Source organism: Varanus komodoensis, unplaced genomic scaffold (assembly GCF_004798865.1).
Source record: "Varanus komodoensis strain SLA01 unplaced genomic scaffold, ASM479886v1 scaffold2, whole genome shotgun sequence".
Lineage (NCBI taxonomy): Eukaryota > Metazoa > Chordata > Lepidosauria > Squamata > Varanidae > Varanus > Varanus komodoensis.
Genome location: NW_025335568.1, coordinates 55,373,561 through 55,517,739, shown reverse-complemented (window position 1 = coordinate 55,517,739; position 144,179 = coordinate 55,373,561). Strand labels below are relative to the sequence as shown.

General features: G+C 38.8%; 1 protein-coding gene, 1 long non-coding RNA gene and 1 other non-coding gene across 3 annotated transcripts; 1 reads left to right on the top strand and 2 right to left on the bottom strand.

Moving 5' to 3' along the window:
• Positions 1–456: 456 nt before the first annotated feature.
• Positions 457–21,669, bottom strand: LOC123023190. Its single transcript, XR_006414672.1, has 3 exons — positions 21,638–21,669; positions 14,554–14,611; positions 457–518 (listed from the first exon to the last, which is right to left on the bottom strand). It is a non-coding gene; the product is annotated as an uncharacterized LOC123023190 (long non-coding RNA).
• Positions 21,670–22,342: 673 nt separating this feature from the next.
• On the bottom strand, positions 22,343–22,414 carry TRNAC-GCA. The gene has a single exon. It is a non-coding gene; the product is annotated as a tRNA-Cys (tRNA).
• Positions 22,415–25,528: 3,114 nt separating this feature from the next.
• LRPPRC (leucine rich pentatricopeptide repeat containing) lies at positions 25,529–137,835 on the top strand. The gene is made up of 38 exons (XM_044429233.1): positions 25,529–25,705; positions 32,001–32,206; positions 37,262–37,384; positions 38,996–39,117; positions 39,207–39,265; positions 40,899–40,985; positions 41,786–41,912; positions 43,137–43,281; positions 44,294–44,451; positions 45,375–45,480; positions 45,578–45,685; positions 52,372–52,490; positions 56,185–56,275; positions 59,679–59,748; positions 67,742–67,769; positions 70,754–70,811; positions 71,972–72,078; positions 72,290–72,367; positions 72,670–72,723; positions 73,676–73,789; positions 75,110–75,240; positions 77,512–77,597; positions 79,126–79,324; positions 91,143–91,267; positions 91,931–92,037; positions 100,038–100,106; positions 100,850–100,940; positions 107,978–108,120; positions 108,266–108,398; positions 111,369–111,495; positions 118,018–118,106; positions 122,902–123,106; positions 125,152–125,294; positions 126,392–126,507; positions 130,702–130,776; positions 133,122–133,206; positions 136,512–136,654; positions 137,670–137,835. The coding sequence occupies exons 1-38, from the start codon at positions 25,566–25,568 to the stop codon at positions 137,736–137,738; spliced, it is 4,236 nt and encodes a 1,411-aa protein (XP_044285168.1). The 5' UTR covers positions 25,529–25,565; the 3' UTR covers positions 137,739–137,835.
• Positions 137,836–144,179: the final 6,344 nt, after the last annotated feature.

The following is a 144,179-nucleotide window of genomic DNA, read 5'->3' as shown; positions in this document are numbered from 1 at the left end:
TCTAATGATACAATCAAGCAATATATCTTCTATTATGTTGACATTTTTGCAACGTGTCCTCAGTATTTCCAAAATTATCTAAAGCAAGAAGCATGCAAAATCAATTAAAAGCAAAGGTCTGTCTCAAGGCAGACTGTCTCTCATCTGCATGGTGGGGTTTTCCATTAAATATTTCATCCAAATTACTTAGCAGAGAGCCTTTGCTAAATGAGGCTGTTAGTCCATTGCATCTCCGTTAAGATTTGTTGTAGAACTGAGATTCAGACACTGCATAAGCAGCATTTCTTTTCCTATTCTTCTGCTATATGACCTCCAGGTGGCAATATGGTATAGTAGAATAGCACAAATAGAGATTAGGAAAATGCACTTTTTCGCCATTAGAATGAATACCCCATTTTCTTTGTTCTAAAAGTGCAATATTCCAGCTGTGTTCCCTCGGATTCCAAGGTTCCATGAGAATCATCCAGTTGTTTACTCTTCTGATTACAGTGAAATTGTAAGATCTTCGTTCCTCTGTTCTGTTTAAGAGAGACAACATAAGGTATTCATTCATTTTAATTCAGAGCCTTTACACACATACTTTTAAAAGCAGATCAATTCATTTTAAAGCCAAAGTGTTTTCATTTAGTTGGATTCAAATTGCAAGGAATAACAATCATCCAGGGTTAATACAGGAATGAAACTAATGCAGACCCAGAAATGTGTTTACAACTGTCACCAGTAACACAAATTTTGATTTTCTTTGTGGCAAAAAAACCCCAAATACACCCAAGTCATTAAAATGAAGTATATTTTTTCATATTATTTGTTAGTGATGTTATAGTAGAATTTAGTATGTATTCAGTAAATTTTTAAATGTTATTTAGTTGCTAAGTAATAAATGGGTTCTTTAAAGCAGTTATAGTTTCTGTTTGCATTGCATGAAAGGTGTTATTGCAACATGAATTGTAACATTTTTGGAAATAAGATGTATTATATGAAACGTATTTATTAATGGGTTCCACACTGATTTTTCACACTGGGAAGAGTTCCTCAGATATCTCAAGTCTGAAGGCCACTGCTCTAAAACGACTTATAGAAAGTGCTGTTTTCAAACAAAAGCCAAACTGAAGGATCTCATAGAGAATGGAGATTGCACCATGTAAAAACAAACAAACAAAACAGGTACTTCTTTCTTTCTTTGATTGTTTATACAGTTGTTTTATGTGGTAGACCAACAAGGTCAGAGGCTGGCATGGCAGACTATATCCTGCATTGCCTCCACCATGTGCTCATTGTACACATTACGTGAAAGGGTACTAAGGGCTTTTGTACCATCCATATCCCACTCTGCTCTGAATGGCTCATGCCCAAAGATTTTTATTGGGGAAAGTTCTCCTTTGTCCCCCAGAGTTCCATTTCTGATCACTAAAAGATGAATGGATTTTTTAAAAAGAAAGAACGAAAGAAAGAACGAACGAACGAAAGAAGGGTTAACATAATGATGTAGTCTTTTATCTGACTGAATGTTTATGCATGCTGGTATGGCTGATGGCACCCTATTTAATAATGCAGCAGGCAGATTCCTAAGGGGACGGGGCTTGATTTGAAAACAGAATATGGTGCACTCTAAATTCTCTTCCCGGAGGAAGGCTGACTAACTGATAAGTGCCATGAGCTAGCGTGGGGACTGATTCTGTCAAATCAAGCTCAAAAGGAAAGCACAATGTAGAACCTTCTCAAGCTTTCGTGAGGTAATGTGAGCAGACACTTGTGACATTAGACAGTACATGGGCTCCGGAATGCTTTAAAAGTTCACTGTCTTACTACAAGGTGGTCTTTAGATGACAGGATAAGGAAATCAGTGCAAATTTGTTAATGTAACAAGTTGGAAAAGCTTGCTAGAAATGTCACTCTGTTGGGGTATGTGATAAAACCTATAGGGATGTGACTGCCATTTGCGTACCCTTGTGAAACCTTTGGAAGAGTGTGAGCGAAAGGACTACAGCTTGCAGAAGAAACACAAATGGTTATGTTAAAATCAACACACACTCACATCGAGGATTAAATTCCCGCCAAGGCTAGCTGTGCTGTTGTGCTCCCATCTGCAGATTTTGGGGACCTCCAGGAGTACCAGAGTGTATTACATACATCAATGTACATACATCAATCAAAAATACAAACATCAATGTATTTTTTTATTGTCAGCAGACAAAGGTGTGTATAGGAAGAGAGAATTTCTCTTCATTCAGATTTTATTTATTTACACCTTTGGAACCAAAATGTCTTAGGCCAACTTTGTTCTGGACTATGCTTTCTGTCCCCCACGCCACCCTGAAGTTAAATATATTTCTTTCCAGGTGGAACAAAAATGGACTTTCTGGTCAAAGATAATATACGCTTTTCAGTTGTGGGGTGTTCTCCTCAAAAAAAAAAAAAAAAAAAAAAAAAACTTACTTGGAACCTACCTTGTAGGGTTTTTGGTGCCTGGTGAAGACCTTTTTATTTTTATTTGCCTGGGCATTTTATTTATTTAGTTTTCAATGCTTTAAATCTATTATTGTATTCTTAAATCTTTGCAGTGCTATTGGTTTTTCACTTGGTTTTAAATAGTGGTCTTAACCTAAAAAAAAATACAAATTAAGGTTTATTGTGAATTCATATTTTATGGTTTAAACAGCTGTGAAATGCCCGAAAAACTTTGGTTACTTGGCAATATAGAAATGCCTACACTGACTGGATGTCTTTTTTAAAAATGAAAATGCAGCCTTTTTGCTATTGCTACTGTGCCACAAAAAAACTGCTGTAACTTGGGGGTGGGGGCAGCAGGGTCTGTTAAAAAATTGCAGAAAAATCTGTAGCCTATTATTTATTTATTAGATTTTTATCCCACCCCATTAACCATAAGGCTCCCTGGGCAGGTTAAAAAAAATAAAAATATATGTTGCCCAGTCTGATACCACCTGGACTAGTGCTTTGAGTTAGCCTGGAAAGATGTCAGCTAGGATTGATAGAATGTGCTTCTGGCCATAGTCCTAACTAGGATGGCCTGATATAAAAAATGACAAGTCTTCTGCACCTTTAATAGTTGTGCAGAAATGGTGATTTTAGCTGTTACAAATCTCCTCTTCTGTATAAGAAGCTAATCAAAGTAATCAGCTAATCAGCTAATAAAATAAATCAGCTAATTAGCGTGATCAGCTAATGAAACTACAGGATGGAACCCTAAATTGTGGCATGTGGCTATCCTAGCCTGGCCACCCAGGAGGAGGGCTAGACCCAGAAGCGCTTTCAAGCTATGAAAACTAGTCAGTTCTGGTTAGTAAAAAAAATACCCACACTTACTTTAAACATTACATCACAGTAATGGAGTAATATTTAAATAGATTAAAATAAAGTGAAGAGATTTTGGAGGTGGGGAATTGTTATTAAGGATGCATTGCAAAACTCTTCATTTAGATTCAGATATATCATTACTTTTGCATAATGAGAGAAGTTCGTTTGTCAAAGCACTTGTCAGACTTAACACAAGTATAATATATACCATGCAGTTAGGTTTGTATGTTTTGTAATACTGATTTTAAAAAAATCATTCATCATTTCAAACCAGAGAGTGTTGAGGCAACCTATGAAGAAAAAATTTTAAAATTAAATTTATGGTATCAATCACAGCCTGAAACTGCTATTAAATAAGAAATGTTTGACTTCTGGAGTAAGACCATTTTCCAGCATCCAAGGTAGGAAGATGATTCTCTTCCAAATGGGTTCAGAAGAAGCTATGATGCCCACAAAGCTCTCCCTGTAGGAACCAAGATGTCCTTAATTATTAATCTTCCAAATGTTGTTCCCAGATTCTTCTACTATGCAAACTCAGGGGTAAAATTGAGATAGAAAAACATAATGGCAAGTGCTGCCATTATGGAACTTTGCATAGATTATCACTTCCCTGTGGGAGTGACTTCCTTTATTCTGTTATTGGATCACATGTGATTATAGCTTACCTGTACAAATAAAATGGTGGAAAAAATGACAGTATCTTGGGTGGGGGGAAGGAATATCCGCTTGCTGCACCTTCCTAGTTGTAATGTCTTCTTCAATTTTTTACAAGTCACCAGGGGGTGGGGGGGATGACATTAATTAAATTGGCTAGACCACATCAGCATTGTTCTGGTATAGTCAATTTAATTCCTAGAGGGAACTTTCCATTCCTGCACCCTCTCTGAAGCACTAGATGAGAATGGGGTTGCCATCAGGAGTAGGTAGGGCTGGTCATTTGCCAAGGGCCCAACCCTCACTCATGAGCCCTCTGGACTTGCTTCTCCTGCTCATGATCTGCTTGTCCACCTGCCCCTCTCACTCTGGTCCAGGCAACATGGTGGCGAGAAGGCGGAGCAGTAGATGTTGCTGGCTACTTGCTTCCTGGCTTTCTGTTGGTCAACAAGCAAGTAGAAGCAGCAGTGACAGAAAGGATGAGGAGCAGTAACAACAAGTGACCACAGCAGTGAGAAGGCAGAATCAGTGAGGGAAGACACTAAATGACGGCATCCTGACCAAGGGCACCCAACAATCTGGAGCCAGGACTGCATGAGGATGTATGTACACACTGCCTTCCAGCACCATGAGTCAGGAATTCCACAATTTGAATCTGGCCTCTGCCATGAACTCCCAAGGTGTTCTCGGGGCAAGCTACTATCTCTAAGCTTTAGTCCCCTCATATGCATTAGAGTTAATGTAAGGATTCCCACTAGATAAATGCATGTGAAGCACATTGGACAATGGAACCACTATACAAATGGTTATCATTATTCAGATCCCAAACCAAAGAAATGAAGAAGAGCAACAGTTGCTGACCAGAACTTTATCGAAAAGCACAAAATTTGACCAATGAATTCATTTAACTATCTCACAAAGTTAACTTCATTAACTGCCTGGAGATCCTTGGCTATTGGGCAGTATAAAAATAAATAAATAATTTAGTTTGAGTCTACTGTACTGTAAGTTCCTCCTATACGCCTTACAATCTTTCTATGGTGGAAAATATAAAGAAATTATCTTTTTCTTCACATTAGTCACCAGCCTGCTTTCCATCTGTCAAATAGCTCATAACTTACTCATGTTTGCTTCGATTTACAATAATAATTTATTCTGTCCTTCTCAAAGTCATTCAAGTTATAGTGACCTGGTTCAGTTGACGTGAAATCCTACCATAGCTAATCAACATGGTAGGTATTCTTGTTGTCTGAATCCCATGGTTTTAGCAGGGTGGCTTACTTTTCTCTAAGAAGGCACCCTGAGAGTTTGTTTTAGTGTCCTACATATCCGTGGTGGCTTGGTGCTTTACCCAAACCCAGAAAGGTGGTTTACTGAAAAGCACTACACAGTCACTTGGCAAGAGTGGACAAAACAGTGTTGTTCTTCATGAGTGATCTCACTTCCCAAACTCAGCCTAGCAACAGGCTGTGCTACTGTGGCATCTGTCCTTCCTTGGCCTCTTCCTCTACTGCAATAATGCAATTTTGCATCTCCACTTTTCAGTGACCTTGTTTTCCATTCATTCCCTCATGACCAGCTGTGTGTAATCAATGAAGAGCCTTCAATACAGCTGTGTGTAATCAATGAAGGAGCTTCAATTCTGTCAAGTTGAGTTTAAGTTAGTTTTGATCTGATAGCTTTAAATCCTGATAAAACAAATGGGTTACTATCATTCCTTTTGACACTGAAAAGGCCTTTGACAAAGTATATTGGAAGTTTATTTTTGCAATGCTGAGAAATTTCAGTTTTCCTATAGAATTTTTAAAATTCAGAATTTTATATTCAGCTCAAGAGATAAATTTATGCCCAATAGTCTTTTCTCAGCTTTATTATCACTTGGGAGATGTACCAGACTAGGATATCTGCCTTCTCCACTGATCCTTTATTTCTGTTTGGAAGCCCTGGTTTGTGTCATTAGCACAACAGTAGCTTTCAAGGCTTGGTACATGATTTTTTAGAATTTAAAATTTAATTATGCTGATGATCTTTTATTGTTTATCTCAACACTCCAAAGGCCTGTGGGATATATGCTGGGAACAGGTGGAAGGAGTGAATTTGAGACAAGGCACAAGCCTCAGAGAAGCTGAGAAACCGTTGTAAGTCTGTTGTATCTGTTGGCATCATTGTAGGTTCTTCAGAAAAACTTTCTCAGGGAGGCTTACCATGAAGTCAGCCTGGTGCAGTAGCACAACGGTATTTTCCTGTATTATTTTGCATCTGTTTCCTATCATTTAGTTTGTCTTCTTGACCTTCTTAGTGCATTGAGCTGATGTTTCCTGGTGTAGTTCACTGTTTAAAACCATAAATACCCCATGGACAAAGGCTAGATTACATTTCATACTGACCTTGCTTTGAATCATAAATAAGGAATAATACTTAGTATTCACCTTTACTAAAAAGGAAAACAAGGATCTAAATGAGACCTAGGAGTAAGCAGATGTCTATTCATCGTTGGTTTTGAAATTAATTGTTGTTGTTGTGATTGTAATTATATTGTATTTAATTATACTGGTATAATAGGCTTTCCACTTATAGTAAAATTCTTTAGCTGGTTTTCTATTGTTATAGCTAGTTAGTAAATGTATTGGTTAAGTCATCTTTACCTAAGTTCTATTTTTTCTCAATTATTAAATAAAATATGCATAATAACCTTTCCACTTATCATTCAATTCTTTGGCCAGTCTTCTGTTTATATAGCTGGTTAATTTTGCCATAACTGCATACTCAGCTAACTTATTTTTCCTTTTAAAACTATTGTTTTCTTAAAATAAGATACAGAAAGAAGGGTACAAGAAAAAAAGTGAAACAAAATTGCCAAGTGATTTTAAACAAGTAAAGCAATACATTCATAACCTGTGTATTTCCAAAGAGACCAAACATTTCTGTCTTTCTGTCAATAAATACTCTATTGAAGCTTGAAAAAAGAATGATTAGAGTTCACTATACCAACAAATTTTCCAATTGCTTCAAATCAATTACAAATCATGGACAATATTTTAATGAGCTTCCTTTTATACCATAATTATGATATAATAGAATTTCCATTTTTCATGAAATTCTTCAATTGGTCTTCTGTTTACATAATTAATTAATTTTTCCATCACTGCTTACCCTGCCAACTTGTTTTCCCAATCTTCAATTGTTGGGCATTCTAGTGTTTTCCATTTAGAAACAATCTACTTTATTACATTTCCAACATCTTCCATTATAGTTCTTGTCTATTTTCTATATCTTTTGGGGTAATATACCACTGAAAAAACACCTTATACCAATTTTCTCTTAGTGCTTGACTAGCTGTGAATTTAATGTCTTTCTTCCATAAAGCTTCCCATTGATAGGGTGATCATTTCTTGCTGGTTTTCAGTCTCATGTTGAAGTAAATGCTTATAAAGTCCTCCTAATAGATTATTATTTTGTTGTGTAGTCAGCTTTTCAAAAGCTAGCTTATTTTTCCAATCTTCACTAGTTGGGCAGTCTTCTGTATTCCATTTTGTTGCAATTGTACTCTAGCTGCCGCTATCATATATTTAAATTATTCTTCCATATTTCTTTGAATAATTTCTGGCAGAATACTCAATAGGATGTTCTTAGCTTTTTCTTTTTATCTTTCTTTCTTCCTTTCTTTCCTCCCTCCACCCCCGCTTTATCTATACAAAATAAATACATAAAAACCTGTGGTTCTGGCAGACTGAGTTCAAATGCATGTCTAGTTAAAAGAAGTGACCCTGAATGAATGAATAATAGTAGTAATACTGATAAAAACGTAAAGTAAGCCATCAAAATGTAATCCCAGACCATTCATTAAAATGCTATTCATCACAGCATTATTCAAGATAATTCAGAGCTAATAGCAGAAGAAGGATATCAAACATTAAGAGCTGTTTAAATACTTTCCTTGTAGCAGTTCTTCTGAATTACCTTGAGTCTTGTACCTCAGAATCGGGGCTGGCATCAAAGGAAGGCATTGTCGAGTACCTGAGTGATCACTCTCCAGTAAGGTATGACTGATAAAAGTCCTTTGACTTGGTCCTCTTCTCTGTCATTGCAATCTACTTGTTCACCTGGCTCTCACTCTGCCCTTGACACATAGCAGTCACAAAATAAGAGGAATGGTCCTCTTTTGGACAAGAACAGAAATCCGAGATAAGAAATAAATAGTAAATTCTCCCAATGGGGGAATGTAAACAGTGAGGTCCACAGAGATCTGTATTATGAACAATGCTTTTGAACTTGTTCATTAATTATCTGGAATTAGAAATGAGCAGTAAGGTGGCTGAGTTTGCTAGTGAAACTAGAGTAATTGAACCCAAAGGGCATACCAAAGAGCTCCAAAAACAACTTTCCAGGCTCGGAAAACGGATATGAACACTGACAATAAAACAGACTATCATACTGCCCTTATAGTTGGAGTGGTTTATGAGCCACTCCAGGACAGCCTACAAATCTTCCTGCAGGAAGCGTGTTGGGTTCAGACAACATGCTATTCTACCATGGCATAACCTGCTTCATCTTTCTTTCTTCTGTCTCCCTCCACACACTGTAGCCATGCACATTTTTAATATTATGAAGTACTGTTGCTCTCACACAGTTGTTATCACACTGTAGCAAGCTAGATACACAGATGCAAATTGTGATGTGTTGTGCATTTTTTAAGAACAGTGGAACCAGGGTGAGCATAGGAAAAATAAAAGCACTTCAAAATAATGGGGTTTTAAAAAATAAAACAAAAAGAATCCTCACCACTCAGTTTTTCTGCATAGAAACTATGGATAATGCCTACTTCACCAGCGCTTTGTGAAGCTAAACATGTTATTGTTTGTAAAGTGCCTGCAGTGTCTCAAATGAGTGGAGCTATAGAAATGTAAAGCAGATGCCTACGAGATGCTTTATCTACCTATTATCTTCAGACAGTTGTTTAGCTAGGAAGCTTAGTGTGTGGGTCTTGGATTTACATAAAAAGGAGCACCAATTTCTTAGTTGTAAGAACATTCTAAAGAAAAACCACTTATACCCATTAATCGAAATAAGATGATATTCTCACAAAATTTCCAGTATTTGCAAAACAAAACACTAAAAACCTGGATCTCCAAAGCCATACAACTAGTTCTGCATAGTTCTGTAGGGTGTTTCAAACAACTGTGTTCCCATGAGGGCTCTTTTGAAACCAAGGTGATTTTCAGAAGCAATTGGTAATATGCCATGTTGTTATTATTGTTGTTCTTATGTGCTGTCAAATCGTCGCTGACTTATGGCAACCCTATGATTAAATGCCCTCCAAAATGGCCTGTCCTTGACAGCCCTGTTCAGCTCTTCTAAACTCATGATATGGCTTCCGTTATGGAATGAAGCCATCTATGGTCTTCATCATAGAATTGTAGATTAGTAGGGCGAGAAGGGGCCAAGAAGGTCATTGAGTCCAACCCTTGCCGGTACAGGACATCAGTTACAACATCCCATCAGTCTATTTTCTTCTTGAATGCCTTTAGTGTGGAAGAGCACACAACCTCACTTGGCAACTGGTTCCACTGTCATATTGCTCTTACAGTTAGGAAAATCTTCCTTGTGTCTAGCCTGCTCCTGGTGTAACTGTAGTTTAAGTTAATTGTACTGTGTCCTACAACCTGGGATGAATGAGAGTAGGTCTTTTCCTTCTTTGTAACAGTCTTTGAGGTACCTGCAGAGTGCTATCACGTGACCTTTTCTCAAGGCTGAACAGGTCCAGTTCTTTCATCCTCTTTCACCTTCAACTTTCCTTTTGTCTTCTCCATTGAACCTTGCCCTCTCATGAAATACAAGAGTTGTATTGTTGACTTGTCATGTTTGTCATGTTGACTTCCAGGGAACGTTCTGGCTTGATTTGATCTAACACCACTTGTTCATATTTTTGTCAGTCTATGGTATTTGCAAAGCTGTCCTCCAGCACCGTGTTTCAAACATATCAAATTTCTTCTTGTTAGCTTTCTTCACTGTCCAGCTTTCTCACCCATGCATAATGAGCAGGAATACAATAGTGTGGATGGTCTTGGTCTTGGTCTCCAGTGAAACATCCTTATGCTTGTTGACCTTTGGTAGTCCCCTCATTGCTGCCCTTCTAAGTCTCAGTGTATTAATTAAAGGGCAAAAAGTGAGCCTGGGACATGAGTGGTGCCTCGAGCACTTCATGAAAAGACAGGATGCAAATGGGAGGAAGAAATAAATAAAAGTACAGGATTTTTTCCCTAAAATGGCTCCTTTAGATTCCTGGTCTGAATTGAAACTGAGAGCAACACTGCAACATGGGCTGAAATCCTTCACACTGACTTAGATATAAATCCTATTAACCCAATGGGAATTACGTCTGAATAGACATGCATAGGACGTCCAGCTAAGTGAGTACCAGATTGCAGTCTTAACTAGTTAAAAGGTGCCGTGTATTTTCATCACACATGCTGGGTTGGGGGCGGAGGGAGTTTATGAATTGCAAAAAATGTACCTCCAAAAAGAAGATAACACTTTAGATAACTTTATTTCTAAACATGTGCATGCATTATGTTTAGAAATAATGACTACAGCTTTATATGGAGATATAGGAGACATCCAGACAGGGATTTTACTTCATTCACAGAATTTTACAGGGGTTCCTGGTCATGGTCTTTAACGTACAACCCTCCCATATTTCCCCACCACTTCTCCCATTTTTTATTCCTGTGGAAAATCCATTGAGGAAAAAGGGATGGAATATCTGCACAAAGTATTCTGCTTGTTTAGCACATGAGAATGTCCACCTGGAAGCAAGCAGAGTACTGTATGTTTCAAAATTCCATGGCAGGATGTTAGCAAACAGGATATTTTGAAATAGAGAGCTATCCTCTTTAAAGTAGGGAACAAGGCTGCCCTGGAAGGCTGCATACTGAAGAGGACAGGCTGCTGAAAGACCTGGGTTGATACAGAAGCACACTTGGATTAACTATGCGTGGGCACCTAACTCATAGCAGTAGTTGCTTGCTTGGCCACCAGGGGTCTTTCTTCAGACTGCTTCCCTGGTCTGGTACCCTCCACATGTTTGGGATTATAATTTCCATCATGCCTGAACACAGATCCTCCTGCCTGGAGTGGATGGGATTTGTAGTTCTAAACATCTAGAGGATGCTAAATTGGAGAAGGCTGAACCAGACGATTTACAAGAAAAAGTGTTTCGTTCCCTACAAGCCAGAAAGAGGATTCTTTGGTGCACAGGGCTGACCTTACCAGCTCAGAGAATTGTGAAGATACATTCAAAGAGACATAATTTGCATGGATGTTCTCTTATTACTTTCGTAAAAGTAGCCACATGACTGCAAGCATGTGTATTTTACAATGCGAGAGGTGCAAATTATTTTTATTATTTAAACCGTGCTGTCAAAAAAAGGATTCAAAGAACGATCTAACCTTTTCTGCTTCCTAGTCATCTATTTGTGTGAAAATAAACATTTTAGCAGCTAAAGTGTTGATTTAAAAAAAATCCTTCGCAACAGAATAGCCCCTAAGTGATTCGTTCCTTTTATTCAAGCGAAACATACTCACACAGAGTATAATATTGAAAAAAGCACTCTTCCACATTAATTGCAAATGCATGTGATTTGCAAGTATAAAAAGCTGGCACTTCCCCTACAGCTGCGCTGAGCTGCTCACCCCTTTGGCAAAGATGCCACTCACCGGAACCATCACACTGGAAACTCAATATTGTTTAGCAAACCTACTTAGCTTAGAGTCTGAAGGAACCATGGGGAGAAAAAGCTTGAGCCCCAAAATGACACCAATCAGAACACACACAGAGCAACAATGGACGAATAACTCCTGACTACAGAGTTCATGCTTCACTCCAAGTAAGAGAATCAGATGCTCAGTGATAACATACGAAAACTTCTGCTCTTATAAATTGATGGCATCCTGCTATAGACCTTGAAACTTCCCAGATCACCCGTAATTTCAGCAGTAGTAGAATGTGAGAAGATGTCGGATGGAAGTGTTTTGTTTTAAATCACAAACTGTTCAGTTATATGTAAATTACTCTATGAATAAGTATGGAGGGTCAATGCTCTTAGCTTGAGTTTCTGCTGATGCTTAGCAGAAATTACAGAGGGCCAAAAATGGATTGCCAAGGCGGGAGGAAGAAATCGCTTTCTAATTCACAAACAAATGTGATTGTATTTGTCCATCCACCCATGCAATTCTACTGATAACAGTGTTTTAAAGTCCTCCAACTCCTCTCTGACTGGACAGGCACAGCAGAGGTGGGACTTGATTTTATGATTTCATTATATACCCTGCTTTTCAAAGCAGATTATAATTTCAATCTGCAAAGAGGTATGATGTAGCTGGAGCATAGTGACTGCCAAAATGAGAAGAGATTGCCATAGGGGCATACACAGAAAGCCACCATGGCCTAGGGACTTGATTATTGGGCTAGGGGCCTCTCTACACAAGACACTGATTGTGCTCTTGGGATTTCTTCCTCCGGAAGTTTGTGGGGGCCTTTTCACAATGTTGTTGTCCTCCAGAGTCTCTCCTGTGTTTTTCAGCCTTTTTAGGTGTTTGTGTGTGTGTGTGTGTTTTAGAGCAAGGAATGTCTGGCATTAAATTTTAGACCGGAACACAGGTCTTGTGAAAATTCACAAATCTGTTGTGGTGCAACAATCTTGTGGTTGCTTTCTGGAATATACAGAAAGGCAGAGAAGTGCAAACAGTTTAGGTTTGGGGAATTCATGCAAAAGATGCATTCTTCATGCAATAAACCTGGAAGAAGCCTCATTGAAACAGCAGGTTAAATGCCCCATGCAGAGAAGGGTTTAGGAGACCCAGGTTCTAATCCCCATGCTGCCACAAAGGTCCCTGAAGACTTTGGGACAGTCAGTGACTCTTGAGATAAGCCAGGCTGTTTCTGTGCCAAATCCAGGCCTGAACCCCAAATGAAGTGGATCCAGACAATCTGTTTCATCCAAGAGTGCCTGGAGTTGATTGGCAACCTCCCTCTCTAGAATCTTGCCCAGGAATGGAATATTTGCTACAAGCCTGTAGTTGTGCAAATTTTCCTGATCAAGGGAGGGTTTCTTGAAAAGTGGTCTCACCACCACCTCTTTAAGGTAGGATAGGACCACTCTCTCTCACAAAAAAGCATTGATGACCTCCCTGGCCCCAGCCTGTTATCTCTTTCTTGCTGGCTTTTATAACCCAGAAGGGGCAAGGATCCAGTATAGAGTACTCCAGCAGAATTTCCAATCTGTCCCCCTGGCCCAGCACAAAGTGCAAACAGTTTTGGCTATGGGGAAGGATAAAAAGCAAATCAATAAATAAACTCCAGACTAGTTGTCAGATAGGGAGCCTGGAGAGAGAGATGGAATTCCTATAGACCGTGGCAGCCCCTTACTCCCTGGTCCTCACATCTACCCTGATGCTAAACCAAGTACCGAGGTGGACACAACTGGGAAAGACTAACTCCTCCCAGTTTACCCACCCGATCTTGGTTATACATGCCTCATCCACAGTTAGATTTAACTTTACCAGTTAAATAAATAAAAACTCCAGGTTAGCATTTCACAACCTTGTGTCCTCCATCATCCCCAGTCAGAACAATCAGCCATCCTGACTGGGGATGATGGGATTTGTGGGTCAACATCCCTGCCAGGCACAAGTTTGGGGAAGTCTGCTCCAGACTCTTCTTGGTAGAGAGAGTTGCAGAGAAAAAACAGCAGTTGATTATAAAGATGCCAGCTCATGGAAACAGCCCCACTGAGATGAAGAGCCTTTTGGTCCCGAAAGGGACAAAACTAGGCACAAAATGAAATGCATTCCTGCATTTAACATGCATCTGTTTGAAGTTTGTGTTTTGTTTGTTTTTGCACTGAAATTATTGTGATGATCACTGACTGAGAGAGCTCTTGAACGAATTGAAGAAATCCGCAGGAGATCTCACAGAAGATGTTTGCTGAAAAGAAACATCAGGGATATCATTCTGTAATTGGGAGGCCACCACTGAGAGGACTCTCTCCCTTGTGGCCTCCTTCAGACTCTCTCAAAGGAGATACCTGGATGAAGACTTAGGTGATGACCTTGTATTTGAGTAGGATCATGCTGAGAGAGGCACTCCATCAAGTATTATGATTCCGAACCATATAAGGTTAAAACCAGTTCCTTGAATTGGACTCAGAAGCATTCAGGCAGCCACTGAAAGCAGGTGCTGCTATGTATTCCGACTTTCCTATCCCTTTTATCAGGGTGGCTGCCACATTTTGCATGAGCAGTAGCTTTGGAGCCATCTTCATCCACATTGTAGCAATCTGACTGGGAGTTTATCAAACCATAGACTACGGAAGCCAGTCCATCGAGGAGTAATTCTGGGCCAAATTTAGTACCCACCTGAACCTCAAGTGAAAAAGATATTTCCAGGAGAACTCCAACCTGGGGCTTCAGGCAGAGTGCAGCCCCATCCATAACAGACTGAGCACTATCCATCTAGTCAGAAGAAACACCCACTAATAGCATTTTGGTCTTCTCTGAACTGAGTTTTAGTTTATTAGCCCTTACCTGGTTCCTTGTTACCTTGTTGCACTCAGACACTGATCCAGCCCATCCACAGCATCACCTGATGGAGACGAAACAGAGAAAGACAGCTGTATGTCATCAACATACTGATGACAGCACACTCCAAAACTCTGGATGAGCACATTCAGTAGTTTCATATAGATATTAAATAGCATGAAGAACATAACTGACCTGTCTGAAAGCCCATACAGGAGAACCCATGGAGATGAGCAGTATTCCTCAAGTACCACCTTCTGGAGTGATTCACCCAGGTAGGAGCAAAACCACTGCAATACAGTCTCTCCCACTCCCAATTCAGACAGTTGTTTCAAAAGGATACCATGGACAATGGTACTAAGAGTTGTCCAGAGATTAAGGAGAATCAACAAAATCACATTTCCTTTGCTCTCTCCTGAGGAAGGTCATTATATGGGATGAAGAAGGCTGTTTTCATGCCAAAACCCAGCCTGCAACCTAGCTCAAAGGCATCGATGTAGTCAGTTAGCCAAGAGCATCTTGAGCTGGCTGGCCTAAAATTATGAAGACTCTCCAGGTTAAGGGAGGGTTCCTACAGGAGTGGTTTCACCACTGCCCTTTTCAAGTGGCTAGGGACTACTCCCTCCCACAATGAGACATTTGTTGCTTCCTCTGGCACAGCTGGCTGTTCCCTTCCTGCTAGGTTTTATAAGCTAAGAGCGGCAAGGTCCAGTACACAAGTGGTATCAGTATCCTCAAGCTCTACCAACTGAAACTCATCCAAAAAGCTGGGCAAGGTGGTGTACTCTGGACATCTCACCTGATTCATTTGCTATAACAGGTAATTTGAAGTCCTGGATGGATGGAGTGCCTGGTATGTGTATTACAGCAGGCCTCAGATGGATTAACAGGGCTTGGGAGCATTCCACAGATCAACTTGGGTTTCAACAGGAGAACCAGCCATATCAGCCAACAACCATCCCAGGGCTTTCTGGAAATCAACCAGATCCATTAACTTCTGAGGTTGGACCATCTTGATAGGTTACCCCACTCTTGGAGAGGGAAAAAGGGGCTGCAAGTCTAAATACAAGTTGGTGAAGTTCTGACTATGACAAAGGGACTGATTTAAAGTCTCCGCACTTTCAGACCACCATCTCCATGTCTGGTCTAGAGTATGCCCTGCTACATGTGGGTCAAGGATGTCTTGAAACAGTCCTATGGTTGTAATGGAGGAGGTGAAGCCTTAAGCCATCCCAAATAAGATGCCCTCAGCATAAATGAAGGACCCAGGTTCAGTCCTCGGCATCTCTAGGCAGGTCTGGAAAAACTTCTAGAGAGCCATTGTCAGCTAATTTGGACAATACTAGACTAGTTGAACTCAGTGTCATGCTGCTTCTGAAGCTAATTTGGTTCTGTGGCAATGTTGACTATATTGATTATGGCTAGACATGCAGTTCTCAGTTTAGTGATGGGCAGCATAGCCCAGCTGGAAGTCAAACTGAATCTGCTTGGACCTATGTGAACAGCATCCATAAGGACATCCTGTTCTCAAGGCAATGGAGGTACTCTGCAAAAGCCTGCTCAAGCTTCTGCATTATTAGCAGGACTGGGGTAAAATAGTTTGTTAATAGGGCATTATTTAAAAATACTTGAATCCTGGGACCAACACGACTGTGGGTACCATTCCTTCTCCCACCAGGCTCCCTACCTCTCCGAATTTTAATTTGATTTTATCACCATCGTCATCACCATCATCCTCAGCTAGGTGCTGGCACTACTTTTGTTTGGCTTGGACAGAGTGAATTTGTGCTTTGGAGTTCAGACCCCACCTCTGCCTATTACTTAGCTGCATGGGGCAAGTTGCTTTTCTTTTGGTCACAACAGTTTGTTGTCTGCAATGACAGCTGCTTTTGTGTCCAGCTGCGCCCATTTTGGCAGCCATTTTGTGAGAGTGTTTATGACACTCTCAAACTTTCAAATGCTCTATCCTCCCAAAAAGCTTAGGCACCCCCTGCTTTAATCAGCTAGCTGAATTATTCGGGGCAAAATTTATCAAGATATTCTTGTCTGTTGGATTCTTTTACCCATGTACATAATGGTTAAAAACAAATTGAAGAGGATTGTCTAAGTTACGCCCTTTTGCCTGGACAATGTTTAGATTTGATTGCACTGCATTATATGATGCACCATTACTAGCTTAACCTCTGCAATATTTCCAGCTGCTGTTTTATTTAGCTATACTGACTGCTTTGCCTACAGCAACACTGGGCAATGATTCCCCCAGTGGCATGCATGAGCTGCCCTGTTCTACTGCAAAAATACATTATGGCTGAATTTGCCTTGAGAGTTTGGAAAGATCTAAGGCCTTTGGAGACTAAAAATGTGTTTTTTCTTTGTTTTAGCTGACAGGATGAGCCTCTGGCATTTTAAAGTGCAAGTCATTAGCATCCACAAGGGTGATGTTAATATGTCTGTGTTTCAATCTCAGGACATTTTCCAGTTGCTTCTGCCACAACAATCTCTGCCATCTCAGTGCTTTCAAAGCCCCCTGTGAATTAAAGGAGCCTTTGCCCTGCCAGCAGGAATCACGGTAGACTTCAGCTCAGACCAGTTGCTCTATCAGATTCACTCTCCCCAGCAGCTGGCACCGAGAGGAGAAGGGATTGTCATTCAGGTCTAGAGAAGGAAGGCTGGGGGGGAGGGGGTTCGTGTTTAATAATGAATCGTTATCTTGTCATAGCAGATCAAAGGAGAAGGTTGTGGATAAACTTGAAGGAAATGTAGTGCTGAGTAAGGAATTCTTATACAGCATCAGGGCCGAGGGAAAACGCCCCCGCCTATTTGCCATGCTACTCACAGGCATCAAACCTGAAGGGAGAGTTTGGAGAACTGGGTATTTGTGAAATTATGGAATATTTTTGTGCAGGAGTGTTCCTGGGTGGCATCAACAGCAGGGCAGCCTTGGCAGCTGCCTCCAGTCTCCATTACGACACTCCCAACCATCTGCGATGATGCCCCTTTTGGAAGGGCAGTACACAGAGGCAAGGTAATGTTTAATGGAGATGGCAGGGGAGAGGAAAAGGCTTCTGCCTCAACTCAGTAAATCCTTACTGCTGAAACTGATGAATCGTTTCACTCCCTGAATCTGCCTCCCAGACTTATAGCCCCCTGTACATGCCATCCTCTCACTCCAGTGTTAGTTCTCATCTCTGTCTGCATTTGACACAGTCATGGAAATGGAGACTGCTTTTTCCAGCTGATGTAGGTTAGCAGTAGGCTAACTTCAACCTTCCATGATCTGGTTTTGTTTCCTTCTTTCTTTTCAAGAAACCCAAGATTACCTTTGCTTGTTTGTTACTAGACTCCTAAAATTCACTAACCAGAGCCAGGTGCAAAATAGTGGCTAGGATGGGCAAGTATATACTAGGAACAGAATGCCTCTAAGCACATACTCAGCTGGAGAATTTGTGATTAGAACCAGAACCAAGCTCACCTTTCCTTTCACACACAAGCCATTCCTGTTTCCCTCCAGGTAGCCTTTTAGTGAAGAAAGGCCTTCTATTTGTTGATATTGCTAGACCAGTGTGAGTCAGAAAACCTTGCCAATCTACCAAAAATTACCCAGAGATTTAATAGTAGTTCCCAAACTATCTTCTGTCTGCTCCTGAATTAAGCTAGGCTGCATTTAGCGCAAAAATTATTTTGTTGCACCCAGATGCAGCGTTGGTTAATTAAGGTGTAACCCTGTGCATATTTAGACAGAAAAAGTGCCTACAACTCACAGCATACTGTAGCCAGTGCCTTTAGCCACTCCCCCTTTGAAAAGTAGATGCCATCAGTTATGCTAATCTGTCTCTGGTACTAGTCAAAATTTACAGAACCCTTGTACAGCACAAACAAGAGTTCTGAATATGGTACATGAGATACAGGAAGTATAAGGTCCATAATTTAAAGTCTTCAGCAATGTAAAATGAGGGGGAAATAACAGTACCACTTCTGAAAGGATCTGGCATATAACATATTTCAGTATTTAATAATCATTGATCTGCATCATCCACAACTATTGCAATACAACATACATAACACAAAACAAACAAATAGATGGATCAAATGAAACATGAAATGTGTGCACAATTGTAACATGCACCAAAGAGCAAACACATGACACTGCCAAATTAACATGGCAGGATTCAAAGCACTGCAGTAGAACTTTATTTTAACAGCAGCAGCCAAAAAGTCCAGACTTTGAGTGTTTGCATTCTCCCTCTTCAAAAAAGAACCACAGCAACAGAGATAAAAGGCAGATGGGAGACGGACATAAAGAAATGGAAGGGACTGAGAAAGCAGCCTCAGGGACCAGAGAACAGTCCTAATAGATGCAAAGGACAGAGCTTGCCAGGGAAAGGAAATATCACATGGGAAATAAAACAAGGCATCATTGTGGGAAACAAGGAAGGGGCCTAAATCGAGAGGTCTTGTGCCCCTCACGTAACAGCTGGGCCTACATGTTCAGCATGTATGGGCAATTGCTGCTTGCTTTAACTGAAAAGAATGTCATAAAGATTCCCCATTCCTTTCTCAGAGTCTCTGCTGTCTAGTCCCTACAGTTCCAGCTCGGCCTCAAACTACGTTCCCATGACCAAGCGTAATGCAACCTAATCTAATCAGGAGAGGTAAGAAAGGAGGAGAAGAGGCTTAATCGTTAAACCAGGCAAAACTAGAGAAAAAATGAGTGGGAACATGATGGAGATATATGTATGGTGCCTGATTTTTTATTTTGTCATCTGGAACAAGAGTGATTCCCAGGTTCTTAAGACCTGGTACAGTGCCAGGTAAATTATTCAGACATGAGAGCTTGGGGTTGTATCACAGACAGTTTCATTCTGTGTATCCATGCCATATAAACATGAAGAGCAAAGAGGATAGAACAGCTAGAATAAATCAAATGGATGGTGACATCTTTCCCAAAGGACAGTAGGGAAGACCTATTCCAGAGACACCAGTCGTAGTTTGATGAAATTGCTTTGAAAATGTTGCCTGTAATTTGTTAGTAAAGACTGTTGTAGGGAGATTATCTTGGGAATTCCTATGTCGAGAGTAGAAGTATCCACACCACTATAAAAATTAAGAGCTCAGCAAGAAGTGAAATTGATCTACACATTTAGGGTATGATCCTATGCATGTTTAGATAGAAAAAAAGTCATTCAGTCCACAGCATACCCTAGCTAGCCACAGGATTGCATCTTGACAATGTAATCCTATGCACGTGTATGCATTTATTAATTAAATTTATATTCCGCTATATAGGCCAGAGGGCCCTCTAAACAGATCACAGTAAGATAAAAATACATAATGACAGTAAAAGCAATCAATTAAAAAACAATAAACAAAAGACAATAAACCAAAATAGCATACAGCTAAGGGATAATGACTCAAAGCTATATAAATTAAAACAACAATTTTACTAACATTCAGATACTCAGTAATATTCTCCAGTTTACTCAGAAGGAAGTCTCACTGAGTTCAATGGAGCCTACACCTAGGTATATAGGATTGCAGCTTTATTTCATCTTTTGTTGTTGTTGCAAATAATAGCTGTAGAAGAAGGGATGCCATATGTGAATTTTTGCTTGCTTGTTTTTAAATTCTCTCTATACAGCAGTTCCAATGAAAATCACCCCAAAGTTACTATTCAACCCAGGGAAGTGCGATTGGCCTCAATCTTGATTTTCTACACATACACACAGTATGGATTTGAACCATACAAAACCCCTTGGTGGTTTATAAGCCAGGGGCAGGTGTTCATGTGTCATCCAAACACAGCACTGTTCTGGTGGGGTAGCTTATATACCACCTAGTTACTGATAGCTTGTTACAGGGTTTAAATAATCCATCTTGGCTTTAGATGGTGCTTGAACCCAGAAGACAACACTCAGCCATACTCCAACCAAAAATTAAGACTCTGGCTGGAATGGCAAAAAAGCCCGGGGAAGCAGTACAGTAGACGAGCCGGTCACTTGGTCCCACTGCCCAGTGAGAAAGCGAGGCCAAGTGGCTGCGGCTGACAGGACGGAGCTGCTCTGTTCGCCTTCCCTGGAGAGGAAGGCAAGCAGAGTAGCTGGGCACCCAAAGTCTCTTCCCCTGTCCTCCCCAGTGGGCTGAGCAGTGGGAAAGGGGCACAGATGGTCTTCATGCTGCTTGGCTGTGGCATCCCACAGTGGAGTGGCAGGTTGCCCCGTGATGGCTTTTTGAGCCCAGTGTGAGGTGGCCCTTCCTTTCTTGCCCCAACCCAGGTTTGATATCCAGTGCACAGGAACAGTCCCACTCTGCTGCCGGTTTTGGGCCTCTGCCATCCTGCTCCCCTCAGTGTTCCTGCAGTGTTCCTCCAGATACTGCAAGAGGATGGAGGGAAGAGACTGAAGGGGGAAGATGCATGCCTTGCTGTGCCTGATGCCTTGTCAGGCACCAGGGAATTTTACAAGCAGTGCGCAAATAAAATTCCCAGAGGGCCTAATGTGTCATGCAAACACTTTCACAAGGTTTTTCCATGCAGAGCTCCATTTTGCCATTAGTCAAGTTATGCATTAGCTTTGGTTGCTCTTGGTTTTGCAACCTGCAATACACACCGAGCCCTTTTTCTCAATGGGTATAGTGGAATTTCACATCCACACAAGGCAAATGGGCTGTAATGGATTGTGCCCAGGTTCTTTGTTCCCTCTCCCTTTGGCCTTCTCACTGCTATGCATTCTTCCAACAATACCTGTTCATTTTTCTAGGCATGAATGTTGGTATGACATACTTACACACGACTCTTTTCTACTTTTTAATAGGAAGTGGGATAATTTGGAATACTTTTGTTTAGAAATACAGAAAACACAGTTCCGGTACATCTGCTGCCTCCTTGCCAGGTTCCCAACAAACGTCGCTTCCAGATAAGGGGGGCCAATAAGCGGGCAGCTGAAAATAGAGTTAGAGGATTCTTTTCTTAGCTCTGGGACACACTCACATAGGAGATGTTCAGGCAGAAAGAATGAACATGGGCCACTCAGGTGCCTTCCTGGTTATAGCACTTTGTAAAAGCATTACAACAGGGGTCTCAAACTCAACTTACCTGGGGGCCTCTGGAAGTAGAGTCTGGGTGAGGCTGGGCCGCATCAAGTATTCACTGCGGTGGTGGTGGGCCGCTCATCCCGCATCGCTCCTGGAGGCCGGCCCGGGCGCCGCCGGTGCTTTGAAGGCCGCAGGGCCCTTCCCCCGTGCCCCACCCGTCCCGGCGTGCAGCTTAGAGGGAACATTGCACCCAGGGTAACGACTCACGCAGGTGCGTGTGAGAAAAATGCACAGGCCGCACTATCACTAAACTTTGATATCAAGTGGGGGCCACAAAATATCATCCCACGGGCCACAAGTGGCCCACGGGCCGCGAGTTTGAGACCCCTGCATTACAAAGTATGAGTTTGTGTACCGGATGGATGCAGCAAAATAAAAATTTGGTTCCAGCTACAGAATAGCAGATTCAGGGAAGTTCATTGCTTCTTGATTACTTTCAGAACCAGCTAACTATTCAAGGTAGCAGAACCCAATATCCCACCTGGGGAATGACATGGCAATTGGGAATGCATTTGCATGTGTGTGTCTGCCCCCCCCCCATCCCCATTCACAGGGAAACACTTATTTCCAACACCCATGTAGCATTCCAGAAACATTGCTTTCCTTGCAATAGCTTACAGGCTAACAAATCAGAAAGACATGTTAAAAAAAGGAGGAAGTAAGCCACAGGAAGAAGGATTTTCTCCCTTTTTTTCAAGGAAAAATTAGGGGGCACCTGGATTTGAACCAGGGACCTCTTGATCTGCAGTCAAATGCTCTACCACTGAGCTATACCCCCACACTAAAATAGTCTGCTGTAATTCCATTGGTGAACACTATCATCATTCCTGAGATGAAAATCATTTGCTTCCGATTAAGTTTCTGAATATCTATGTCAATTTGTATTCCATGCTACCTACAGAACCTATACATTATTTAACCTAACCATATTATAAAATGCTTAAGCACAACTGGTTGAATGCTGTTTATTTTTTACTATGCTTTTAACTAGTTTCATGTTATGTAGACATTGTTAATTTAGTTTTTAATCTGTATTTTACTGTTCCTAGCCAAATTGAATGCCACTTGTAGCTAAACGGGGAGGGGGGCTCAACGCTTAATAAACCAACAAGATAATCTTATTCCTCAATGCTCTTAAACTGTCCTCTGCTAGGTAAGGATTGGGAGAAACAAGAAAAAGCAAATCACTGCTTTCGCACATGCATGTTTCCCAGGCCTGGCTTCACATGTCTTCCTTCTTTGGCAAAATGGCATCTAAAGCCAGTGTGGTGTACTGCTTAAGATTGCAGAACTGGGACTCAGGCAATCTGGGTTCTCATCTCTGAGCCAACAGGCCGACTTTGGGCCAATCACAGACTCTCAGCCCAAATTAGCTCACAGGGCTGTTGTTGTGGGAGTAAGATTGAGAGCAGCAGGAGGAGAATATAAACCACTTTGAATTCCTTGTAAGAAAAAAGTGGAATAGTTATTTTATTCATTAGCCTTTTATCTGTCTCCATTAGCCATAAGGCTTCCTGGGCAAGTTATAATATAAATCTAATCAATACATAAATAAAATCTGGGACAATCCTCACTAGCCAACTGCCCTCTGCATATGGTAGGAGTGCAGCTTCTATCATTCTGAGCCAGGGTGGCCAGGTTGCAGAAAGGGTTTCTAGTAGATATGAACACTCTTGGGGGCCACACCATCAGCAACTGCAGCTGCACCATCATCTTGCATTTCACAGAAATCTCCAGTGCCATACACCCTATTCAGGTGCTCAGTTCAGGTTGGAGTTAAATGTGTCAGAAGGAAAATGCCAGCCCTCTGCCCAACACCACCCTCACGTTTCCATTGCTCTCTACCCATGGTCTGAAGTCAAAAGCCCTTCTGTAACCATGCAGCTGGTCCACGGATGCCAGAATGCTGAGTAATTCACATTCTGACTGGCCTGGAAAGCCTTCATAAGTAAAGGATATGGGCTTCTTCAGACTTCTTTCTTTGAAACTAGTGCAGCCAGTGTGGGGCAGGGCTGGAATGCCCCTTCTCTTCACACGTTGTTTTTAACTGTTTTCTGAATGCCTGAGTAGGGTGATAGTGCCACTCTGTCTTGGGCAACTGAAAATGGCAGCTGGCTTACAGTCCCCAAGACAAAACTAAGGGAATACTGTGCAGGCACAGCAATGAGCAGCTATCAGCATTTGCAGTCCCTGGAGGATGCCACAGGCAGCCAGACCCACAGGGATTGTTCCAAAGGCATCTCATTGCCACCAAAAGCAATGATGCAAGAACAGAGTGCTCTTTGTTATTCCTAGTATATGCAGGCATACTGCCTATGCCCGTTGCTGGCAAACATAGTTAGGAGGGTGCTGTTGTGTCATAAACCCTCTGTAGGTTTCCCACGAGAACCTGAATTGGCCACAGTGCAAACAGAATATTGGACTAGATGGACCTTTAGTCTGATCCAGCATGGCTCTTATGTTAATTTTCAGCATCTATCTATCTGCTAGTCACAAAGTCCTTTCATACTTATTTCTGACCACACAACAGAAGCCCAGGATGGCAAGACACAAATATGGCTGTGTAGGTATGGTCTAACTTGTTTCTGAATAGCCATGCTGGGAGGTCATGCTTGCAGCTGCAGTCCCAACACAGCAAGAAGGTACCAGTTTGGAGAAGGTTGGCTCTGTAAAAGGGTTTAGCCTCTATGCTGATTGTGACTCTAAGAATAAAAATACTAAAGGTTAAGAAACCCAACTACATTCAACATGGCTTACTCTCAAACAAGAGCACATAGGATCACAGCATTATTTATTAGAGTTATATTTCACCTTTTTCTTTTTCGAAAGATCTCAAGGTGGCTTACAAAACTTTCCCGTGAGGTGTGTTGGGCTGAAAGTTTGTGACTGACCCAAAGTCACTCAGATGGCTCCATAGCAGAGCAGGAACTAGCTCCCACGTCGCCTGAGTCCCAGACCCGTGCTATTAACAACTACACCAAACTGGCTCTCTTTTCTCTTTGAAAAGACGTTTTGGTATCAAGGGGAAAGTAATACAAATGACATTTTTATTCCATTTCCAAGGGTTCAAAGCCTTGAAAGTTAGTAGAAATCCTTACAACAACCCTGTAAGGAGGTCAGTAGCATTTTCCTCCATTGCAGATGCGAGGGTTGGGGGTGAAAGAACGCAGCCTGCCTAGGATAAGGACACAATGGATGAAGGAACTTCCAGACTAAGAACTCAGTACATCCTACAACAGCAGCAGAAGAGCTCTACAACCCCGAAAGCCCAGAACAAACCGCGCTGCCTTGTCTTATAAACGCAGAGCTTTCTTAACCGCGCAAGCGCAGTCAGAAAGTCTGCATAGCCAACAGCGCATGCCCAAGTCGGCGAAGTTAGGTTTGTCTCACGTGATTTCCAAACGCCTTTAGAGGGGCTAACCAACAGTTTTCCCAAAGTTGAAGGTGTTGGGAGCCTTTACTCAGTCGCTTAAATTTTATTTGCTGTCTCTACCCGTACGTTTTTCCCCAAAGTTCTGTGGCCGCGTTTGCGAATTGGCGCGTTTTTTTTGAAATAATAATTAATAAAACTCACTAAAAAACTTCGGGTTAGTTTTTTGAATGGCCCAAGATGGTCGCCAAGTTCACCCTTGAAAAAAATCCGACCTTTTGGGGCTGTTCCATTTTTTCCTCGAGGGGTAAACTAACTTTAAAAAAGAAGATAGTGGCCTGAAGCGCAAGAATATCGAAAGATATCCTTAGAAATAATGCTAATTGTAATTTTAACATACCGGCTTTCCGGTGTACTTTTCTCCAGCCAGGAGAAAGGGGATCAGGCAAAGCGACGCTAGTCAACCCCCCTCCGCCTTTCAGAGGTTGGGCCCGCCCTCAGTCACGTGCTCCCCCTTGAACGGTGCGTGCCTGTGCTGCGAGCGCATGAGAGGAAAGTCATGGCTGTGTTCCTCAGGTCGGCCTTGCGGCTCCGTTCGTGCTTCTTGCCCCTGAGAGGGGGCCGCACGATCCTGGCCAGGGTCTCTTCCCCGGCGCCGCTCCCCTCAGTGCAGGCCGCAGCCTTTCGCAGCAGCAACAGGTGAGTATCTCCCCTAGCTGGCCGGGCGGGAAATTCGCCGGTGCCTGAAGAAGCGGTGACGACGGGAGAAAGAGCGAGCTTACGAAGAGAGCTTCATTTGCCCTTTCTTCTGCCCTCGCTTAACTTTGACTCAGCGATCTTCTCCCTAGAACCAGCCTTTAGCGCACTCGGGAGGAAGTCCTACTAAGAGGCCTATGTGGTGTAGCGGTGAGAGCAGCCTTCCTCAGCTTGGCGACCTCCTGATGGGACTGCAACTCCCATCGTTCGCAGCTGACCCCGCTAGTATTGGCCATGGGCGATAGGAATTTTAGACCGAACACTTCTGAAGGGCTCAAGGCTAGACTAGAGCAGCCTTTCTCCATCTGAATGTCTCAGCGGTGTGTTAGACCGCAGACACTGCCATTCCCAGATATAATGCATGTGTTGACCTGGCAATGTTGAGTTTGGGGTACAGGCAGGAAAAAATTGGACTGGAGCAGCCGCCGGCCTTCCTAATGCTTTCCTGACATGTGGGGCAATGCTTCCATTGTTTCCAACTAAAACTGCCAATATTGACCAGGGCTGATGGGAGTATTAGGCCAAACAAGTTTGGAGAACTCCAGGTAGGGGGAGGCCTGGCTAGAGTAGCCTTCCCCCAGCCTGATGTGTTGGACTGGAACCCACGTTGTTCCAACCTTGTGTTCATTGGATATGTCTAGGATTGTAGTCCAAATACTGCTGGAGGGTAACAGGTTGGGGAAAGCTGGGCTAGACTGTTAGGTCAGATCTAATCATAGGAGTCTTGCTGTATTGGGCCAGAGCCTTAATCCAGCCTGGCATCATGTTGGGAGTAGAGGCTAACTAGATGTATCTGGGAAACTCACAATTAGATGAAAGAGACAACATTGTCATCGCGTTGTTTGTTTCCAGTTTGCATTCCCAGGCATACTGCCTTGAATCCAGAAGATCATGACCAGTGACCATTGCTGACTTTATCTTATCTGCTTTTGTCTAATTTCCTTTCTGAACCATTAAATTGGGGGCTAGTGCCATGTTATGTGGAAAGAAATCTATAGTTTAACTGATGTTAAACTTCCTATTATCTGTGCTGAATCTCCCACCAATCATCTTTATGGAATGACCCTGGGTTCTAACATGAGAGAAAGAAAGAAAAGTTTTCTTTTACCATAAGAAATTTTGTACATTCCTCTAATATTTATTATATTTATATTTTGCCTTTTTTCTTTCAAGGACCCGAGAACTTATACAATCTTCCTTCTTTGTGTTTTATTCATACAACTCTGTGTTGTAGAGGTTAGGCTGAGAGCCAGTGATCAGCACATAGTCACCCAATGAATTTTGTCTTCAAGTAGGGATTAAAACCTGGATTTCCAAAGGGCCAACAATGTAATCACTGTACCACACTGGCTCCTCCTATTTGCCCCCCTGTACACATGTCAAAACCTCTGATTTGTAAAATTATCTCAAGCAGGAGTGCTCCAGTCTCTTGATCATTTTGATAACCTTTTTGCGTATCCTTTCTAGTTCTAAAATAGCCATTTGTTGTAACCATAACTGTATACAATATGCCAAAACACCAAGTTTCAAACCCCCATCAGGTATGAAGGCCACTGAGTGTCGTGGGCCAGTCACTATTTAGTGCTGGTTGTGAGACTGTATGGTGGGGAAGGGACAGAATCATACCTATAGTCTTGAACGCCTTAGATGAAAGATGGGATATGCATGTAAAAGTGTAGTTAAGAACATAAGCTGTACGGGATCAGGCCATTGGTTGTGAAAGTAGGCATACAAATAGGGCTTTGATTCTCCTCAGTGTGTAAACTAGGCCTAAATCTTTCCAGTGCTTGCTTATACATTTAGTACTGTCATTTGATCACTTAAGAGCTAAAAGTTTGGTTCCCACAGACACTTGCGTCACTTGAATTCTAGATGAGTTAGATATCTGAACTGACTCCATAGAAAAATGCTGCATTTTGAAGTAATGCAAAACACTTTCTGTGGTGCTGTTATATCTGAATGGTTCATTCATATATGCAGTTAGCCCTGCAAACACAGAAACTGTTATTTAAAAATCCGGTCTCTTATTCATAGCAATTTTGAATGTGAAAAAACTGACCTACTTTTTCATAAATTAGCGCTGCAATGAATAGGTAAGCCAGCATGGATATCTTGGGTGGTTTGGGTATATTTCCCCTGTTCTCCTTTAGCATTTCTCTTCTATTTGCTTGCTACTTGGGGTACATGGTTTTCATGTTGTGTAATGTAGAGACTAAAATAGGTATCTAATATAAGTCTAACTTAATTCCTTCAAGTTATTCCTTTTAGTGGGTCTACAGTAAGGTAAGGCTAACATTTTCAGAGGCCCTTTTCTGGGTGTCCCTCCCAAATGAATTAAGGTGGGTGATTGCTAAAGAGAAGGCTGTAGGGGCAGGACAGAAGGGGAAAGTGCTGTTGTACTAGTGTGACATGAGATTGAACCCTAAATATTAAAGATGGATGTCAGTCACTTTGCTTTGTAAGCTTCCCAGCAGTAAACAACTAAAGAAACCTGAAGATGGCAGCTGGCTTTCTTCTCTACCTCACCTGTTGGCTGTGAATAGTTAGACTGAAAGAGCAGCCCTCAATCATTAAGAATGACAAAGGAAGAATCCAGGAAAGGAAAATTCCTCTTAGGAATGGTGGTCCTGTTGGTAGTACAAGATCAGGCAAGGTTCATACAAATCCAGTGAAACAACTTGGCTCAGTTGTGACAAAATTATTGCTTAGCCCACATATGAATGGGTAGGAGTTATTTGCAGTGTACAGGCTATTTGTATGCATTTCTAAACAAGAGGTCAGGAGCTCTTGCCAGGCCAGCCTGCTCTGACACAATTGCAGTCTGCATCATGTGTAATTTTTTTGTCTACAAAGCAAAGCTTGAACTGCGAGAAGTAGCCCTGCACACTTTCAGTGAGTCTCTTGTCATGCAATGAGAACATTTTTGAGAGTGGTTCCTGTAGTTGTTGTGACAAGGCATCTTCTCAACTTCAAGTGACACTTAAGACCCAATTTTGAGTGAAAATTTTTGCGTTCTGAATTTAGACATTGCTGATAAAATACTAAGAAGACCATACCTTAACAGTAACTGCTTCCTTATTCAAATTCATTCCCTTAATTCAATGGATTTAGTACTAAGATTTGGGAGAAGTTACATAATGACTTTCGAGGTGCTTTAAGTTATACCCCTGCTATAATACTGTGAAATAATTTTGTTGAACACTGCAGTTTTCCTTATGGATATGGAAGTGACTGTCATTCTCATCATCATCTGCATTGTGCCAGCCTCCCACTTAATTATTTAATTTAAAAATCTTTTTAAAATTAGGAACAGCTAGCAAGTGCCAGATGGGATATTGTAGACACAATGGTGCTAATGGGCTGCGCATAAGAGATTGCAGTGCTAAATCATAGTTTACCATGCTGAAAGTAAGCTGCAGCAAACCTCAGACTTTTGTGTTACTATTGGATTTGGTTATGAGGTAGGGTATGAAGCATTTGTATCCTTTAGGGAAAAAACCCTGCAATTTAGTGCTGTGACCAAGCCTGGCAAACTTGGTTAATTTTTATGGGAACAAGCAAACTTCCTAAACCACGAACTTGACTTTGTTCCATTAATCATAATTCCCACATCCTTGTAAGTAGTAACACTGAGCAGTGTCTCCTTGGGGTATCGCAATGGATATTTTGTTTCTCTCTGTGCCTAACAGTATTCAGACCAGTGGTGGCGAACCTATGGCACGTGTGCCACAGCAGGCACACAAGAGCCCTCTTTGTTGGCATGCGAGCCGAGTCCCCCATCTGTTGGCACACAGCCAAGCATCAGATAACAGCGTACATAGGGACCATGTTCATGCTTGAAAAAGGAGTAGTGGTGCCAGGTGATGACATCGCAAGCCACGACTCATTAGCTGCGACTCGTCCGAGCTTTCACATGGCTGAAAGTACACTGCCAAGTGTGTGTGTGTGTGTGTGTGTATTTGCTTGCACTGGCTGTGAGTTGTTTTTTTCTAAACTAAAACCTCAGTTTTCAGGTTTTATTGCAGTGTTGGCACTTTGAGATAAATAAGTGGGTTTTGGGTTGCAGTTTGGGCACTCGGTCTCTAAAAGGTTCACCATCACTGTTCAATAAGCTCTCTGGGTAGCTTACAATAAGAATACTTACTGAACTATAATTATGAGTCATACAATAGTATTAAAAAAAACTTGGTGGCGGCACCCAGAAAAGGACTACTAAGATGATATCAAACTCTGGTTGGGTGCATGTGGGAAGAAACAATCCTTTGTGTATCCTGACCCTAAGCTATTGTTTACAAGGTTATGAATTATCTTTAGAAGTAAGAATTAATGTACTGCTCATGGCTAGAGTCACAGGATGCCTAATTTTCAAAATTTCCCAGTTGTTGTTATGTGTCGTCAAATCATCTACAACTTATGATAACCCTTTCAGTGAATGCCCTCCAAAACGTCCTCCAAAAAGTCCTGCCCATCATGCCCTGTGTAACTCTTGTAAACTCAGAGCTGTGCTACTTTTATGGAATGGATCCATCTCATAATTGGATTTCCTCTTCTTACATTATTTTTCTTTCAAGTCTAGTTGCAAACCTGTGTCAGCTCCAGTGCGGAAAAGAATCAATCTCACACCAGAATAATAATTCTCCTTAGCGGTGGGGCTTGGAACAGCTGGATCTTCAATGGGGATAGGGTGGTAGGCACATGCCAATTCTTAGCACTTTGACAACAGTTACACCAATGTGCCTTACAAATGTGTCAGACTAGCCACTCCCATCAGTCCATGTTGGCCTGTGGAAGATAGGGGCTTGTAGTCCAACATATCTGGAGAGCTCCAGGTTGGAGAGAATGACCATACAGTACTGAAATCTTTATAAATTACAGCTAACCAGAGAGCTGGCTTCCTTTCTGCCCAAGGGCTGAATTCATTTTCAGACAAGCTTTTGGGAATGTATTTTAATGGTGGGTTGGGCTGAAGACAAAATGGGATAGGGACCAAAGCAAAGAAGATGGGGCCAAAATACCAGCATATTTTAGTCTGAAGCTTTTTACAGCCAATAACTAAGCCTTAGGAGAGGCATTCCAGTCTTTTAGAATGAGGAGAACCCTGTGCAAAAGGCGCGGAACTGCCAAATGGCCAGTGGTCAGAAAAAGGTGGGTGGGTGGAGGGAGCCCAAGTAGGCTGAATCTCCCATCCCAGGTGGGCTGGATTTGGCCTCCTGGCCCAAGGGTCTGTTCTCCTGGTGCAAACAAATACTAAAAGGCCAAATTAGTAAAAGATGGAGAAGATCTGGCTGCCAAATAGGTACAGTCTGCTATGGCAAGACACCTTGATCATGAATAGGTATTGTCTGTGTTTAAAACAGATTAATTTTACATGAAAATTCTTCATGTTCTCAGCTGATTTTGTTGTAGCTGATAAAATACTCTGTTACTAGGAAATTTACATTTCTTTAATAAATTTATACATGCACAAAGTTAAAATATTTTCCAATATTTTAAAGTGGCCTATCAGGGTAATTGAATTAAGCAGACTCCACTATATATGGGCCTTCATGGAGGCAATTTCTGTAGATTAACTTTTGAAAATGCTGGTACATAGATCAATTTTATAGGTATTTTATTTAAGCATTTTAAAGGTTTTTCCTCTAACTGGCTTCTCTCTCCCGGCAGACACTTACTGTCTTTCATTCAACTTTATCCTTGATTTGCTCAGGTTTGCTTCTGTTGTGTATCCTCAGTGGATCAAAGGCACAGGTATTGATGTTTCTTGCTTTCAAGAGGGAAGCCTCTGGATTACTTTGAATGAGGCAGATCTTTTTTTCCCTGCTCATATATGGATGTCTAAACAAGGTGTGTCCTGCCAGATTGAATGCCAATGCAAAGTTAGGACAGTTGGTCTTGTTTTCAGGCAGTCTGGAAAATGGCTGTTAGATAATGACCTGGTTCCCAGAATTAAAAAAAAACCCACCAAAGCTTGTTTAAGGCATGGTCTGTTGTTGGGTAATGCAAGGGTTGTTTTAATGACTTGACATATTGACCATGGCTGAAATGAAGCACAGTTGGCTGTTGGATTGTGCAAAGTGGCCTAGTGGCTGTAGATTTGTATCTAACTGTTATTGATTCTGGACTTTTTCCTGAAATCTACTTCTTATCTATGAGAGTTCATTAGTCTGTGTTAATATATGGCAGAGGTATTAAAATTGTGTCATGTTGCTTTAATTGTAGTATTTGTTTTTCTTTACAGATACCTGATCCATCAAGCAAAGCTTCATACAATTGCAACTCAAGAGAAGGGAGATGTTCAAGAGCAACCATCTGTTTCTGCTGTTCGAATGAAGCAGGCACAACAGTTTGATTGGGCTCTGAGTAAACTGGATACTTCTGTCAGAAGAATGGGGCGCATTACTAAAAACCTGCTTATAAAAATATTTGACAGTGTGTGCAGAACAGGTAGAAAAATACCTTCTTGTTTCAGCTTCAGCTTTACTAAAGGAAAACAAAAATAATGTGGCTTCATTTTTGTAAAACTCTTGGCATTATTAATGTATTCTAAAGATAGTTACTTTATGTCTACTAATTTGGTGACTGCGGTAAAAACTTTAGTTTATTTTACTTAAGGGATGGATATAACTTGTGAAAATTAATTTCTTGATAGAAAGATTAATTTCTTGATACAAAAGAAAGAAACTTTTACAGCACTGGTATAAGATTAGAAATTTAACTTCCATTGGAAGTGGTTGAACACAGTGCAGTGCCTAAAGGCAGATGTGAGCACCCTTTAGCCCCTTGTAATTTACTTTGGTTTTACAAGAAATCTGAAGTCCACCAGCCAGAGCCTAGGTGTGAAAAAGTGGCATCAGGTAGGCAGACATGTGCTAAGAATGAAGAAACAGGTTCTCAGGAATTTGTGCTCAGCACCAGAATCAAGCTCACGTCCTTTCTTACAAAAATGTACTCATGATTTCCTCCCAGTCATTTTTATTTTAGCAACCTAATGTAGGGAAAGAAGGCTTTTGTTGTTGCTGTTGATTGCAAATCAGACTGTCTTACCAGTCTATTGGGATCAACCAGTAGACCTTCATCTCCCTTTTTCCCATCCATGTTATAACACTTCCTTCTGTTGCTTTATACAGCGTACTTCAGCAAGGTTATAGAACTATAGCAAGGCCCTCCTAGATTTCATCCGTGAGCATCCCAGGGCCCTGGGACAGTTTGCAGCACAAACAGTAGTACAAATTTCACAACACTAGTAAGGTGCCCAGGCAAGGCTCACTGTGCTCTAAACAGCAGCAGCATCAAGACATCTTGCTTGTTCTGAGTGCAGAACTGCACCCATGATTAGCATTTGCAGCTTGCTATAAATTGCAGTCAAGAGTCCCCAGGTAGGATTGAGTGGGTTGCCAAATGTAACTCCGTATCCTTTACTGAGGTGTGAATCCTGTTCAGGACTTCCACATCTCCTAATCCTTATCTGGGTGAGATGGAATCTCCCATTAACACAGTGGTTCCCAAACTTTTCCATGCCCCACACAGTCTATAAAATGGGTTGCACCCCCTGAAATGCCACCTTGCACCCAAGGTTGGGAACAACTGTATTAGCATGAATGGTACTTTTTCTCCTCATGCAAATTTGTTAGTGCAAGGCCCCACAGTCAGGATGGGGAAAAGGTTGAACTCTCACCCCCCCCCCCTTTATTTGTTCATATCAAGCTTCCTATGGGGCTTATACCTGCACTTTTCAGAATGATCTGGGAAAAAGAGAAGTAAGGAGAGAGTGGGACTGAGAAAAAACTCAGTTGCATGGAAATTTGTCAGAAAGTCCCACAACTGGCACGAAGCTTCCACTATGTTGCCATATATGGAATGTGGTATGAGGGATGATCCTTACCCATGTTTTAATATGGCAGATGAATTAGGGAATATATATAATCCCCTAACTGAAAGCTCAAATTGAGGATGAGTTTAAAATTTCCTTAACTGTTCCCTGTAAAAGTGGGATTACCAGTGTATGTTTGCTTCTAAGGTGAAATAAAGAATAGAGTTATGGCTTGAGCTTGGCATTCTATTTGGTTACCTTGAACTGGGTCTTGCTTTCTTGGCCTGATGATACACCCATCCATCTATTTTATGATCTATGTCAGGGGGTGTCAAACTTTTTCAACAGGGGGCCAGTTGAAAGGTGCTGGCAATGGGAGTGGGCCGCCAAGGCGGTGGGGGGGTGCGGGCTGGACTGGGGGGCATGCGCAGAGATCGTTTACTCCAAATGAGTCGAAAATGATGGGCGGAGCGCTGGCTTGCTCTCAAGAAGATCATTTTGGACTCTCTCGAAGAAAATGATCACCCTGAGAGCAGGCCACCGCATGGTGAGGCGCTGGCTTGCTCACAAGGAGATCATTTTGGGCTTACTTGGAGAAATGGATCTCCTTGCGAGCAAGCTGCTGCTGGGCGTGTGCACAAAACTATCCAAAACTATCTCCACATGAGCAAGCTGCTGCCTCACCATCCGTGTGCATGTGCGCAGCGAGTCCAAAATGTCTATAGCGGGCAGGATAAATGGGCATGGCAGGCCGGATCAGGCCCACGGGCCGTAGTTTGAGGACCTGTGATCTATGTGATTATGGTCTGCATGTTGATCTTCATTCTGGCACAGTTCTGTGTAAGGTTGATTGAAATAGCACTATTGTTTGGTAAGCTTCCACATCTGATGCACAGTCTTTTCTTTTCAAAGCATTTGCCTCCATTGTAATACAGTAAATGTGCTTTCCTTGGGGGCTATGTATGTACTTTTTTAAAGCATTTATGAACAGTTTCTTTAAGAAAGGTGCACTTAGGCATTAGTGTGGTACTGAAATTCTCTGTCTATCATAAATATGCCACAAATTTGTACAGTTATTACGGGAACAGCAATTGCGTGTGAATGTATGCTGATACTCACATAGCACAGAGTAAACATACTCAGTACCATATACATATTGCTGAAGGTTTGGCCCACTCAAGTTAGAACTAGTTTAAACTGGCTTTTCACTTGCACATCTTCATATTACAAGCAGACATAGTTCAATTCAAACTAGTGATGTGAGTTTTCTGGAAAATTTTGAATTGCCAACTTTCTTCAACACACTATGTTAATTTGCATAGGGAAACTTGCATTGCAGAACTTTCAGTTTAAGAATTTTCAGTCTCCTGCTAAGGCAGTAGATACTCCTATAACTTCAGGAAGCTGTTCCACTCCCTCCCCCTGCCACCTTTGCCTTGCAGCCAGTGCTAATAACACTAATAACTAGCTAATAACACTAGTGGCTCTTTCCCAAGAGTGCAGATCCAACTTTGGGAAGAGGCAAAGAGGTCATTTGAGAAGGAGAAAGAAGAGGCTGTGATAATGCAGGATTCTGTAGCTTCTTCAACCATGATCTTGTTCCAGCAGTACAATATCACTCCTCTTCTGCTGGGCATCACATTTGGAAAGGCTAGTTGTCCTTTACATGTGATTTAAATATTGTATTGAGTAGATTTTATTATTGGAGTAGTTATACAAGATTGTAGTTCCCTTGCATTGTTTAAATTGAGGAAAAAGGGAAAAATGGAGGTATTAGCAACTTAAACTGTGCTTATTAAGCTAACATTCACTGATCTACAGGTTTGAAACTGCCAAGGTTGCAACTAATACCCATTTATTGTTAATTGTAAACTTATGAAATGGAAACATTTCCATGGAAAAATAGAGCACTCAGTTTTTTTCTGCCCAACAGTATGGATTCAGACTACACCAAGACAGTTCCTTCCTTCCTTCAGTCCAAGGATCCCTAATCCTATGGTTGTGTGTGATGTGCCTGTAGAAACATCTTTTGGCATCCATCTGGCTCTCCTGCTCTTCATATAGAGTTGCGCAGCTCTCACCCACCTCTGCTGCTGTCATAGCAATAGTATGGCTCAATGGGAAGCCTTCTGCACACCCCTGACCAGCCAGAACAAATAGATGGTGGGGCATAGTTAAGATGCCCAGGATATCCACCAGTGATGTTGTATACATAATAGAGATGCCATTGTGCAAGTATTGCATGCCCAAAGGATTGTGTTTTTCCACCATTGCTTCCTCCCCCTCCTGTGTTTTCCCTTTCCTTCCTGCTCACCGACATGTAAAACTTGCAGAAACACTGAAGTCATGGAAAAAATGTTTTTTTCCTCATCTATTCCATGAAAAAATCAGATATGGGGGCAGGATTGAAATATATGCAATACTTACTTTCTTACCTATCCTAAACCTATTTTAATAAAGTGAAATGAATAATTTCAATTTCCCATGTAATTTTACTATTTTGAATAATTTTGAAATTGATAAAACATGATTTAATGCAGTATATGTTTATTTATTTAAATAGTTTCAGCCATTTCTGGCAAAAGCCCTTTAAAGATTACTTACATAAAAGGATAGTATGCATGCTTACTCAGAAAATAAACTCTTTTTATTGGAACTTTCCTCCTGGTAAGCACAATTGGAATTGCATTTAAAGGTATAAATTTCTTACAGTGCAGTCCTATGCATATCAACACAGAAAAATATCCACTGAGTTCAATGGAATTTACCCTTTAGTAAGTGTTAGCTTTTGTACATGTAAAATTGTGAAAATACACAATATGAAAAGAAAGTGGCAAGTTGCTGCATCCCATCATATTCAGCACATACCTTAAATTTGACACCTGACAAGAAGCAGAAGAAATGTTTTAATCAAAAAGTATACTTTAAACAGTTATGCAAACACAATATTTAGGAATAGTGATATATTTGGATATCAACTCATACATAGGTTTATCACTACTTAATACTGTAGATTGCTTTATGTAAAAATCTGTAGAACAGAGTAGAACATTGTCTAAAAAATATTTCAATCATTTCATTTCAAAAGGAATTGTTTCATGAGACTTTTCTGTGTTCTCACACATTTCTAATTTTCCTGTTGGACAAGTTGGGGAAAGAAATGGACTGTGGGGAAGATATACCTCTCCCACAGTTTGTCCAGTTCTTTTCCTGGCCTTCACATATCTACCTCCTAGGCGCCTTCCATTTCTAGTCTTGTCTTTACTATCTCTTCCTTCCAGCTCATTTCTAGGTATTTCCTTCCCTCTTCTGTTAGTGCTGTTTTACTTTTCACACTCTTTCTGTTGCTGGGACATTCCCTTTTCTTGCAATGACACCCATTTTATGGTGGTGCCCACAACACCTGGTCAGAATTCCCAATGTGATCAGAGGCCCAAAAAGGTTTTGGGTACTCCCTCTCCAAGCCTTGAAGCAATACATATTGACAAATAGGTTAAAAACTGGCTTTCTCTCTATTTATAAAATACCTTGCGAAATACATCGCTATATCCTTTTGCTGGTCATATTGTTCACATTTTCTCCTGAGCAGCAAAGTGACCATCTCTTGTTCTACTACTAAGTCATGTGCTTTCTGTGTTATATCACTGATTTGCTCTTACTGCATTTTCAAATATCTTTTTCCATATCAGGTTATCCTAATAGTAATCAGGCCCTGCTGCTGTTGAGAAGCTGTGGTTCATTATTGCCTGAGCTTCAACTAAATGAAAGAACAGAACTTGCTCATACTATATGGACCAAGCTGAAAGATCTGGGTATGTCTCTACTTCTGTTTAAGTAAAATAGATCATAGAGGTGTGATTTTAATTTTTGTTAGTTTTTGTCAGTAGTAAAGCTTAATTGAATTATAATACTTCAATACTAAATGTCTTAATGGTGTTCTTTAAATAGTGTCAGATTCAATACTTCCAGGGCTTCTTTCAGATTTTGAGTGCTCTGCTGACATCTAGGGGTGTTAATTGTAAGCAGTAAGCCTTATGCTTTGTTCAAGTAGATTGAATTGTTGCTAATTGCTAGTGAGAATAAGTGTATTGTTTGTGTGTTTTTGTTTGATAAATTTTTAGATGACAGTCTGTACAATTTTCCAATTCCAGTTTCAGTTGACCTAGCTGAAAACAGTTCTTAAGTTATTTCATTAAATAGTAGATTTTAAGTGGTATTCTGTTGTAACACATGGGTGTTTAGACAGTTCAGGCATAACCGTAATCCCTAGTCCAGGACATCTTGAACAAAATTTAGGCTTACATGTTTCCCCACTCCCTCCCATTCTGCATTTGCTTATAATCATGTTTAGTAATAATCCATACTAGGCAAGCTGTACTTTGTTTGTACAACACTAGTGTCGGGTAGTTGGTCACTGCCCAGTTGGTGAAGTACATAACACGAGCTTCCCAGTGTATTCTCATGCTGATTGGCAGTGATTGGAGTTGTAGCTGAACACAGCTGGAAGGTATCACGGTGGGGAAGGGTTAGTGAAGTGTCTGACACAGCATACATTTGCCCCATGTGGTGAACGAGCAAACTGCAACCGCCATTTTCATAGGAAGTAAACTTCTAGACCTGGCCTGAATCTGCTACCAAGGATAGCCACTGAATCTTTCTGGACAGGAAAGAATATTAAGGGTTTTCCATTGCATCTGAGTATCAGCTGAGCGACATGGTTTGTCTAAACAGTTGCTTGTCTTTTGGATTGCTTTTTGATCTGAGCTTCTGGTTTGTCCTCCAGTCCTGCCTTCTGGTTTCCTCTTAATCCTTGTAGATCTTCAGTCCCAGCTTCTGGTTTCAGACTGCAGCCTGTGGCCTAGCCCTAGCAGTATTTTTTCCGTAGACCTTAATAGCAATCAAACCAAACCATTGCCTGCCTGGTTTTGATTAGCAGCACTTATAGACCTCTTCATATGTAGCAAGCTCAAGTTGCCCACATCTTCAAAAGAACATCAGCTGTATATGACTGTGCCTACAACTTACATGTGTAGGAGGGCTCCAAACAATCAGGAATCTTACTTTTCCAGGGACTCTGTCTATTTCCTGCTGCACATTGCTGTCTGCATTGATTGCATAACCTTGTGATTTGGCAACCGTCTTTCCAGATTTCTGTTCATCCAAGCAACATGCAGAGAAAAGCTGTAATGCCAGAAAAAGGCTTATAAAATGGGGCTGCAGTAATTATGTGTGCCAGATTAGTGTCTGTGTGTTCTTCAGCTTTGCATTACAGAAGTACATAGTGTGCAGTACACTATTCTGTGCAGCCACGTGCATTTTCCATCTATATGTGCACAACATTTATCTTAGACTATTTTATTGGATTGCATTTTATATGATTTCAATTGATTTTACTAAATATTATTTTTACAACCTTTGTTTAGGTGTCGTATATGATGTAAGTCATTATAATGCTTTGCTAAAGATTTACCTTCAGAATGAACACACATTTTCTCCAACTGAATTCTTAACAAAGATGGAAGAAGCGAATGTGCAACCCAATCGAGTAAGTACTTTATCATGACTTCCCTTCTTCTACCCTCCCTTCTGCCCACCACGCACAATAAAGTCTCATTTTCATCTTCTGTTCTGCAGGTCACATACCAGCGATTGGTTGCTGCTTACTGCAGCAAGGGTGATATTGATGGTGCAAGGTAATGTGTTGCATAAATAGTTTTAAGTATTTTATAGGTAAATTGCATTTTACAGCATAATCCTATGCATGTGCACTCAAAAATTTTACTAAGTTCAGTGGACCTTTTTTCCAGGTACATAAATGTAGGATTTTAGCCTTACTGTAGTTAAACACAATATCAGCTTTAAAGAGCAGTGCCTATTTCACCAACTGAGAATTAGAAGCACCATTTTTATTTATTAAATTTATATTTTACCTTTTTATTCCTTACAAAGAGCTCTACGTGGCTTACAAGCTTATCCTCACAACAACCCTGTGAGATAGGTTGGGCTGAGAGTTCGTGGCTGGCCCAAAGTTACTCAGTTGGCGCCATGCTTGAGTGGAGACTAGAACCCAGATGACCTGAGTCACCACACCACTCTGGCTCTTGGCATTATTGCTGTGGGGGTAGGCAGTTTTTGATTTTCCATTTTAAGGCTTGTTGAAATTTGGTTAGTATTCTAAAACAGAACAGTTACATAGCAGTTTATTGACAAATGGCTTTGTCTGAGTAACTGTTGATATTGATGGGCAGTAGAATTACCTCTTTTGGCCATGATTGCACAATAAGCTAAGTCGTGATTTAGCATAACGTGCACAAGAAGGAATGAGCCACATTGAGCATTGGACCCACACTCTTAACTTTCTACTGTCTCCTCTTCCTGCATAGCTGGGGATAGCATGAAAGCCTCTTATTTTTACTTAAACAGAGTTTGTCATATTGTATAGACCAACACACTATGGTCAGTGCTGACTGTGGTTAATTTCAAGCAAGCTAATTTCAAATCCTGGTTTCTGAAGTCGAAATGGTAAAACTAACCATAGTTAGTGTTAACTGCAATTTGACGTATGGATGGCATGACAAACTCAGTTAATTCCTCTCAGCTGTGCTGGTGAAAGGTAAAGGGCAATGACTCAGGCCTTGCTGTGGTGTATTCATGTTGCAATAAACCCGGATTCAGCATGATATGTGAATGCAGACTGTGGGTTATGTGAGGGTTGTTTATCCCTCAAATGATGCCCATCAGCCTGGTTTGCATGACACAACAGCCCTGTCAGGGCTTGCATATACATAAAGGTGGGTGGCATATGCTGCAGCTTATCAGCAGTAGATTAACTCTCAGTGGGCTGGCATGTTGTATGAACCCAGTCATTGTAAGTGAAACAGTAGGACTAGAGTAACTGTAAGCGACAAGTCACAAGAAAAAATGCCTTGCTGCTGGAAAAGGTTTCTATGCCTTTTCATGCTGCAGAATGTTGCATTCAACATAACCTAACTAAATAGAGAATTTCTCTTTTAGGTTAAATCTATGATTGTCAGTCACTGAGGAACACTTAAGAAAGAACTAAGAGAAATGGACCTGTGCCATTTTTTGTAAAACTTGTTTTAAAATATTTTATCATGCATGTCTTTACATTCAAAACTAGAGTTCCATAGCTCATAAATAATGAAGTATTATACATGTGTGTCCTTTCTATCAAATTTCTGTTTATAGCATTTTTAGAAATAACTTTCTAAATATTTTAGCATATAGTGCTTAGTACTAAGGCGCAGTGTTTGGTTACTTGCATTTTCCAACACAATATAGTTGATTTCTTCTTCCATTTTGCAGCAAGATTCTTGATTTTATGAAAAGGAAAGAGCTCTCAATCACAGAGTCTGTGTTCAGTGCGCTTGTGACTGGCCATGCAAGAGCTGGGTAAATTTTTAATAGTTGTTAAATTATTTTACCTTAATTAAGTGGATCTGTTTTGAAAAAAATATTAATGCTTATAGTAGAGCACTCTTGTAGTACCTTCTTTAGTACTTACCTGTCCCCTGTTCCAGTGATCTGAGCTTGTGCTGATGTGCATGGGATTTCCATGAATGCAAAAAGGCCTTCTTACATTTCATGGGGCAGTGCCTCTTTGAATATGATGTCAGGATTTGACTAGTGTGTTCTGTCTGCTTCTGCACTTCCATGTTTCCATATGCCAAAGCTTAGACTCGGTGTTAGAGCATCTCCCCCTCTGAAGCCAGTCAGGAAAGCAGTGTGCTGGTTGATTCTTTTGTGATCTCAGGGAAGGTTTGGTGCATTCTGGGAGCAGGGAGAGAACCAGCACAGCTGCCAAGATACGACATATCCCTGCAGTACTTCAGCCTCCTTTCATTCTGGTCCAAAGCTCAGCAATCAGTCAAATATGACCATCTAGCTGGTTTGTAGGGTGGGAGGAATGCAGAGGCAACTGCCACTTTTGCTCTCCTCCTGACTTGCGTAGGCTGCCTATAATCCTCTGAGTTCAGAAGATTATGGGTATCCACACAGGATTGTGCCCTTAATTGTGTGAAGAACTAAGGTTAGGTAAAAATGTACTTGTGGATTATTTTTAGGATTAGGAGATTGGCTTCCTGTATAGGTTAGGGGCTAAAACCAATTGTTATTCATATATAAAATTGTATCTATCACTATATTTATATGTTTGGTATTTTCCTCCCCTGCACCCCCTTGGCCTGCTTCAGAGATATGGGGAATGCAGAGAATATCCTTTCTGTGATGAGAGATGCTGGAATTGAACCTGGTGCCGATACTTACCTTGCATTATTGAATGCATATGCTGAGAATGGTGATATAAACAAAATTGAAGAGGTAATGCACTTTGCTTTGTGAAGCTACAACTCTGACTAGAATAGACTTCTACCACTTCTTACCTGTGCATTATTCTAAAGTACCAGTAACTAATGCAATAAAAAGTGTACTATATTAATATTTATTTATTTATTAAAACATTTTTATGCCGCCCCATTCGCCGAAGCCTCGGGGCGGCTTACACTAATACTTAATAGTAAGATGAGGTGGTTGGTTTGTCTGAGGCTACCTAGTCATATGATATGGGGCAAAATTTGAACCAAAGACTTCCCAGATGACATTCTTGGCTATTACATTGCACCAGCTTTAGTCATCATGCTATACAGCTGTAGAATGCTAAAAACTGGTGTGGAGATCTGCCAACACATAATGCCTTTGGAAAAACTGTGCCTTCATCACCCTTATAACTGTATAAGAAGCATAAACATTTGTTAGGATTAGTACTGGAAAGGAGTGGGTGCTGTTGAAGATGAGTGGTTTATAAGTATTCCAGGAGAAATTGTGTTTTAACAGTCAGATCCATAACTCTTTTAAACTGACTTTTCTTCAGTTTAAGCCTATTTTCTGTGAACTTACTGGGAACTACATCAACTGAGCATAGTAGTAGATTGAGCCATTCATTTTAACCTCCACACAAAAAATAATCTTCAGAGTTCACAGAAGGATCATATGACTGGAAAAGGACTGATGCTGTCTAAATAATTTTAATTTCTCTAATGGGAATTCTGCTTGAATGTGTAGAGAAACAACTACCAAGTGTGGTATGGGGTTTGAGGGTTGTTGAATCCCTCGGTCTCCCTTCTGGATCTCCCTTCCGGTTAAATGGAAATTACAGTTGAGGAAATTGCCTTGTGTGTTTAGAATGAACGCTGTGCTGTGAGGGCATGTTTGCACATTAAAAAGGAAGTTGTAGCACAATATTTTGCTTCACTGAATGTTCTGAAATTCTCCTGTACATGCACCATTCTGCCAATATATGTTATTAGTATAACTTACACACACAATTTAAACAAATATTATCCTATGAAGTAAATCAATGTTTGATCCCATGCTTTGGGATTGTTGATTTTTTTATTTTTTTTTTTGCATTCACATTAGTCAATATGCATGCTTTCACAGGCAAAACCATGCAGTGTTGCATTGTGCTGATATATTTATCTGTGTTGCTGTTACTATTTATAAGGAATGAATTTGTACAAATTACTTTTTTTCTTGCTTTAATAGATCCTGGGGAGTATTGAGAAGGCTGACACTTTCCTTTTAGACAGGGACTTGATGGAAATCATTTTTACTCTTGCTAAGGCTGGATATCCTCAGTATGTGCAAAATATTCTGGAAAGGATGAGATATGATAGAGCATATATTCCAGGTAATGTTTCCAGAAATCTAGATTGCTTATTGGTACCCAACTTTACACTGCTAATAGAAGGTCAAAGAGAATTTAACATTACTGCTTGCTTTGGGGAGCTCAGTTCTATGGTAATAAACATAGAACAGGAAGTTATCTCTCTCGAATGCATTTTAAAAATGTATAGATCAGTTAAACATCCCTTCTTGTTTCACCCTTATATTTAAATTGTCAAAAGATGTGTGGTATGTTTATAAACTCTGTCAAAACCCTGTCTCATTTGTGCCTTGTCATTATGAATTGACTTTATATAGTCTTGACAGTATTAAAGTACACTAATCTAGATTTTTTTAACCAATGTTTTATGTTTCTCACTATGGCAGATGGATACGAATAGTTTCAATAGCAGTAAGAAAATTCAGGATATGACAACTGGTTTTACTAATTGATAGATGCTTGTTTTTTTCTCCTAGCACCTATGTGGCAGTACGCCTTTTCTATACTGTATAAGCATTTCATATTAGCCAATCCAAGTTACTTATCTTCAAATTGCAGTATTAGCAATACTTAAGGTCTTCCTAAAGTTGATGTATTTTAGCATTGTTATTCAGTGAAAATGAATGTCAGACCAAGCTCTAAGTGATAAATTTGCAGCAGTACTACTTTAGAACTTCAGTTAATTTCAGTGTTGTTTATAACTGAGTTTCTGCTAGAATTGCATTGAAATGAATGGATTATGCATCTCCCAGGCTTGGTAAATTGTGCAATGAACTGATAATTTAGACGTAAATGGTTGTGCACAACTATTGGATGTAATGCTTTTGTATCTGGACCATGATGGTTTGCTTATTATTATACTATCATTTTTCATATAATGCCTAAAAGTATACTAAGTGCTTTAAAATAAATGGTTTATTTCCTCTGCACATAATGCAGAAAGGGTTAGGGTCTTTTTTTCAAAAACTGTTCATGGTGGCATTTTGTTTCTCTTCCCCCCCCCCCCCCCAACAAAACCCCCCCCCCCAACTTCTAGAAGCTACAAATCTTTGCCTGAGTTTAATAACACAAGGCCTGGAAGACACAGCTTTTCAAGTTCTGAAGACATTTCCTCCACCATCATTAGAGTCTGAGGATGGAAATGCTGTGGACTGTGGCAACTTCTTCATACAACATTGTGTAAATACGAATAAGGTATGTGAAGTCCTGCAGGGGACATGAGATTCAATAGGGAATGGCTGCTTGCAGGTTCAAAGCAATGGTCAAAAAGAAGGTGTCCACACACATATGAGTGACTTTCTAGGGTAGTTTACAGTCAGTATGTTGCATTCAAGTAAATGCAACTGCAGACAGGCAAAAAGTTAGTTTCTTACTTTCTCATCTCCCATGAGTCTCCAAAGTTTCCTGCAAAATGTCCCTTCAGGGGCCATGGAGTGGGCTGAAGCATAGAAGATTGAATAGGAGGAAGGAAAGATAGTGGAGCATTAGGCAGGGGCACCTTCAACAAGAGGACATTTTCAGGAACTCTTGAGGGTTGCTGAGGAGAAAAAGGAACAGCATAATCAACTTCCACCTGCCCCTTTCTGTGGGCAGATAACTGGATCCAATCTAAACCTGTTCTTTAATCAAGTTGTAAACTTTAAATTATTACCCCTTTTAGAGTGGAATTTTCCCCATCCTCCACATGCCTCCCTGGCTGTCTAGACTGCCAGCTATGATGCCCACATCTCTACTGAGAATGGAAGAACGCTTTCTCTTGTCTAAATAAGCCCCTGTTTTCCTGTATGTTATAGTCCCCCGCTGGAATCAGTCCATTCCTCCTGCAGTTTGCTTGTCCAGCACCATCAGTTACTGGTTTCTTGGTATTGCCTTATCCGCCTTCATTATACTTCCTTCCTTGGGTGCTGGCTCCAGTTCCTACAGTTAAATGAGTGATTATTTGCTACTTTCTCTCTACTGAGCTGGTATATATTGGGTGTGTGATGACTACTCCAATCAAAGCCAACAAAAATTGCTTCTTAGAAGTATTTGAAGTACCCATTTGCTCTTTGTTGGGTAGAGTGATTCTCATTGAACAGTAACAATTTGCAGTACTTAAGTCTTCTATTTCATTACAGCCGGTGGCTAAGGTGAAATATTTCTGTGATGAGTTGAAAGGAGCCAACATGAATGCTGCACCTCTACAGATGGCTTTACTTTGTGCATTGAAGTCAAAAAACAATGGTACATTTTTAAAAAATCTTTTAACTTAATCTTTTAACTTAAATACTTGTTCTGTTATAAACTTGTTTGTTAACTGTACCTTTCTGGATCTTTTCAGCTATTGCCTCTGATCTAATGAAGATAATGAAAGAAGAAGGCTTACCTGTCAGAGTCCACTATTTCTGGCCATTGTTGGCTGGGTACCGGCAAGAAAAAAATGTTCAAGGTTAGCTTTTTTTGATCAAAACTAGGTTGCTGTGAATGTGAACTCTTACACAGAAATGAGTTTGAACATGCAAAATAGAGCAATTTTGCAGTACAGGTAACCCTCCCAAAACACCGTTACAGTATTGGTACATCAAGGTATGGTACTGGAACAGTTTCCTTAGCATTACTTTTTCATTTTTAGTTTGTTATGCTCATATTAAGCCTCTTAAATTCAGAACTTTGCAAAGAGCTATGATTGTTTTAACTTTGCTGTAGCCAAGGTTCTTGGTCTATTACTGTATCCGTAGCTTTCTGTCACTTGATCTTCTGGTCGTGAAAGACACATTGAAATCTAAGGACGCTCTTAAAAGTCAGGTTTTAAAAGACTTCCTCTAAACGCAGAAGAAATTAATCTTTCAGATGAGGTTTTCTTCTTCTTCCACAATGATAAGTTAAATGTAAGCTTAGTTACAATAATAAAAGCATAAAAACCTCCATTGTTGAATGAATGATCATGACCTGACAGCATACTGATTGAGCGTTCAATCTTTTGGATTCTTAAGTAGGTTTAAGCATTTAGCACATACTTTCCCCTGTTTCACATGGGGGTGACTATAGGATATGAATAAGAATTGAACAAATATTAAATTTTAAAGTACAATATCTAATTCCTTGGTTTGCATTATTGGTAATTCAGAAAGAGTGGTCTGATAAAAAGATGCTTTTAACAGAAGTACTTTCCCCTTGGGGAAATTAAAAACTGTCTTTTTCATCTTATCTCACAGTATAATGTGCTTTAGAATGAGATGCAGAGTTGTTAGTGTGACACTGGGTGACAAACAAAATGCACAAACAAAAAAAAGTGCTTTTAGCAGGCAGTTCGTATTGCAATTTTATTTTAAAATATACAGTCACATTCTAGTTCAGAAGAAATGCTGAAACAAGTATTCCCTAATTGTTTCTGGTAATAAAAGTGTGCCAACCCTTTTTAGAAAAGCCTTTATAAAACAATATTCTGTTCTTGTTAACTCTTTATGTCTCTGAAGATACTTGGGAGTACTTGGCAAATTGTCTTCTAGTATAGCCTTTGAATTTCAGAATGTTGTCAGTGCAGTATAAAAGCCCATTGTGCTAAGACAGGCTCTGTCTTAGACTTATTTCCAATAAGTTTTCTTTCATCCATAAGTAAGTGGATGAGAAGCAAAATAATTGTATTGTCAGAAGCAGTAAACGTTGTTTGTATGATCCTTGAGAAAGGCAAATGGGGAATGAATGGACAAGCAGTTGTGAGATATGTGGCATTAGTTGATATCATATCCTTACTTTAGAAGTCCTTCAGTGCCAGAAACTCCAAGAAGCATCCCCTAAAAATAGTAGAAAGAAGAAATATGGAAATGTCTTTGGTCACATAAAGGATAATACTTTTTTAAGACTAAAAATGTAAAAAGTCTTGTTCATTTAAAACTTTTATAGTGAACTTGAAAAAACCTGGTGTACTCAACAGATACAAAAGTCCCAGTTGTGAATCAGGGGCATCCAATAATCTTGTAGTTGCTGAGTGTTCCTTGTTTGAGTGTTGCCTTCAGTGTAGTTATTAACAGAATTAACTGTTAATTCTTCAGTGATGTTTACTGTGTATTCTTGCCTAATGATATTTTAAAGATGGATTGAATTTCTAAGATACCTCATTAAATGGCAAAAATGAAATACAGCTTATAAAACAGGAAACTGATACACCTGAGGGAGAAAATCCAAAATATAAATACAATATTTTGTTCAGGTAATGAAAAAAAATGTTGCATTCAAATTGGCTTAATAGTGCTCAGTGATGGAGAGATTTGCAACATATTAGCAAAATACTCTTAGAGAAATTGAGATGTTTAATTTTTTGTAGTAGTTAAGGCAGCACTAATATTTTGGATTTTAAGGATGAGGTAGCTGAATTTTTTCAGTTAACTTGCACAGAAATGAACTCTTTTGCCCTTGACATCTATTTTGTTTACAGCTCTCCTTAGAAATCAAGTTGGGATATTTATTTTCACATGAATACTAAAAACACGGATTTCCTTTAAAAAAGAAAAAGTATCATTACTTCTTAGAACAAATATCCACACAGGTCTGTAATTTATCTGATAGAAATTATTTGCTAATACAGGCAGAATAAACTTTTTATTTATTTTTTAATTGTAACTGGTCTTTAATTTCAGATAACTCGTGTGCTTTAATACTAATACTACTTGGTGCCTACTTCTTGCATTTTTGCAGCAGTGTCTTCTGACAAAGTAATAAGACTTGAACGTTAGAGTTTGAGTTGAAATAAGTCCTCTGTCATAAACTTACTGGGCCAGTTTGTATATAGTGCTGATTCATAGCTTGGCCATCCTTGGACTTGCACACTCATTCCTGTCCTCATAGTCTTCAATTCCCTCCCTGGGTTCCTTTGGACATCTTTCATTTGTGTTTTCATCCCAATCAGCAAACTATAGTTTCTGTTTTTCTTCCAAACTAGAATTGAAAAAATGTTTTGCAGTCAATTTCCAATTATGAAGAGATGCACATCTCAGAGTTCAGGGCATGGAATAATTTGATCAATTGATTGAATGATTTATAATTGAATTTATAATTATAAATTCACTTCACCATAGTCTGACAGGACTCTCTAAGTGGATAGTAGGAATCTCTAAGGTGTAGTGGACTCAAATTACAGGAAGCCAGATTTTGGCTAGATATCAGGAAAAAAATGTTTGCTGTTAGAGCATTGCAACAATGGAGGCAATTACCTAGTTTGTGGACATATTGCAAAACTAGCTTTCTCTTTTAATTCTTTAGCTTACATATACTTTGGAACAGTTATTCCACTGACTATGCCACTTTCAGACAGTCAAGTTAAAATAAGTCTTGTGGACCTGCACACAGCTGCTTCAATCTTCCCTTTCCACAAGCTGTGAAGCAAGATCGGAAATTTTCTGTTAAATGTCACTTCTGGAATTTTGATTAAACAACGAGATAGAAATGTAACAGTAAAACTACCTTCCTACTGTATTTTAACCAGGAAGCTAATGTTAACAGCTTCTAAATAAGCCGAGATATTAAGCCATCTTTAAACCATGGCTTGATCAGTTTATTCAGAAGCTTTTGACTGTCATTTCCTGGTTTGCACATAACAGAAAACTGTAATTAACTGACGACTTCCTGTCTTGTTTGCACACGTAAAGGGAGGAGCAAAATGGTAGCGAATGGGAGCCAAAGGGGAACATTCGTATCTCAGCATCAAAGACACTTCTAGCTCCTTTGGATGCTTCATCCATATCTCCTTATTCCATTTACACAGCAGTACCCTGAATTCTAATCCTTAACATTTGATAAAAATTAGGTCCCACAAGTGTGGGTTGTGATGTTTTCTCTGATGATTAAATGGGAATTTGAACCCACATCTCCTGCATATACTGAGCTTGATTTACTATAGCTATGCTACTGTTTATTTTGAAAAAGATTTCTTTCTGTGTGCATCTAAACAGTTTTTAATTATAGAAACACTGATCAAAAATATTTTTAGCTGAGTTTTCATTGCCATATCTGACATCTTATAAATATAAACCATAAACTGGCTGTCAACATTTGAAAGGTATTGAGCAAAATTATATTATAATTAATTCTTTTCTGGATAAAATTGCCAGTTCTGGGCCAAAATCAGTGAGTGTTCTATTTTAAGGCAAACTTGAGTAGATGATGCGACTTTAATTTAGTGTGACTTGTCGGCATGTATTTTTAAGTGCTCAAAGGGAATTCACATTTGATTATTTGCACCATAGTGCACTGCATAAAATATTCATGGAAGTGTCACTTTTCCATAGGTGGCACTCCAGGGTAAAGACAGGGACTTCAGGAAACTTCAGAATTTTTTATAGTAACAAATATGTGAGGCAACTTGGAAAAAGAAGAAAAAAGCATATGCTTCTTGGATCTGATATCCTGCAGCATCTGACAAATCATTTTTATGCTAGCAAACATTTCAGTACCTGTATAGGTTTTGACATGAATCCAGAATTAGTCAACAAGATGTGATGTAATAAAATTCAGCAAGTTATTTGAATTTCAAAGGGAAAAGCTTATCTGTAGTTGCTTTGTGGTAACATTAAAGTGCTGGTTATTAGGTTTTTTTCATTTCCCCTTTATAAATCAAGTTAATCTATGCTGTGTTGGCTTAATAACCTCCCCAATAATGGTTTCTATGTCTATATGCACCCCCATATGTGAAACCCCATCCCTGATTTTGTTTGAGGTACAAAACCAAATCTTTCTGTAAGTTTCCTATTGTAGCCAAGTTAAATATGTTTTAACTTACTAAACATCTTATGCTATCATTCTGTGTTGGAATTCCAGGGCAGAGAAAAATTAATTAATTCACAACATGAAATAGATCAGCTGAAACCCTTAATTTTTAAAACTGTCCCATGCTAAAATGCCTGGGTGAAAAAATATTTTTCTGTGATGCCACCAAGATTGCAATGTGTTTGCCAGGAGAGCTCATTTCTTTGACACATGGTTTACCTTCTGATAAATTACCTTAGTAGAAGTCTTAACACACAGATAGACTCATATGGACAGCATTGCACTTCAAGTTTTGTGGGTCCCACACCATTATGTCTAATCTAAATCAATTAGCACCTTGAACTTGATCCCGAAGTAAATAGGTATCAGTTCAGATTTTGCATCTGGCCTTAGTAGCCAAAACTCTGGTGGCTTTATTCTGCTCCACTTCAGAGCAGCCCCAGGTATAATGCATTGCATTAGTCCAGTTGGAAGATTACCTGTGTATGGATCACCTTAGCTAATTTATTCCTGTGCAGAAATGGTTGCTGTTGTCACATCACCCAGAATAGGCAGAAACACTCCATGTTATTGTGGCCACTAGGGCCTCAACGGACAAAGTTGGATCTGTGGGTACACCCAAATTCGCATAGGCTCACATTCAGTTTTTCCTATCTGTGTTTTTCTTACCCCTTCATGTTTGCTTCCTGCAGTCACAATTTCCTTGGAGCAAGAATTGGTAGTTATCGCTTAAGAAACTATGTGAAAAACAGTGAGCACTGATAGACTTTGATATAGCAGCAGCAGTAGGATTTTCTTTATTTTGTTAACTTAAAAAATAAAACAATTTAATGATACGTATCAGTTAACAGTGGCCCTGAGAACTAGTATGCTCAACTAGACCTGGACATAGGTTCTCATCTGTGTTCTGTGAGTTATATGCTTGATGTTGCTGTTAGTCACGAAGTCGTGTCCTACCCATCGCGACCCCATGGACAACATTCCTCCAGGCCTTCCTGTCCTCCACCATCCCCCGGAGTTCACTTAAGCTCATGCTGACTGCTTCAGTGACTCCATCTAGCCACCTCATCCTCTGCCATCCCCTTCTTCTTTTGCCATCTGTTGTTCCCAGCATTAGACACTTCTCCAGGGAGTCCTTCCTTCTCATTACGTGGCCAAAGTATTTGAGTTTCATCTTCAGTATCTGGCCTTCTAAAGAGTAGTCGAGGTTGATCATCTCCAGGACTGACTGGTTTGATTTCCTTGCAGTCCCGGAACTCGCAGGAGTCTTCTCTAGCACCATTTCCTTCTCCAGTGGATCAGATTTTGTCAGCTCTCTGCTATCACCTGTCCGTCTTGGGTGGCCCTGCACGGCATAGTTCATAGCTTCATTGAGCGACACAAGCCCCTTCACCATGACAAGGCAGTGATCCATGAAGGGGAATTGCTTGATAGAAAAGGACAAATAATTTGTTCTGCCTTGTGACCCTATTGTGTTTGTAATACTCAGAAGTAAGAGCTGAACAAGGTGCTCTATTCCACAATGGTAGAACATTGAAGAATTTCTTACGAAGCTGTTGCTAAAGGAGAGAAAAGAGATTTCAGTCTGCTATCGATTGACTTTGTTTTGAGGATTTAGATCCCTTTAGGATCCCCTACACAACTGGGACACATGAATTCCCTAACTTGGTATGTCCAATAATGTTCATGCCCATTATTTGAAAACTGTAATACCAAAACCAGAGAGAGCTCCTGTAGGAACTATCAAGGATGGTAGGTTTTTTTTGGGAGGGGGCAGTAGTACTCCTTCTCAAATTACAACTACTCTTAATTTCCCTACTCTTAATGGGTATCAAAAGCAGGTTATCATGCTGATTTCATAATAGCTGGCTGGGGGAGTGCACCCAAATTTTCCTCTCTCCACAGAGCTGTAACTGTGGGTCTCCGAATTCTGGTTTTGTGTTGATCCTGGATTCCTGTTTGGTACTATGGAACAAAACAGTTTATCATTAGAAAGCCTGAGAATCTCACTGTTTTGTTTCACAAATTTCTTTTAATGTGAAAAGAAACTAATTTTTAACTTGTAATTCAAACTCAACATTGTGCCAGGAAAAAATACTTATCTTAGTCATTTCTAAGTGATTTACAGGGTCCTGTTGTCTGTTACTCATATCATGGAGTAAGACAGACATAAATACAACTGGTTTCACAACTTAGAATTTGATTACTGAGAGCAAGAAAGAAAACCAAGCAGAATAAATCAAACCCAAAAAACCCCCAACCCCTTATAGTTTTTTTTTTAACTTTAACATACTTAAGTGAGTGTCGGATTGGCTGAAGTTTCATTTTCCACCCAGTTTCATTTTCATTTATTTATATGTTTGTTTGTTGTAGGTACAATTAATGTCCTCAAAACAATGAATGAGCTGCAGGTAGAGCCTAACATCGAAACATATTCAACCTACGTTTTACCAGCTTTCGATGATGTAAACTCTATGCACCAGCTGCTTCAGGTGAGTCATGCAGAGTCATCTTAATACTTTAGAGATGGAGTCTGCAATCTTACTAAGAGTAATTTTACTTCAATGGTGATAAGAGTTTGTACTGGCTTAAGGATAATGTCTCCCAAATAAATCTTTAAAATCAGTCTTTAAAATCTTCTCTTTAAAACTCTTTTTATCTTTTTGAGAAAACAATTCATGGCATTTAGGCTGTAATCCTATACCTATTTAAATGACAGTAAGGCCTATTTCATTCAGTGGTACTTACTTTAGAATAGACATGTGTAAGGATTGCAGTATAAGACTTTTGATTAAAGGTTTCATTCCTTAATGGACTTTTGATTAATGCAAGTTTCCAGCATTGTCTAGCAGCTTCTGCATGGTAGATTGACTTATATCACAGCACTTTAAATCAGGTTTTCAGTTTTTAAATCTTAGCATGCATACCTGTTCAGGAAATACAAGAATTTCATGTGCACACACGTGCATGTGTGATGGATAAGCATGTACACTAACTGGTTGCTATGATAATGAAAACATATTGTTTCACTATTAATTAGTTTGCTTATGGTAGGCTCATAATACAAAGTCATTTGCCATGCAGCTTTCATTTTGTTGGCATGGCAGAATTAGGCTCTGCTTCACTTACTTTAAAGTCTAAGCTGCAATCCTGCACATAGTGATTTGGAAGCAAGTTTCACTGAATAAAGTAGGGCTTGCTTCTGTTACACTTGGGCCTTAAAATGTACTGAGAAATTTCCAAAAGCAACATAACTTACTAGACGTAATCATGTTTCTCTGTAGGTTTATTTTATGTATTATATTTATGTCACACCTTGGTTGTTCCAAGATATTCAAGTCTGCTTACATCATCCTCTGGCTCTCCTCCATTTTATGCTCTCAGCATTTCTGTGAGGTTGAAAATCAGTGACTGACTGTAGTGATCAGCCTCTTCAGAGTCCCTACTTCTGAGCAGCTCACAGGGCATTACTTTCAGCCCTACGTTACCTGATCCCCAATCTTGGGCTAGTCACTAGATTCAGCACATGACAACCCAAACACTGGGGAAAATTTGTTTATTAAAAGTGTGGTTTAGCACAATAGGTGGAGAGGCTTAAAACACCATAGCACACAAGAAACACACAAATGAGGGTAGGGAAGGTAAAGGGAATTGGAGAGCAGCACTTTCACTAAATTCACACAGTCTCAGCTCCCCCTAAGACCCCTAAGGCTAGTTGGCCACCTCAGATTCAAAATAACAAAGCTAGCTGTTCCTAACATTAACAAAATAGACAGTACCCAATGTAGCCTTCTCCTTTGTAGAATAGCGCAGTGTCCTTTGGCAGAGCCTCCAGCAGCAACAGGGAACCTCTCCTTGGAGCAGAACCCCATTCTGTTCTGGCCTCTAGCTTTTCTACATGTTAGATTAAACAAATGACTCATGGGGTGACATGTCCTGACATTGCCCAGGTGACAGTTGTGTACCCTGAGCTGAGATCTCTGGGCTTGAAGAGGAGTGTGAATTCTCCTGTCCTTGGAAGTAATTTATAGTATCTTAGGACTTTTTACATTCCAGGCACCATTGAGCCCTCTTGTGGCCTTGGTGCCTTGCTTTCCTTGGATCACCACCTGGCTGAAGCAGCCGGGCCTCTGAACCAAGTGTCAACCTTACCTGGCTGTGGAATCCTCAACCTACTTTTCGTTTCGCTGGCTCAAAGTCTCCCAGAGTGCTTCATGAATGAGAAGGGACTAAATAGAACCTAGATTTTCCAATGCTCTATTTAATAATAATAATAATAATTATTATTATTACTACTGCTACTATTACTATTTTCATTTTGTACTGATCCACAACTGAAGCTCTCTGAGTGGTTTACAACAGTAAACCTACAACTCTGCAGTAAACTCTATAACTCTAACCATTATGACAGCTGGCTCCCAATATAATTCTACTTTGCACAGCATATTGCTTCATGTAGCTCAATATTGTCCACTTGAAATGGCCCTGCAACGTCTTTCCTTGCCTTATCTGAAATCCTTTTAACTGGAATGCCTGCAACTTTTATGTATGCAAAGCATTTGTTTAGCTAATAAACACTATCCCATCAACAATGACTTCTTTGTCACCATTTTCTTCCATTGCATTTATATCCTGCCTCTCTTCTTCTTGTGAGGAACACAAGGCAGCCTATGTATTTTCATTTTATCCTTAAAACAACAACTATAGGCCCAGCATCATCCAGTAATCTTTATGGCAGAGTGGGGACTAGAACTTCAGTCTCTTGGGTCCCTAGTCGTACATTTTAACCACCATACCACACCACACTGGTTTGCTATACTGTTTGTTTTATATTGTTTGGTTGGCAGAATTATTGATCACAATATGAGTATGGAGCACATTCCTCAGCTCTGGTAATTAAAAGGTATAACATGAAAATACTGGCTCACTTATCAGTGCTCTTTGAAAGATCTTGTTGAGATGCTGGATGGCTTTGCCTGTAGTCTTGCACTTGTTAATAATCAGTTCAGTGCATTGATATATTGGGTGGGTGTGCAGGAAATGAAGAGTCATGGTGGTTTCTTGCACAAGATTGTCATGTTGTCCAAACCCTGTTGTGATATTTGGCATGGTACATTTGGTTTTTGGAAATCACATTAAACAACACTTCATTCTATGGTTTCTACACTTCACCATGGTTTCTCCAGTCCCCCAAACTTGCGAATACAAACCATGCATTGTAGAATTTCTTGTTATGATGCGGATTTCTTGTTATGATATGTGAATCCAGCTACTATTAATTTAAATTAAAATCAAATATCCTTTCAATTTTTAAAAAGAGATACTTATTATAATTAAAATCTTAAAATATGATTGCAGCTCAAACCATTTAGAAAAGGAAAACTATGTAATGTACAACTCTCCAAGTATGAAGACTCTGCCAACATTTGGCATTTGTTTCTTTGTATAATACAGGCACATCTCAGAACTTTGACTTCCCTGTTTCAGAAATTAAAGTTTTAATAGCCTGCTGTCATTATCAGAGGCTCTCTCAAGCCTGCTATCCAATAGAGAGATAGGCATTTTGAATTAGATTTAAATTAGGTTTAGACCAGACTGGTTTTTGGTCCCTGTTGCCCGTGCCCTGCCACATTTCTTCAAACTGCTGCTGCTGTGTGATACAGTGGCAGCAAAAGGACAGATTTTCCATTTAAAGCAGGCCATGTGGCAAGCATTCGCCTGTTTTAATGGCAAGCCACACTCTTGTAGGAGCATAATTCACGTTTAAAACACGAAATATATCAGCCAAGTCCCTTTAAAGTGGAAATGTAGTATTTTTGCTGCACCACCAAAATTTATGTCTTTTTGGCAGCAGAGAGTGAACCCCCTAGTGGTGCCTGGGTTCTAAAAACTGCCCCCCCATACTCTCTGAAGTACCCCACTTGTATCTTAGGCAAATCCAGTTTTGTATCAGATTTAAGCTGTAAAATATGAAAAGCAAATGGATGGATTTTCAAATAGAGCAGTGGCAGCACGGTATCAAAACAGTTGTAGTTTAACATACCTGGAGGACACTAGCTTGGGGAAAGCTGGAATAAAGCATTGTTCCAAAACAGTTTATTTTGGGTTAGACCTCCTTTTCCACCCACAAATTCATATTTCATACTATATTTCCTAAAGCAGCACTGTATTCTGATCTCTCCCTAGGAAAATGGATTTTCTGTTGGAGTTGATATTACTGCAGCAGAAATCAGACATGAAGCTACACATGGAAGACTGGATAATATTTTAGCCTTACGTAAGTATTTTTGATATTGTAATTGTTATCTGAATAGCTAATTTGTATATCTATGGTAGGCTTTTAATTTTAAATGCCACGTTGGTTATTATAAAGAAAATATATTTTGCCAGTTACCTAAAAATTGGATTACACAGAGTCATAATGGAACATTCTTCTTTATTAACAGAGAACTAATGATTAAAATGAACACAAGAAAAACATATAAAGGACAGCTATATGGGGATGCCCAGAACTCTTGAACTTGGATGATTGTGAGCCTCCTATGTAGCATAGGAAGAATGTGGAAGCAAAAGTCACCTCTGTGCCCCCCTCCTTCGCCAAGCAGTAAATTGGTAGATTTCAGCTGTCCAACTGCAACATATCAGAGGGGGCGGGAAGGTGGTTGAGGTGCTGCCAGGCTATGTATTGTGGTGGCACTGGTCTCTTCCCCTGCCCATGCACTGGAATGCCTACTAGACCTCCTCTCAGAAGTTGATGATGCAACCTTAGGGAAGCAGCAGGATCTGTTCTTTTCATTCTGCTTGGAAGCAGGTAGAGGAGGGTGCTCCAAGCACAGTTTTGATATCAAGAGCTTTTTCTGAATATCAGAACTGTTTCCATAGATAGAGCTGGGTCTCCAAAGATCCAGTCGCCTTCCAGAGTTCATCCACAGATCTTAGGATTGCTTGGCCCATTACCAATTTTCTTTATTTTAGGAAGTCCATTATCCAAATCAGTAGAACAGCATTCCCCAACCTGAATATGCCCTTCAGATGTTTTAGACTACAATTCCAGTGCCAGCCAGCTTGGCACATGATCAGAGATAATGGGAGTTGTGATCCAATATGTCTGGATGGCAGCTTGTTGGGGAAAGACTGTAGCAGACAATAAGATAACAAGATCAAGTATAATCTAAAATAAGGAAGGCTTCCAAAAATGAGCTTGAGCATGAGAAACATTTTCTAAAATATATAAAAGTCATATATGCTAGAAGTGGAGTTCTTATAAATTATATTTTCAAACATCTTTCAAAATTGCAACTTAATTAAAAGGAAAGGGATATGAAGGGACAACTGGATAGCTGAGAGTACAGGCAGTCCCTGAGTTATGAACAACCCATACTTATAAATGAACTGCTATAAAGCCAATCAATTTTAAAAAGTTACCACCATAGAAAGAAAGGAACTGGTAGAGAGGGTGGCCTCCAAAGCATGCCTTCTTTCCCTGCCCATCTGGAGCGGGAAATCTCTCTGGCATTTCCTTGCTGCAAAGAGGAGACACTGATGAGGAGAGGGCCTAGGGATGCTTCTGATTTTCCCACTGTCATGGAGGTCCTGTGCCTAACCCTAATGCCCACGAATGTGAAGGGCCAACGGTGCATGAACGAACTTACATGCTAATTCAATTTAAAGAAGAATTTCTGTTTTCTGGAACAGAACTTCTTTGTAACCCAAGGTCTGATTTGCTTGGTGCAGGTGTACCAGTATTAAAAAAGTAAATATAATGGATTATGTTTACGTGTATTAATTCAGATGCACAAGCACAGTCCTTCTGATTCAGAATTCTGTATCAAATGTTCGGAGGTGTGCCCCCTATGCTTCTGCATCATATAGAGGTTGCCCACAAATTATCTGTATTCCTACCTCTTCCCCTGCCTAATCTTGATTATATGTTTGCAGTGTGAAGAGCTGGATCAAGGTATCTTGATCAGGTCAGGGCTTCCACTACTGTCTGACCTAAGAGATCCTGACACACAGAGCGTTCATGGCAGGATCTGAGCATGAAAGTCTTAAGATAAATGTTTTAGGATAAATGTCAGTTCATTTTGTGCTTTTATTTTAAGCATTGACTTTAAAACTGACAATCAGTTGATTTTTTTCATTGTTGCTTATAAACTATGATGAAAGTGTTCTGTAATTGCATTTGATTTTTTAAAAAATGTGTTTATAACTTTTTTTTAATACAAAGCACCACAGTTCAAGAAACAGCAAAGCAGAGCACTCTATATGAAAGCAAAAGCTAGTCAAAACTTTAAAATATTACAGTATCTATTGAACCAGTGACTCTGCAAATTGGTTTGATTGTCAGTACTCCTTTACCTTGGGGGAATATTAAAATATTTAATTAAAGTTTGGTTTTAGTGCTGTTGCAGAAGGGGAATAAAGACTGTTAAAGTTGACTTCTTCCTTTCCAATCTCGTATAATGCATAGATTTCCGTTACTGACAAGCTGAAAACTAGGAAGCATCAGTTAAGGAATCTGGGAGCCTAAGACAGCAAGAATAAGAGTGCCTGTTTCCCCTTTATCATGCCATTCCATTCCACTTCATTGTCATCTGCTTTTGATTTTTTTCAGACTTGTTTGTTGCTAAGGAAACCAGGTTGCCGACTATCAGCAACTGCTGAGCCTACAGAGATGTGCTGTGCCTGATTTTTTTTAAATGAACAAAAACTTTTTGAGCATAAGATTTGAGAAAAAAATCTTGTTTTTCTTTAAACAACAACATTATCAGAGAATTATGTAATATACCACTGTAAGCAGGGAGATTTTTTCAGTGTCAAACCCAGGTTAGGGAGAGAAACACTTTCCTTGTTCAAGGACTGAATGAGATTTTCCTCTACTGCTTCATTGGTACTGGTACTGTTTTGCAGCTGGTATTTTTCTTATATGGGTATAGGAAAATATATATTTCTGCACATAATAAATGTGTGAAAATTATGTTTCCTTTTCACTTTGATGCATTGGTTCTCATGCTTATAAACGGTGCTTCTGAGCTGGGATGCATCCACTGGCAGGGAGAGGCACAGAGATCTCATCTGCTTGAAATTCTGGATAGCTGGTGATTTGCTAGTGTCATTCAGTAGCCACATCTAGACTATCCTTCTTAGCTTCATAAATGATGAATTGTGCAGCAGGAAGTGATTTGTTCCTGGCTTTACCCTAAGCCAAAAGTTCCTCTGTTTCTCTGCCCCTAGTTATAGTCTGTGTCCCTGGGGCACACATAACCCCTTGAGTGTACCACAGGCTCCCTAGGCTTATGGAATTTAGCTTGCTAGATACATTACTGAAAGCTAATTGACACTTTACTCCGATAATACAGTAGAGATCGACACCTTAACTTTGTACATGATCATAGCTTGAAACAACGGATGTACAGTAACTGTGCACTCCCAACTCACTGATACGATCTCAGTATTACAATCCAGCTAATGCCCCAAGGTTGGATAACTTTCCTATTCTAACTGGTGCACAAAGCTTAGTGCTTAGAAAAAACATGATTGGAAGATTATGCATTAATGTACAAAGTTGATTTTATTAAAAGAATTTATTTTAAATAACTGTAATTTGGTATAAATGGTTTAATCAATGTTTCTGAGTAGTGAGGGTCAACATAATCTAAAGCATTTAATTTTCTCCGCAGTGTCTTCCGCAAATACGCCACCTGTGGATCACAGGCTGTTCAAAGTTTCTCTGATCAATGCAATGAAAAGGTAGGAGTTTGTGAATGTCCTGGATTTCAGATTATCTTGCCTCCTAATTTTAGATTTTGGTTCCATGATATTTAGGGCAGTTGTTTAGTCTTTACAGCTGATTAAATCTGAACATTTTGAATCTGAAGATTTTCCTATTCAAAATGTTGAGTTTTCTCCAGATAGATAGTGTAAAATCCTCCTGCTTGCTTGTTTTTTTCCCTTTCATTTTTCTGGTGTCCCAGAGTGCTATTCAATTCAGCATGTTTATTTAATTTTGCGGTTGCAGTTGGCATCCACTCATAAGGAAAGATTTTCTGTGGAGAAATTAAGCATGGGGAAATTTTCTGCTTTGGAAACATTTCTGTAGAATTCTCCCCCCCCCCCCCCAATCTTTCTGACAGTCTCTGGTTTGGAAGAGGCATGCAGGGCCATCCATTCTGCCTTAATCTTTCCAAGATTTAATGAGTCAAAATGAACCATATCCTCCTAGCAAGTGGAATAGGTGAAATATTTAAATCTTCGCATATAGTTTCATCATTTTTGGTTCTGTGTTATCCAGTGACTTTATTTTACAGTATTATAGTAATTCTTGTTTGTAGATTAGATGCTGAGGCTGGGCTTATCTTTAAAGCTGCTCCATGTGTTTGTGGCTGAATTGAGATTTGAATTTGCAGTTGCTCTAATCACAGATGAGAATTGTGCAAAAGTTTTTATAGTCTCTGCATATTTATATTTCTACCTTGCCTTTTTCCCTCCAGAGTGTCTTATATATGAGTGACTTCCTCTCAATTTTATACTCACAAAACCGCTGTGAGGTAGGTTAGGCTGAGAGTCGATACTTGGTCCAGTTAGTGAGCTTTGTGGTCTTGATGGGACTAGAACCTAGTCTTCTGTATCTATGACCAGTATGCTAATCATTGCACTTCATTTGCTCTTTACTTGGTTCATTCTTCCAGCAGATATGAGCATTAATTAAAAATAAACCCCATTTTACAATTGAAGAATGATATAATGGAACCTAGCTTCATGATTAACACAGCTGTGTAGTGTGTTTCTTGTTGGGCTATACTAGGTCAGAGTACATGTTCCTCCCATATGAAAAAAGCTCCACATTCTTAGCCAGAAAGGTAGCCAGGCAAGAAACCATCATACAGTTGCTACATTGCATTTATATCCTACCTTTTTTCCACTTTCAAGGAACCCAAGATGGTTTACACAATTGGTAAACCATCCTGGTTCAGTTTATGCAGATTTTTAAATCATGAGCATCTTTGGTTATATCATTGGAAATACATGTTGTATCTTATATTAGGTTTATTGTCATCTCTTTCTAAAACTTAAGTCTTTGGGAAAACTTGGCAGACTTTGGTCCCATGTTAGCTTTTTCATTATTATTAGAAAATTTTAGTTCAATATGTTTGGCAAAGTGTGTGATCACTTAAATGTTCTGATACGCTCATTGGTAATCTGCCACTTCAGAGAAAAAGAGTGATATACCAGTGGAAATAATCACATTTAGATAATTAGCATTTTCAAAACTGAAGATCTTCTTTCCATAATGATGCTTCTCAAATGTTTGCATGGAGCATAAGTTAGAAATGGAACTTAATTGGTGATGCAGATGATGGTGATTTACCAGTGTTAGTTAATGCCTCCTTCCACAGCTGCTTATGTTGTTTCCTCTTGTGCTCTCAGATTAGTAAACTGATGCAATCTTGCTTCAAATCTGCATTGGGATAGGGTAAAGGTAGGGCAGAGGGACAAAAAGGAGAAGATTTTTATAGACAATTTTGCATACTATTTCCTGAAATCCCCCTTCCCTTCTTTTTAAAGTGAGATAGAGAAATGCCAAGTGCCTCAAAACATTAAAATATTGCATGAGGTCACTGTGCCACAGACTGCTCTCTTTCGTGTTTTCTTTTCAGTAGCCCCATTAACATATTGCAGAATTCACGCCTTGTTTGTATATAAAAAATGTGTGTCATGGCAATACATTTTCCTGTTCTAAAAATAATCTTGAACGGCTTTGAGAGATGTTTTGCAAATACAAAACGTCACCACTCAAAGGGATAAACATTGGAGAAGTGACAAGTACAGCTAACTATGCACATCTGAAAGCTTCGAATGCCCTAGATGCTTGCATAACTCTTCACCTTTGGTAGTTCACACAGTACTCCACTTCTTGTTGGCCATTATCACTATTTGCTACCTTAGGCCATATACTCGGCTTTTTGAAAGAAAAATCTCCATTCTAGTATCTTTATGTCTTCCTCTCTGTGTGTTTTGTTTTCCTTTTTAGAACAATGCTACTATTTTTTTCTAAAGGTTAATTTTTTTTATTTTTACAGTTGAAGGATACAAGTGGTCAGATCACTGGTTATGTTGAGACAGCTATTTTGCAGATGCAAGGTCCATTCAAAAAACAGGACTTGGGAAGTTGTGGACAGTTTCAGAATCCCTGACAAAATATGTGAATTAGTTAGGTTTTCATATATTAATTTTTCTGCTGTCAGCCTGTAGCGTGTCTTCCCTAACTGGCAAGTGCCTCTACAGTTCCAGCAAAAGCTTTGTTCATGGGAGGGAATCCATTCCTTTCATTACCTGTGCAACAGAGAACTTCACAGAGGGAAAAAGTAGTAGTTTCTTTCCTTTTCCTGTAGAAGCTTACTCTAAATTGCTTGTGCAAAAAACCCTGTGGCAAGGAAGAGAACTGATTCCTTCTTCCACAGAGGAGTATATTGTACCTTTATATTACTATTTTCAGAAGGAGAGAGTGGCAGAAGCTCTGCTCAAGGGAGAAGCCAAGTGATTCTTCCCTCTTTAATCTAATCTAACCCTTCTTCCTTTCCTTCTCCAAGTTCTTCACAGTGTAAAGAAGGATTGATTTCCTTCTCATAAGCCAATCTTTTGCTAGTAATGTCAGTATCTCCATTGAAAGAGATCCTGAGGGAGAAGTGGCCACAACTGTGGTTTCAGCCATACCACAATTAGCGTAGTTTAGAAACTCATCTGAATCTGGATCTTCCTGTTCTGGTTTGCTGGCCAGTTGCAAACCACTATTTCTTAATTTAGGGGTTATGTGACTTATAGCTGAATATCTTTAAGGTATGACATGAACTCAGAAATGTGCTCCATGTGAAACATGCATAATGCACCTTTGCTTAGTAGCCTCAACCACAAAAGTTGATGGTTTGTTTGTTTTGCAGTTGGACAAAATAAGATAATTAGCTATCCTGACTCTGTCTAGCTCAAAGGCGCAGCTCCTCAGGTCCCCAGATGGGCTTACTCCACTCATTTTCCCTGACCATAAGTCATTTCATGGTTTCCTGGCATCTTCATTTTATCCCCTTCTAGAAGCTTGAAACACTTCTCCTAAGGTTGAGTAACTGACAATGGGAACTTAAAGCTAAAATAAGCTGATTTTTTACCCCAAACCCATTTTGGCTTCAGTTTTTCCTACCGTTAGAAATGGTCCTTCAGAACTTCTCTGAAATTGAATTCATCACTTGGACTGAAAGAAGTACAGTACTGCTAGACATTACAGGAATGCATATATATACCTTGATAACTAGATGCAGCAGTAATTTTCCTACTGAAACTCTGTGATGTTTTGAGAGCTTTTTTCAATTCTTTACCACTTATTGCGAATTGCTTGGGTGACTAGGAATTGTGATCCTACTGAATGGAATAAGAATGGATGCCAATTCTGAAGAAGGTAGGTCAGGAAGAGATCAGGCTGACAAAAATGGGGATGGAATGATTACTAATTGGTTGATAGCTGGAGTGCTACTGCCATAATAATTGTGGGACATTTGGCCAAGGTATGTGCTGTGATAAGAAGACATGGTTAGTTAGGAAAGAACAATGACAGTGTTATCAGCTTGGTTGATGGCAAGGAAGGCGCAGGTAGTAGGAGTCATGGGATGGAATGACGTAGAAGTTAAGGGAGAAATAATTAGAAGGACACCAGAGAGAAAATGAAAACGTATCATTTGAGGGAGAGGGGCTGACTGTGAACAGGGTGAGGTGATGCATGTGCATGTGAGTGGAGGGGAAAGGGTGTAGGGATGGTTGATAGAAAGTGGGCACAAATATTTACTATACATGGTGCTTCTAATGGGAAGTAAAATCATTCTACTTGGCTATAGGATGTTTCAAATTACTTTTAATGTGAGGTATAAGAGCACACCTTAATGTAGTTTAGTTTTCTGCCTGGGTGCAGAGAGAGAATTGAGAGAGTGGTAGGTTGCAGCTTCATTGTTAAGAGATTGTGACCAGCATATAACAGCAACCCATTGGTTTAAAAAGCATTGGATTGTGATGCAAAATTGGCATGGCTTTTACTTCACACCCCATGATTGGTGCCTTTTTAGGGTTGTGTGGTGTGATGTCCAGCTGCAGACTGGAAAATAAGCAGCCTGAAATATCATACAGTTTAGAATGCAGATGTGAATGTTTAAACCCAACACACCTTAAAGAAATTATACCCACTGATTATAAGACCTCTTCAGGATATGCACTGTTAGTTTTGGTTCTGTGAGCAGCACTGCATGGAAGGGTAGCACTGTGAGAATATCAACCTGTGAACCATTTTGGCATCATTGAATTGATGTGTCAGATCAATTGCTTGTCAGTTCAGAGTGGAACTTGCTTGGGAAAATTCATCCAGGCTTGGAAACTATCTTTTGTTTCCTCTGTGGACCTACACTTGGCTCTCTTTCAAGTTAGTCTGCCAGAAGCATGATAAGTTTAAATAAATATATATCAGGGCTCTAAGGATCCTTTAGAAATGTTCTTATCATAGGACATGCAGGCAAAACTATTAGTTTTTGAATCTATTGAGACTTAGACTCTCATCAGCCTTTCCCCACTGCAAGAGAGGAGGATGTATTAAAATGGTTCACCTACAGAAACTAATAGATCCCAACGGACTCCAGAAGGCTCTGGGGGATTTTCCTGCTGACATGGCTTCAACTCCTGTTGAAACCCTCTTACTTTGTGGAATGCAGAGACAGCTTGGGCAAGTGACATGATTGTGCTCAAGTACCACTCCTCTGCCTGAGCTGAGAGTGATTAAACAAGAAGGAAGATGACTAGAATGCAGGTGGAAAAAGACTCATTCCAAACACTGCTTAGAGCTCATTATCAAGCTTACTTTGTGGTAGTGATGGTGAAAGAGAAGGTGTTCTGTTCCTTTGCCATTATGTCTTCTCAGCGCCATTCAGCAGATATTTTCCAAGTTGTTCACAGCCTGCTATAATCTAGGCCATGAGGCGAAATGGTGGAAACCTTGGTAGCACACTGAGGAGCTGGCACAACACTTTGTGACAATAAAGTAGCTGGTGTTCATCATGACTTTGAACTGCATTAATTGTGGTGTCCGTCTGTAGAAGTGGAACTGCATTGGTCTAGATTCTATTTTTATGAGTTTTGGTTGAGTCTTGAGGTGAGGATACGAAGTGCTTGGCCAGACTTGGTTACCATCTATGTGTTTGTCCCTTGCCTTTCATGGCTCATTACTCTAATAGAGTGAGGATGTTTGGCTGATTCAGGAGGCTGTAAATTCCTCTGTGAGAGGGTGGTGGTACCATCCCTTTAAAGGAGTTAGTAATTAAGTCTTTCCTGAAGAAGCCCAGCTGTGGACCCAGAAAATGTTAACAACTACAAGCTGGTTGCTAACATCTCCTTCCTGGGCAAGATCCTTGAATGCCACTCCCAACACTGTTTAACTAATAATCTGAATCAATTTCATTTGGGCTTCAGGTCTGGTTGGAATGAACCTATGTAAAATAAACCCTACCAAGAGAGGGATAAGGGAATGGCAGCTTTCGTTATCATCAAAAATGGCATACTTCTGCATAGGCGGTCTTTGTTTGAGAGCTGGAGGTGTACTGCACTGCAGTGGTTCCACTCCTACATGAATGGCCAATCACAAGTGTTCATAATACCTTAAAAAACTTCAGCTTGGGACCAGTTGCCATATGTACTTGCTTGGACCATAATATCATCTGCAGAGGCCTTTCTTCAAGTTCCTCCACCAAATGTGGTAAACCAGATGGCTACCACAGAAAGGGCCTTTTGTAGAATGCCTTCCCCAGGGAGTCTTGCCTGGTACATTGTAGCATTTCCAATAGGCAGGTAACTACCTTATTTTCCTAGGCATTTTAATTCATCAGTTTTGGTTGTTTTTAAGTTTGTTGCTATATTTTTAAATCTTTACACTGTTGCTGGTTTTTGCTTTATTATGTTTTATTGTTCTGTATTTTTTGTTTTTCATGGTTCTGACCTGCCTGGAGAGCTTAGGCTATTGGAGAGTAAAATAATATAATAAATATTACTGCAGTTTCCTAAGAATTTAGAGGGAATGCAAAATCTAGAATACATTTAACCAGTAGTACAAGAATACTATACTAAAAGGTTAATTTCCAGTTACGGCTTTTGGTGTTCATTGAATTAAGCACAGACATAAAAATATAAAGCTTGCCTTTTTTGCGGGGGCGGGGTCATTAAGTTATCTAATGTGAATTCTTGTACATCATATGGGATAATAACATCTAAATATAAGGAAGTGAAGCCACAGCCTTGAACTTGTAAGAGCTTGAGTGGAGTTGTCACGGACAGGACATTTTACAGGGTTTTCATTCATAGGGTCACCGTAAGGTGGCGATGACTTGATGCCACATAACAACATAGGGAACTGGACTATGATGTAGAAAACAGCTTTGCAGTGGAGCACTCCCAAGCACCAAGAATCATCTGCAATAGTATTACCTGAGGGATTGCAGTATTTTCATATGAGTGCACACCTCTCCACAAAGAATCTATATTTGGGCTAGTGCTATTTTAAATTAATCAGGACACAGTCCTTTGCACTGTTGCTTCAGTGTGCAATAGCCGGTGTACTATGGCTATCAAGCCTTCAAACTCATTTCTTAGATGAGTGTTGGCCATCCTATTGAAATCTCATTTTCAGTTACATTGTCAAACAATTAAGTTTCTGGTTAGTAGCTAAAATAAATGTCTCTTCTATTTGTAAGAGGTGAAATCATGTCTCCTTTCTGAAGGTTTTGTTTTCTGAGATGCAATGCAGATATTTCATAAATCTACTGGTAATGCTTTTAAAAATGTGTGTATATAAATGCAGTCCTCTTTCACCCAAGTGGTCTGAAAAGGAGAAATATATTACAGTAACTCACTGCTATATTTTGAAGATTAGGAAGTGAAGGTAAATGTAATATATAAATTAAGTAAAATGTGTTTGTGTTATTAAAAAGGCTGTCTGAATGAATAAAAACATATAAATACACAGACAACATCATCTCTAAATGTCCTTTAACAGGGAATAGTGGTATCTAATTTGTCCATTCTTTACATTTAATATGTGATAGTGTATTGTAAGCTGCCTAGAAAGGCCTCGGCAGTTATAGGCAGCCTATAAATATGGGTATGTATGTATGTATAAATAACTGAATGAGTTTATTAATGAGTTAATTGTACATTAGCAAATTTATTACGTGGATTAATAATTACTTTCAGAATTACTTTTAAAGAAATGGTCCTAAGCATATTGGAAAGTACAATATTTTTCTTTTTTGGCTTGAAACTTGTGTACTAGCTCCAAATTACTGTCATTATTAACTCAAAGTAATTGGCATTTGGGACCAAATGACTGGAAGATCTGTAATTGTCTGCCTCATTGTCATTCTTATGTACAGGTATTACACATATATGGATTATTTCGACACTTCTCTCCATATGCATGAGCTATTGTAACCTATCTGAGGCAGTGGTAGTGTCTGTGGTAATTTATGCATACTGTGAAATCATGTTATAAAATTAATCTCTGCCCAAATACATAAATTAGTCATTTTTTTTCAGTACTTCTCACCTGAGCAAAGCTATACATACTGTGTTCTATTTTGTACAGTGTTTGTTTGTTTGTTTTAACAGAGGACTAAATTACACTAATCTGTCTGGGTTTTGTTTTATTATCCTTTGCTGCCCTCTACAGGTCCAATGATGTAGATCTTTGCAGCAAGGTGAGTGAAGAAATTGAAATGATTTTGTCATATAATATTGCAAAAGTACAATAAGTAGAAACCATTATACAACAGTCTGTTATATTACTGTACATTCTCAATTTAAGACATGATTGGTCAAAAGTTAAGCTCTTTAATGTCTATTGATATCAATAAAAAGGCATGTATGTGCCTAATTCTCTTCTTGTGCTGTGTAAAATGAAACCACAAAAATGCCATACAGTGAATGAAATCCAATCAGTACTCCATGCATTGTGGATGCCACTTGGAAGCCTCATGCTCCACCTGGTAAGGGAGTGGGCTGGTTCTGTTCAAGCCACATTGGCTGGTCAGCAGTGACACATGCCACTCTGTATAAGGCATGATTTGCATAATCACTGACAGCTTATATTATCATCCAAACCAGGGTGGTGTGACTTCTTGGACGATTAAGCAATCCTCAGAGAACACAAGAGCTGGTTTGGGTTTATTTGAGGGCTGTTTTATCCTCCAACAAGCCATGCCACCTGCATTAGGACAGTATGAACAGCCATGGCTAAGCAGTGATTATGCAAATTGAAGCCAGCATGCACTATCGCTATCAATAGGCTTGTTTTTGGTCATGCAGACCAGCTCATTGTGAAGAATGGCTGCTTGAAGGGGATTGGCTGAAGGGCACTAAGTGAATAGAGCAGCCGCTTGTGTCAGGTTGGATCTCCATTCAGGTGATTGACTTGCTAATTAATTAATAATTATGTGGAAAAGAAGTGATAGGTGGAAGGTAAGGGGATCCATTCTGGCTTATATAATTCCTATATTTTATCCATTTAAATTTCCAGAATAGCATATAAGAACCAAATACATGATGGAGTCACTAATAACTTTTTAGTTCCTTTTAACTGCACAAATATCTGAAATATTTTTCTAGTTATCTAAAATTTAATTAAATGTGATGGTAATGGGTTGTTTGCACTAAAATGAGTTGTTTGCTTGAAAATAACACTCTATACCTCTCTATAACAGCAACACAGTACATGCATTGTAGCATGTCTTATTTTTAGCGATAGCCTGGGAAAGAAAAATATCCAACCCTGTATTTGAACCTGAAGATTATATTCGTAATGAAAATTAATGTGATCAGAGGGCATCCCATAGAACAGCAGTGTCTGACCTTGTTTATACTTTCCAAGTGAAGTTGAGTCTCTTTCCCAGCTTATAACAAATAATGGCCTGGTTCTCCTATATGGGTTAAATATCAGTTGTCATGAACCACGAGTTATTGAATGATGGGTTTTCACTTTGGCCTAGTTAAAGGTTTTTAACTGAAGATCCCAGGAAGAGAACTCTGGTTTGTTTGTAATTAACAATGTATAGTTAAACCATGGCACATTGATTACACATAACAATCCACAATGGAGCGGCATATTGTAGTCCATCTGTGTGCTGTGTTGTTGGTTTTGTTTGAACCAGATCAATGGGAATCCTCAAATGTCTTTTGAAAGCTTTCATTAAGATGTGACATGGTAGGAAGTAAAAAATGCACAAAATGGAGACATCTAGGGTATAATAAACCTGGTGTTTTCAATAGCCACTATCCTCTGGCTGGGATGTTTGTTGCATATACAGGTCTTGTGTATGCAGTTTCATAAGTGGAAAAGCCCTATTCACCAAAATATCTGATGGGTACAAATCATCAGTAATATTGCTGACATGTTACAGTGTAGGCACTGTCTTTGGAACATGTGCAGAACAGACAAACTGAGCCAATATCTGTGTAATAGACACAATTTACTTTTCCCAGCCAAAATCATGTGTATAAACTTTTATGGGAAAATAGCATGTTTCAGGAGAAGGGGTAGTTTTAGGGAAAGAACCCCTGCAGCAGTTGTTGTGGGGAAAGGCAGAGACTCTTGCTTCAGATGTTCATACTCTACCTGGACCACTGTCAAAATCAGGTATTTAGCTATTTACTCTCATCCTGAGATCTTACTGAAATCTAGGAAACTACTCTGAATGTAGTAAACATCATTTGTATGGCTGTCCAGATGTGTTACATAATGCATGCTCCTATCCATTTTATTTGGATATGTCCCACTGTTTTCTGTGGAGTTTAATGTCTTGTACTTGTGTTTAGAACTGCAGCCTTATAGAGCAATCCTAACCATTAGATTTTCTAGCTGTTGAAGTTCACGATGGGGGTAGGTTTTCCCCATGGGGGTCTTCTCTGTCTCTCCTACCACCTTTTTGCCAGTTTTCATGTGAAAGTTCCATAGTTATCCATAGTTAGCTGCCAAAACAGGATAGGGATCCAGCAGAGCTGCTTTGTTTTCTCTAGAATGGCCCAATATGCAGTTGGCATTGCTAAAAAAATCTATTTTTTCAATGCAGGGAAATTAAAATTTCCACGAGGCAGAAAAATTCAACAGAATCTGCCCCTCACATAGTGTCCTCCTTGGTCAGTGTGACTCAGCAGAGTTTGGGGTAAAGGCTGTTTTGGTTTCCCTGACCATGTATAGGATTGCACTGTTGCTGTTTTTTGCAATTAGCAACCAGCAGCAAAAATTAACTTTTTGGGGTTTTTTAGATTCTTGACAATCATAGAGGCTGTGTCATATCCAGTAGAATTTCTGTTTAAAAATTTAATATAGGGCTTCTTAATTTTAACCTCCCAAAATAACAATGGTAATAATTGTTCCAAGCAGTTCTTTCTTTATGACCACTAATGTGGGTAAGATACATGAAAATAATATTTTCTTATTGTGTGTGTGTGTGTGTGTGTGTGTGTTGGTATGCTCACTCGCGCTCTCTCTGTGTGTGTTTGTGTGTGTGTGTGTAAACTGCAGAGGGGGAAAAAGCTTTCCTTTTAAAAAGTGAATTGCTATGATGTACTATAGAATAATACCTTAGTGGAGAGATGCTTTATTATTTGTAGAATTCAATTCCAGATACTATTTGCCCTTGCTTGCTTCTCTTGGCTGCAATGTACGATTATTCTGTCTTACTAGATAACAGAACTGTTGTACAAGGATGGACGTTATTGCCAGACGCCTCCAGGACCAACTGGTAGAGTTTCAATTTCTATGATTGTAACTTATCCACAAATCCGTTCTTCTGTGTAATGATGGGCTTGAGGGATTACACCCGTAAACACTGATTACTTCTTTTTGAAAGTGAAATTTGAAAACATGTTGGGTAAAATCTTCATCCAGATGATCACAGTATATTTTATGGGATCTTTGAGGTTTTGTTAGGTTTCTTTAATTGAAAATGTTTTTTTTTCCCAATACTTAGATTTGCTTGCATGTCAAGTAAAACAAAAAAGATCATAGTGTTGATAATATAATGAAAACCGTTTAAAGAAATGGTTTACAAATGCAATCAAACCTTTCCACATTACAGAAAACTATTAAAACATTTTAATCTACTAAAATAAACATTCCAATAGCTGTCCATATTATTTTAGAACAGAATGGCATTTTGTGCCACAAATATATTACTTTTGGAACAAATTGACTTAAGATCTGCTGAGCATTCTTTTAAAAATAATGATGAGAATATAGTGCATGTCACTATGTGGTTCTCTTATCAAAAAGCTCATTACTTCTTCCTCATGCTCCTATACATTTTATGCTTGAGTGCCAAAGAAAATTAGTGCTGTTAGCTATATAGCATCTTTTGTTAATCTTGATTTTCATTGGCTAATAAGCAGCTCTCCACAGGATTATTGGATCTGGTTGTTAAAAATCATTTAATACTCTTTCTTGTGTTCGTGTTCACTCCCTAGCTGCAGTAAGCATTGTAAATAATGTGAAATATACAGAGCTGTGTACATGTCGCTTTAGGAAGCTCTCTTTATTTCCTTTTGAATAAGTGACAAAATATTTATGGCAACTATTTTGGGGTAGTGGGCAGGAGGGGGGGAGAGGCCTTGGGCAGTACTGCTTCTGTCACACAGCAGTGGGAAAAAAAATAGATTGAAGAAAGATTCTGTACTGAAAAGCTGTCACCGGGTTTGAAAATAATTAATATTCCTTTCACTCACCAGTTAGATATGTGCTCCCAAACCACATAATCTCTATGCCTCAGTGATCATTGTTGCCATTTCAGAGCCTCTCATCAGGGTGACATCTCACACCAAAATGATTTCTTATAAATTAATCTTGATAACATGACAGTGTCAGTAATTTTAGTGGAATGCTTTCTCTTGTTTTTTCCCCCCGCAGAAGCTGTTGGCCATTTTCTTTATGGCTTGATTGACAGCATGGGTGACTTAGAGGTACAGGCCAAGGAGGAGCGGTTGAGACAATACTTCCATCAGCTGAAGAAGATGGTACCATTTCATTTTTTGCTACATAATGCCTGTCCTGCCTGACATGTATCTATTAGATTTGAAATTGCAGCTTTTAAGTACAACCAGACCACTTCTCAATGACATGCAAGTGCTGGAGACTTAAATTATATCTGAAATTTGTCTAACAGAAATTATCTCAGTTAGATTGTGTTTTTAAAACTCATGTAATTTTCTCCACCTCTTGGTATAGAATATAGTAATCCCTCCTAACATCTTCAGAGGTATCCGCAACCTACTGGACAGCTACCATGTTCCTGAATTAATTAAGGTCTGTAGTGGTAATTTAATATTCTTTTTATGAATATGAAATCCATGTATATGCTTCTTTAAAGATACAGTTACCTTAAAATAAATATTTCTAATCTATGAAAACACCTTAATGCTACCTTTTAATTTAATTTTAAGCTCTATATAAAGGGAAAGTGGGTAGCAAGAAAACTCCTGTGTCTTAACAACCTAAAACATGCATGTGTTCAATTTTTATAACTAATTTATCTCATTCATATATGAATGCATGTGTGTGTGTGTATGTATTAGCATTCATATTCTTACACATATTTTGTATTTTAGGATGTGATTTTATTGACTGACAGAGAAAAGCTATCACAAGGAGCATTATCAAAAGTATGTACACTAACAACTATGTATATTCCTTGTTAATAAAATACCTTTTGTGTACTGCTGAGATCCTTAGCTTCCAAGGTGTCCATCTCACTGTGCAGTTGAAGCTGCTTCAGTCTTTTTCTAAAATGAGTCTGAGTTGCAAACATAGGCTGGTGAGGATATCTTGGTGCTATTCTGGAATTTCCCACAATTCGTTTAGAGACCAGAGGTGCTTGTCTGCTGTGACTTTGTTTCCCTATTTAAAAAATAATGCTACTCACAGACATGGTTTCTGGCCTATTTTTATGCCACACTGGACAGGAAGGGAAAGATGCACAAATCAGTGTGCCCACACTGGTGCTGAGTACCTGTTATCCTATTGTGTCTGCACATTGGCAGAGCAACTCTTTGCGCACTGGTTTTACACTTTTAAAACTAGCCTTTTCACTCATTCCTGGAGCACATCAGGTCAGCAGAACTTGCAGCAGGGACCTCTGTTGACCTGTCGTGATCCCAAAATGTCTGTTTCTGCAGTTACTCATTGAAGTGCAAAAGTCCCACGATGCAAGCATTCATTCTTGCAAGTGCAACCGAACTAGTGGAGATGGAACAACCCTGTAGAAAACTCTTCTAGGGTCAGGGTAATTACTCCCAGTGTGGGAGGTTTTTTAAGCAATATGAGCCCTGAACAATCTTATCACATTTTAGTAAGGTTTGTACTTTCCTGCAGAGTTCTTACACATCAGAGTTGTTGTTTATAGTAGTCTACACACTTGAGGAAGGGAAAGATAGAAGATTGGTATCCCTCTGTACCTAGTGTGTGCAAACTTTGAAACAGATTTTTTTTAAAAATACAGTATATTTTAATTGTCGTCAAAGACTTACTGAGATAGTATATTTTAGCTTACATGCACATCTTCAACTTCCCTTCTGAAACACCCTCTTTTTGTATCTTCCTCTCCTGCTGTCTTAGTTCTCTGGATTACAGGCATCTGATTTGGAAAAGGAAGTCGAACAACTGAAAGCTGAGAATCAGCCTATTACAAATGTTCTGAAACAGCTTATATATGTTTTATGCTCAGAAGAGGTAACTTTAAAAAGATTTATGTATCAGATTGTCAGCATTCAGGAATATAAGTGAATAGTAATGTCTTTTCCTTATGTATCAGTTTAAGTGTGTGTAACACTTCACAGAACAACCCAAATTAAGAAGTCACTATCCCAGAGAATTCACCATCTAAATGTAGAGAGGGGAGCAGGGAAAAAAGACACATGTAAAGCTTATCCAAGATAAATGTGAGCAAATGCTGTTGTGTATACTTAAGTTTCTTTTCAGATTAGAGTTTCTTGTGGGTAAGAAAGTATCAAGTTTTGTGGTTTCTGGTTTTGGCCTTTGTAAATCATAATAAGTACAAAAAAGCAATTAAAGCAAAAAGTCAACTCATTTCCTTTACCTCTTGAATGGCATGTTTGGGGATTGCTCTTGTCTGTTAATGGTTATCTGCAAAGTGAATGATAGTAACAGCTGTGAAAGGTTTATCATACATGCCAAATGTCCTTTCAAGCCACGGCTCTGGTCTCTTACATCTAGATTGTCAAGCAACTGATACATGCATAGTCATTTGCAAGTCAAATATAACAAGGTGGTTAATGTGGGGATTGAAATTCCATTTTCCTGCTGGAGAAAAGCTTTCTGAGATAAAGAGGCTCGTGCCTTCATCAGCAGGCGTCCAGCTGTAGTTCATATTTTTGTGTAGGTCCGCAATTTGCTGTGTAGCCTCCGACTATGGTCCAATTTGTGTTAGTGTTGTGCTGCCATAATGTCCATGATTTTATAGCAAACTAGAATTTAGTTAACCTTGCTGCTTGCATTCTGTGGTAGATAAATAGGTCTGGATTCTTTTCATTACTTGATACACAAATGATGTTTGCAGAAGCTTTTACATGGCTTCCCTTCATAGGTATTAGAACCATTATAGAATTTTAAAGATGTATTATGATGTATAGGCAAACAGTCTTTTAGAAAAGATGTAGAAATGCTTGGTTAGCTTTAAAAGTCTTTCACTATTCTTACCCCACCCTTCCCAAGTAATATAAAATGATGGAGTTCTGACTGAACATGACTATTAACATGTTTAAGCAAGGAATTGTAATAGTAAATAGACAGATCTCTCAGATGCCCACAAAACATATAAACCATTCATGTAACAAGGGTTTAGATTAGATGACTTGCAGTCACTTTCCAAAATAACTGTTTTCTTTTGCAAATGTGAAGTGCATGATCTTTTAACAAGAAGCGCAGAGGCTATGAATACATAGTTAAATCTAGTTTCACAGCAAATGTTGGAATACAAAGTGTCATGTGGACTTTTCTAGTTCAGACCTTTTACTTAATGCTTTTTTCTAGAATATGGAAAAAGCCCTTGAAGTGAAAGCCAAATATGAACCGGACATGGTTGTTGGTGGCTATGCAACCTTAATAAATTTGTGCTGTCGACATGATAATGTAGAGGAGGCAATGAACCTGAAAGAAGAACTGTAAGTACACCGGCACTGAAAGATGTCACAGAGATTTATGCTGATATGCAGACCTTATTGAATTAAGTAGGTTGAGTATTAAGCGCCCCTCATACATTTTTAATTAGCTTTTTCTCCGATAAAAATATTTTGCAGAAATTCAAGATCGGTTGTAACAAGTTGTCATGATTACATAATCACTTTTGAATGCATATATCTGTTAGAGTTGCTCTATGTTGTATTTTAATAAATCCATTTCTGATAGAGTCTTAGCAACCACCTTGGCATTCAGTTGTAGTTTTTGAGGTAATATATCCACAATACAGTGGTTTATAGCACTTGTGACATTACATTTTAATACCTGTCTGCAAGCATTAACTTTTAAGGTCTCTGTTTTCATAGATAATATCTTGGTTGTGAAAATTAGCTCTCAGCTAAAACCTGTAATGCTCAGTTTGTCAAGCAATGAACTACATTCATTTTCTCTGTTTCTCTTCTCTGATTTTCATTCTTTAATTTTAATGTTAAGTATTTTTAAAGGTTGTACATTTGGAGCTATTTCATTCTGCTGTTTTGGCATTGTGTTGGCTTGACATTTAAATGGCATTTAGCAAATGGGAGTGAACTATAGGTTTGTGCGTCATGTCCACCCCACCCCTGTATGAGATTTCCCTATGTACATGCATTATGTATGAGTCTTGCTAGCCCAGGTTAAAATAAATTCTGGAACATTCCTAAGCATTTTTTTTCCTATTTGGTGGATGCTGTTTTAATTAAGATTCCCTAAACTCTGATAATGTTGTTTCTCTATTCCTGACCATTAGAATGTCAGTTTCAACATTTCAACTGAATTCAGATCTTGGGATAGTTACTGCTGGTAGCATCCATCACATATTCCTTTGAATGTTAGAATTTGTTCCTTGAGCAAATACTTGGTAGTTTTTCATTATATGTGATCATCCATTCAGCTGGTTCACAGAAGACCTGTGAAGAGCATTTGCTGAGTCTTCTTTGAGCTCACAAGATTACCTGCAAGTGAATGGTTCAGATTAGCCTGAAAGAATCACTTCAAAACCACTCTCACCATCACAGAAGGCTAAATGATACAGTACACCTGGACCTTAGAGTAATATGAGATGACCTGTTTTACAACCTTTGCAAATACGCTTTTCCTTAGTTTAACATTCTATTTATATGCACTTCATTACTGTTATTTTATGACATAATATTTTATGACATAATTAGTTATTCTGTGTCTTAGTTTAGAATGTAACTTACGCAAAATACATTAACACAAATGCAAAGTGATTCCAATTAGTCATTTTCTTTGGAAAAAATTGTGAATTGGGGAAATTATATTCTGTTTAAAAGAGGGAGAAGGGGAAGCAGCATGACATGGAAGCTGTGAGATAGTTTCCAAGGGCAGTTGTCACTGGGTTGGCTATAGACGAACAACACAATATTGATAAAACTGTCTCCTCTTAAATAGTTGATTGAAGTAACTTCAGTGAGGCTTCTTTCCACATATGTGAGAATAGGAATATTAATTATAATGAACAATTGAAATGAGCAAAACATAAGTCATGTGGAGTGGTATAGAGATGCTGCTGCTGCTGATGATGATGATAAAATCACTGGGATCCAAGTGCCAACTCAGTTTAGATCCACCCATTTTCAATGTTTGAAGCTTTACTCAATTTTTTGAAAACTACCTTTATTTATTTATTTATTATTTCGATTTATATCCTGCCTTTTTCCTACAAAGGGCTCAAGGCAGCTTGCATCATTCTCCTCCTCCATCTTATCCCCACAACAACAACTCTGTGAGGTAGTTTGGGCTGAGAGTCTGTGACTGGCCCAAAGTCGCCTAGTTGGCTCCATGGCTGAGCGGGGACTAGAACCCAGATCCGTCTGAGTCCCAGTCCCATGCTCTTAACCACTATACCACACTGGCTCTTTTACCTACTTTCCTTTAGCTATATTTTTACCCTCTTGTATCTGTCCTAAGTAGTGAAGACTTTTCCTCTGATTTTCACTGTTACTGTGCCCCCATTACAGTTCCCCACACTTTTCCCACTTAGGCAACTGTGGATCCACCTCAGCAGAAGCGCATTCTTCTCAGTGATATATGAGAAATAAATTTAAACAGCAGTCCTGCCCACAATTATGGGGGAGTAAACCTCATTGCATACATTATGACTTAATTCTGAGTAGACATGTATAAGATAAAGTTGTGAGATTCAAGAATAGCAGCAAAAGAGTTTATGGAGGTTTTTTTTTAATGTTTTCTAGCTGCCGTAAAGATTCATCTCTTGCTCTCAGTACAGAGAAATACTTGGCCTTGGTGAAAGTTTTGGGGAAACATGGTAGACTGGAAGGTAAGTGCTCTTGCTTTCAGTGTATATGTCTGCTATATAATAAAGGTATCTTGCCACCAGAATAAAAATGTGAGTTGATATTAATGGTATATCATGTCCTGCAAAGTGCTTGAACATTTTGCATACAAATTTGCATGTGAATTCAACCAGAGATACTTGGACAGTGTAGGCCATTAGTTTTAATGGATTGGCAAGCTTGTCATTTACATTTGCACAGCTCAGTGCTTTTTGCATTTCTGCAGCTAGTTTTATTAGCATTGCTGTTTGGATTGAGTTTGAAGATCATGACTTATGGCACAAATTGCGTATGTGCCTAGACTAATGGCTTTGTTTTTGCTTAAGAAGGTCTGAAGTCTGAGCATAAAGCCTATAAATGTAACCTCCTTGTAAAGGGTCTAAGCACTCCAGGAGGAAAAAAAACCAAAACAGCCTGTAACTTTTTAATAAATACCTTGCAATATTAAAATCTTCAATTTCTCTACTGTATGTTATTAACATGGCAATTTAAAACCAAAAGTGCAACCATTTTGTTGAATTAATTCACCAGTTCTATACATCATATTTGGTAATGGTGAAATTGCATTTAAAATCTACTGCTGGTAAAGGTATGGCTTTCATAATAGGTGAAGTTAGTAAACTGTAGGCTGTTGCCATTGTTAATTAAAATATAGTAGTTTGACATTTATTGGGCTAGTATAAGATGGCACTCTATTAAACAAAAAGATTTATACTTAATTCCTTTAATTGAAAGTGTGTGATCTAAATTTGGACTGTGAGCTTTTCCTCCAAAAGATGATAAAATGAGATCATGGCTACCCATGTGTTGAAAAGGTAATATTGTGTTGATTTTTCTGAAGCTCACAGCATGCTGCTGCGGGCAGTTTCAAAAGATGAGCCTGCTTTTATGTAAAGTGGTCAAAACATTTTGCCTGTGCAATAATTAAGAACATTACAAAAAATGCTCTTATTCTATATACCAAAATGTTTGTTTCTGCCTTCCTAATGAAGCTTAATGAACCTAATGTTTTAACATGCACTCTCTTAGAAAGCTTTCATTGGCTCTCCTTGGCTAATTAGTATCGACACAGCAAACAGGCCCTATCGGTATCAGACCATTAGTCTGGCTGTATATACAGTGTAAACACATCTTTATTATCTGGCCTCGTGACAAGCCATCTGCTGAAGAAACAATGGTGTGATTTAGCAGATGTTAGCACTGAACGATAAAAGCATCCATTTAGTAGGATCTTGTTGCTATAGGGCAGACTCTACAGGGTTACGTGGTGCAGAGTGGGCACACAGTTCCTATCTGTAATTTGTAGTCAAAGTTGCAGCAAAATGATAAAACCATGCTATTGTGGATTCATAATTGTAGTCTCGTTTAGAAATGCAAGTAGTAATTAACTTGAAATTGGCATTATACACCAGAATTTACATTCCTGCTGGTTTTTGAAATGCTGTTTTAATAGCAGTTTGTTTTCTCTGTACATAAAATTACCTTAGGGTCTTTTGTGGTGGTTCATTGTAGATGCTATTAACATTTTAAAAGAGATGAAAGAGAAGGATGTCCACATTACAGCTACAACAGTCGCATCCCTTTTCCACATCCTCAATGGAGCAGCCTTGCGAGGTGAAGTTGAAACGGTGAATCAGCTTCATCAAGCTGTTGTGGACCTGGGTGTTACTGCAAACATGTGTACTCCTCTCATTACTGTTCACTTGGAAAGGTAAGTTGGTTGAAGTCTGCAGTTAACCGGAGTAACCTGCGTGCTCCAGTTTTCATGTTTTATGCTCTCATTTAGAACAGTTGCACTTGTCCTGTGAAAGTGCATCCTTGTACTCTTGATGGAGATGTAACACACTGCCTTTTTTTAATGTGGTTGTCACAATTCATCCAATAACCTGCCTGCATGCTTGGTACTGAGAGGGCATCATGCTGTCTCTGCACCCTCTGATATGAGAACAGATCACAGCTCAGGGGCAGAGCATGCTCTGCATTCCTGGCACCCCCAGTTAGGACTGGAAAAGCTCTTGCCTGAAATCCTGAAGAACTGTTGCCAGTCGGTGTTGACAGAACTGGGCTAGAGGAACCAAGGGCCTGATTTGGCATAAGGTAGCTTCTTGTGTTCCTGTGTTACACAAAGAGTATTCAAGAACACCAGCTATATCAAAGAACATGATCTCTGTCATACGCTTCTTACATACTGCATACTATTTTGGAACCTTGGGCCTTGTGTATTGAAATGTCCTGTAGCATCCCGGTCCTATCTTTCCTGAATTTTGAACCGAATTGTATTACTGAAAGAAACAAATATGTGTATATCTTAGGAACTGGCAAACTCCAATCATTCTCTTCTGGAACAAGTCCAATTAAATTGGAACATGGTTCCAGAATTGAATATAACCTGGCAGAGTCTGTTGGTTATGTTGCTATAATCCGCTTGATGTATCCTGGTGACATTATCAACACATGCCAATGCTTAGAGGATCCTAGGCAAGTTGTAGCCTAGACCATGTTGATGGAGACCTGCCTGCCTATAGCTACTCTTCCCACGGGGTCAGTGCAGAAATAGTGGCAGTGCAGAGGGCCTGTGTCAGTACCACTTCTTGCCTTGCACAGTGCTTTCAGGGTCATGAAACACCAGCTGAGCTTGTTACAGCGCAGTCCTGTGCATGCCTGTTTAGAAATGAGCTTCATTGAACTGAGTTGTAAGCAAGTATAGGATCGCAGTCTTGTTTTACTGTATTTATTAAAAGCATTCTTCCCACCCCTGCAAAAGCACTTCCCTTTAGCCAAAAAGGCTCTTAAGAGAGGTTTACAAATACCAGTGAAAACACAATCTTACTTCTTAGTCTTTCATCTGAAAAGTTATAATACTCAGCAGGAAAGGCCATAGAAAGAAAAAGTAAGCTTGGACACCAGTTCTTAGGGTCTAAAATCAGATGGGTCACAAAGTAACATTTAAAAAAAAATCTGCCATGGTCCAAACCTTGACTGTATACCCAAATCTGCCACCAAACTGCAGTTTTGGCTGAAACTTGGCAGCATTCCTAGTTAAGACTGATCATTCCATAGGCTTCAGGAAATTAATAGTCTATCTAGTTTTAGTTCAGCAACTAATAGTTCAAGTTGCATTCTGAGTGTCATGGATTGGTCTCATCTCCTCATAATAGTGTATTTGTCTACAATATGCAGTCAGGATCATCCATAAAACAAAGTTGTCTTAGAGGCCTCCTTTATATGGTACATGACAGAGCTGTGCAGTAGCAGCTTCCATGTCACTAATGGGGTCAAAAATGATGATGTGTACAGAAAAATATGACTAATGGATGGAATCTAGAACTCAGCCATGTACACAAAGTAAAAAGTCAACTTTCACTGAATACCCCCTTGGTCGAGGTGCTGCAGAAGGCTACATGGGAAAAGGGGGAATGGGCTGATCTAGATAGATAGATGTTGTGCAAACCCGAGTGCAATTGATATGTTTCCAACCATCTTAGCAACTGAATCAAGCACCAACATCACCTTTACCACCTGCCTTCAACTCTCAGTCCCTTTCCTTCTGTCCTTAGATTGTGAGTTAGCCAGGGATCGTTGATTGTTAAAAGCTGCTTTCAGAATCTTTAGTCTGAAGAGTGGGGCATATGTACTTTAAAAAAATTGGGGGAAATCTGCAACAATCACCACTTTCTTCTTTCAGTTTGTCAGGGCTGCTGCCCGACTGTAGCTCCTTCTGCAAACAGAAGGGCTTCTGTGATGCTTCCCAACTTTTCAAAGTCAAATCTGGGGCAGTTCAGAGTAGGTGGACCCAGGAGAATTATGTTTGAGAGATCTTAGGTCAAATTGCTATATTTATGGTAGTAACAAGGTGCTTGTTTATGGAAGGATGTGATTGATTGAAAACCACTTTACACTCTAAAAGTGATGCATAAAATAAATTAGGTGTCTATTATTATTAGAATACAAACAAAGTGAAAATGTTCAGCAGGTGATCTTGTGCATATAAGCATAATACAGTTTCATAAAGAAAACCAGTTTCTTGTACTTGCTTGCATTATATAATTTCTCAAAGCAACACAGTACATTGCTTCACTTATATTTTAATGAAAGTTCAAAGTATGTTTTGGGGAAAATAATTATGATAAAATATAGTATAGCATTCTGCAAGAGATAGTTTTCGCCCAGCCATCAAATAGCAAATGTTTCAGTTGTGCTGTAATTTTTGTGTCTGTCGCTATTTGAAAAGGTAATACGTCAACTTTTTGTCTGTTGCAAATTGTGATCCTAACTGTTCTTGCTTCAAGTCAACGTAGTATAAATCCACTGGATGGCTATTTCCAGGGGATGCATTGTGGAAGTGATGTTAGTCTAGTTGGACTGGACAGACATGGGCCTAGTTTATACATAACAATGTCTCATGGTTCATTTGACCCATAGTTTGTTACCCTATCTGAGATTCATCTGGTAGACAATCAGACAAGGTTGTTTTTCTCAGTTTTTGGGTTGTTTGTTAGCGTCCTCCTTAACCCAGTCCCTCTTTGAGTCTCAAATTCCTTTGCAACTCTAGCATGTCGGAAGTTTTTAAACCATTTTTCTGAACTGTATTTGAAGCCTTCTGAAACAACCTGCTGAAATGTAAGTTCACACAGGGCAGCCAGCCATAGTTTTAGCAATCCAATACTACAGCTAATTAAGGTAGAGTTTGTAGATTTGTCCCCTTGAAGTCAATAGGACAAACTAAAATTGTAGCCACAAATATTGGACTTCTTTGAATATGGTTTGGGCAGGGAATTGAGTCTATGATTGTCCCTTACTAGTACTGTTCCTTTAACAATAATATGTATAACTGTTCAGATTTTCCAGAGTTCTCTTGCCAAGTCTATGAATGTGATAGAAAATGCATCTGTATTCAAGAGTGGTAGAGAAGAGTAGGTGTAATTCTACAAATAGAGCTTTTTATTATGGGAAAACAAAATAATGAATTGAAACAAATGTTTAAAAATACTTTCAAGGTATTGTGGACTTTTACACAAGTAAAGGTCCAGTTATGGCAATCATTGTCAATACTAGAAACACTACAAATTAACTTCTGCCCACTAGTTTTGTGTGGTGCATATTTTCTTCATATCGCCAGTGTTGTAAGAACATCAGATTTGCCACATTTTGGAGTATAATTGCAGGTCCTTGCCACAAGGGGGCATAAGCGCTGGCTTCCATTTATTAATTTAAAAATTAAAACTTGAAGTTGCAGCTGAAGCAAATACTCAACGACTCTCACTCAGTTGTCCTAAAATCCACCAAAAGGGACTACATAGAAGGGAGCACAGCTGTGTTATTTGTGTAGATAAATTCACACTTTTTTCCTTATCTGTGTTAACCATCATAGAGCCCCAGCTCTCTGGAGGTATAAAAATGAAATAATATAATATATCTGGTACCTGCAGTATAATACCTCTCCTAGCACCTTATTTCTATTTATCATCCAAAGGTACATACATATGCTATTTTTTGGTTTTCAAAATGGAAGTCTGTGTACATTAGGGTAGCCTCAGTTCTCAATGGAGCAGATAGGCGATGCTATATTTAGGACATATTGAGATGGAGCAGAATGAATGTCTGCTTTCTGTGGGACCACATGATCCTATCAGAACTTTGCAAATTAGAAGCCCTGCTCAGAGTATCCACATGTTCTAGAGTTAGGTATTTGGTTCCTTCTTGATTTTTCCTGCTTGTACATGGGGTGCCCTTCCTAGGGATGCTTCCATGAAGCATCTGATTATTTGACAAGCCCCATGAAGATTTTTTTTTTTTTTTTGGCCAGGATGCCATTGAAAGTGCTACAATTTGTTTCCCTCTCCCACCAGGCACAATTCTTCTGGTTTTATCCTTGAATTTTACTTTGGTTTTACCGCATTGATTATCCCCACTTTTGTCCAAATTACTCAAGATGTTATACATAGATTGTCTGCCCTCTTTTATCCACATAGCTAAGTTACGAGGTCGGTTAGACTGAGAGATCACTCTGGCAGCCAGATGTTCAACCCAGTATGTTATTTATTTAAAATAATTTTTTATTATGCTTCATCCAAATAGATTCTAAGGTGGTATTAAAAACATTTTTAATACCAAATAAAGTATACTGTGGGCAGTACTGTACTGCTGCTGTGCTTCTGCTGTTCTTTAGGGCTAGTGGGACCCACCTAGCAATTGCGAAACCAGCAGTAACACCTGTTTCCTTGGATGGGACAGGTCAGTAGAGCTCTTTCCTGCAGGCTTTGTTCACCTGCCCCATTCTGGAAATAAGAGTTTGGGCTCACTTCCAATCACTGCAGGATCTTTTACAGCAATTGTGGGCCCCATGATGGCAGATGCAGCATTGGATACTGTCCAATAAAACAGACATACAGACTGTACAGAATTTTCATCGTGATAATGCAAACCATGGAGAGGCAATGAAGTTATGAAAGTATAATGTATGCAGAGCTAATATCAAAAAATGCCTGAGCAAATAAAAATGTCCTAACTGGACCAGAACAATTGTAATGTTATTATGGTGGATGGAAAAACATTAAGTTTCTGGAAATTCCAGTCCAATTCAGGGCAAAGTTGTAATCCAAACAGACTTTTATTAATGCTGCAATATTGTAGGGAGAGGTCCTTGACCAGCTTATCAGCATCACAGAATACATACAGGAGCAACTGGATTTTTATAGGTTGCCTAAGTTGTATCTGGTCTCTTCTTTGAACAAAAGCAAGGCAAAAAAGGAACTTGATATCACAAACAGTTATTGTGATGCAACTTTTATGGCAACTTGTGTCTGAAAATTTCAGAATGCTGACTACAATAGCAAAATTCACACAAGCACACATATACACCCGCCTCAATCTTTACAGTTCATCAAGAGATCCATAGCCTTGCTTATACTTGGCTTCATGATAAACCTAAAGCTGTGTTGCTTTGGCTAAATTTTAAGCTTATTTTCTTCTCCAGTATCAATTAAATCTCTTTGGGAAGTTACAAAATTGAGAGTGTCACCCTAGAAAAGCCCCAATCTTCTTTAGATATGTAAGAAACCAGTGCTGGTGAAATACTTCTGGGCCTTTATTGAATGCTCTAGTGACTGGGTGGACAGCACCAAACTGGCCTGTGTTCAGTTTCCATTGTGTTTGATCCTGTTCCTGTGATATTTGTGAACAGCATGAGAGTTTTGTGAAGTAGAAGGAGCCTGTTCTTTGGGCCCATAGAAGCATTCCAAGGCTGCAAAATAGATGGTATTTCACCCTCCCACCACTTGTTTTAAAGATAGAAATTGTGCTTCTCTTTAAGTATTGAGATTGAAAATAGTTCTAGTTCTGTAGCAACAGAGACTTTTAAGGTTCAAGTTCAAACAGAAGAAAGGCCTACAAGTCCTAGCATTGCCCAGTCAGCATAGGATTTTTCTGTCTAATTTTGCATGGGATTTCACATTTAAAGTATTTAGATATTTTAAACAAACCTCTTTCACAATGCTACTAAAAGCAAGCCTTTGATTTTGGGTTTGAGGCTGTATTATTTTAAAAATAGGAAATTCATAATTTGAAATCTAAGCTATTCTAAATAGTTAAGTTTTGAAATATGAGGTGGGAATCATTCTAGACTTTGAGGGTTTGAAAGACACCAATTATTGTGTATTTTTATGCAATATCTTGCAATTGTTTTAATTACATTGTTGTTATTACATTGCATTTATATCCCACTTTGTTTCCTTTTATATGGAACCCAGGGTGGCTTACATAGCTGCATTTTTTCTTCATAACAGAAACCCTGTGAGATAGGTTGGGCTGTGAGACTATGAGTGACCCAAAGTCTCCCAGTGAACTCATGGCTGAGTAGGGCCCAGAACTCCCAGGTCCCCAGTCCAACACTCTAATCACCATACCACACTGGCAAATTTGATTTAATTTTGAACTTGTTACTATTGCTAGTAAATAAAATAGCTTCTAAAAAAGTGGAAAGCATTATTATCGTATGTTGTTTTTGTAACTCACTGCTGCTGTCAGAATGTATCTATTCAAACAGACCTAAATATTCATTATCTCCATAAATAGTGCATTCAGAGGTGAATAGAAATATGGCTTGAAAAATGGTTATGTAAGGATATTCACCTTTTCCCCATTTCTGTTGCATTTTTTTCATTTAGTAACTGTTTGTTCATTCCTGGATCTAATGGGTGATCCTAGCAAATTGACAAGTAGTAGGTAGAATGATGTCACAAAGCTTCATAACCAATCTGCTTTGGCTATGTGTTGATGCCACTGAGAGTAAACAAAGCAAGCTTGAGAGCAAGGACTGGATTATTCATATGGGTGATCCCGACCAAATGAGATCATACAGTGAATGAGATGACATAATGCTAAGTAACTAACAGATTTGGCTGCAAGACAAATGCCGAGGGTAAATGAAACCTATATAAATAGAAGAGGTCAGTGTAAATGCATAAGTGAATATTTTCAAAAATATAATTAAAAGAGGGATCCATGTGCCTGTCAGTAGTACAGAAAATGTTTCTGAGACATAATGAGTCATTTCAGCTCAGTCATCAAAACTTTTTCCTCAGTGATGGTTAATGATGAAAACAAAAGTGCCTCTCTTAAAATGTTAAACTTATGTATAGTTAAAATGTTTTGAAAGATCTTTAACAACACAGAAATGAAATGTAGTTCTACATAGGATGACTGTCAAATTGTTGAAAAGACCTTTTTGGGTAACTTTGGCTGCAGTACCTTATCACAACTTTCCTATCTAAACAGTTCTGTGTTATTGCTAAAAAGTTGAGTTGTCAAATCTTTGATCATGGATGTACACAAAAATCTAGCACGTTGACTTATTAATTTTTTTGTTTATCAAGTCATCTTTTTCATTACAGCCTTTGTAATAGTACGCAGAAATCTAGACAAACCCAACTATTTATATTTTTACATCAAATATTCACATCATTCCTGGACTGTGCTCCTCCTGTCCGAAACTCTCTCAAAAAAAGTGAAACAGGGAAGGTTTGTCTCTCTTACTCCATTATTGCAATTAGGAATTTTGCATCATCAATGCCAAAGGACAAAAGTGGTTCATTTGCCCTACGGGAACAGGACAGTGATAAGATGATTTTTCGTCAAGGATCATTGGGTCGTAATTAAGTTACATTCATTGCTATTGCTTTTTGAAGGATGATTGGTAAATGACAGGCTTCATGTGTTTAGTACGGACAGTGTTCACTAGGGTTTTTTTCTCCCTCTGTCAGAAAATCCTGTTGAGCCTGATAATGTAAATGTGGCATTTTACTCTGAACAAAAGAGCAAGGAAATGAGCTATCTTGTCTAATCATTCAGTTGTTTAACACCGACTTCCAGTTTAGACTCAATTGGCTGGAAAGCACTTGACATGTGAAGTTAGTGCTGTTCCGAACGCATGTTTGAGTAAATTTTAAAGTAAGTGACAGCTAAATTGTACCTAGGGAAATTACAAAGCCTTCAACACAGTTAATTTTTTGGGGAGGATTAGTTGTAATTGCAACACCAGTCTCCTTGAAGATTCCTCGTTATAGCTGATGAACAGAGGAGAAAAAACATTTAGCTCTTTCAAGAGCCCTGTTCTCTTAACAGAATAATTTTTTTAAAGCTGATTGTACCTTACTGAATTGATTTCCCTCCACACTAACATCTGCTTCAGATTTAGAGAGGGATTTGTTTTCGAAGCCTTCTCTTTTTTCCCTCAGTCCTTTTTTTTCTTAAACTTTTTTTTATTATTCCTTCCTCTCTAGTGATTTCAAGTTTGAGAGCTTTTCAATCAGTAAACCCCTTAGGTAAATTGCCACTTCACTAACACTTTATGCAGAACACGGAAGCACTTCATTCCAATTAAAATCAATATTTAGAGTTTATATATATATATATAGAGAGAGAGAGAGCGAGAGAGAGAGCAAGCGTGAGCATGCACAAGAGCAAATGCAAGCAAGTGTACCAGGCACTTTGGTTTGAAAAAGTTGTTTATTAGGTAAAAAGGGTAAGGTGGAGAGAGTGGTACCCTTTAAGCAAAAGGATTTATTTCCATTTAAAAATAAAAAGATTTAAGATTTTAAGATCGTACAAAAGAAAAGATTAAACAGTCAGTTACAATTCAGGATAGGAAGCTACAAATTTCTCACTCCTGCTCTTAGTTGAAAACACAATTGGTTTTGTGAGTGATCCAATTAATTCCTTGCAAGATTTGAAAAGATAGGCAGTACCTTACTGTTGCCCCATAGAACACTGTTGGACTATTTTCTGAGTATTATTAGGGCTCTTAGATCACATCTCAAATAGAGAAATCCAAATTAAAGAGATTTAAGAGTGCTGCGATATTACATGTAGATTGAGATTAATGCACATGCCTAAGGTTCATCTGATCAAGTTATAATGGACTACAACTCTTTTAATATCCCTGGACAGCATTCTACACTCACTGTGCATAAGCTATATATTAAGAACAGTTGCAGATATGTGCCCTGAGTGAGAGAAAATGCAAGCAAGTTGATCTGTAATAGGATAGAACTATTCCAATTGAATATGAGTTTTGCACATATTTTGATAGGGCATTTTGAAAAGCATGATTACTATAACTGAAGTAGCTTGTAGTTAACTTTATTAATTGTGTGCTGGACTGGTCTGCTTCAGTTTTTAATTTATTAGCACTTTATTCTAGATCTGTGTCCTTCCAGGTAAATGATAAATCTGATAACATTTCACATCAAGGAGAACATTAAAAGTTTTACATCAGATATATCTGTGCTTCAAAGTTTAGCGTAAACCCAAAATCCAGTCAAAAGTTTCCTATAAACTTTTGACAAGAGGTCACATATTTGGTGACTGCCCTTGGATACAGACGTAAAGATCCCATGTTCTAATTTGTATATAATAATTGCATTCCTAAATTTATTTTTCAAAAAAAAAGTATGATGATCAGATTCAGTTGTTCCAGTTCTTTTCACCACGCAGTCAAAAACAAGACTATAAACAAAACTCCATGGGTGATGCATTCACAGGAACTTTCCACTAGTGGTTTCATATTTTTAAGTAGTATATATTGCATGCTGAGCTCATGTGTTCAGTTGTGCCTAAAGCACTTCATACAGTCATTTATTTTCACCACAGCCTGAGCTCTTCTTTGTCCTAGTTTGTGTGACTTCTAGTAAATCAAATGTCACTTATCTTGATGAACTTGCTCAGAAATGGTGCTCTTGTAAGGGGTTCTGCTTTGACATAAAATCTTAGCATCAGGAAACCCTTCTTGGATATTTATATTGCCCCTGTGGAAGAAGGGGGACAGGGAGCTGCTACATGTAGTAAAGCAAGGTAGGTAGAATAAGAAACTGATTTGGCAAGGCTGTGCCAAACTCTTTAAAAAGATTTTTGTTGTTCTTCTAAACGTGTGTGTGCATCTCTGTGCACAGTATGCTCCAATTAAGTATCTCACTGGCAGATTTCATATTATTACAAACTATATATCTGATTTTAAAATTGTTGTTCTTTTTGTTGTTTAGTCACAAAGTTGTGCCCAACCCTCCATGACTTCATGGACCACAGCATGTCAGGCTCTCCTGTCCACCATCATTCCCTGGAGTCCACTCAACCCACGCCCACCACACTAGTGACTCCATCCAGCCACCTTATCCTCTGCCATCCTCTTCTTTTGCCTTCAATCATTCCCAGCATCAGGGTCTTTTCCAGTGAGTCCTTCCTTCTAATTAGGTGGCCAAAGTGATTTTAAAATTACGTATCTGAATATTTTGGCTTTGCTCCAAAGTGCCACACCCATGTAGTTGTCAGTTCCTGCAGTTCCCCTACACCCTTTGCTAATCCCCTTCATGCTGTCTCATGTTCTTTTGGAGGGTCCCTCACCAAGAATAGCTTTGGGAGAAGTCAGGGAGGTTAATGCAAAGGGAATGCATGGGAAAGCCTCAGAGATCATGCATGACAATTTGAATCCAAGACCCTGATTTTTTCTACTTGTAAAATACTGATTTTTCTTTTTAAAAATGGACTGTGCAGTAGTTTTGTTAGAGAACTAAAGGAAACATCCAAAGCCATAGTAGCTTCTAGTGATCTCATAACACTAGGTGAAGAGGTGAATTTATGACTGGTGAAACATTTACAGATGCTTAGACATTCAATCACATCTAGTTGTGTTATTTTTAACCCATTTGCCTTTCATGGATTCCTTATTTTACACACACGTGCGTACCACACACTCACAATATCTTCAGTAATATTTGCAGCCTGTACACTATTAATGTGTCTGTTTGATTGGCATTCCAATTATTCATTCACTTATTGATAGCTTTGACCTAAACAGTCAATTTAGTACTTTGGGAATGCAGCTGAGACAGCACCGTTGCTCTTTTCAGAGTCACTGACAGAGCTGAACATAAACAGAGAGACCTTGAATGTATATATTTGATTGCACCCTAGGTGGAATTATTGGAAGTTGTTCGCAAGTTTGTTTCAATGGGTGTTAACTGAACTTGCATCCAGAGTAGGAGAAAACACTGATTATATAAAGCTTTATACCCATCTGTGGTAACTACCATACTATTTCTTCAGTATGACAGTAATCTAGCCTGCATCATCCACTTGCAGTTTTGAAATTAACCTGTAATTTAGTCTTCACCCCAAATGACAATAATTCAAATGACTCTGTGGGGTGCCAGAAGATGCACTGTAAACAGGGCTCAGTAAAGGGGGTAAGATAGAGATCCATCAGGCTAGGCTTATTTTTACAATTTTAAATGGATTGCAGCAAATTCATAATTTTCTGTATTTGTATTTAATTTCATAATTTTTCAAAATAGCAATTTATTTCTATAATATAATGTGCTGGTTTTTAAAATTTTAATGTTTATGGGGTGGTATAACAAAACATTCTTTGTGGTAACATATGACATTTAAAATGGATTGTAAATATAAAATATTCAAAGTCATTTGATGCAGCAGTTACAAGCTTTTTTTTCTGAGGATGTTTCGCTTTTTCTCTAACAATGTTAGAGAACTCTCTCCAATTCTGTTCACCAAATATGCAATGAAAATGGTTAGAAACATCCTTCTTTACTTAGCTGTAAAAGTTAAGAATAGTGATTGTTCTATTGGGGACACAACCATTTGTTAAAAGAACTCACTGTTCACCAGAAAAATAGACCCAAATGCTGCAGTCCCCATGTTGTTTATTTTAGACCAAGTTCACATGTGGTCATCAAAACTGAGTGCTCAAAATGAATTTATATATAATGAATTAAGATTATGTGGAATTTGTTTAAGTTGACTTTTAGAATTTAAATAATTCTACTGTTGTCAAAACTTCAGAATGGGTGTTTTTTGAGAAGCTGAAGGAAATAATTGAAAAAGAACTTACATTGTGGACATCCAATACATACATTTTGAACTGAACCCTAATGTTCCAATGGCTGTTTCTGGTGTGTGTCTGTGTGTGTAGCTTTGATTGTCAAACTTTTAAAGAGTGTTATGGATTTTCTTTAAAGGAATGATGAAGAAGCAGCCATGTTAGCTGCCTTTGACTGCTATAAGAAGTATGGCAGACTTCCTAAAATTCATGATATCCTGTGCTTGTTAATACAGAAGGGAAACACTACACTATTGCACAAAGGTTGGTTGCTACTATTATCAATTGGATTAGGTGTCTGCTTGTTTTGCTCTTTGTACCCTTTATGGAAGCCTTTAATCTGCAAAGTTTAGCAGTTTGTTATTGAGAACTATACTAGAAATGTTTATCATCACATATTCAAATGATGTCCTATCATTGTTATGGGCATTTTAAAAATATTCAGGTTTTTGCTGTTGGAATACCAGCATGATCTCATGGACCTCTTCTGGAGAAGCAAAGGATGGAGATGTATCCCATGGATCATCCCAGTCATAAGCAAGATGAGGAATACAGACTATAAAAGTCATGTAATTTTTTATGTATAATAGATTTGGTGATTAGTTACTCCAAACTGTTACGTTCTAGCCATGTTTTGTCCTGTCTAGTCTATGAATTTGCTGCTGTGTTCCTTGAGCAGATAAAAAACCAATCTCATTTTCTTCATGGCCAAGGTATTAAATATCTTGGTACCACTGAACTCTTCTAGAAAGTGCACTGCAGGTGATTGTAAAGGAAACTGCAACTGAAATTTCATCAGCTAGCAATAAAGGGTCACATACTTTTCCGTATTGCATGGCTGTTCACTGGCATGGGAATTCACCTTGTGCATTTTCTTTTCTACTCTAAACAGGTAACCTAATGAGTTTATGTTTTAAATTCCTCTAGCTATGGATTTTGTGAGCCAAGAGAAAGGTGAAATGACGATGCTCTATTATCTCTTCTTTGCCTTCCTGAATACTGGCAAATACAAAGAAGCCAAGAAGATCATTGAGGTGGGACAATAACTACATTACTCTAATCATGAAGCTATTTAGAGTTTTAATTAAAATATATTTAAAGATTTTAACCTTTAATTAATCTTGTTCTGATTAATGTTAATAGAATTGAATCCTAGTAATGAAAGAGGGTGAGGCATGAGTGGGAGACCTGGCCAGCTTTTTTCACTGTGTATAATTACAGTTAGAAGTAAGACCATCTGCGTATAGATTGAAATTGTTTCCTTACTTTGTCAATTTCACTATTAAATATCCAAATGATATTTGCATATTAAATCTTGCAATTGTGGAACAATTAAATTAAAACCGCATTCCTGGGTGTAAAGTTGCTAATCCTCTTTTCCAACAAATTCTTTGTTCTTTAAAGCACTGGAATTTAATTTGCTGCAGAGCGTGCTCAGATTTATTTGTAATGCTTGTCTACAAGTTAATCAGGCAAACAAGTGCTGTCTGCTACTGTTTGGCATTTAATTTAGCATTTTTTCTCCCACTATGGTAAGCAGCTTATAGAAAGTGGTAGGTGACAAACTTGGTCTATTTAGGATTAGTATATTTTATCTAGCTTGATTGAAATTTTGCTTACTGAAATTGATAAGTCAAAAGGGCATCCTTCAAGCCTTCCCAGATTGTGCTTATGTTCCTCTAAAATAGTTGTATTTTCCTCTGACCCCCAACACAGTGTTGGTTGCCCGGTTTTACATTATTGAGAAGAAAAGGGAGAAGTCAGTCTTTTGAGGAAGTGAAATATTTTTGGATATAAAGACACAAAAAAGGATTATTTTTGGTTAATGACAATTGAACTATTGCTGAAATAAGACAACAGTGAAAGAAATTACTGAAAAGTCTTACAGTGTTTCCTGAATTAATAAAAATGCACTATCTGACTGGACATTTTTTAGTTACCAATGGTTTTATCAAAGAGGTTAAAAAGTGGAAGAAATGAGACTAGTTTAACTATGCAATTATTTTCTCTTGCTTTGCATAAAACAGTTCAAAAACAATGCTATACTGTAATACCACCACCTTGCCCTTCTGGTCCTGGATCTTTCCATCTTTTGTACTTATGCCCACAGAAGAAGAATCTTGCCCTCCAATATGTTTACACCCCACCACTGGAACATTTGAGAGTTTTTCAGTCATTTATTGATCTATTTAAACAGTCATCTTTTAATTTCTGTTGCTTCCAAATTGATCACTGTTTAGTTTTTTTGTTTCCCTTAAAGAGTGGGAATGGTTTTAGCAAATGGTAATCACTAAAAAAATCATTAATCCCAGAAACTTTCCCTCTTTACGGTTTTCCAAGAGAGAAAATGCACATCTGGCATTTTTGCTCTTTTTTTTTTTTTTTTTTTTTTTGGTTCATTGGATTAGGATTTCTTAGACTTGCTTAAGTTTGACAGAGGCTCATTAGAGCTTTTAAACATGGATTATGCTGTTTCGTTCACTTTTCAGCTCTTTAATTTGACTTCTGTGCAACATTATTTAAGCATATTTATAGGCTGACGTCTAGTTAAATCTTCTCAAGGCACTTTCTACATATAAAGGCTCAATATAAAATCAGTATGAGCTAAAATCTTTAACACAATAGGCAGTGTCAAGATCAGCACAGGCACTCATGTAAATCAAATTGTGCTGATGTAAGTGTGCTTTTGCGCCAGCAACAGGGAAACCTGCTGTGCCAGCAAAAGCTGTGGTGTTGTGGTTGCGATCACTTATGCTAGCATAACATAATTTACATTGGTGGCAGTGTTGAACTGGGTACTGGCCCATAAAAGTACAATTGATTAAAAGCCAAGAAAAATAGCATTCACATCAGAAAGAACAATAATATCAAATAAATATAAACTACTGTGGCACTATAGATGCAGCAATCCAAAAGATCTTCATTCAGGAAAAGATATTTGTGAACAGCCCTTTCTTCTTCGTGGTCCCTGTGCAATCACATGTATGGCCTTTGCCATGCAGTGCAAGGCCTAAACCGGAGACAGAAAACATTCATTGCTCAAAAGGCATTATTCCTCATTTCAGGGTGGGATTTGGAGAACAGCTTTTAGGTGGAGGTTTTAATAACAGTGAACACAGCAGCTTTGCTATGCTAAATAAATGGTGTAAGTGAATGTTGTCTTTGTTGTTCCTTAGGCTATCAATCAGTAATGCTTCAAAGGAAGTGTAACATAGTTAAAAACCTTATGATAGAAATAGTGATTGGCATAAAAGATTCTAATATAATCTCCCATATGAAAATATTCACATATTCTCAATAGGAATATGTTTGAAGTGACCTGGAAAGTCAAAGACCAGTATATCTTGTTGTGCAAGCCAGTTCACATGAAATATGCGTTGCCACCTGATTAAAGTAGTCTGATAAAGTCCCTCCCTCTCGAAAAATGGATCCATGAGCATATCAAGCTTACTGCTGACAAGTATTCCAAACAGCACTCACATGATAGCAATTCACTGTACATTTGCATGGTTGCCAGACTGGCAGCTATGATTATGGAAATCTCCTGGTATGGGTACCTTTCATGTGTAGTGGTATTAAACAATTACTTTAGCTGTTTTTAATATTACTTCACTCTTCTGTGTGACAGAGGAATCCGTACGTACATTTTTAACCAGTTATCTGTCTACAGTTGTTTATTAATTTTGCAAGTGAAGAGGCTGTAGGCAGACCACTGCATGCTGGAACATTTTAGCATGTTTAAAGCTTGTTTCCTATGATGAACCTTTATGGTCTAATCCAGGAAAGCAGTTATTGCGGAATATTACTTTCTAAAGCAACCTTACCCAACCCAGTCTAACATACTTGGAGGTCAACATGCTGAAGAAGTCTGGCCTGAAGAATACAATGAAAATCCCTGCTTTGCCTCACTGTAATTCCTGTGTGTTTGACATTTTAAAGCGACAAGGTTATACTGCTATTGGAGTGAGGGGTTGTAGAAACATACTCCAGTGCTCATTCTTGTGAATAATCCTGTAGAATAAAAAAGCTTTTAATGCCATGGTGCTTTGTGTTAAAAAGTTCATGGTGTGATATGTAACTCTTATTTCAATATTTTTACATCTTTTTATGCCATTTTCCCTAGTTATGTTGCAGCACTAACCCTTGATAGTCTTTGGGGGAAAATATAGTTATTCAGTACAAAAATATTGAAAGGGTTTAAATGTTCATCTGCTATGTTTGGTCAAGGGATTCAAGAGATACTTGGAAATAAAGCTGCTGATGACACTCAGAATCTGCTAAGGGGGCTACTTTGAGTTGATTAAAAAAATGAAATATATTTAGTGAAATCGTAGCAGTGCATTTACTTAAGCACAGCATTGTGACATATTGCAATGCTAACCAATTTCTAAGATACCAATCACCATTGGTTCAGGATGTTTTTAATCTACTGTAAAAACCATGAAAATATTTCTGTGCTCTGAGATTGAGAGATTACAGCACCCTTTCATCCAGATTGCTTTTTGTATGAATCTGTATAAAATCAACATGAACCTTTATTTTGTGCTGGAGATAAAACTACAGTAGCAAGATGTTACTTCATTTGTAAAGTATGATTTGACTTCATTTTAATATAGAAGTTCCAAAGTAATTTAGTATCTGGGATTATTGATGTGACCTACTGCGTGGAATGGCAGAATGTTTGGAACAACATGGCGAGTCTGCATGTGTGAGAGAGAAATACAAGTAGAGGCACACATTCTGATACACTGGTGAAACAGCATGTTCAGTAGATGATAATAAATCAGTATTAAGCTTAAAAAATCACATGAGACTTCTGCACTACCAGTATTTAAATAACGGACATCTTTGTATAAATGAGAAGGGAAATAGGCCTGCATGTCCTTGCAAGTCCCAATCACAGTTGAACTTGAATTATATCTTCATTTTTAATTTTTATTTCCATACCACCCAGTAGCCAGAACTCTCTGAGCAGCTCACAATTAATCAAAATTCACAGAGAGAGAGACAGACAGAAGCACAGTATAAAATGTTAGTATACAAATGTAAAGCAGCTGAAAATTTCAGTATACAAAAATATAAAACAGTATTTTCAGTAAATTCCGAAGTAAAGGTGTCATGCCAAAACGAGTGACCTGTGCCCAAGGATAGGCCTGATCCAGCCTATTTCATATACAATCTGAAAAGTATTTCTGAAAAGGAAGTCTATACAGAAAAATGATTAAGAACATAGGAGTCTAATCAGAGACACTCAGTGAAGCTTGATTAATTTAGGGAAACTATCTTCATTTAGGAAAATTTTTGGCATGTATTTTCATAACTTGCTGATAATTTTGTATACTGCCCAACAGCCAAAGCTCTCTAGGTGGTTCACAAAGCACATTTAAAAAAAGAGAGATCAATGATGATGATGATGATGAACTGCTTCTTATGAATTTTTATTTTTGGTAAAGGAAACAAACTTAAGTAGCTTGAAACCCTTGCTGAAATCTAGGAGAGTTTTTTACTTATTTGTGAGACAACTGCCTTCTTGCAACCATAGCTTCGTGGGTAGTTCTCCTATAAGCGCATGATTCTATAACCACATGCATATAAAATTTACTGCCTGGGTAATCTTCCACATAAATGTTCTTGGTTGTTTAAAATGTTTCTTGGCTGCCTTTCAGGGCAAGAGCCTCTCAAGCTGACACATGCCAATAAAACACATACTAAAAACATTAAGAACTCAATGAAAAGAGCAACATCTAACATATCAGGGAAAAGCCAGAAGAAAATAGCATGTTTTCAGGGCCTTAAAGCTTGCCATGATGAGGATTTGGTGGCCCCCAGTGGCAACTTATGCCAGTGATGTTGGTCCGCTGAGGAAACTGTCCTCATACAGCCACCTAAGCCCTGTCATAGATGGGCAAATGATAGGCTCTCTCATTGATCTTAAAGTGTAGGCCGGCTGATAGGAGTGAAGGAAGCCCTTGAGGTGGCGCTTAGAAGTTTATATTGCTGCTCCTTGGGTTTCTGTTTGGTTATGGTTCCCCTCTCTGTTTTAGCTGGTCATTCCTCTATTAGATTGTATTGCAAATGCTTTGTGTGCCATTAGCAGCTTTAGTTAGAGGAACAAGAGGGTGCAATATGTAAACTGTTTTATAATTCTAAGCACTCAGCTGGTGGTGAATGTTTTGCTGTGGTTTAGCATGTGTTTGCGTATATGTATTAATTTTCTCACACTCATTCCAGCAACCACAAATAAACCACAAAAGTACCTCAGGTTTCTACCCTTTATTGTAAAATTAATTATATAATTATCCACAGCTAGATTGGAAGACAGCAACATAATAGAGAAAAAGTAAAAGTTATAGCTGATTACAGTGAAGCAAAGTCAATAAGTAAAATATTTTTTTAAAGTCTGAAAAATGCAGAATGGTAAAAAAAGCAGAATTATCTTATAAAAATAGGACATGAGAATATACATGAGAAGTATATTATATTCAGGTTAATAAATATTCTAGTGGTCTTAGTAACAAAATTAATATTTTCAGTTGGACCAAAAAAGAAACATTACACTCTGTTAAAAATAAAAGTTACCGTACTGGATTTATACAAACTGTATAATAAATGTCTCAGTGTCATACTAGGTGCAGTGTTGAAAATTCAGTAAGATGGTTAGAGATAAGCCACAAATATGGACTATCACACAAGCCCTAGAGATTTAGTTAATCTGACCTAGATGTTCTTTTGATGATTGAGAACATACTATATGTGAAAACACTTCTCAATTTCAAAATGAAACACAAGACTATCCACTGTATAACTCAGCTGTCCTTATAGTGATGGGCATAGCAGTCATTTTTTAGCAGAGGAGGATTTGCTATATAAAGTTTTTCAGCTTTTAAAGCCATTTAGATCATTGGCATTTGGAACAACAATGATATTGAAAGTTGGAAGTGAATGCTGCATTTGAGTTTTGCCGTGTCACAAAGAGGATTATCTGCAGATTCAAGTAACATACATCTTCTCCTTTAATTTCCGTGGGCATGTTGTGTAAGGTATTAATTCTTCATTTCTCACTTAGTTCCCCCCCCCCTACACACACGCTTTCCTTTTAAATTGTTCAAAATTGAGAAAAGTAACAGTTGCATTAATAAGGTGTTATCAGCATCTTTCCTAAACAAGTTGGTGTTTGTAGGGAAATAAATGAATATTTATTTTTATATTCACTGGAGTCATAGCCTACTTTCCCTTTAAAAAGGTCATTTCCACTTAATTAGGACTCTGGTAATTCATCAGGTTCCCACCATCAGCAATGCTACAGCATTGGGGGAAGTTGTGGGGGGGGGGGGTAGAATAGAGGCAGACACTGAGATATTAACTGCTAAGCAGGCTTTCTAAAATGTCTGTGAGGTTAGTGTGGTTACCACATAAGCGTTATTCAGGAGTTCTGATCCTGAGAATACCAAACGTGTGACAAGGAAATCACTAGATTCACCCCCCCCCACCTTGTACATTCCTATCACCCTGCATTTGTAGGGTGGGGCAGTGTGATTAAGAAGGGAGCTTCCTTTGTCCATAAGTCCCTATGATTGCAAAGGCTGGAAAATCGGCATTCTTAATTGCATGTGCAGGACTAGCACACTTCTACCTGGCATGTTTATTAGTCCCAAATGTAGCACACCTGAAGACAACTACAGCTTTTAAATTTTCTTAACAGGTTTTTGTAACTCAATTTCTGTTTTAGTCCTGATATCAGAAATTACTTCTGGCTTTTTAGTGCTTTTTAGTGCTTCCTGCAATCAGGTGTTAGATGGCATATTTTAATAGTTCTACTCTGGTGTTGGAGCACAACACTGAGGAGATGGAATTACAAAGCATAGGGTTGACTAAGACAGATTGAGGTTGGCTCCAGGATGCTTCACCGTTCATCATGAAAGACTTAAGAAAGTCCACTGGCCAATGGAATAGTGAAGTTCTGTTTTTGAAAAGTCTTACATTGGAGAATAGGATGGCCAGTAAATTCTGTGAATACCATTGTGTTTTGAGTGGTAGTTGTGAAATGACTATCATAAAGAGATAAACGTAGATTTGATGTTTCATGTGCAAATTCTTGCCTTGCAACTTGCATTGTCAAAGTGGTCTTATAAGATTGCTGTAATTACCACATATGCATGCTGGAGCTGAGGATTAGTAGAAAGGTAGCATAGGAGAGAAGGGAATTAAGCACACCACAATGCAAAAAGTTTATTCTAATTAGGGTGCAAATGCATGTCATTTTTAGTACAATGATGAAAAATGACCTGGGCAATAAGTCAGTGGCACAACATCAGCAAAGATATTTTAGGTAGTCAGCATGCTATTTATGCAGTAGAAAGAAATGATTATTATCCTAAGCAATCTCATTTTCTGCTAAAAGCGATTTTGATTTCTGTGATTTGAGTTAAACAGCATAAGAAGTAATAGTTCTGTGGATTGTTATAAACATTACTGAAGTTTAAGCTTATTCAGAGATACTTTGTTTTTAAAAATTCCATACTTTTTTCATACCGTAGTGGTATTTGAGGTGGCTTAACAAAATATTGTAAAAATATCAATATAAGAAATACTGCAGCAGCATGTAAAACTCAAGAGCATGCCACTTTACAGAAATAACACATACAACTAGTGCTAGTATTAGTGGCCTTCGGTGCAACATCATTAGTGAAAATGGAAATCCCATCACAATAACTAATATTGAGTTGTACTAGAGGTAGCTTATACTAGGACACCATCATTTATATTAGTGCTAGCAGTAGCTTGAATACTACCCCCTGCCACATTCAATAGTCTACACTAACAAGACAGTTTGCAACAAATTATGCTACTGAAAGTGTTTAAATCTTATTTCAGAATAAATCTTTTTTTTTTTTTTAATTTAAAAAAGTTGCCATTGTTGGAGAACTTCGGTTAATATTCTTCCGCCCTAATTCAAACTGTGTGTTTATCTTGTGCATTCAAGAAATCATCCTAAAAGTAAACTCCTATTTATTTTAGAAATCTTGTTTTACAGACACCTGGCCTAAGAGCTCGACCAGACCAATTAGAGTGGTTTGCTGAGAAGTGTATTGCCAGTAACCAGGTATGTGTATTGTAAATTTTTCTTAGTTTACCTTACTAAATCGGAGAGAGAACTTAGTAAGATAGGATAGTAAGTCATCTGAATTCGGTTTGTATGGGAGAAAGATTTCTCAGTTTCTATGTCCTGATGGTCACTGACTATTTTTCAAATAAGCCTGAAGTTGGCGAGTTTCTAGTAGGCTGTATGACAGTTGTCTTTCTTTTTCATATCCTTGTGAATATACTCAGGGTTCTGTTAATTAATTTGCCTTCTTGTCAGTGATGAGAGCTCTCCCTCCTCCAACATAAATACATGCCTACACAAACACACTGGCAATTTGCTTCTGAACTTCTAGCAGAAACCCAGGCACTGGCAACTTTTGCTCTTAAAGGAAAAAGGGGCAAAAGCTCAGAAATTTGCTAGATAGATGTATGCCATACCTGTGTATAATATTTTAAATTTTGACAGAATTTTTGTTACTATGTCTTATGACAAGTAATCAAAATTATTATTAAAACATTTGTACTTAGGAAAATACCTTCACACTTCACTTGTTTCTGTTTGTTCCTTGTTTCTCTTTTTCCTGCTCACTGTCCTCCTGCTTCAGACCTTTTTACCACATTATTTTTAGCAAATAAGGAATTGTATAATTGCCTAAAGATAGAGATGGTAATTAAGCTGTATTGAATTTCTAATAAAATAAGGTTTTGATATCACATGTAGCCATTGTAAATGTAGTGTTTTGTTCCATTTTCCTTTTAAAGGTTGAAGCCCTGGAATGCATGGTAGAATTGACTCAAAAGCTGTTTGAATGTGATCGAGATGAGATGTATTACTACTTGTTAAAACTATGCAGTAAGTAAAATGTTTTATTTTTACTCTCTTAGATGTTTGATGACTCATACTTACTATGTTCAGAATGAAATTGCTTGAGCATCCCTTAGAAAAATACAAGCAACTGACAACACACACTTTTATTGTATAGCAGGGTTATAAAAACAAAAACCCAGAAAAAGAAAGCTTGTAGAAAAAAAAATAGACGCTGCATATATAGAATCAGTTACTTTCATGTACACTGTAGAACACTTTAGGTTTGGGAATGGTTTGTTGTTGGGTTAATTCAGACTGTTCAATCCCTTAACAATCTTGAGTCCCAGGACTAGTGACAACAAAAGTTGTCTTTGTTTTAGACCTTAAGAGAGCAGACTGATTCATACAGGAAAAGGCAACCTCTCAGATATCCACTTTGTAGGCTATTCATGGGTTCAGAGATAAGACCAGTATTTTGAATGGTACGTGGATACAAATATATAGCTCATGCAGAGCTTTTAGGACTATTGAGCTCACACTGGTGAGTCCCAGTCACTTTTAGGCCTGCTTTCAGGACTACAGTTGCAGGCTTTTCAGAAACATAGGTGTGTGTATGACAAATTGTTGTTTGTGTTTTAAGCAGCAATAAGATGGAATTGGGGTGGCCAACTGAGAAGCTAAAAATTCTCCAATACTTGGCGCAGTGCTTGCATCCATTAACAAAATTTGATAGTCTTGATTTGTGGATGTGGGGCATGCCTCTTTTCCTCTACTACCAAAAGTTTGGTGGTTTTCTGGCTTTTGTTCAGTTTCCACCATTCCAAAAGGCCGAAATGCCTTTCCTAATGCTAAATTTCCAGCGCTAAGCTTTAAGCTGCAGTATGTTGCCTGCTTTGCTCGTTGTTTGTTTTGTTTGTGTTGTGCTTTGGGCTGTGCCATTTTGCCTTTAGCTCAGCCTGCCACTGAAATGAGGTCTCCAGCATCTTCTCTGAAATGGAATTCAAGCCTCAGGCAGAAAGAGGTTGTGCATGCCTGCTTGAAGTGGATTAAGAATATCTGTGTCAGATCATGGATCATTTTTCTGACCCATATTGAATGAGTAGTCTTACAGTCTCTCCAGCCTTTTTATTGGATGGCTGTATAGTGCCTGGTGTTGGGGTGAGGACGAGTAAAACAGTATGGGGAGAGTGCTGCTGGAGTAGGGAGCAGATCCATCCAGGGGCATGCTGAGCCAACTGTGTTGGTGTTGTGGGAGTATCCAAGTGTTTTGGTGTCGTCACACATTATGATGCCCGATGGGGGAAACGACATAACTGTTGCAGTCAGCAGATCTAGGCCTCTCCATGCACATCAATTTTCAAAAGGTGAAGTTTTTTCAGAATTTGAAGTGCACCTATCTCTCCTGCATTATTGGCTGAGAGCAGAACTTGCTGGTGCTCTCAGTTGCTTGTTGGTTAACTGAGGGTGTCAGACAGAGGAGGGTTTCCCCTCCACAAATACAGCATGACGGGATTAGCATGTTTCTCTTCTCCTATGTTAATTGTCCTTCTTTGTGTTCTGAACTGCTGCCTCTACCTCATATTCCTTTCTTCTGATTCTTACCTACCAGGTGGCCTGCTTGCTGCCAGTTTCAAAGGGCTTAGTCATTTACTCCCTGAACAACTCATCCTGTATTTTTGTTTGTTAAAACAGGATGGTCCTCATTTTCCTTCACTGATGCACATTAAGGTTTTTTTCCTCTGCCTATGGCAGCCTCAACTGATCATCTGATTCAAATATTGGCACACCCTCACCAGTCGCCTCCCATCTTCCTAACCTCAGATACTAGAAAGAATACTCAGATATTTCCATTGATAAAACGTTTGGGGTGGCATTTGTGCATTTAGTTCAGCACTCTGCCCATGGGTGAAATGTTGCTCATTGTGCTTGAGCCATATTCCAATTTACCAGTTAGTTTCTATCTTTCAGTTTTAGATTGTTAACTTGAATAGGGAAACATTCTGCAGTTGGCTTACTTTGGTTGAACGATAATTGAAGGTTTTTGTAAACCACCTATTTACTTATGCATAGGTGGTATTTATCTCTTGAGGCGTTCTTTAAAGAAAGTTGCCATTTCCCATCATTGTGTAGTACTAAACCATGTCTCAGAAATTCAAGAATCCTCTGTGTAATTTCTCCCTTTACTTTGAAGTGCTGTCTTGTTTTGCTGTCTATAAAAGAATTTGAAAAGATGTTCCTCTTTGCTACATATGTAATTGCTTTCAATAGAAGATAGCCAAATAGGTTTGCAGTCTCCCAAGGAATATCTAGAAAGCCTTTCATAATCTTATCAGTATGTGGGCAACTTGTTAAGTGTTAGAGGACAATGCTGGAAAGTTGAGAGCCTCATAGCACAGGATTACTGTAGAAGAAGAAATTTCGTGGACATGTCATACCTTTGAAGCTATTTATCTCATGCTCTGTTCTTATCAAAACGACTGTTTTAAAGAAACACTTTTAATAAACTTCTTATGGTCAGGGTGTCAAAGAACTATATAAGCAGACCTACACATTTGTAATGGCTTTGATCTTTGCTTTGGTTGAACAGCAGTCCCACATGATATATGGCAAGCAGCTTTTGAAACTGAAGCCCACACCATCCATCACATTAAATATGTGATTTGTCTTTGACTCCATGATTGTTCTTTCACAAGTAGAGCCCTAAATGGGAGTCTTGCTGCTGGGGACATGGGTTTTTTACCTTGCTGTAGCCCTGAGCCAGATGGGGGAACTGTGCCTGCTATTTGAATGCAGAGAAAAACTTCACTTGGAACTTCGGTGAACATGGCTGAATGTAATCCTTGAAGGGCTGGATCTGGATTAGTGTTCTGGAGTTCTGCTCAGGATCAAGGAAGGGAGTAGGGATGCAGGTTTCACCAGTTCTTCCTTGTCTTCAGTGCCTCCTGAATTAGCTGCTCTACAGCTTTGAGGAACACTCCAGCATATTATAGGAGGGAAGATACTGAAGGGCTCAAGGGGGAATCAGCAGAAACTGCTGTCACAGGCCTTCCTAGAGCAGGAAGCCTCCACTTCCATTCACAGTGGAATAAATCTAGGACCAGTGTTCTGTCTTTGGAAAAAACAACAGTGAATCTGGTTACACCTTAAACATGAAGGCTCGAACCAACTTTAGTTGGGTCCCTTTGGGCTCACAAACTGCTCCTCCTCCTCCTGTCACACATGAGTTTCCTTCAGCATTCCATGTTCTTCGTCAACTATAGTTTGCCATAGCCTTTGAAGAATGCTTGCTTCTTTACTTAACATAACAGATGATTTTTTTGTTTTCTAGCAGCTTAGCAGCCTGATGTTAGGAACTCTTCCTGTCTCCTTATTAAATAAAGAAACATAGTGGTTTTCAATAAACCTTAGCAAAGTATGCATCTCTTATGCTTATAAAAAGAGCATTCAGCAGAGAAGTGGCCAAGAACCTTATTCTACACCTTACTGAGTTTTCTATTTTTTTTTTTTTTAGCTGCTAAAAAAAGATGTCAGAAATTCATTTTTGGTTTACAAATACTAGCTCACCATAATAAAGCTTCTGGGCTTCAGAATGTAATCTTCTTTCAGTAGGAGGGTGTCTTCTCTTTCCCATCAGCAGCTGTCTCCCTCCAATTGGTTACTCTTACTGACAGCATGTCTGCTGAGAGGACAAATCTAAGAAAATAAAACTGATCAAACACCGTTGTGCAGATTGTTCAGCCACCATGAAAAGACACAACCAATTCCATCTACTTACATGAAGGGAAGAAAATCTCTCATCTGCTGATCATCTTTCATAGGTGAAGCATATAGTATTACCACTAACATTTTGCAGTCATTTCTGTATAGTGTAATGAAAGGTACAGTCCTCTGTCTTTTTAGACAGTATAACTTACTGGGCAATGGCAGGAGTTGTAGCACTTATTTTTATCTAAAACAGACATAGGATTGCACCCTAAATTATTCTTTGTGGTCTCTGTGCATCAAACATACAGACTTCTGTGCCCACACAAGGTCTAGACCAGGAAAAACTTGAGTAGCTTCAATAGCCCCTCCCCTTCTGGTTCTTCTGTACATAGGGGAAGGGTTCCTGGCTGGTCCCTCAGTTCCTTGTCAACCATCCTTGCATAGGCTAGGAATCTCTTTGCCGCCTACTAAATATCTTACCTTTTTACCTCCGCTTCCTCACCTCTTTCTCCGTGCCTTCTCTCAATAACTGACCCATTCTATACTCTAGTCTACCAAAGAGCGAGAAATTGTCTCAACAAAATTTACTTTCTACCCAGCTTTCCAGTTTGCACTCATCTACCCCCTTCACCCTTTTCTCCTCTCTACTAGTCTCCTATCTGTGCATTCCTTGTGCCTCCTCTGCCTTGGTGAGGAGCACATAGTGGAGACCCATATTGCTGCAAGGACAAGAAACAGACCCACCAACAATGGGCTGACTGACTGAAGGTTGAGGACGGCCCTCAGGGTGGCCAACTCATCCAAGCAGACCCAGGGCTCCCCTCCACCTCCAAAGGCCACGGTGCAGCGAGGGTCAAGAAATGGTCCAAGAAGATGGCTGCTGCTCCAGCCAAGAAAAAACCTGAAATTTACCCCCACTATACAAATTGCAGAGGCAAACAAAATTTAGTTCAATAAATAAAAGTTGATAACCTTTCAGTCTTATGTATTGCAGGAGTGTTGCAGCTGGTGACCAAATCCAGTCCTTCAGGCCATTTCCTCATCTACATGTAATTAGGTTTTTCTGATTCTGACCTACTAGAACTTCTCCAAATTGAATTTGGCCTTCCAGCTGAGAGGGATTCAGCACTACATGTCTGTTGCCCACAAGTCTAATGATGCATAAAGCCTAGAATGCACTGGAATTTTCTCTTCGCCATTAGGAATGAGGCTTTTTAATCATTTTTTATACATAGTTCGGCACAGTGAACTTTAGACACTTTGAACTGGTAGGGAATGGCTGTCAGCCAGAAATCAGGATGATGAAACACTTGCATATTCTAATCTTGGAATGAAAACAAAAGCCCTAAATTGTTTGGAATTCATATTGTTGTGGATAGGAGCAAACAAGTGGAGCCTTCATCTGTACAGAAAGACAGACTCTGGTTGGGGATTTTGATGAACTAGACGTAGATGAAGGACCTGGTTTGGGTCGTTTTCCTCCTAGGTTGCTTGAGGGTGTGCCACATCCTTTCCTAGATAAGTTAGGCCAGGGCTTCATTCATGCAGTACATTAAGCAACTCAGAATCTATGGTCAGTGGCTTTTTACCATGATTTACCCAACAGATGATGTGGTTTCTACATTATCATGATTTCCATCCTCCTCAGTTTTCCTGCTGTTGCCACATATCCCATCAGCCACCATGCCTGAAATGCAATCCTAAAGTGCATAAATCCCTGCCTATGTTGCCTTCCTCTTTCCGATTGGTCCACAGATAGAGGCTGGATGGCTGGAACGGTTCCTGTAGTTACCGATTCTTCCAGAGAACTCTGTGGTACTTGCATACCGGAAGAGTAGGAACAATGATCCTGGGTTCAGTGAACACATCAAGCCATGGTGGAATGGAGAAAGCATAGAACAAAACATGTTTTTATAGTGGTTTCTAAAGACCAAACTTGCCATAATGAAATACCATGATTGGGTTCAGATGAACAAGGGACCAACAATGGTTAAAAAAACCACTGTAGCTTGTCAATTTGTTTGAACCCAGCACAGGTATCATTCATTCATACCCGAGATCTATTTAATTATTTTTAATTATTAATTTAATTTCTATACTATCCAAAGCTTTCTGGAAAGTTTACATTAGATTGTATTATAGCAACATTAGATTACAACATTAGAATATTTTAACACATTCTGTGTGAGACTGCTTTTGAGGAGTTACTTTGGGATTTTTAGCTGAGATCCAGTGATAAAATTATCTACATCCTATTTTAATCTACCTTGAATATTCATTGATTTTGGAACTCAATTGAAAATCCTGGGTTCAATTTTTAAAATTCTAATTTGCTACACTCTTTAAGAACCTGCCATAACACAGCTGTCATCACCAAAGATCCATCTCTGTGTCCTTCTGAATTCTGTGTACTTGATAGAAACTTTAGCATTTGTCCACTTTACTCTGACAAAGTCCCTGTACCTGATTTGGGGTAAATTTCCCTGCAGCCATCTATATCATATCCATACATGATAAGGATGGTCTCTTGATAATGTGCAGAGAATTTTGCAGAGTGCACAGGTAAATATTGGGACAGGAATGCTCTTTTCCACAGGTTTTCTTCTTGCAATACCTAAGGTTCAAACTGCTTTGGTTGATTTGCCCTCTTGTGCTTGACTACTATATGAGGAAAATAAAATTTGATTGTGTTTTGTTTTGGTTGTTCCTGCACAAGTGACAGGATTACTTATACAAGTGAAAGCATGAAAACTGCTAGCAAACCTGTCCATTCTTTTATTTGTAGGATAGTACTAGCAGCTATATTCCTTCCTGTGATTTTTAGTTCATATAAACCAGAATTTATAGGACTTAATAGATCAGCATTTTTCATTAACAGGTTCAGCAAACTCAGTGAATTATGATGGAAGTGTCACTTTGTAAACCTGACCTCACTTACTAATATATTTATAGATTGAGATGGTTGAATATCTAGAATTATTTTTCAGTTTTATGAAATAAAATCTTTCTGATAAAGTGCGGTATAGTCATGCTGGTCCCAGAGAAACAGTCGAAAGGAAAGGATTTCCTTGCAGATACTGAATAACAGTTTATGCTTCTCATGAAAGAAAAAAATACGGTTATACTGCAAAGAGAATTTCTATAATATTTTATGCTTTGTTCTGTTTATGTATTTTATGTTTTGTTTTAAATATGGAATAGCTCTAAAGAGAGTGCATTCAAACTCCGCTCCCATGTTAGGCAAAAAAGGCAAGTTAATTTTAACATGGGAAAATACATATCATGTCAGGCATTCATAAAACAGTTTGCTTTACAAAATGTCAGTGATGCAATTAGGTAGTTCCTTTCTTATTTCCACTAAAATTTTTCCCTTTCAGAGAAAAACAATGACTGGCAGAGGGCTGATGCTATTTGGACTAAAATTCAGGACGAAAATATTATTCCTCGTGAAAGAACTTTGAGGTTGCTGGCAGATATCCTGAAATCCAATAATCAGGAAGTTCTATTTGATGTACCTGAGGTAAATCAGACTCACTGTTTTTGGAGCAGGGGGAAATATCTGCATTGTGGTCATCTTTTATTCTTGATATTTGAGTGGGTACAGAGGGAGATATTGTACTTACGAATGATGATTATTAACATAAGCTGCTACTTTTCTTTTAAAGACTTCATATGATGAAGCTTGTGTTGAGGGTGTGTATGAGGTGGTCAGATCTGCCCCCTCTTCAGTGTCACCTGTGCATCCTACCGGTCTTAAGAAACAACTACACCATCTCTGCAAAAGTGATAAAGTTGAAGGTAAATGCATTAAGAGTGCTGTGATTGCTGTGCTTCATGAATTTTTTATGCCCAAACATCAGCAGATTTGGATTACTCCTAGTGCTCAGTCCACAAGCTCACAGTATGTGCTTGTAATACTATCTTGCTATTGTAAGGACTGACTTGTGGATAATTTAATACTTGAAGAGACAGTGACCCAGTCTGGATGACATACCACGGCTTGTGGATGATTTAACCCATGAGGGAGCCATAGCTTTCTCATGTGATCCACACTGACTAGATTTGCCTGCCAAGCAGGGTTTAATCGTTTTCAAAATGGCAGCAGCACAGGTTGCAACCCCAGTGTGGATCAAATAACCCATAGTAGGCTGTCATGCCATGGGACCAGCTCTATTGTTACTTTGATTAGTAATCTCCAATGTAGGCATGATCAGTTGTAGAGAATATCTTTCTAACTACAGAGAATAATAGTCTGTTTCTCCTAAGTGTTAATTTAGCATAGCAAGAAAAATAGTTATTGGCACAAATAACAGCTGTTGTGAATTAACTGTTCTACTTTGAATCTTTTTTATGTTTAGCTCTGCATAGAAATACCAAATTCCTGAACCTTTCCTCTCACAAGAGACAGAACAAATGAAATACAAATAACCTCCCACACTAGAGCCATCTGTGGGACAGCCATCTGAGTTGGATGGTGTAAATTGGTGTCCTGCAACAGCAGGGGGTTGGACCCGATGGCCTTCATGGCCCCTTCTAACTCTACTCTTCTATGATTCTATGATAACCTTGCCTACATTTCATCCCTGAAGTGACTCCTCCAGAGGGAAGTTATCACTTTGGCAATAAATCGTCACTGGCAGTGACTTACAATCTGTTGCAACCATAATGTAAAATCACCCCCCCCATCCCACTCCACTGCCAGCTATTATGTATTATTAATTTATTTATTGAATGTGTATGCTGCATTTTTAACCTTAAGGCTCCCTGAGAGGTTCATAATACATTATACAGCATTAGACATAACAATACGATTAACAATACATTTGAACAATACATAATAAAACATATAAAAAAGCAATAAGAGGGGGGCATAAAAGATAAACTGTCAGTTAATAGAACCAATAGAAATATCCTTATAACTAAAATAGAATATAATTTCAAGTAAGGTAAAATTGGCAGTTAAAATTCATAACATGACACTTGCAGAGTAAAACCAATGTGAGAATCATTAAAACTAAGTCAACTCACTCACCAAAATAGTTACTGAAATGGAATGTTTTTAATTGCTGCTTAAGGGAGAAGAAGACACCTGGCAGTTCTCTAGTGGAAGCAAATTCCCCAGTGGGGTGCTATTACAAAAAAGGCCCTTCTCCTGGCCTGCTCTCCCCTTACTCTTTTGGGGGGAGGGATTCAGCGAAGTGTCTCTGATGAAGAACTCAGTGATTGGGTTGGGATATATGGAGATAGGCATTTCCTCAGATATTCTGGCCCCAAGCTGTTTAGGGCTGTATACGTTATGCCTGAATGGCAACCAGCAGCCAATGTAACTTGTGAAAGACTGGCATGATAGGTTTGTGAAAGCCAGTCCTTGCCAGCAGGCATGCTGCGTGATTTGGACCAGTCGCAGTGTCCAGCTCCACATAAAGTACATTACAGTAATCCCAGCACGAAGTTACCACTGTGGATAACTGGCAAAGCTCCACTCATCGAAGTAGGGATGCAGCTGATAAACCAACGTCAGATGTTTGTGCCCCATGCAGTAGGTCTTTCTGTCATGTGTTCCAAGGGTCATCTTTATCAGGAAAACCATGCAGCATCTGATCAGTAGCAGAAAGTTACGTGACCAAAATGCCAAAATCTTTATATGTGTCTATTAAAGTAGCTGAATAGTTTTCCATCCATTCAAGCTGCTGGGATGATATTCTCTTTTATTGAAATAGGTGCATCTTCTCTCATAATATCATGAATGTGTGTGTGTGTTTATCTTTAATCATACCATGGCTCAGTTTTAACCAGTATAAGCATTGTATTCTTCCAAGATGTTTCTTACTCTTCCGTTTTGTAGACAAATTTTCAAAAAGTGCTTGAATTCCACTAAATATATGTATAAAGTTTATTGGATTGTACAAATTACATTGCATTTAAAATATTTAATATGACATTTGACAATATGACATATTAAATATTTAATATGACATTCTATTGCATGAAATTGGGTACAGTTTTTTGCCAGATGTATATATTTTTAGTGTACTTTAGAGATTCCAGTGTTAGCAGGATGTTTACAGCTGCACAATCTTGTTCAGAAAAGTAAATGACTGAAAAGTGCAGTTACCTTTTTTTCCCTCCTTTTTTGGTAATGTCTTTTCACTAAATGACAGTTATTGTGAATGTGTGAAATAAAACTGTTAATCAGTCAAATAAATGCAGTTTTAGTTTACTTGTTAAATATCTGTATATTTGTAAATTGTATGTTTCTATGTAAATCTTGTCGTAGCCAAATAATTTGATCTCCCAATACTGAAAACACTGCCAGTATTTGCTGAATGCTAGTATGATACAATAGCAAACATAACTCCCTACCACTGAATTTGGGATTGCATTAAAATAATATGCAGTATGTCTTCAAAGCAGGTAGCACAGCTAGAGACTTTAGTTAATGAACTTGAAAGGGGCAATTTTGAAGATGGCTGAGGCAGAATTTCTAAGCCATGGGTGTTAGTGGTGGAATTTTTCTCCTTTACGTGAAGCAAATTTAAGTTGATAAATGTTTTAAAAAGATTTTTGTTTTTAAAAAAGCAATACGCAGAAGAAATTAATTTTAACCCCAAAACAGACAGTTTCATAAATGTAGCTTTGAAAGATATATGAAGAAAGAATAGATTTGTTTCAAATGCTGTCATTAAAAGAGAAAGAGAAAGAGGACTACTCTTCGGTGACACTTCAGTAAAAGCTGACACATCAATTGTTTTTTAATTCTCTTTGCAGAGGCATACAATATTTTACTAGAAGCACAAAAGAACAATATTGTGTTTGAAATCAGTGATTATATAAGTCTTATAAAAGCATTATTCAGCAAAGGTGATCTTGAAAAGGCAATGGAAGTAAAAAACATGTAAGTATTTTTGTGTATACATTTGTCTCTTAGCTTAAGTGTTTTTAACTGTGTATACAAATTATTGCAAAGTTTACTTTTAGGTGCAGTTTCCATTTTCTAAATAGAAAAATGGCCCAGCTTGGGAGCAGCATTATGCTTTGGTCTTTCCAGTACAGCATACAGTGTAAGTTAAAACAAGGTTGGCATTTGCGGGTCATTTTGTAGTTAATGGTGCATCACAGCCCAGTCACACACTTGGCACACTTAATTTAAGCAATGCACACATCATTGAAGCACCATTCACTTCTTATGGCTGGATAGTCCTGACGGTCCTAAGACCAACCACGGGGTGCTGCAAGTGTGACTTTTTATTGAATTCACTGACAGAATGTCATGAATAGGAAGAAATGCCATTTAGTGAGGTGGGCTGGGCAGTTTTCTGCATAAACTGTTTACTTCTGTGTTGTGCGCCTGTTACTGGTCTATAGCATTAGTTCTTTTAAAAATGTAGTTGTGTCTACATTTTTAAATTGACTACAAAAATGTAGTCAAAAATGTAGTCAATGTAGACTACAAAAATGTAGTCAATGGGAATATGCAACTAATCAAAACATACAAAATGGTCCTATTTTATAATTCAGTGTGTTAAGTTTTTGTCTGTTTTCTTGTTAAATGGGTAAATGTTTGTGTAAGAAATTGTTCATGGCTTTTTGTTTTGTTTTGGCATAAGCCACAGAAATAATTTTAAAATATTTTAAAGTAGATCCTAGTGGTAATTGTATTGTTAATGTAGAGATAGATACAGAAATAAAAGCAAGTGTTTTAATAACTTTTGGGCATAATCTTAGCAGCAAAATCATCACCAAGAGCCAAAAGAGAAAAAGAAATTCAGAGGCTATAAAATCAAGACAGGACACCTCTCTCTAGCTTCTTTCCATGCAGATTTGTGCGCTAGTGTAACATGATGCGAAACATGAGGTATAGAAGGGGACAAAATGCTGTCATTGTGCCTCTCTTCTCTGTTCCTCTGGGTACTAGTTGACTTTCTTCTTGGGCTTGTGCATGCTCAGGGTGGCTTAGAAAAATAGCCATCATGTACAATACCATTTTAGCATTTGGAAGAGGTTTTCAAGATCGCTGCTGATGTGATTATGATGATGTGTGCAAGCAAGTGGAAAGTACAAAAGCAGGCAGGTAAAAGAACCTGAAGCCATTCCTTCATGTCGCTGCCACCTCATTTGCACACCCACACATGTTGATGTTGAGTCATTTGAATGTACAGTTCAAAGAGGAAGACAGATTTACTTCATATAGACAATCCTGAATTATTTTATCATAAGTAATGACTTTATTTTATAAGTAATTAAATGGTAATTGCAGTGTTCAGTCCTGACAGCTGATTTGTGGCAGGTGAGACTCTGATAGTCACTATCACCTGGACCATTGGATTGTTGTAGCATGTGGTATATTCAGAAGTATGCTATCAATATTTTTTCATGCCAGTTTTCTTTTGAGTTGGATTGACCCAGGTTTCTTTTGAACTGTCTGGAGTAAGCTGTATACCCAGGGGAAATATACATTCTAGTTCTCATCAATGAACTTTCAAATGATATGAGTTTCCACTGGAAGACGCACTTGGAACAACTTCAAGTAGTTTCCCATTTAGATTCCTATCCCAGTACCATAACTGAGCATATCTAGTTATCAAGTGTAGTTCCCAGTGTAGTAGTTATGAGTGTATAGTTAAGAGCAGACCTTGGCTATGCCATGGCCACCACACACAGGCCTAGTTCCTGAAATCTTTCCATCCTTTTTTTTGGGGGGGAGGACTTATTGTGGGAATTGGGTATGTGTGCGCTTAGGAGTGTCAATGCACCCGCGCGCACGCACACACTTGCTTGTATATTAAAACCAACACATCCACTTGTATATTAAAATCTATATGACCCAGCCTTGAATCACATTACACTGCATTATGGAAGCAGATGGGTTATGGTTCTTTCAGCATGTTGAAAGAATGCATTAGGTTAACGTGTTGATGATGACTGCTACCAATCTTAGATATAAAAAATTATAAATATAATACTTTGAATGCTGAGTTCAAAGATCAACCTCTATAATAATTTGGTGCTAACCAGTGAATTATATGGGCTAATTGGGAATAACCACAAAGGTTATAGCATGTACAGAAAACTATAGGATCTAATTATCTTTAAGAAAAATATAAAAGCAAACCACCCAAAGTTCAGTAATATCTAGAAAAATAAAGATCAATACAAACCAATAAACAAGTACAACATAATTCAGTTGAGCAAAGTAAGGTTTCAAGTTAAACTTGCATTGAATTGATTTAAAAGACACCAGAAGTCTACAGACTTAAGTCTAAAAAGTCTTAACTTCAACATTTCTTTCGATGGCTGTGTTGGGACATAATGACAAACTGTAGATAATGTTCTGTGAATGAGTCTCCAACTTTTCATCTTCCCACTTCCTTTCCCTGTCAAAGCCACGAGGAGGAGAGTGGCAGCATTTGCTTTCATTTTTTGTTCAGTATACTGGACATTTGATATTTTCCTCCCAATTGTACTGGATGAAGAATTAGTGGTGTGGGAAAAACATGCCTGAGGATCATATACACAAGGTCTGAGTGGAACCAGTGTATGGATGCTAACCAAAAAATAGAGAAGAAGCATAAAGCATTTTCTTCTAACAAAATGACAGATTTTCATAATAAGAGAAGGAAGAAAACTATTGATCTTTGTGTGTTATGATTCTTAAACCCAAGTATATGGAATGTATCAGAGCAAAGAATTTTCAGAATCACTGACCAAGTTTGTTAAAAGCATAATTCATTAACCCTACAAAATATTAGTAATTTATACAATTATAACAGCTGTTTCTCTAGCAACATAAGACTATTTGTAGAGATGTATGGATGGGTAGATAAAATTAACACCTTCCCAAAACATGAGTGAAAAGTTAGAATTCTTTGAGGAATCATACCAGGAGTTCTTGGCCACATTTGCTTAACATGTTATATGTCTACCCAGCCTGTGAGATTATGCAGGGGGCCCTCCAGTGTGAGCCATCCCCTAGGGCAGGGGTCGGCAACCTTTAACACTCAAAGAGCCATTTGGACCATTTCCCACACAAAAGAAAACACCAGGAGCCACAAAACCCTTTTGACATCTAAAATGAAGATAACACTGCATATATAGTTTTTTACCTTAATGCTATGTATATCTTCATTATGATTTAGCTGCAGCTCTTGTTCAGTCACTAAAAACTGTTATTTTTAATCTTACATTGTAAACTAGTAGGACGCCTTTCATATATTTTGAATAGGAGAACAGCTTCCTGCAGAGTCAAAGTCAGTTTCTAAAGGGCTGCATGCATTAAACAGCAAACCCCATAAGTTCATCAGCAGTAAAAGCAAATGAATCTACCCACCTATCATTAAACGTTTGGTTTTCTTTAGAAACTTTTCTTTTCTTCAATTTATCCATGGTTGGCCTACCGGAGGAAGTTGCAGATATAGGTGTGTTTAGTGACTGATTAGCAGATAAATAGTAAAGTGCTGTGAATTGTGACAGGTCCCAAGCACAGCTTTTAACATTCAGAGGAAGGAGATTACATTTGGCCAAAGAGAATCTTTTCAGCAGAGTTTCACGTAACATGAGAGCCTGCAGGAAGCTTGCTCCACTCTTTCCCTGCACAATAGCAGAGGAATGTAGCAATTTACTTAACCATCTAGCAGGGCGTTCCTGGCTGGATGCCTCATCATCACCTATTAGTATTTTGTAACTCGGAGCCTCGGTCCCAGATCGGCTGTGCCGGCATGTGTTTTGAGTGGTGGAGCCACGTGCGGCTCTGGAGCCGCAGGTTGCCGACCCTTGCCCTAGGGGAAGTGAGAGGGATGATTGCTAGGAAGAGGGCTTTTCTGTGGCTGTTCCCCATATTTGGAATGCTCTCCCCAAGGAGATTCGCCTGGCGCCTTTTTTATATTCCTTTAGGCACCAGGCAAAGACCTATTAAAAAAAAAAATTGTAATACTTGATGCCACTAAACCTGTTTTTGAATAAAATCTGTATTTTATTCCTATTGCACTTTTAACTGTTGTATCTTAATTTTATTATAGCTTTTATCTTATGATTGTGAGCTGCCCAGAGGTGCTGTGGCACAATAGGTAGCATACAAATGGTTTAAATAAATAAATAAGCAAGCCACCCTTTGAAAAAACTGCAATGTGGACTGTTCATGGAAGAACCCATAGTGCACTTGAAAAACAATCAGGATCCATGCAGCTGTTCTGCTCCTCCTTCCTCAAGGCCTTCATCCAGTATCCTGGTACCCTTTAGAACAGAACCCATTTTGTCTCCCCCTCCTTACTCTTGACTGCTACCTCTTTTTGTTTGCAGTCATTGGGGGGGGGCGCATCCTGAAACAAAGCACATCATTGGAGTTGTGTGTTTTTCTTAGCCCCCAAGAAATGCACAAATGAGTCATAAGCTATTTATCATCATCATCTGTTGGTCTGGCATGCCTTGTGTCTGTCCAATATGTGTAGTCTTTCTTGGTCAGTTTCTGTTTCAGCTGTCACAGTGAGCAGTGAAATGAGCAGGTAACATACAAAGTGAATTTCTCCTGTCCCTTTTGATGTACCTGCTTTTACCTCCATTCCTCCACCCCCATTTTTGTCAGCTGAAATGGTCAAGGAAATTGATGAGGTAAGACTACAGATACTAGGAAGCTGTAAGACTACACTAGTTATTCACAATGGGTAATTGTGTTGTATGAACCTCCTCATTATTTTGAGCCCTCATATGAAGCATTAGCATTATAAAACGAATTTTTGACAAAGTGTAATCTAGGTGAGAAACTAAAGGATAGGGAGAAGGATAACTCCAAGATGAAATTGTTTTGGAGTAGCTTTGTCTCATTTACAGTGAAGAAGGAATTAGAAGTCCTTCTCTTTGAAGTAATGGAGTAACTTTGCTTTAATCCATCATATCTGATAGCAGAATTAAAAGGAACTAATTAAAAAAACTTGCATTTTCTAATGATTCTAGTCAGCCCAGAGTCCTACATTTACAAATTTGATGAATATTAGGTATGGTTCTAAAATAGAAATGTAGTAGAACTGGAATGGAGGATTAGTTCTGTAATAGTGGCTAACATCTATTTAATCACACTGAAGATTGGAAGATTGGAGAAAGTAAATCCTTTGTTATATGTAATTTACAGTCTCATGCATGAATTGTTGACTTAAAGGCTTTGACAGATGGGACAAAGAAAAAAGCGGAACTGAGCAATGGGTGCTTAGGCAGGGATTAAAGGGATTGGTTGGAGAGTAAGAAAATCCTGAGCCCAGTGACTTCATTGGCCGGCCCCAGAGGCTGAAAGTGACTGAGAGGATAGTCATATTGTGAACTCAATGAAGGATTTTCTTGGGATTGATGAGAATAATTTAGCAATGACCCTGCTTACCTCCCAATCCGCTCAGCTCATAAGTTCAAGTAGGTAGGCTGCTCAGTTGTTTGCCACAAGAAGATCACCGTGGTTTATCTTGATTGTTGATACGGCAAATGGCAGTTCTACACATACTCTGGCCAGAGGAAATTTTCTGACCTAGAAAATGAACCCTGTAAAGTTATCCCGAGATACTAGAAAAAGAAAAGTCTAAATTTTATTATGGATGTTGAGAGCATTTCCAGGCACACTTGCGTGCACAAATAGAAAAGGATTTTCTGGTTAGTCTGTGTGGAATGTATGTTCCTTGAAAGGCTTTAACCAATATTATTAAAGCTAAGTTCTCACTGCAGTTACAGACCTGGGAAGGTGGTTTTTCTTTCCCTTTTTTCTTGTTCTTGCTCTCTTTCTCTCTCTTCCTCTTTATTTTTTATTTTATTTGTTTTATTTATTTATTTTTTGCCTTGTAAGGGATATAGAACTGATGAATAATAAATTCTTAGTTTAAGGCAGCAAAGGCAGTATGTCGAGTTTTTTAAAACCTGTATGCATCCAGATGACAGAAATTTGAAAATTAAATCAACCAAATGATACGGTGTTGGTTCATAATATCCCTTTAGTTTATATTTAAAATATACAGTGCTGAAAATAAATGTTGCATTTTTATTGCGGAAAGAATAGTTTTACATTTTATAATTATGGTGACTGTTTTTAAAAAAGAAGAAGAAAGTAACCTGCTTAGGATACAGCAGAACAATGCCGGGCATGCAGTTATTTTCGTCATCTAATATGTCAGCATTCAAGAATCTGAACCGATTGTTTAAAAAAAATCTTGTACTTTGTTTCTTTTGTTGCTCATTTCCAACTTTGTCATCTGTCAGAATGCACAAAAAAATTATCCTTCTATAACCATTGACAGGATAACACAAAAGCTGTCTCCAGGTCGATATTTTGCAGCAATATTTTTAACATACGAACAGTAGTTTTTATAATTTCACCTTGGTGCTCAACCATTTATTATCGTATCAGAAGCATGTCAGTAATTCCTTTCTAAATGTCTGCTTCTTTTAGCGCTGAGACCCACATCAAGGGCTTCGTGCTGAACGATGCTGCCAGCAGCCTCCTCATCATAACGCAAGTTAGGCGGGATTATTTGAAAGGTATGTCACAATGCTTGACCTTTACGTCACATTAATGCCTCTGCAGATTTTTCTTGTAACGCCCTTCAAATACTTGGATAAAGGAGTCCATTTAGCAAATTACCTGCTTATCAAGCGCCTTTTGTGGTAGCTGAGAGACGTAAATTACTGTACATGCATTTATAATACAGCTTGAATATGAATGTACTTGTCATTTGACCACTTAGTCCAGTTTCCGTTCCATTTAACACAAGATGGGTTTTCTTAAGATGAATCACAGCTCTTCAGACATGCAAAATTTGTGCTCCAGAACGAGAGAAAGTACAGGCTTTCAAGTGCGTTAAAATTCACAGCACAAGTCATTTTGCTTTGGAAATTAACATACCTTAGAGCATCTGAAACAATTCCCAGCAGTTTCTTCCTGCACATTGTGTTGGTAGTACAAGATATCAAGTGAGTTAAATTGAGTGTTAAATGTGCATGGCTGTGCACTAAATGATTATAATATTGATTTTAAAAAACCTTAATCTAATACTTTGTAATAGTTTGCAATACCAACAGTGTTGAAACATACATTCTGCTTTTGTGCTCCTTTCCAGCTTACATTGCATGGCATCAGCAATGCTGGCTGAGGAAAGTAAATGCCGGAGAGTACAGTGCTGGGCAATGTTGTCGTTAGACTATATCAGTCTGTTCAATGCATGTTGTTTGATTTCAGCTTTGAGGCTGTGTGTAGAACTGAATGTACAGTTTTGTAAAACAAAGCAGGGCTCCAGAAGTCTGTGCCGAAAAGTGGTTGCTTCTATAGGATTATATTAGGCGCTTACTTACAGTCTTGGCACCTGGGGCTGGGCGGGTTGCTTCATTTTGGCCCTTATTTGAATAAAATAGAATTATTCTAGGCAAGACGGCCATTGACCAAACATCAGCGTCATTGCTTTTCTTGTCTAGTTGAATTCATTACAATGTTAATAGTGAAATATTCTTAATACCAGTTGCCCTCTCACCCATGAAGTCTGTTAATATTTAGATAAACATACCAAGAAAGAATAATACTACAGCTCTGTCTTTCACCTGCTCTGTTTGCTTCCTGTTGTTGACATTCACCCTTCTAAATTTATTCTAAGAGAGTGAAACAGTGGATCAAGGTGCTACTAGGAATATCTACTAACGTTCTTTGATTAAAACCTTTTCTTGTACATTGTATTTCCAGTAATTCAGATCTTGAATTGTCACTAGCAGCTCTGCTAGAGATAGAACATTTTCACATGCCACTAAATGCTATATTTGCTTGCAAGTTCCTGCAGCACCTTTTGAATAAACAATCACAAGGTCTAATTTCCAGTTCCCCCTTCCTTCATCCTCTTATTGTTGAGAGCACCCATCACTTTTCACTCACCCAGGTTTGTGTCCTTATGTCATATTTCATTTTTGTCTCTTAATACTAGAGTTGGCAAAAGTTTAAAATAACAGCACATAATTTTTGCCATGTATTACAGTATTTTCTTTCCAATTTTGTTAAGTGGTTTTCACCCCTAAGGAAGTGAGGTCTGACTACTGCCCTTTGGCAGAAGCAACCACAAGGCCCCACACTTCCAAACAAAGATACCTTGAAACCCAGAATGGCTTCAGAAGTGAGAGTCAAGCCACCCTCCCTCCCTCAGAAGCCATGGGTAAGCTCTGATGCACATGCTAGGCAGGGTTTCCTTAGAATGCCAGGTCACGCTGGCATTTCTTGTGTATTTTGCTTTCTTCAGCCTCCAGCTGTAGCAAATGTAAAAGCAAGAGGTGCTCTCATTTTGGGCAGCAACTTCTACTTAAAATTCCTGGGTGGAGTCATGAACTTGCTTATTTTCGCACACTAGTGGTATGTTGAATTTCTTATATGCACCTATGTAGAAAATAATTTTCATAGTGCCTGGAATGGACATCATGAGGGACACTCACCAGTTTAAGTTTACTTGAAGCTATAAACTGATGTTGCCCCAATTTGTGAATACAAGTATTTCAGATGGGTGGAGATAGGAGTTGAGCAAGTGGGTGGCAAAGTTTGGTGTGACACCAAGTTTTTTAGGGTGGTGAAAACAAAAAGGCATTGCAAAGAGTTTTAAAAGAATTTCCCCAGATTGGGAGAATGGCATCAAAATAGTAAATGCAGTTTGATAAAACTTAAGTACAAAGCGATACAGGTTGGGTCTGGCAGTGACTAATCGAGAAAAAGATTTGGGGTTGTCGTTGACAGCTTGATGAAAATGTCAACTCCATGTGCAGCTCCTGTGAGAAAGGCAAATTCCGTATCCAGCATAATTAGGAACAGAATTGAAAATAAATCAGCCAATATGCTACTCCATCTATTCAGTCTGTTGCGTAATAGCACTTGAAATATTGCATATGTTTGTAGTCACTGAACTTTTTAAAAAGTCTATTGTAAAGTTGAAAAAGGGAAGGTAAATTAAGCGGTTAGAGAAACTCCACTGTTACATCAGGTAAGATTTTTTTTTTCTTCTGTGTAGCCTGAAGTGCCTGATCCTGCCCAGTCTTGGAAGCCAGGCAGGGTTGGGCCTGGTGGAAATCTGGATGGGTGACTTAAAATGTTGTGAACTGCCTAGAGAGTTTCGGTTACAGGTGGTACAGAAATGTGAGATGATGATGATGATGATGATGGTGATGATGATTTTTGACTTAGAAAAACATGAAAGAGGTGGAATTCACTTCCACATTATTAGTTATGGCCCTCAATTTGGATGGCTTTAAAAATGATTTAGAGAAATGCATAGATGATAAATCAGTGGGTACTAGTCATAATGGTTGTATGCTGCCTCAAGATCTGAGGCACTACACCTGTGTGGACCAGTTTCTGGGCAACACAATTATGAGAATACTACACTCTGATATCCAACTTGTGGGCTTCCCACTGGAGCAGCTTGTAGGCCAGTGTGAACAGAAACACTAGACTTGACCTGATCCAGCATAACTCTTCTGGATATGCTAGACTGACATTTAAAATAAATGCTAAAGCAAGTGTATCTCTGTAAATAAGCTTGCTTGCACAAAGACATGCTGCTTCTAAACTGGGAAAGAAGTGGAAATGAAGCACCTACATGTAAGCAAATTCTTCAGAATTTACCCACCACATCTGCTGGTCCCTCTCAGGTGCTTTTTAAACAAATGAATAAAATACAGCACAAGTGCAAGCAAGGGCCCAGAGACACGGTGGACAAAGTGATATAAAATGCACAGCCTTAGTTTAGTCTGTCTTTTGCTAAACGAATCACAATGATCAGGAAACTGATTATTTTCCAATTTGGGGGAGCTCACAACAGTATCCATTAAATTATTATTAATTTCATTTCTATACTGACTGTAGCCAAAGCTCTCTGGGCAGTTTACCACAAAGTCAAGTTTCTTTATTTGTATGAAGCATTATGCTTATTACACATTTCTTAGTGATTTTTGTTCAAGTTTATAATACATTAACTGTATGTGTTCAATGTCAACAGTGCCTTAAAATGAAAATTATGGATTTTATTTATTATATTTATATTCCCCTTTTTATTGCATTATTATAACATTCTCCTCCTGCTGCTCTCTGTCTTATCCCCACAACAACAGCCCAGTTACGTGGGTTGGGCTGAGTCTCCCTGACTGGTCCAAAGTCATCCAGTTGGCTCCATCGTCAAGTGGGGGCTAGAACCGAGATCACCTGGCTCCCAGTCCTGTGCTGTTAACCACTACACAACACTAATATATATAACCATGTTCTCTGAAAAGATATGTAAATTGCCTTAGTAATCTAGAAGAACATTCTAAAATTGTGACTGTAAATTTAGAGCTAAATATGGAGACTGGAACTGTGAGGGGGGATCTGTTCTGCTCCCACATGGGGCAGTGCCGCAGAGCAGATTGCCAGCTCCTGTCTCCAGTAGACCTCTTGGGCAGGAATTGGGAATTGATGGCAGTACTGGTTCCACTTCATGCTACTGCCCCAATCATGGGGAGCAGCACAGAGCAGATCCTTTCCTCTTGTTTGAAAGCAAGCCCCTTGAGCAGGAGGTAGGAATGCCAGTTTCATTCCCTGTTGCTGCCCAGGGCGTGCATGAGTCACACTGGGCCATTGCTCTGAACATGGGGCAGTGGTGCAGAGTGGCAATCAGGAAAGCCTCTGTAAGCCAAGCTAAAGTGCTGTTTTGGCACTCTGGAGGAAGCTGGCAGTGGCAATCACCCAGCAGCTGTTTGACAGGGGCAGAAAGAGAACTTTACTGCTGCCACCATGTAGCTCACAGGCGGGTCATGCCATCGTTGTTTGGACAGCATGACAAACCACGATAGGTGACACAAACCCTAAAATAGCCCATGGTCATGGAGGGTGACTCGTTTGGGGGGGAAGCACCTTGGTGAAGTGGGCCCTGTTCACATAACAACATGTAACTCAACTATGAGAACAAATCATGATGGATTGCCATGGCATCAGAAGCAGATCTTAGTGTGTTGTGCAAACCCAACCTGTGTACAAGAAACAGAAAATTCCTGTAGTTGCTACAAGAAACGTAAATAACGAATACCATTATTTTCTTAAGATGTCACAAAAGGGAACAATAGCAAGTTCAAGCAAGAGGACATGAGAAATTTTCAAATGTGGTTTCTTTCTTAAGGTATCACACAAAAGAACCATAGATAGTTCAATGACTGGAGAGATTTTCCATTCTTGTTCTCCTTTAATTAAATGTTAAATATATAATGTATGCCAAATCCAAAGGTCTGTTTCTGAATAAAGAGTTTGCTTTATTTTTTCACTTTTCCTTATTCTCCTGAATAGATGCAATGTCTACTTTCAAGACACTTATTGAAAATGGCCAGGTACCCTCTGCATTAGCTGTTACTCAGCTTGTTAACGCTTTCACTAAGAAGGGAGACCTGGAGAGCATACGCACAGTTGAGAAGATGATAGAAAGGTTCCGTGACTCTATGAGGTTGCCGCATACGCTTTTCTTCAGCAACACAGTATTAGCTCACATCAACAAGTAAGTTTGTATTGCTTCTATTGTATGAGCAAGGAGAAAAGACAATATGGTGACCCAATTTGCCTTGCATACCAGTAACCTTTCTCTACATAATAGTTAAATGGATGCTAGTATTATCCCAGAAACAATGAAGGTTGGAGTCCATTTAATGCAATGCAGAAACTGCCAGGTTATTACTGGATAAATGAACTTTAAGTAGGCTAATGATGCCAAACATCCTCAGTTATACTCAAGTTCTGTCTACCTAAATGGAGCCTTGAGTTAGCCTGATATCTGTAGTCTTTTGTTAATGCACTAATTCACAGCATGCATAACTTCCCAAAGCCAGTAGGTTTTCTCTTTGTATCAAGTAAGCTTTAAATTTGCTTTGCACCCACATTGTACCCAAGAATGAAAGCACAGTTTTTCACATGTGCCTGTTGGTCATGCTAAATCTTACTAAATTTGAAGGAAAACAGCTACATAATTTTCTGATGGAACATAGAAAACTCCTTTTTAAAGTATGTGCTTAAGCTTTGAAAACATGGGAAGTATTTTTCTATTTCTTTTAATGACCTATCCACATCAGCCATATGTTTCTATGCATGTTCTTGCCTTGATTAATAGGACTGATGCTACTTCATTTTTCAATTGCAGTATGAATGTATTTCTGTTGAAAATCCTTTGTGACTTTTTCCGTAGCAGATAAATTTAGAACATGTTTTTGTAGTTCTCAAAATATATCTGTTTGCAGTGGCTTCTCAGTGAAATTTTGCCCTGTTCTTTAGCTTAATTTTTGAAACAGTCTTACAAGTTGTACCCAACTTTTTTCTCTCATTCAGAAAATTTGTATAGTAATATTACATTGCATGTATCTGTGTCTCAGGTAAATAGGCCCAGTGAGTCTGTCCTTGCCGAATAGCAGTAAGATGATTTAGAACAGTAACATGATTAAGATAGAGAGAATAGAGAATTGCCTGAGCTGGATTTCCAAATCCATGCTGATTGTTTTCAGACACTGATGTGACACCTTGCCAAAGGGAGCTCAGTACTGCAGATCATTATATCCAACACTCCTGTGCTCAAACCTCATTAAAAGTGATTTAGGCTAATTTATATCTTATTACAAAGATGTTTGGAAGATCAGTCTTTCTCCCAAACATGGATTTCTCTCGTCAGTATTCCACAGGCAGGGGAATACAAAGGATATGCTACACAGAAGAACAAAATAACACAGACAAAGGAAGGGTTTATCAGGAAGATTTGTTTGCCTGGTACACATGCTGTTGCACTTACTCATACTTCATTTTATCAACAGCCTTAGCCATGCTCCTGCATTATTTCCTGGGGAGAAAATCCTGCTCTGTTTGGTGTTTAGGCATCTCTTTGAGTGAGCACTTGGCTCTTAACTTTTCACAAAGCTGTAGCAGCTGCAGTCCCACAAACAGTCTGCCCAAGTACTCCAGAGAATTTTTTGTGTGGAACTTTTTGTCAGAGACATCAACTGCTTGTTCCTCACGATCCTGGTACTTTCACATGCTGCCATCTCATGCTGCATTATGCTCCAAAAAGAGTGTATGGAGACAAAGCTGTTAAGCATTTCACTTTTAATATCACTGTGTTTGCATCCAAAAAGACATTTATGAAATATTCAGTAAAATATTTAATTTAATATTATAAAAATACTCTTTGGTTTCTTCTGCATTAATTATTCAGGTGTTATCCATGGATGTTTTATTTTTGCCCTTTTACTATTTTGGAAGTAACAAATCAGTAGACATCTTTGTTTTGTTAATAATGGCAACATTTGTGTCAAAGTTACTCAGCCATAGAACAGTTTGGAGTTCATTTCTGAAAGAAATGGATTTAGTGCCAACTCTATGCACTTAGCCATACGTTTGTTTCACTTTATGTTGTGACAATATCTGCATGAATGGGGTCATAGGGACTTTTAACATTGCCACTCTGTGTAATATTAATGTTGGAATAAAATAAAACATTCATGTACCTGCTTTATTGGTTTAGGAACTAAACCACTGCAATACTTTTCCCCCTTTCTTCTCCAGTAATAACCTTGATGGTGCCATGGAATACATTGAGACCATGTTTACCCCTGGTACAGTGTCACACTCTGACCTGTCAGAGAGAAGCATTGCCTATGTGTTTAGAAATTTGATTGACAATAAAATGGAGCCAGAGTTGGAAAGAAGTAAGTTAGCCTGGTAAATATATCTGCATCAATGACTAACCCACAACAATCTTCACTAGCCTTACTGCCTGCACATACACAGACCAGGCAGTTGTGGCCTCAGGAGAGTATCAATTTCTGGAAATCTTCCCTGCATGGTCAGTTCTTTCCACAGATGACCAGGTAAATGGTTCTTTGCAAGCCAGAGGCTAAGTCATAATGTGAATCTTTGTTCATTTGAACAAGACTGTCACTGAGAGTCCAATACTAGGGTTGCTAAGCAATTGCCCAGACAGCCACAGGATTTTTCAGAGCCCCAACTCCAACCTCAGAAACTTCCCCCAAGCTTGGAGCTGGGGCTTGAAACTTGGACTGCCTTTCATCTGCCCTTGCGACCTGTGTGAAAAAAAAAATTGGCTTGGTGCTATTCCACGATCACAAGAACTACTTCAGAGGTGGATTTCTAGGAGCATTCCAGGGGTTTAGAGCACAGGATTCAAAGCATCTTGGTGGTTCCTGAGCCACTTCTTGCACTCCAAGGTGCCAGATTTAGTTAGCCAAAATTTGTTTCAAAATGTTTTGCAGAGTGGGGAACACAGATGCAACCTTTGCCTCTTTATTTATCCTGCCCTGCATAGGAGGTCCATAATTCTCTGGGTTAAAAGTTCAGCCAGTTTGGATTGCACCCTTAATAGCTTTAAATCCTTAACACTTTCCCTTTAAAAAAATATTTTTCTACTCCTTTTGCAATGAAGACTTTTTCAAGTGGTTTATAAGGTAACATTCAAAAACAATGAAATAGAGTTAACTTAACGGCAGCATAATTAGTTTAAAATCATAACAGCAGTAAAAACCTAAAGGTGGGCATGCATTCATGTAAAGCATGCTGGAACATCCATGTCTTTAAGGCACATTTAAAAACAGGAAAGGAGCCACACTCCTTGATATTCTGCAAAGATGGGTTCACTACAGGTAAGGCCCTTTCTCTTGTGCTGTCACCCTAATTCATCTTACTAGTAGACATAAGCAGCATTGAATTGTTAAAGTCCCAACCATTACACCTGTCCATTTTATTTTATTTTATTTTATTTTATTTTATTTTATTTTATTTTTCACAGTGAGTGTCATGGCTGAACGATTGGCCAACCAGTTTGGGATTTATAGGCCTGCCACAGAACTTTTTCTTCAGTATTTAGATGCAGAAAGAGTGGATGATGCCAAGCATCTTCTAAAGGTAAGGATAATTTATAAAAGGAGATCTAAAGGCAAAAGAGATTGCCCTTGTCAAAATTAAATGAAAAAAAATATTAAATGGGGGAGTGTAACATGCTGAAGCTTTTGCACTAAAATTGCCACATTACTCAACCTTGCATCTCACTCATTTCAAGTAATAATACTTTTAATAAGTTTTAGAGCTTGTTTTGAAATTGTTTTTTGGAGTGGGATAGGAATCAATAGTTTTATTTTACTCTATTATAATATGTCTTAGAACAAGAGCTTGCCAGGTCAATCTGTCTCAGGTCTATTTTATTAGCAGTCTCGTGATGTAGGCTCATCATTTTCTGCTCCTCCCACAAACATACCCGTAATGTCTCTAAATGCCCACGTCCTGGTACCTACCCTTCTGTCCTACTTGCTAGAGGAAGAACTCTCATTTGCTCCAGGGCAGCTGAGTGACAAGACAAGAAGAGAAGCCATATTTTTGTGATGGATTTTAATTGCCACAACCCACTTTGGAAGTCAATTCTTGTCTGAATAACAGGATATAAATTAAAAGATAAGCGCAAACCACTTTGAAAACAAAAGTAATTTAGCTCCTTAACCCACTAGGATTATTTTCTTTTGAATAGCCAAATGCCTCTCTAGGCACTACTGAAGCTTTTATTTAAAAATAGTGTTTGCTTACTGTTTAGTTATATGTCAGTGGCATGTTAGCTGACAGATGCAGGTCTCCAGTGGTCCTTGGCCTGTCTGCCCCCGCCCCCCTCTCTCAAACTGGCAATCTTCAGAGAATGAGACATCGGCATTCATGCCACTTTCACAGTGCTAAATATAAAGCTGAGAAATATGCAGAATGAATCATGGGTGATAAGAGCTGCCATTGGCAGTGTACACAAAACAGACTCCAACAGGGAGCCTTTCCCAGCAGGTGGCAGTCAAACAATCACAGTGATCCTGCCGATTGCTGCTTTTGTGTAGACTCCCTGTGTCAAATTGAGGCCTGTTACCAATTTCTGATAGTAAATACTGCTACATTCACTTGCATTCTTGCTTAGTCACTAAGTACTCCAAAGAGTAAATCACAAGGCATCCTCTCTTTAGTCATCAGAAGGTTCTGTAATGGCCAGAGAGTTTGAGGGTGGGGGTGGAATTGGCAGTGGAGAGATTTCAACGTTGCTTAGTGCCTATATAAATAGGAAAGCTACATATTGAGTATTTGGGCTGTCATTTTATAATCAAATAGATACGTTAATTTCAAGCAGGTGCCGTAATGGCATGGTAAACAATTCTTAGTTACACTTAGCTCACCAATGAGGAGAGAAATTCACATAACTTCTTTGCTTTATTTCTGTTCATGTCTTCTTGTTTCTGTTTCTGTTTTTATTTATTTCTGTACATGTTTTCTGTTTGAACAGGGAAAACCAATTAAAGGCTTTGGAGTGTGTCGTAAAAGAATGGTTTTCTTTTTAGGACAATATAAAAACTCATGGCTTGCATTCCTGTTTTCTATAGGTTTTAGTTAAATGTGTGCATTACCAAAGAAAAAACAAACAAACATGAACTGTTTCTCTTGCATTTAATGTAAACACTAGATTCCAAATGCAAAGAAAAGTTTTGGAATTAGTTCTGTGTGTGTGGAAATAACTATGCTACTTAACTGATATGAGCCTGCATGGTACTTAAATGTACAAAACTTTCATTAATTACAAAGTGAGCTCCATATATTTTACTTTGTGTCAAATTATATCAAAAGGGTTGTGGGGAGAAGAGGTGGCTCATGGGATTGTGGGCTTTCACAAATGGGAAAATAGAAGGGGAATAAATAGGGTTTGCTCCCATGTATTTTTTCCAAGCAGTTTCCATAGTCTGCCATTCCAAGTTCTTCAAGATACTTCTCCTTCTAATACAGGCAAAAAAAAAAAAAAATATCAGTGAAGCCTTATTGGTTAGTTTTACTTCACCTTGTTTTTGTTTCTTTCCAAGAATCTAAATTATCCAGATTATGATTCCCAACAGGTGGGATGCTGTTGGTGTGAGGACAGTGGCAGCCGTGAGGCAATTTCACCTGCCACCTCTGACGCCTTCCCACCCCCAATTCAATGCAAAGTTATCAGAAGGAGGGTATTGCAGTGGTGGACTACACTGCTGACAGACCTATGGCTGTGTGTGTTCATTTCAGAATCTGAAATGACCATAGAGTTGGTGGGTTTTTTCCTGCCGGTGTTCAATGCTTGACAAAGGGTGGACTGTGGTTTCTTTGGGGATAGAGTTAGATGGTGACATAATTGCTGAAAGTCACTTGGAGTCCCTGGGATGGCGCAAAATATAAATTTAGGCAGAGATTCCCAAAACAGAACAGCAGCCCTACATGACTCATGGTCCTCCACTTTTAAAATTAAGGTGGTGGATTGAAATAAGCCACTATGGCTCTGCTGTAAGTCAAAAATTCCGCTACCTATGCCAAATGGATGGAATGCTTGGAGTTGCTCTGTAATGGATTTTCACCATAATAAATATCTTCCTTCATATGTTCCTACACTGGAATCTTAAGCACACTTACTGGGAGTGAACTTATTCTTTAACTTTTGAAATTGATATGTTTTGCATAGGTTAACCAAGGGAAACAGCCATGTAGAACATGGACCTTCTGCCCTTGCATCACTTGAAATATTTTTCATCCTCCATGATGGGCTCTCTAGGTTGCACTTGGCATGGGCCATTCGTCTTAAAGGTGCTTTCATGACCATTGCTGCATTGAGAACTTTTTGTTATTTTTAGGTTGCCTTAAAGTTAATTTTAAATAAACAAAAATGGAATAAAGGTTTCATAAGAAAGCAGAAGAGCTGTCTCATGCACCACCCAGTGGCTAGTTCTACATTTCTGTTTTGTTTGCCCAGGAACAGGTTGTACGAACACTGCTGACTTGCACACCATCTGTCTTACTGAAAAGTTTTAAGCCAGTATTTTGTGACATGTTATCATAAATTGGTATTTGTTAAGGAATAATACACTTCTTGTAGGACAAGCCATTCCTGTGAAGGCATGGAGCTAAGGTTTCGGTGGGTTCCTACAGAGCATTGTATGTGGGGGTGGGGTTTCCCTGACAAAGCAGTTAGGTTGTGGTATTTCTTTGAAAAACAGGATGAGAATTTAAAGAATGACTGTTGTATAGAGATTTTTTTATTTCTTTACAGTAATACTTTTGTAGTGTTGAATGTATTAAACATCCCAGTGGTTCACAAGCAAAATCATCATAATGGCTTCCTTCACAGGACACTTTCAGTGATAAACTTTATTTTGCTCTCCAAGAAGTTAAGAATATAGTGTCATGTGTGGGATTTAATTTGCTTATAAAATACTGCATAGTCTGCCAGTGTCTATATAGATGTTCTGCAAATTGAAATATGCTGGTACTTTGAGGTGTTAAAAATAATGAGAATTTCTTCAGCATTTTAGAGAAAGAATTCAGTATGCGTTATTCACATTTTCAGTGCTAACACCTCTGAGCATAAGCTAAAATATTGTCTGACTTTGTCTTTGATATAGTTTCCAAGATGGGACAGGCACTTGATTTGTCTGGTCTGTCACAGAAACTTTTTTTGAGTTTAACTTTTGTCTCTTGAGCGCTGTCTGTCTGTTGCAGAGAAAGCCTTTTATAAAATAGAGAGATTGAAATCAGTCCTTTTGTATGCATAAGTGTAGGTAATTATACTTTAAAGAGAACTTGCTTTGTACATTTTAATTTTTATAAAGAAACGAGCAGTTATCTCCCTGACACCTTATTAAATGTATAATTAACCTTATGATCCCTAGCTCACTTGTGAATGCTTGGCAGAATAATTGGAGAGAAATCGTGTTCCCCCCTTTCTCTCTTTTACAGTCCTAAATCTCTTTTCTGTAGGATGTTAAAGCATTTGTTCGTTTTTTCTCCCCTTTGAGAAAACTTAATGTTTATTGTGCCAAGGACAGCATTTGCTAGCAAAAGAAGAAGAAGAAGAAATTGGCTTCCTACTCCATTTGTTTTCCTTTCTGTAGGTTTTAATAAGTGGTCAACTATTAAGACCTGCAGTTAATAATAATATATTTCTGGTTATTGTGAACTTTTTAAATTGGAAGTTTTCACCTTAGCTAGTTTTATTTATCAAGAAACTACAGTTGCCTGTGCCCATTTAATTCTCTCCCCCCCCCACCCGTTTTCTTTTTCAAGAGATGCAATGCAATAGGTGAACAAAAGAGGTACCTAGTGGCTTTCATGATGAATAAATCCCAGAAACAAGGACAGGTATTTATTTATTTATTTATTTATTTATTTATTTATTTATTTATTTTTGGTATGACTGTAACTCATGTATTCTGTCTGGCTTAATCATGCCCTAATATCAGCTCTTGTATTATTTAATATTCAGAACAGGGGTTTAACACATGCACTTTCTCAGTACAAGAAGAAAGGAAAGGGGCAACTATTCTGATGGAATCTGTAAATCTGTGAGCTTGCTCTTTTGCTGTTTCGGACTTTTGTATTTTGGTTTCTGCTGGGGGAGGAAATGGAGCACACATTTTATCAAGTGGGGCACCTCAAACATGCTACATTTTTCAGAAAAATGCTGCAATGCACTGACTGTCTTAGCCTACTAATTTTCACTTTGTTTTTGTGGACTGATAAGTAAATAATAAATAACACTAAAGTGATACATTTTGTTAAGAAGCATGTTGCAAGATATATTACCAGCATAAATACAAGCTTGTCTGTTTAAAAAGTTCATGGGTTGAGTCAGTCATGTGAGCTTGAGGAGCACAGACCAGGCTTCTGGGGTAGTGGACAGAATTGAACAAGCAGAGGCACTGTAGGCAGACCAGTGATTTAGGTGGCTTGTGGTGCCACCACTTGAAACGTCATAATTATATGAGATTATTCCAGAAAACAGAAAGGTGAAATCTTGTTAATATTGCTTAATTATTAATCTGAGATGTTGAAGATGGCATTGCAGTTCTTCCAAATGTGAACATTTATTTCAAAAGAAAAAAAAATGTGTGAGCATTATTTTTGCCTTTGAGAGTGGCACCTTTGTGTAGGGATCAGATAAACTGCACTAGGGAAGACCTTCTATTTTGAGTGGTCTTGGCTGCGTACTCCAGTGTCATCAACTCAGAAAGGAATGGGGGCAGTTGTTTCCCTGTGGATCAGAGAATGCAAGTTTATAATGAGAATCCCAGATTGTTCAAGTAACTGCAAGAGCTAGAACCTTGCCTTTAATTCTTGTGGCTCTCCAGATTCTAGCAAGAATATGCAAGCTAAAATCAACGAATTCCCAATGGCCCAACTATGTTACTTCAACAAGATTTAAAATATGGCAGTATAGTATATTAACTAAAAGACTGTTTCCCAGGTTGTTCTGTCACTTTTCCCACAGAGGTGATAATGGTGCCTATAGATATGTCATGCACTCATGGCATGTTCTTTTATATGGGTGACTAATTAGACAGACTTGGAAGCCCTGTTGTGGTACCCAGAGTATTAAAGAAAAGTTAAAAAAAGAACAGAAAAAGATTTGATTCCATTAATATAAGACAGGGAGAGGGGTTCTCTTAAGTGGCATATTTTTTGCTATTTGCAGGACCTGCATTTTAGAAAATCATGCATAAAATATTTAGTGCTGGTATTCTGCTCAAGTTCTAGTAATTGCCCTGTTTGAAGACAAAAGTTGAAAACCACAAATTTGCATTTAAAAAATAACCATATGTTGTTAGTTTTTATTTTATCTGGAACCATGTATAAGGTTCCAGAATCTGCTGAGAAATTATCCAGTGTGAGCCCAATTGAAGTGGGAGCTGTGCCAGTCACTGTGCCTTTCTGGTGGATTTTGTTATATGAATTTCTATCTACAGGGAGAGGTGTTATGTTAAAGGTAAGAGCAGGATACTCCTGGCCTCTTGATAAGCAAGGCTGGCTGGGGTGTGCTGGAAGTTGTAGGCCTTTGTCTGTCTAAATAGGCATAGGATTGAGTCTTAATTTGCTTAAGCTAGCCAAATTCTAGGAGAATGTCTATATAGTATCTGCAGATGAGTGCACACTTTTTGGAGAGAGTCCTTTTAGGAAGTTGCTTTTATAGGATCCTAAGACGGCATCTTAGTTACCCTAGAGTTTAGAAGTAGTTTGGAGATTTAAAGTGAGGAAACTGTCACAGATCTTTCCCTGTTGTGTTGTTATACTAATGGAAAATGGTTATTGCTCAGTGGTAGAGTGTATGCCTGGAACACAGAAGGTCCAGTGACAGCTACTATAGTTGCCTGCCTAAAACCCTGGAAAGCTGTTTCTAGGCCTTGTAGACCATTTTGAATTAGATGGGCCCATAGTTTGATTTTGTTTGAGGCAGCTTTCTATGTGCCTTTCTTTGTTCAGCTGTGTTATTAATATAGTACCTGTGGCATGTTAGAAGATAATATTAGAATAAACAACAAACCAACCTTGTATCCCAGTGATCTTACAATATCTTGTTTCACAATTCTCCTCTTTTAAAAAAAGTACCATGGTTATAGCATAAAATGTATTCTTGGCCTCAGATTTTTATAAAGTGTGTCTTTCTGTTATATGACAAAATTCTGCTTCTCTGCCTTTAATTTTTGTAGGTTCACAAATTGAAGACATTGTTGGAACTGGTTCCTGACTTCTCAGATAAGACATTTATTTACGCTTTCCTTATGAAATGCCATGGTAAGATCTGGTTTATTTTACATTTTTTTTACATTGTCCCTCATTCAGTGTATCAGGGCTGCTTACACAGTAAAAGCAACATACAGAATGAGATAATAAAATCTTACCAAATAGATATTTCTTCCTGGAAAATAAAATCAGAAGGGTCAGTTTTGACAAACCTAATTTTATATTCTGTAATAATTCCTTTATTTTTAAATTCAGACTTAGAGCAGGGAGAAAAGGCTTTGGGTTGGATCCAGACTCCTTTAGTTGAATCTGGGTCCTACTGCGGTCTTAAATCCATTGATTTTAAGGGGAAATACATTCAACTAACAGTTCTGGATCCAACCTATTAGGTACATGTCAGCACCCAAGCTTGGTAAAGGGTGCTTTGGGAGGTATTTTTGTGACAGTTTTGCTAGGCATTCAAGGTGAACATATTATGCTCTAGAACGAAAGGAAAGTGAGCTGAAAAATAGACTTCTTCCAAAGGCAGTGAATATGTATGTGTTCATTCTGTTTCTTATCAGGGATGTAAACCGTTGGGACTGTGTCCAGGATGGGGGGAGGAAAAGCCCTTCACATTGTTAGTCTTCCAAGAATAAAGAATTATTAAGAAAACGTCTCAATTGTGCGGTCCATTAAACATAATCTCGCTGTTCCTTTTTTTGTTTTTTCATACAATAGATACTTCTATTTTAAAGAAATGGGAAGTTAACAATTTCTATTATACCTTCATTAAACCATCACTTTGTGCAGGTTCTGAAGCCTCCCACAGCTAGAAAGCAACTCATCCACTTGCAGCTGTGAGTGGGAAGTTTTTTGTTGGCAAATGGAAGGGTCTGAAATGTACATCTCTACAGAATATAAGCTTTTCAATTTTTGTTATGTATAGTATTAAGTAACTGCTATTGGGAAGGTAGATATCAAAAAGGTAAAAGAAAATAGTTGAGTGTAATTTCTCAAGCCCTGCAGAAAAGCCTGTTTAGTACTTCTGTCAGTCATCACCAGCAGAAGCAGAGCAAGGACACTAAATGTTTTTGCTGCTACAAGCTCTACAAAGAGAAACAGGAATTAGCATTAATAGACTGTAGGTCAGTGGCAGAATATGTGCTTTGTATGCCAAAGTTCCCAGGTTCAGTCCCTAGCATTTTCACTTTATGGCTGGAAAAGACCCTTGCCTGAAAAACTAGAGGGCAACTCCCAATCCGCATAAGCAGTGGACCACTAGCTTGGTCTTGTACAAGACAGCTTCCTGTGTTATCCTTGTATTAACATAATATGGTCATATCTCTTCTTTATATATGTGCACTATTTGAGCACTTTATACATAGCAGAACAATTTGTACATGTTTATGCATAAAGAAAGTTTAAAAAGAAAAATCAAAATTGATCTTAAGTTCAGCACTGAGTCATTTTCCATGTCTTGTGGTGGTTTCTGCCTTTTTTATATACAAGTTGAACCTGAATATCCCAACCTGGGGCTATCTGGCCATGCCTTTGAATCCTTGAAGAAGAATCCATGCTACAGATCTTCAGTTCTAACAATTGCAGGTTCTGACATGGTGGCAACATGATTCAGTCACCTTTGCAGTCATCATGGGTATAGAAATATTCATGAAATCACTTACTCCATAAATCAATCTGCAGCAATTCCTGAAAATGATAGGTTGTGTCATCCTAAAAACTGGTTTATTGTCCTGAATTGTGTAGAAACATTTACATCATATGTCCAGTTACAGTTTAAAGTATAGAAGTAAAAAGCCTTTCCCATTTTATGCCTCAGGGTCAGAGAATGGGCTGGCTTGCACTGGCTTGTTTGCATGTCACAACAGCTCACCATCAGTTAACTTCATTGTGGAGGCTGTTGTGTTATGCCTGCCATACATGGGTGTTCATCTGTGTTGCATTGTGCTGACAGACATTATTTGAGGATTAGACAGCCCTTAAATAATTCTTAAACAAGGCATGGGTACCTGGCTTTGCAGGACTTGACAAGCCACAAAAGGCCAGATACAAGCCAGGGGAGGCTGCACAAGCAGCTGCCCTCTTCTTCTTCTGGTATAATCACTGCTGGCTTCTGTGGGCAGGGAAGAAGGTTGGTCCCAGGAATGGTGTCCGGTGCAATCAATAGCAGCACCCCTCTTCTCCATCTGGTTCTGCCACTGCCAGATGCACCAGGCGGGTAAGAGGTAGATTGCCAAGAATGGCCCCTGGCATGACTGCTAGCAGTGCTCCTCTGCTTTGACCTGCAGCCACTCTTTGGACAGATGCACCTGATGGGGAAGGTTGCTAGAGGCATAACTGGGTCCATGAGTATTCACAGATGTCCTTTTAGCTTGGCTCACTTTACAGGACCAGACTGAGCCCAAGAGGAAATCCACGGTTGTTAGAGACATGGGTCGTGAAAGGGTTCATTCGAACCCTACTAATTATAGATAAGAATTTCTGTGAGTTATTCTTCTAAGGCAAGCATTGACAAATCCTAGTGCTCAGTTGTCTATGGAGGAACTGAACACTAAGGTGTGGCAACACTCTCCTGTACAAATGCAGTTGGCTCCTGACTGGGTCCAGACCATACTCATGTATTTGCTATGTATTGCTAACACCTTTGGTAACAGCAAAAGAAGACTACAACTAAAACTACAACTGCTGGTTACTGTTTGTTTCACTTAAGAATATAAGATTCATGATCAGTCAAACCAGTGACCCATCTAGTTCAGCATTCTTTTCCACCAGTAGCCAGCCAATTGCCCGTGGATCCTACAAGCAGCATGAGCACTACCCATAAAACTGACTTGGGTTATATATTTATGTTCACTAAATATGAGATATTTTGTGTGCTTACTGATGGTTAATATGTCTTGTCAAGTAAAAAATAGTTAAACAAACATGCTAAATCAGACAATATTATTTAGAGCATTGGAAACATGTCTGGAAAATGTTCTAGTTCTACTTGTTCTGGAAAATACATTATCACTGGTCCTTGCATTTCAGTCCTTTAATGAAGAGTCAAATTTAATCTGCCATTGTTAAGATTTAGTTCATTTAATCACACAAATTAAATGATTAAAGCCTACAACCCTAGTTCATATATACTTAATCTGGAATTCTGTCACCAGTATGATTTGGGTTACTGTAACAAGCAAGCAAGTTGAGTCTGTTGGCTACCCACAAACCCTATAAAGGCATTTCTGAAGTGAGTGAAATTAGAAATGCCTATCTGGTATTTGTATACTGGTTGTATACTGGTTAATTAAACTGTATAGAAATCTATACTGGTGGATAGATTAAAACATTTTATTTTATTTCTTCCTTCTTAGCATTGGATAAGGATGTTGCTTCAGCCAAAGCTCTGTATGAAAAAATGAAAGCTGAGAAATTGCACCCAGATGAGTTAACTTTGAAACGTTTGGCAATTCTCCTGAAGGAAGCAGGAGAGCCTGTTCCTTTCACAGAACCCCCTGTGAGTGTTTACTGATTTTCAAAGAAATACTTCTGCAAGTGTGTGTGTTAATAAAGCGTGGCATGCTTAATTATGCTGGGATTAAGCCTTCGTGGAGAACCCTCGAAGGCACCTACAAATGAAATGCTGAGTATATTTTAGTCATTGTATTAATTTGGAATTAGGCTTGATGGATGGGTGAAGGAAATCTTAAGGGGTTATTGTGTTTAAAGTGTAAGATCATTATTGAGCATTCATGTTCAGGTTTGAATTTATCAAGTATCTTTAGAGTGTTTAAACTTTAAATGATTTCCGCATGCTTTGGTTCAGATGGGTTTAGGTGTCAGCAAATTGCTAGTTTTAAAATGTAAAGATTTTTTCCCCCCAAATAGCAATTGTAGAATGAAAACGTAAAACATAAGAACTAATTTTCTCAGGCAGCTTGACTTATCTTTGCTAATTTTGCCAACGAAAACACAAACTTTAGCCCTTCTGTAAATCTGCTTAATTGAGGGGAACAAATGTATAAAAAACAGTGGAGACCTCTTGGAATAATAATTTCAGAATATTACTTTAACATGAAAATCTACAGGAGTCAGGTACTGGCAATTAGTACTTTATGGTTAGAGTCAGGATTATAAGTCACATTTTGGAGGTTTATTATATTTGATGACTGCGAAAAATTATAACTCTTCTTTTGGGTGCATTAAGGGGCTGACTAAAAATTCAAATTAACTTGGTGCATGGCCTGTCCATGGAGAAACATACCATAGCTGCATTCTTTGGAACTTGTGGCACTGCTTGATACAGATCATAGTTAGATGTTTATTGTTAAAGTACTGGACAGGCTTCCTTCAAGTTATGAAGGCAATTGGCCCATCATATAATGCCAGTTCTTTCCTCTCTCTTTTGCTAACAATGACAAACAGGTAGAAGAAAAGTTTAGATGGGATAATAGTCTGATTCATAATTTACTTAGTGTATATAGCAAAATACTATTTTTTCTACCTTCCTTTCTTCTTTTACTCCACTGTAGGAGAGCTTCAGATTCTATGCAGAGAAGCTAAGGAATGAAAAAAAGGGACATTCTTCTGATGAAGATTAACTTTTTAATGTTTCTGTTGTTGTTAGAAATACTGTGATTGTGTAAAGACTTTTAAACAATATTATTGTCAGAAAAAGAAATAAAATTAAAAATAGGACTCTTTGGTGTAATATTACTTATGTAAAATTATGTCTTGAAGTAATTTGAAATGGCATTTCACTGGAACGGTTGAAAGAGGGTTGCTGTACCTGCTAACGTGGCTACATACAAGGCTGGGTGCAAAGAGTGTACATCTTCATGATCACTTCCTGCACGCCCATGCAATTTCTCACCAAGCAGTTCCAGTAGATTCAATTTTTTTTCAACATAATATGGGTTGACTAAAATGAGACAAGAGCATGGAGATTTGGGGGTAGATTATCACTGTAAATTCAAGGTGGGAAATAGCCTTAGCATGGGACAGGGTGTTTTTGTCCCCAGGAACCCGTTTGATCATTAAAAATAAATCCCATCTCCAGGATGATTCTGCTGGTGACTTTCAAAACTTTACCAAATAGCCATAGAAGACAGCATGAACACTGATATTCTGCCAAATTCAGCATCACCCATCAGATTCCGTGCTTCTCTGGCTCCTTCAAAGGTGTAGAGTTCACACAGTCCCAGATCATGTGGGCGATGACAAATCAAAGCTTTCAGCCTTAATTAAGCTGTATATTTTTCTGCAGAGACACATCCCTGAACATATGACTGCTTTTCAGAAAGCCCATAATCTTCGTAATCGCTGCACTACTGTACATTGAAGCTCTCCCTCAGATTTGCTTTTACTTGTAATTAATGCAGAGATTGAAGACGCAGTAGGAGATCATGGGTAATTTAGTTCAAGCCAACAGGTCCTGGCTATTGTCTTCATTAAAACTGAAGAATGGATCAAACACTTGAGATACCATTGTTAAGTTTATTTGCAAATAAATATACCTGTTCTGTGGAAAATAAATAAATTTTCAAATATCTATTAGTTTTTTTCCCTGTGTATATAAAACATTACTTGTTTTTTCCTGTTCACAGTGCAGAAGAATGAAGGTTTGGGAGTTTTTTAGCCTAGGGAAAAAAGCAAGCAAGAGAGGATTTCATATGTGAAGAAACTGGATAGAAACAATTTTCTCTCATAATTCTCAGGCGGCAGCCAATGAAGCTGTATAATAGGAGATTCAGGATAGCCCATTGAAACTATGGAGTTCGCTTCTGTAGGATGTAGTATTCACTGCCAACTTCATGAGCTTTAAAAGGGAATTAGAACAAGTTCAGAGGGAATGATACTGTAAATGGCTATGATAATGATGACTGTGTATTCATTTCAAAGGCAATGTCGGTTGTAAATGTCAGTTGCTTGGAAACATTAACACAGTGGTGGTTTTACACTCGTACCCTGTTTGTGGGCTTCCTATAGATAGCAGTTTGGTCATTGTAGGAAGAGTTTTTATGGTGGCAAACATGGAGAAATATCTAGCTTAGGTGCTGGAATGTGGATCAGATCTCCAGAACAGTCTTTACTGGAACTGAGGATAAGCGAATAAAGCACCCTCATGTCCTGAGAGGGACTCAAAACCCCACTGTTTCTTTCATTCTGACAAGCAGGCACCCAGGCCCAATTACATGGGGGAGGAGGGAATGCAACCCCAAATCTCATGTGCATTCCTGTTCTGACCATTTAAATTTCTCAAAATACTAAATGACTGCCCTAGAATAGCTGGTCATACTAGGATGCCCAGGATCTCGTATGAGATGTAAATGTTGCTGTGAGCCAACTGGAGGCAGTAACCACATTGCTGTCAGATTTAATATGTATTAAGATTGCTGAAAGGGTTGAGCAAATTTACATTTGATTTTGAAAGGGGAAAAATTCAGCTGGTAAAAAGAAAGATAATAAAAACGAAGCTGGAAGGAAGGAGCCAAGAAAGTTAAATCCCTTCAAAATGCTTGGTGATTACGCAAAATTGCAGTAATGGAACCTTAGTAACTATACTGCAAGTTAAGAAAGGTAACACCAGTTCCAAGTATTCACCAGCCAGATTAACAGATGGAGTTAAAGAAGCCATTAGAGAAAACAAGGCTTCTTCAAAAACTGATGTCTTTCCCAAATGAAGAAAAAGGAGTACAAGCTTGTACAAGGGAAACGCAGTGTTGTTGTTACATGCCGTCAAGTCATCTCCAACTTTCAGCAACCCTATAAATGAATGCCTGCCAAAATGTCCTGGCCATTGATCTTGTATTTGGTCTTCCCCCTCCTGCCTTCAACTTGTCCTAGCATGATTGTCTTCTCCAGTGAGACCTTCCCTCCTACAATGTACCCAGAGAATGACCGCTTCAGTTTCCTCGTTTTTACTTCCAGAGAAAGCTCTGACTTGACTTGATCTAGGATTGATGTGTCTTTCTATCAGTCAAGATATTGGCAAAGCTCTCGCCCAGCACTATTGAACACTACAATTTTCTTCCTGTCAGTTTTCTTCACTGTCTGGTTTTCATGCCAATACATAGTGATCAGGAATGCAGTAGTGTGGATGCTCCTGGCTTTGGTCACCAGTGAAGTTTTCTTATACTTGATCATTGAGTTCCATCATCACTGACCTTCTATACCTCAGTTTTCTAATTTCTTGGCTGCAGTCTCCTTTGATTTGATGGTTGAGTCAAGATATGTAAAATCTTTCTCAATCTCAGTATCTTCATTGTTAACATTAAAGTTGTGTGGTTCTTCTGTAGTCATAGCTTTTTTTCTTAATGTTCAGTTGCAGTCCCACTTCTGCACTTCTTTTACTTCCCTCATGAGTTTCAATTCATTGTTGCATTTTGCCAGTTGTACAGTATCACCTACATATCTTAAATTATTAACATATCTTCTGGCAATTTTCACTCCTGTGTCCACTGATCCTAATTTGGCTTTCCTTATTATATATTCTACATACAGGTTGAACAGATCAGAGGATATAATGCACTCTAGCCTGATGCCTTTGCCTAGAGGAAAACATTTTGCTTCTCCATATTCAGTCCTAACAATAGTTTCTTCTTCGTGGTCTCTGTGCATCACAAATAGGAGCTTTGTGCCAGCTTGTTGTTGAGAAGTTTCTACAGCGAAGTTTGGGCAAGAGTCCCTCCCCTTTTTGTTCCCTGCATCCATGGGTGGGGCTTCTGCCCATTTCCTCAGTTCCTCTTTGATCACCTCCATGCCTAGATTGGGAAGTGCTCAAGTATTTTTTCAGCATTTATAATCCTTTTCTCTGTACCATTTTCTACTCCTTGATCCCTTACTCAGCCACAATCCCTCCATGAGCTTGGTTTTCACTCTTTGCCTGCAAAATAATTTGTAAAGCTTTCCTACTTGCTTCATCTCTGATCTTTGGCATCCTTCTACCAGTCCTTCCTCCATTCTCTGTTCACTGCTTTCCCATCTACCATGATGGCATCAACGGCAAGCTTTAGAAAGTGTGATCATTGTGCAAGTAAATTTCCTACCACAACCAACATGGACAGACACTCCCTCTGCCTTTCTGCTTGAATCATACCCACATTGCCAGGCCTTCACAAAACAGGCCTGGAAACATGGGGCCGTTTGACAAGGACTAGGATCATGGAAGCTGTGGATTCCAAATATCCAACTGCATGGCTAGGAAAGCACTCAAGCTTGGGGGAAAAGATGCCTGCTGCCACCAAGTCAAACTGCAGACACCATGAGAGCTCTTGTTTACCATCGATGTCAAGGGTTCAATACAGGTTACTCATCAGGTCAATCAAATACTCAGGCACATCAAGTTTTTCAGGACCATCTATAGTTGCTTCTGATCCACACAACCAAAGGCTTTGCTGTAGTCTATAAAGCATAAAACCTTCTGAAATTATTTGGTGCACTTCAACATTCAACATGTTTGCAGCATGGTCTCAAGTGCCTCTTGTGGCATCCAGCCTGTACATGAGCTATTTCTCCCTAAATACAGAGTAAAAAATCTTTGTTGCAGCATCTTGAACATCACTTTGCTTGCATAGGCAATTAGTGCAATGGTCTTATAACTGCTGTATTCCTTTACATCTCCTTTCTTGGGGATTAAAATGCATACAGAATGTTTCCAATCCATGGGCCATTGTTTTGTGTTCCTTATTTGTTGGCATTTTCTTGTTAGGATTTGGACTGAATCATTCTCTGCAGCTTGGAATAGTTCTATTCTGGGTGTTTTATTCATTCCAAGTGCTTTCAGAGCAACATTCACTTCACTGTCTAATATTGCAAGTTTTTCCTCATAAGATTCCCCTTTAAAGGAGCCTGTCATCTTTTCATCTCTCTAAGCAGACAAGGAGATATAAAGAAGCAAGTTGAGAAGAATGTTTCTAATAACATCAAGGCCAACAATAAAGACTTGAAAAAATATTATTCTTTCATTTCTATATCATCTCACAGCTGAAGCTCTCTTGGATGGTTTACAACAGTCCACAAAACAGATTATATACAATTTATATATCATCAGAAAAACAGAGAACCCAGGTACACAAATTGAAATAAACATTAAAAAGTTTAAAACGGCTAAAACCTAACAATTGCAAAGAAAGGCTCTGTAGAACACCTGGGATGTGCAGTGCCCCTGGGTATCCAGATAAGTCTTTAAAAGCCTCCACGTAAAGGGTCATCTTAACCTGGTACTGAAAAGATGACAAATTTGGCATCAGCTGGGCTGCAGTAGGGAGGTTACTCCATAAGCAGGGGGCCATTCTCCCTTGATGCCACCGTCTGTGCTTCCCTTGGAGTCAGCACTCAGAGGAAGGCCCCATATTGAACATAGTGTCTGAGTAGTTCATGGCTGAGGGAGGTGTTTCAGCAAGTATTGTGGCCTGAAACTGTATAAGGCTTTTTGGATAAAATCACCACCCTTGAATTGGGACTGGAAGCAAACAGGCAGCCAGTGCAAGTGGTCCAGGACCGATCTTAGGTGTTAGGACCTGTGGGCCTGTTAATCTGGTTGCCTCATTCTGCACCAACTGCAGTTCCTGAACCCTCTTCAAGGGCAGATCCACGTAGAATGCATCACAATAATTTAGAAGTTACCAGAGTGTAGATTCCTGAAGCCAATCTATCCCTGGCCAGATAGGGAGCTGGGCCACCAGCCAAAGCCAGTAGAAGTCACTCCAACCCACTGAGATCAGCTGAGCCTCAAGTGACAAGGATGGATCAAGAATAAAGAGACCACAGAGAAGATCACAGAGAATTCTGTTTGCCTCTTTTTTACTGCAGAGGATACAGGATGGATACCTGTACCCAGTGTTGGGGATTCAACTCCAGCAACCTGCTCCCAAGTCTGAGTCAGCTTGTACTTCAAAATGGAGGCCCAGAAATTTATCATAGGCATCACTGATGAACAGGGTTTCCTGGTCACCATAAATCTAGTCTTAGCCTGATTTTCAGAAAGAACCACTGGTGTCACCTGAGGTTTTGCTACAGCGGCCTCAGTTTTCAGTACAGAGCATTACCCTTCACAATGTCCTTGTCTTTCCTCAGCTTCACCAAAGTTCACCTGAAGACACAAGGCACCCGTCTCCTTTCCCCCCGCCCTGCTCCCCCAGCAGATGATACTCTTATTTTCTCCATCAGTTGAAAAGTGCCTTAAATGTTCAAACTAGTAAAATATCACCACAGCTGAACTATGGCACGTTGGAAATACTTTCTGTAAAGTTTCTTGTTGCTCTTGTTTCGAAAGGTCATCTGGTTCATCTTTCAGTACAGGGAATTGGGTTGCAAAAATGAAATGTATTAAACTACTGAATCAAAAGAGAAGTCTTCTATGCCTGAAAAGCCAAGGAGAAGATGTGAAGCAAGCTGCAAATCTGTACTTCATCTCTAAGAAGCAAACACTGGAGTGAAGACAATAGCTGATTTACATACTGGGTTAAAGTACAAGTTTAAGCCATTTTCCAGTTCTGATACTATTGTCCTTTTACAGATATTTTTAAAGTGCATACAGTCAATGCAGGAGAGGACAGAGGTCAGCGGTCACATCCATTGTCTGTTCATTTTTAGGATGCAACTCAAAGGGCATCTACTCTACTCCCTGGGCTAGTGTTCCACTGCTACAGCATCCATGTTAGGCCCACCACCCCTGAACCAGTCTTTTCCAATCTAAAATTAGCTTCTACCTTCAGGAAGCATTCTTTCCTACTGTTCAGCTGAAATCCTATCATACTTCAGAACCTGTTGAGTTGGAACAACCAAAATATGTGCCATCTTCATGACAGCCCTTCAGATATCTGAAGATCATATTGTCTCTTAATCATTTCTTCTTCTGGTCAAATTTACCCAACAAGCATAATGATGGACACCTGAAGGCTCTGACATTTCAAAGAAGTCAACAAATTGCAATAACCTGTCATTTCAACACATGTGAAGATGGCTACCTCCTCTTCTTTGGTTCATGGTAAGCACTGTAAGATGGAGTTAATGGCTCACTCCTTCATGTGAAATGTGTC

Bases quoted from the DNA above. Each gene is read 5' to 3' on its own strand.
- LRPPRC (XM_044429233.1), top strand. From the start codon at position 25,566: ATGGCTGTGTTCCTCAGGTCGGCCTTGCGGCTCCGTTCGTGCTTCTTG. The intron at 72,079-72,289 runs GTACCATTTCAT...CTCTTGGTATAG, and splicing joins TCCATCAGCTGAAGAAGATG to AATATAGTAATCCCTCCTAA. The intron at 111,496-118,017 runs GTAAGTATTTTT...TGCTTCTTTTAG, and splicing joins GCAATGGAAGTAAAAAACAT to CGCTGAGACCCACATCAAGG.